Source organism: Dryobates pubescens, chromosome 28 (genome assembly GCF_014839835.1).
Source record: "Dryobates pubescens isolate bDryPub1 chromosome 28, bDryPub1.pri, whole genome shotgun sequence".
NCBI lineage: Eukaryota > Metazoa > Chordata > Aves > Piciformes > Picidae > Dryobates > Dryobates pubescens.
This window is the reverse complement of record NC_071639.1, coordinates 10161198-10270738: the sequence shown is the minus strand read 5'-3', so window position 1 is coordinate 10270738 and position 109541 is coordinate 10161198. Positions and strand designations below refer to the sequence as shown.

The 109541-nt window shown below is 42.9% G+C and overlaps 2 protein-coding genes across 2 annotated transcripts; one reads left to right on the top strand and one right to left on the bottom strand.

Moving 5' to 3' along the window:
- The first annotated feature begins 5395 nt into the window (after positions 1-5395).
- MFSD4B (major facilitator superfamily domain containing 4B) lies at positions 5396-12149 on the top strand. Its single transcript, XM_054174041.1, has 4 exons — positions 5396-5485; positions 5596-5764; positions 7638-7754; positions 10587-12149. The coding sequence occupies exons 2-4, from the start codon at positions 5599-5601 to the stop codon at positions 11855-11857; spliced, it is 1554 nt and encodes a 517-aa protein (XP_054030016.1). The 5' UTR covers positions 5396-5485; positions 5596-5598; the 3' UTR covers positions 11858-12149.
- A 3467-nt stretch (positions 12150-15616) lies between these two features.
- REV3L (REV3 like, DNA directed polymerase zeta catalytic subunit) lies at positions 15617-101750 on the bottom strand. Its single transcript, XM_054174083.1, has 32 exons — positions 101529-101750; positions 71824-72013; positions 69481-69555; positions 67964-68124; positions 66775-66871; positions 63393-63487; positions 62631-62735; positions 61605-61689; positions 61371-61519; positions 60946-61074; positions 58350-58587; positions 56378-56517; positions 50142-54339; positions 48779-49764; positions 47962-48044; positions 46393-46518; positions 44648-44840; positions 42112-42223; positions 33914-34029; positions 31268-31386; positions 30411-30529; positions 29304-29445; positions 26521-26765; positions 26087-26195; positions 24996-25202; positions 24231-24340; positions 22880-22994; positions 21059-21196; positions 20049-20239; positions 19136-19382; positions 18627-18836; positions 15617-16577 (listed from the first exon to the last, which is right to left on the bottom strand). Exons 1-32 carry the CDS (start codon positions 101665-101667, stop codon positions 16437-16439), a joined length of 9510 nt encoding a protein of 3169 aa, XP_054030058.1. The 5' UTR covers positions 101668-101750; the 3' UTR covers positions 15617-16436.
- Positions 101751-109541: the final 7791 nt, after the last annotated feature.

Genomic DNA, 109541 nt, shown 5'->3' with positions numbered 1-109541 from the left:
TAAATTATTAAACACCTGTTTTTATTTTCTCTGGTTACCCCAGCCTGCTCAGTTTGCTTAAAACACTCACCTGTTTTGCATTCACCTTTTCACAGTAGCCAAAAGAAAGCACAGTCAGGATGACCTTTTGGACGGGCACAAGTTTTGAGTACGAGCAAACTAAGCTGTGAGTGCACACCTTCAGGTGCAAAGCTGCTGAATGATGGGTTTTGGAGAGCTGCTTAAATTAGGTGAAGGCAATACTATTAATGTCTTTGTGTACATTTCTTTTGCAGCTAGACCTCAGAATTAGCTAATAGCTTTGAAACTGTACTGACAGTAACACTGTGGAGCAGTATTGTGAGTTAGACTAAGTTTCAAACTACTCTGTTGTATTTGTTTAGGTTCTTTTTTTTTTCATCCTTGAAACCAAGACAGCTTTAAAGGATACAGTCTAAGTGCAATAAGTTGTTTTTCAACATGGGAATACACAAGCTATTAAAATGCCATTCAGCAATGAAGTATTTTTGCACTAAGTGAACATGCAGGTATATTACAGGTCTTTATAGCTGTGTTCAATTTTATTCAAACCAAGAAATGTCTTTGCATGTCCTATCTCTTGCCTGAGATGCTAACCACCTGGCTCCATTAATTGTATATTCTTGGGTATTATGCACTGTTTGTCAAGCAGGTGTTTCTGAAAACCTCTCTCTGAGAAGTATTTGAAAGCATTTGGGATGAAAACACTGCTTTTCAGTTTATCATACAACACTTCTGAGCACATTGTTTATTTATGGATATGGATGAGCAATGCTGTGGAGTACTGAATAATTCTTTCTTTCAAGTCCATTCACTGCCAATAATTCTGCTTTCCTTTAGGACTGACATAGCTGAGAGTAAACTAAATGTGATCTGAAGACAAAATGCACTTTCAAGTGCATTTGCTTAATTAGTAACAATACTTCTTTACAAAAACCATGGAGGCATACTGCTTTAAAATGGTAATTTTCATTGTCTTTATTTTCCTTTGTCTAGAGCTGTAGTAAATTGCTCAGCCCATGTGCATTCGTGATATCAAACATACTAGCAATATTATAGCATAGAATGTTTACACCTATTGACTGAAAGTCCTTAAAACATAATCATGCAAAGCATCCTGATTACTGGAGGCCAAAGTCTATACCTTTCTTTTTTGTATTGCAGAATTTCAATCCTTGCTTTACATTAGTGAGGTTTAAAATGTTAGTGTATAGAAGGGACATGGAGGTGGGGGAAGAACTCCAACCAACCAATCTGCACAACAGGGGTCCCTTTAGGTTCACTAGGACTTGTGCTTCTGCACCTCATAAGTACCTCTACAAATGTAACTTAAATTCATGGTGGTGTTAATTAAAACAACCACAAAGTGCTGCCTTCATTACAAACACCAGCCTGTGCTGCTCTTGTCTGGAGTATTTCTGTAGGAGTTGCTAATCAGTATTATCTTTACTTGGGCAATGCAAAAGGTGTTGAGTAAGTGTGTGCTTTGAGAAATGGGTGTTCATCACAGGTCTGACACTTCATGTGTTTCAGTTTTGAGTTTTCAGCCAAAAACAAGGCTGCTGTTTAGCACTGATGCAGTTTGAAATCACGGTGACCAGGTGTCTTGATGTGATTATGGCATCTTCCTGACTGGCTGCTGCGCTGTACCTCTATAAATTCTCTGGGAGAGCATATAAAATAATTCACCTTTAGAAATTATACAGAAATGGTATAACAGTAGCATGGACTAATTATTGCCATGCCTTTCCAAAATGTTTCTGCACATAAAAATCTGAACTTTCATATTTCAGTAACTGAAAATGTAAATTGTGCTCACAGATATGAAAGATGGCATTAAAAAACCAAAAGAAGCCCAGAGGCCCCAGGAGGAGGGTGTGAGGAGTGAGTAACTTTTCAGGAGTGGCTGCTATCATAAAACCAGCTAGTGAAGGGGATGTCAGAGCAGAGGGATGCAGAGGTAAGGGTAAGGGAGCTTTGCCGGTGTGATGATTTCAGTATTAGGAACCTAGTTCTGCTGCCAGTGCTTGTTTTACAGCAATGCTAACATTGGAAAGCAGACAAACAGAACTTTCCAAAAAAGGTTGAAAAGTGAATGAATGCTTAAGAATTCTGTTAGCAGCTTTCCTGTTGGCTTTATCCAGGGGTGTGTGTGTGTGTTGAAAAAATTCTCTTGATTGGATTATGTCCTAAAGCTTGGTGAGATGCATTTAAAATGAAAGGAAAGTTCAGACTGTTAGCAGTGAGACTACCTAAGCACTGGGTAACTTGAGAGCTGCAGGATTCTGTATGCCCTGATGTTTTAAAAACGAGGTAAGCTGTCTCCCTTTAAAAAGAGAAAAACCAAAACACAAAGCCCCAAAGACAAATAGCAAGTGCTTAGTTGCAGAATGCAGGAAAGGTTGCCCTTCTGAAAGCTAGGAGAGAGACATCACCTAATGTTCAGTTTGAGTAAATGCAAGTAAGTATTTGTGATAATTTAACTCTTAGTTGTGAAAAACCTGCTCATGAGAAACTTGACCTAATTCGTGCCCCATGCAATCTTGGAGGGGGGGAGAGATTCTGAAGTTACAATAGTGCTTAGTTTAATAAAACTCTTTTAAATCATTGAGATGTGTCCCTCTTGAGAGCAGAGTATGTGATAGGACATCTAAAGAAGCAATGTCCCTTTTAGCCAATATTGCCCTGTCATTCTAGAAAGAGAGTCTTTGCTCTAGAGAGTCTAGAGAGCCTAATGTTCTCAGCAGGGGAAGCTTCAGAAGAAATGGTCAGCATTAATGCTTTTAAAAGTTTATTTTTGGTAACCATTTAGGGATCTTCCAAAATTGCTCACTCAGGTCAAGCAACAGCCATTCTGTGGCCATCCTTCAGGGTATATTTGGTATCAGATGAGGTAGGTAACTTTTTTTGGGTTTTTGATACGGAAGGTCTGGGCATATCCATTCCCCCCCTTCCCTTTGGAGACACTGGATTGGCAGAGCTGATGCATACCATCCATGATAGCAATTTTCAGCCTTCTCTTCCCAAACATCTTCCCTGCATTAAACTTTGCATAGCCATAGCCTGACAGGCTAGGCAAGCTGTTGTGAAGTGGGGAGTGTGAGGCTGAGCTCACAAGCGGGCTGAAGGCAGTTCTCTCACAGACTAGATGAATGCTTTGATCACAGGCTTATGACCTAAAACACAGACACTACCTTTTCAAAACAAAAATGACCTGCTCCATTTCTTTGCCAAAGGGACAGGAGATGCTTCCCTGCAGTGCCAAAGGAAGTACCTAAGGATGGGAGTCAATGGTACCTTAAGCTGCTGGGTTCTCAGTGCTGGCACGGGGCAGCTCCCTGCTTGCTGTGGGGAGCCCGTGTGGAGGGGCTCAGCTGTCCTCCTGGAGCAGGGAGCAGAGGTGTTGCCTTGTCTGGGGCCCAGAATCCTTTCTGGGGAGCAGGAAGTGTTATGGAAGCTGACTTTTAGGGATCTTAACTCTTCTTTCAGAGGGTCAGCTCTGATAGAAGAGTGTGTGTGTAGGTATTTATAAATACCATGTATTTTGAGCAGGGTGTAGACACATTCTGCATCTAACTACAGGAACTGTAGCACTGGAGTGTGGGAGACAGCTGAGGAAGAAGTACACAGCAGCACTGCAGTTCAGCCAGCGAGTTTCTACTCATGTAAATGTTGGCATGTTTTCAGCATGCCTTTATATATATATATATGTAGTGTCACCATTTTTTAATGTTTCAGAACCATGTATGCTAAGAGTGATTTTATACTGAAATGTGTGCTAATACTGATAACAGACATGTTGAAGTATCTTTATAGACATCCTATTTTGTATGTTTTTGATATCAAGAGACCTGGTTTTTGCTAGCCTTAACTCCAGTCTTTGAAATTCTGCTTTGTTAGAAGGGTAAGAAATGAATGTCTGATGGTTTGGTTTTTTTCCATGGTGCTAAAGTAACTGTGATCAGTCTCAAATTACCCAGAATAAAGATGGTAGTTCTTCAAGTGCCCCATTTGTTGCTGCTTGCATCATTTGAAGTCTTGTCCTGCTGTAAAACTTGTCACTTTTTTAAAGTAATTTTGTTATTTCCTGGTAATTACTGAATCTCCTCTGCAGGCTTTTGTCATTACAGGTTTTGTTACCACTGTGCTAGGACTGGAATGTCCCCATTACGTTCACTCCTAAATTAATACGTGTGGTGCAACTAATTTTATTCTGATTGCACTGATGATCCATTTTAAGACCCATGATTTATAAGCCTGAACCACTGACTTCCAGGGTTACATGTGTCTGAAAATTTCATCCACTCTGTTTTCCACTCTGGGGTTTTCATATCAGGCTTACAGAAGAGTTACATACACACATGCTCACTTCTGCCAGGAGCAGGCATGCTGCAATCTGCATGCAATGTCTATTCTTTTCTTAGCATGTTTTCTGTTCTGAACAACTTGGAAAGCAAAACAAAATCCAACTTTGGAATTATCTTTCTGGGGTGAGACTTCCTTTAACCTTCATTATATTTGTGTTTTTAAGCCTTTGGTACAGAGAGTAGCAGCTCTCTGCCCAACAGCAGTAATGAAGTGAAGCGTTTTGAGCAGCCTGCAGTCTGCTCAGAGCAAGTAGTGGAAATGTACACAAGAAAAAGTGGTTTCATCTGAGCTAAGGGCAGATCTGGCTCCTCTGTGTGTCTTGGCAAGCTTTTTACGTTTGACATGGCACAAGCAAGGTAGAAGACAAAGATCTTTTATGCTAAGATGTGATAGAATGAGATGAAATAGGCTCAAGTTGCATCAGGGGAAGTAGGAAAAATATCTTTACTGGAGTAGTGGTCATGCATTGGCCCAGGCTGCCCAGGGAGGTGGAGTCACCTTCCCTGAGGTGTTCAAAAAGGTGCAGCCGTGCTATTTTGGGACATGGTTTAATGGCCATCGTGGCCTTGGGCTAAGGGCTGGCCTTTATCGCAGAAGCTGGGAACAACTAAGCGATTCCGTGTCTCAAAGGTCCCACAGCACGAGTTGTGTGATAAGAGGGTCATAACGCCCCCCAGCAGTTCTGTTTATCAGGGCGCCTCTCCCGCTCCCGGGAGCAGTGCTGCCTGCAGCTCGCTCAGCTCTTCCCGGCCCCGGCCTCACGCGCCCCCTCAAGCTGGAGCTCGCACGAGCGGACCCCGCTCCCCCGCGCCTTCCGCCCGGGCCCGGGCCCGGGCCCGGGCCCGAGCCTGAGCCCGAGCCCGAGCCCGCCCCCGCCGCTCCGCCGCCGGGCGGGGCCTGGCGCGCCGCAGCCGCGCACGCCGCCATGGCCGAAGAGAGGAGGCACGTCCGGTTCGTCGCCGCCGCCGGCGGGGATGCGGCGGAGCCCATTTTGCCTGATGAGGTGGCCGTGGCGGGCGGCGGCTGGCGCTGCGGCGGGGAGGGGGCCGCGCTGCGGTGGTGCATCTCCGCCGCCCTGTGTGCGGCCTTCCTGGGGCTGGTGAGCGCAGGGAGCGGGCGGGAGGTGCCTGGTAGCTGCGGCTTCTTCCCCTCCGCCGCCCGCCGGGGGATGTGGCGGGCGAGGTCACCTCCCTTTCAACTGTGTTCCAGGGGATGAGCATCGCGGTGCTGGGGCCAACCTTCGACAATCTGGCCGCCAACGTCCACAAGAACGTCAGCGACATCTTCTTCATTTTCGTGGGCCGGTCGCTGGGCTGCCTGGGCGGCTCGATGCTCGGCGGCGTGCTGTTCGACTGCATGAACGCACATCTCCTCATCGGTGAGTGCCGGGCCGAGCGCCCGCCGGGGACGAGGCTCCGTCAGCGGGTGCTCGGGGAGCCCGTGGCTCGTTTGTGGTGGCGCTGAGCTGAGCTGCGGGGACCCCCGGGGCCTGTGGGGCTGCAGCGGGAAGGGCTCCGCGCTCGGGCCGGCGGCTCGCTGGCAGCATGTGAGGCCGAGCGGCTGCCCAGCAGCGGTGTGCCCCGGGCGGTGGGCTCGCTGGTCAGGGTACCGGGGCTTGAGCTCACAAAATCTGTTTGAATTCACCGCAAAGTGACTTTGGTTTGGGAATAAAAGCAAGTACCGTTGTTTGGTTTATTTTGGTTGGTATCCAGTGGCGTGCTTGGTATAGATCACCTTGGAACGTGCAAGCTTCTGTAGTGTCCCTGTGAAGTGCATAACCGGAGGAGGCTGTTCTGGCTTCACAGAGAAGCTTCCTGCAGCCCTGCTGGGGCACAGCTCTGTGGGGAGAGCTTCCTAGAGCCCTGCCCTTTCCCGAGGCTCATCAGCTTCGTGTGCTGGAGAAAAGTGCTGAGGTTTTGGCTGGAGGTCCTTAACCAAATTAGAACTTACTGGAAGTGGGAAAACATTAAATACTTGTGATGGTAGAAGCTTGCTACTCAGTTGCTGCTTGGCTTTGAAAATGCTTTATCTCTGGAAGACCACCTTAGCAGTTTGTGGACACATGGAAACTCTCAGGTAGGGGCACAGAGCTGCCTTCATCCTGGCAGAGTTGGGCTCCTTGGCTGTCAGGTTGTCAAGAGCCACACTCAGCATCCAGACATGAAATGCTCTTTTTAGAGGTGTGTTACTGTCTCGTTCAGTTAGAGGATCTCAGAGCTCACCTGTGGCAGCAGAAGCCTTGTCTTCTGGTTTTTTTTCCCTTTCCAGTGCAGTAATGGCAGTTATGTGCCTTCATGCTGTATTTCAGGGACTGAACCAGGTATCAGGGTTCACTCTTTTCCTTGTCCTTCCTCTACTTGTTCTTGGAGAGATTCAGACAGAACTGTGTCTCCCCTGAGGACCATCATAAAATATCTCTGTCTCTTCTTTCCACTTTCCCCCTTCTTCTTGTCTTCATCTTCCTGGATCAGTTCTTACTTGTTCTTGTTCTAAGATGTCTTTTTTGGTCTCCTCTCTGTTCTCCATTCCTCTCCTCGAGAGCACCTGTAAAATTGCTTGCTTTTGGCTTCCTTGTGCATCTGGTAAGTTGGAGTTGTCTGTGTCTGGTGTTTGAGACTGTACTTTCCATAGTGCAGCTGTGGAAGTGAGTGTTAACTGCAAACAGCTTAGTATTTGCTGCTTTTCCTCAGGTGTCACAGGGGATAGCTGTCTGTCAGCAAGGCCTGGGAAATGGCTCGGTGGTAGGTTGGCCAGAGAGGTTGTCAGTGCCTCCTCCCTGGGGGTGTTCATAGCCAGGCTAGATGAGGCCTAGTTCAGAGGTGTCCTTGCCCTTGACAAGGGAGGTTGGAGTAGATGATCTCTGAGCTCCCTTCCAACCTAAGCAGTTCCAGGATTCTGTGACAGTGTTTTGCTTCTTTCATGGTGAAGTAACATTCCTAGATCAGACATCTGCAGAAGCAGCACTGCTTTGTCAAAAGTCTGCAGAAGGCTTCTAGCAGCAGATGCTACTTCCTTGGCCAATGGAGCTTTAGCAAACCAGAGTTTTCCTGATGAAATCCCTTTTGTTCCCAGTGAAAACTGATTCAGCTGAACCTTGTAACTGCTTCTGCCGATTAGGAATTGAAGTGGTTGGGTGGCATCAGCTGTTAGGATCATCTGTAACTAATAACTCTCAGAGAATTTGTGCTTCCAGGTTTTTCTGTGGTGTAAACAGGAACTGTACCAACTGAGTGTTGTGTTTCCTTTCCCAGCATTATCCATGTTTGGGACCACAGCTGGTCTTTATGCCATCCCCTGGTGTAAGGAAGCCCTGCTGCTGACTGTCTTGATGTCAGTTATTGGAGCTGCCATGGGAGTTCTGGACACAGGTAAGGGCCACATACTCACATGCTTCCTTCATGAGCTAATTGGAAACTTCAGGCAGCTGCTGGTATTTCACATGGCACATTTTGAATTTATAGAGGGGAGCTGTCTTACCTGACTGGGATTCTTGGATCATTCTGCTCCTGGGACTTCCACTGTTTGTGTCTCTGTACCAGACCTTCTCCTGGGGAGCTGGGTGTCTTTTGCTGCCTGGAGAAGACCAATTTGCATTTCAGTGAGCAGGTGTAAACAGTGTTCCATTTGCTTTAAGCAGCCTTTTCTTCACATTGCTCAGCCCCAGGGAGCTGGTGGGGTTGTGCTTCATTGGTGCCAGCTGGGGCTAAGTTAGTCCTGAGCAAGCCCTGCTGTTTGAGAGACTCTCACAGCTGCTGTTTGGAGAGTTGCCTCCCTGCAGCTGGCTGGGAGCCATTTGGGGATTCACAGCAGACATTTGCTGCCAGAGCTCACTTGCAGCAGCACCATGGCCCATCTCCCTGAGATAAGAGATACTGGCAGCCCTTGGCCAGCCTCACTTAGGTGTCTGGGAATACAGATTGATTCTGTTCTCCAAGCTGTGACTCTGTGGCGTGTGCCTGCTGTAGATGGCCTGGAAAATAACCCAAAACACTTCTGCTGGAAAGCTGTTCAAAATCACTTTCTTGGTATAGGCTTCTTATTGGAGGTGGATGTACCAGTGAGGCTGCAGAGCAGGTGTCTATAGGTGAGGTTGGTGGAAAGGTCACTTATACCAGACCTAGGGAAAAGAACCTCCCACAGGAAAGATTTCTTTGTGCATGGCTTAGAAAGGGTGAGTTAGTGGTGGCTGGCTGTGGCAGGCAGCTTGGATCAGGAGGTGAGGCCAGGGCCAAAGATCTAAGCATGCTTAGAGGTGAGTGGGTGACACTGGCATACCTGCAAGAGGGCATCAGGGAGCAACCCAGAACAGGTAGAGTGCTCTGGTGCTGCTGCAGAAGGTGGTGGTGAGCCTGCAACAGGCAGTCACTCACCTGGCACCTCTCCAGTGATGTCCCAGTTGTGTCCTGACTTTCCTGGCTTACTGAGGGTGCCTGTAGTTACTCACTAGCTGGCAAGGTACTGCTGAGTCAAGCTGGGCAGCTTCAGACAGCTTCTTGAGAAAGGACTGGCTGAGGAGTTAGCCAAGCTACCCAGACAGCTCTGGGAGTGTCCCAGCCAGGGCCTGCTTTGGTGGCTTGGCTGGTGGGCACCACAGAGGAGTGATGGCTGCCTGTGTGAGCTCTCTGCCCTGGCTCTACAGAGTTTGAGGGAGCGCTGAGAACACTGAAAGGAGTGAAGTAGGATCCAGTAGTAAAAAAAAAGGCTTGGCATGGAATAGGTTGTGCTCAATGGCCTGAGTACAGAGGTGCATTTGCTGCCTCTTGTAGGGTCATTATCCATGGCACTTGGTTTAGAAATGTTGGCTGGCTGTAAAAATACCTTCAGTGGCTGGGTGTGCTGCTTGGAAGTCAGACCTTTTAGACAGGGAAGCTTCCCAGCCTGAGCAGGAGCAGCAGGAGGAGAAACCAAGAGCAAGGCAGGAGAGTGTGACTGCATTTATTTGGAAGAGTTAGTGCCAAGAGGCAGAAGCCACTGAGCTGCAGCACAGGAATTTGATTACTGTTATTTTCCTGCGTTCTTCTCAGGGAATACTTAAAGATGATTCTCTGAGTTCCTATTTTCTGGCATCATGGTCGATCTGAGGGTGCTGTAGTTTGGTCTTTGCAGGGGTATTGCTGTGACCCTTTCTGCTTTTGTGAAGTCAGTTGGGGTAGTCCCAGCCCAGCAGAGACAGCTGAAGTTTGGTGTTTCCTGGGATGCTGTTTAATGAGGCCATGGATTCTTGGTGTTGCATGTGGCTGATTTTAACCTTTATAGAAATGAGGAGCAGTTACACTTGCCCTTTTGCAAAGGGGATGGGAGATGCTGCAGGCTGTCATCTCAGGGTACTTAGAAGCATAGAATTACAGAATTGCTTTGGTTGGAAGATATTTAAGATTGAGGTCAGCCATTAATCCAGCAGTGCCAGGCCTGCCACTGAACCTGAACACATCTATGCATCTTTTAAATGCCTCCAGGGATGGGGACCTCACCACTTCCCTGGGCAGTCTCTTCCAGGGCTTCACAACCCTTTTGATGAAGAGTTTTTTCCTCATGTCCTGCCAAGGCCTCCCCTGGTGCAGCAGTTAAGCATGGCTGTTGCTGCTGGGTGGAGCCACTGCCAGCTCCTCACTCTGCCTGCTGTGAGTGCCCTCCTAAAGCTCAAGTGATGGTGGGGGTTTGAGGTGCTGGCAGGCAAAATTTCAGTGACCTGCAGTTCTGCACATTTTATTTGCTTAAGCTGGTGGTGTTGCCAGTGGAGTCAGTGATAAGGGTGATGGTTTGGTTTGTCTCTTTCAAACAGCATTGGAGAAGAAAGGACTGAGAGGGGATTTAATAAGTATTTATCAATATCTGAGGGCTGGGGGTCAAGAGGGAGGGGACAGGGCCAGGCTCTGCTCAGCTGCACCCTGTGATAGGACAAGGGGCAATGGATGTAAACTACAGCACAGGAGGTTCCACCTCAGCATGAGGAGGAACTTCTTCACTGTGAGGGTCACAGAGCACTGGAACAGGCTGCCCAGGGAGGTTGTGGAGTCTCCTTCTCTGGAGCCTTCCCAGCCCTGTCTGGATGTGTTCCTGTGTGACCTGTGCTGGATTCTATGGTCCTGCTCTGGTGGGGGGTTGGACTTGATAACTTTTGGAGGTCCCTTCCAACCCCTAACAACCTGTGAGCTGGTGTCAGACTGAAATGACTGATGACTCCCCTCTCTGCTCTGCAGGTGGCAACGTGGTGATACTCAGCACGTGGGGAGCGGAGTCTGGGCCCCACATGCAGGCCTTGCACTTCAGCTTCGCCGTGGGGGCCTTTTTGGCTCCCCTCCTGGCTAAAATGGCCTTGGGGGGCTCCGACTCGAAAGGCCTTCCAGTGGCGGAGCAGACAAACCAGTCTGTCCTGAGGCCTGTGCCGACAGCCCCAGCTGCCCCAGCTGCCCCAGCTGCCCCAGCTGCCACAGCTCCACCAGCGCCGCAGCACCACGGTGCAGACTTCCTGTGGTCCTATATCGTCATAGGCACCTATCTGCTGGGAGTCTCTGTGTTCTTTTTTGTCTTGTACTCGAAGGCCAGCTCCACTCGGGAGAAGTCCCAGGCCTCTGTGCAGAAGAAGGTGTACGCCAGGTACCACTATGCTCTTCTTGGTCTCCTCTTCTTCTTCTTCCTCTTCTACGTGGGAGCAGAGGTCACTTACGGCTCTTACATATTCACCTATGCCAAGGTCTTTGCCGAGATGAAAGACAGCGAAGCAGCCACTCTGAACTCCGTCTTCTGGGGAGCCTTCGCGGTCTGCAGAGCCGTGGCCATCTTCTGTGCCACTTGCCTGTACCCTGGCACCATGATCGTGCTGAGCCTCATGGGCTCTGCCGTCTCCTCCTTCTGCTTGGTGTTCTTTGCCGGCCGCCCGGCCTCGCTGTGGCTGGGGACCGCCATCTACGGCGCCTCCATGGCCACCGTCTTCCCCAGCGGCATCTCCTGGGTCGAGCAGTACACAGTGGTGCAGGGCAAGGCAGCTTCGCTCTTCGTCGTCGGCGCCGCGCTGGGCGAGATGTGCATCCCGGCCGTGGTTGGCTACCTGCAGGGCAGGTTTCACCACGTGCCCGTGGTGATGTACACCGCCCTGGGGACCTCTGCCATGACCGTCCTGCTCTTCCCTCTGATGTACAGATTGGCCAAGTGTCCCCCTAAGAGTGACCGCAAAGAGGTGACTGAGGGTGAGGTCTGCAAGGCTCTGCTGTCAGTCTCCAATTCGCCTAACGAGGATGAAGAGGACGAGGAGGATGTGGCGGAGTGGAACGAAGCAGACTTTGAGGCGATGGAAATGAACAGCAGCCTGAGAGACTCTGTGGCACAGACCTCCTGGCAGAGACCTGGGGGCTCGCCAGCCGAGGTGTCTCTGCGTTCCTCTCTGGACAATGTCTTGCACACTCCCCGTGCAGTTGCTGATGGCTCCTTGGGGACTCAAGAGGAGGATGCTGACCAGGAGAAGCACGATTGAAGTCAGAGCTGACTGACTCTTTGACAATGCAATGGGACTGTGGTGTTCTTGTTAAGTGACTTCAGAATCTTTCTTCAGTGGCACAGAGCTTGGCATGCTCAGTTCTGCCTCTGTCCAGCCCTTTCCCCTCTTCCATTGCCAGTCTGCAGCTGTGTGTTGGTGAGTGGCAGAGTCCTCGATGACAGGGACAGGTGTGAGTGAGGTAACCTTGATCCGACTCAACCCATGACGCTGCCAGAATGCCTGGACTGCTCTGGAGATCAGAGCAGGAGATGTTTCCTCCATGTGAGGCAGCATTTAACTAAGAGCCACTGCAACAACTACCTAGGAAAGGAGGGGGCTGCTCAGAGCACTCGGTTCTTGCAGCGGGTTGGGGGTGCAGTTTGGAGGTGCTTTGTCACAAAATGTCACAGAATCATAGAATCAACCAGGTTGGAAAAGACCTCAGAGATCAAGTCCAACCTATCACCCAGCACCCCATGACTAACGAAACCATAGCTTCAAGTGCCACGTCCAATCTCTTCTTGAGCACCTCCAGGGATGGTGACTCCACCACCTCTTCACGAGGGAGGAGAGAAATCTCTTATCTGTGAGGCTGAACTTTCTTATCTCATGACAGGGCAATGTTTCTGCTGCCTTGAAAGTTTGTGAGACGTGAATCAGGAAATCAGCTCAGCTTTCAGGTGATGCCCCATGGCTGTCAGTTGGGGGGGGGGGGGGGGGGCGGGGGGGAAGAAGAGAAGTGTGGTGGAACCCTGCTGCAGCCCTGCCTTTGGGTCATTTAAAGTGATGTAGGGAAAGGGTAGGCAATGGGTGGTGTTAATCTGCTTTAATGCTTAACTCTGATTTACCAGCTAAAGAGTGGTGACAAATCAGAGCACTCTCACCTAGTTGTGATTTTAGTTACTGGTCCTTTGTAGCTGAAGTATTTTTTTTAAGGCTGTGTGCTCAGAACGTGCCCCTGTGGGGTTTTTACTTTGCACTTTCATTGGTGTTTCCCTTGTTCAGAAGTTTTGATTTTCTAGCACAGTGTGTTTTCACTGTGGGGTGGGGTGTTGGGTTTTTTTCTCCTCTTGTCCTGAGTGAGCAACACAGAACCTCACAGCTCTTTGCTTTCTTCTGAGGAGTTAGTAAGAAGCAGGAATCAGCTTGTAGTGAAAATGCATCATCTTTTTGGATCTCATCACCTTGAAGAGCCTCCCTCTGAGCCCTCTGCTGTTGGCACTTCGAAGCCAGTGTGGTTTTGCCCCGTTCCACTTTCCCATCTGCACTTCTGTGGCATCTTTTCCAGTGCAGGAGCCTGCACTTTAAACCTGGCCTCATTTCACTTGCTGCAGGAGGGTTCTCTGCCTGATGGAATGGTGAAGCTGTTTCACCTGTCAGGCCAAGTCCTGACAGGTGACAGAAGCCAAGTCTCTGCGGCCTGGTGTGTGGTTGGTTTGCTGTGACAGCAGAGGGAGGGGTGTGGCACAGGCACAGCTGAGGGCTGCTTTCCCTCAGCTTTCCTGTTCCCCTTTCTCCCCCTGTATGCTGCAGTTAACTGCAGTGGGGGTGTTGCCTGAGGGCAAGGACAGATCCTGCTGGTGGATGGGGAGTGACAGCAGCTTCTGCTCTAATTCTGCAGGAGCTCCCCAGCCCCCTCAGGGCAGGTCACAGGATCAATTTGGGAGAAGCTGTTTGGTGCAGTACAAGCAAGAAAAGACAGAGAAATGGTTCTGTAGCAGCTCCCTGCTGCAGGCCAAAGGCTTTACCTGAACTGAGAGTGATGTCAAACAGTTTCCTCAAAGCAGAGATGATGTTGCCAGCAGAAAATTGGTTTAAGAACCACACCTGGCAACCAGGAAGACTTTAAATAATCCCCAGTTCATCTGCTGATTCTTGGAATGTAATTCCAGATTGGAATGTCCTGCACACAAGGTCAGCCAACATGTCTTGCATAAGTGAGTAGTGAGAACCAGAAAACCAAATGAAAGCCACATTGGGAAATGTGCTCTAACCTCTTTGAACCTTACCTGCTTGCTGTGTGTGTACACAGTCAGTGTTTCTCTTCTCCTAGCAAATGTAACAATACTGTGCAAAACAAAGACTGAAGGCTTTTTACTGGCTGCATTAATTCCTGCAGCAAGCCATCTGACTTCATCCTTGTCTTCCCCCTTAAAAGCAGGAGGTTGAGTAGTAGGAATGGAGCAACAGCCACTGGGAGTGCTAAGGTGAGTGCAGCCACGTCCAGAAGGTAAAGGATGCAAAGAGCAGCGGTACTCATACCTTGAGCTGTGCAGAATCATGGCTTATCCAGGAGGATCCTGGAGGCCTTTGGAACATCTAACTTCTGAGCAAGTGAGGTCTTAGGTCTGGCCTTAAACTGGAAACACTAAACTTGTTCCTCTTGGCCCCTAAAAGCATGTTTTTAGTAGCAGAGGCTGCCTTTAATGACAATGGAGAATGGAAAGATTACAAGAGATCTAGGCCATCTCCAGCACTGAGTCCAGCTCACAACAGTTCTGGACATCCTTCATGTTCAGAGGCTGCAGCTTTCCTAGCTCTTGGTGTTCCACAGTACTTGTTTTTAGACAATGTTGGTTTTGACATGTTTAAATTTCTTTCCCAAGTAAATTGCTTCTTGGCATCTAGAGTGTAAAATTAGGATCTCTTTACAGTGCCTTTTAAGTTCTAGATCCTCCAGCAAGCTTAAGCACCGAGAGTGATGTGTAACGGGTTGAGCTTACCTGATGTCACCTCTTACTACTTCAGCATTGCCTTGCTTATGCTAGAGAAGTCATCTCTGTGTTGAGGACAAGCACTGCAGTCCACAGCTGAGAGACCTGAGTTACTCAGAATCCTGCTGTTGGCCATCAAGCCAGGCCCGAGGTGATGAGGAGCACTTGCCCAGTCCCTGCAGCGGTAAGGTGAGCTCTTGCAGGCCAGGGCCTGGAGTGTTTTTGGTGAGAGCTGAAGCACTGCTCCGTGCTAGGTGGTGCCACACACTCAGACCCCAGCCTCGTGTTTGCACTTTATCCTGTACCCGATGGCTGTGAGGGGAGGCAAAGGTTTGTGCCTTGATGGTTGGATGTTTGTTTTAGTTTACATCACAGTCTGGGGCTGCTCTATTTGTGTTTACTCTGCTCAGTGTGGGTTTCCACGGTACTGTATCATTTGACATTTCAGACTGACTTGTACTTGAATGTAAGCAATTGTGAGCTAGAGAAGGCACTCAGGTTCCTCGATGAAAATAAAGCTTTGTTCTATTTTTCAAAGCTATTGTGCCCTTCATAAGTTCAGCCTGACTTCTGTTTTGCCTAATGGAGACCTGGAAGTGTATCCTAATTTGGTGAAGGCCTCTGAGAACTGACAGGTTTTAGATCCCAGAGCTTAAGCTGGAAACAGAATCGTGGATTCTTAACTCTTACCCGAGCCGAGAAGACTCATTTGTGTTAGTGTTTGCGTGCCAAAGGAGGGAAGCAGCGGTGCCTGCAGCTGAGGGGCAATACAAACCACCTGGCTCATTTTTACCATATCATTTTATTCAACTTTTAATATGGTTTCCATTATTAACTTCTAAAACAAAATGATTTCCAGTTTAGAAAACGATGCACTGACCACATAATTCCTTTTCCATTTTATACAGTTATACAAATATTCTAAATACACATTTTGTCAAGATGGTGGCAAATAAGATTTAACTGTACAGTACATAAGGAAAGAAAATATTTTAAGCATATTTAGAAGCAATAGAAATGTCTATACAAAACAAGCCAAAAAAAACAAAAACGGAATAAAATCTTATCTTTAAAGTATTGCAACAGTCCCACAGGTTTGTAACAAAAATGTCTTTGCACAGTTCCTCACAATGCCCCATTAATAGCTAAAGCAAGACAGCAATCTGTAGAAAATAAGGTTTCAAAATGCTACACATGGTACTACTGCTTGCACAGTCTGCTCAAAGGAACAACCTACTTGGAGTCGAGCGAAACTTAGGAGGAGATTATACCAACCGACTTTAAAATTATCTGTATAAAAGTCATTGCACATCATCATCATCATCATCATCATCATTATTATTTTTACTCAGTTGTTTGAAAAGTAAAAAAGTGTATTTACAAAAGAGTTCGCAGACAAAATTATAAAGTGAATGAATGGAGACCAGAGAAGAGTCACAGGGCCTGACACCGACAGTTCCAGAACACACACCGAGGGGCTTAGCCTTTCGAGAGGTTTGCAGTGCTCCTTCCTCCAGGAAGTAAACCTGACTTGACTTCTACTTGGAAATGGATTTACAAGATGTCACACAGAGCTATTTCAACATCAGCATTAGAAAACAGGATGTTAGAAACATGGGAGAGACAGAGAGCAGAAATTTGTACATCTTCAGGAGTGAGCTATCCATAGACCGACAGATGGCGGCGGGTTTGCTTAACGCGGTTAGGGTGAGCGGGCGTTATTCTTCAGACGATAAACCCCACAGTTCAAATGGAAATCCTGGACTAGATGAGACTTGAAAAAAGCACCATGCACGATAGTCTTAGTGTGGTAAACACTGAAGGGAAAAAATTAGCACCTGGAATCCTGTAACACAGAGCATTTAAAACTGGTCAAGTAGCTGGCGAAGGTACGGTGCCTTTGACAGTTCTCTGCTGACTCTGGAGAGCTTGAAAAGCACTGGGCAGTTGAGGGACACACACTGGATCTGTCGGTCGAAGCAGCCTGTGCAGTTCTTGCATATCTGGTGGCAGGGGAGAAGCAAAACAGGTTACTGGAAACTGCACCCAAGCTGAGTGCCCAGGGCAGCACTGCTAGCACCAAGCCCTTCCCCAGCAGGGAGGGAGCCAGAGGAGCTCTGTTCCTGCTGCAGCCCCTCCTGCTGCCAGTGCCTGAGTGGTGGGCATTGCCCACCCACACGCTAGGCAAAGCCTGCGCAGCTTGGGTCCCATCATGCTGATTAAATTCACTTGGGAAAGTGAGGTGAGCAGCCTGGCTTTTAGTGGGGCAGTTCTCTGCTGCTGCTGAACCTCCCCTCTCTCAAAGTTTCCTAGGGAAAAAAGACAAACTGCTACTCTGCACAGCAAAGGGACTTACTCAAACTACTCCTGATTCAGGATAAGCTTCAATTAAAGAGTTTTGCTTTCCAAGTCAATCCCAAGGAAGATAAAAATATCCTGGGCATGCAGGGTCTGCTGCTCTTGGTCACAGAACTCTGTTAATGTAAGTAAATGCTGCTTGAAACTGCTTCCGGCGTGAGGTACCTGCCAGCACAGCAGGCACAGGTTTTCCCAAGGTAGCTTCTCCTTTGAGAAAACTAAAGGCCTCTGCTTTGCTCTCTGATTTTTAATCCTTTCCAGGATCTGCCTTTTCCAAAGACTTAGAAAGTGTTCCTGTCCTTGGCTTTTAAAATGAGTTCTTTCCCTTCTTGCCATGCTAAAATGACTTGGGCATCAGTGACCCTATCAGCCAGACCTGCATCAGACCAGAAACAAACTGCCAGCAGCTGGAGCTGCCCCTCTCAGCCAAGTCCCATAGGCAGCCCCTCACACCGTACCAGTCCCTCTGACCACTACCTGTGACCAAAAGCAACAGGCTTTAAAGGGTTTGTCCCACGTTTGTAGCTACCAGAAGAACCTCAGAAATAAGTCTGCCTTAATTCTTTTGAAAGAGGCTGTGGCTGGTTTGAATGCAAGGGATGAAACTAAAATGGTACTGATGGAATCATAGAACCATAGATCTCTAAGACCATCAAGTCCAACTGATAATCCAGTACTACCAAGTCCAAAGTACTCAAGACAGTTAAAGTTTAGTTTGTGCAGAGGGGAGAAGTCCATGGCCTTCATCTATGGCATGTACTTTTAAAGTGCATTTTAAAATAATGGACAAACAACTGTCCTAATCAGTTTTCTGCTGGCTCCAGCAGGTTTATACTCTAGGAGGATCAAAAATTTCAGCTGTAAAGGATCTATGCACCTTCAACGCTCTTGCTGAGAGGCTGAGTCACCAAACACTGACTGGAAGGTGATCCCAGGCCTTGCCAGCCTACTGTGTGTTGCAGGGACAAGAGAATGTCCTGATCAAACCCACTGATCCTTCTTTGGGGCTGCACCAACCTGCCAAGCTCTGATTTACTCCAGAACAAAAGCACTGTGAATAGTTCGAAGTACCCCGGGGAAAGTGCAAACCATGCCTCACCTTCCTTGACTGCCAATGCAGATCAGAGCAAGCACTGCAAAGCACAGCAAGAAAGAGAAGCCCACACCCCAGCAATAAAATGTTTAATGACAGTGACTTAGAGAATGGTTTTCTAGCAACAGAGCAAATCAGTGCTGTAATATATTTGTGAGCACAGTCAGCTACCCTCTTAATTGATTCCTAGCTCAAGAGAAAAACATAATCTTGGAAAAGTCCTGTGGAGAGGAAAGGTGACAAACCCCCCAAGCTAAACCACACCTCATTAGCTGGGACAAACATCATTCAGTTATTTTAATGCAAAAAAAGGGATAGTTTCTTAGCATTTCCCAACTCTCCACCACTGTCGTCATAAAAAGGCCTCAGCAAACCATGTAAGATGCTCCTAAAAAAAGAAAGAGAAAGGCTGCTCCTGTTCTGATCCCCTCCTTTGCCTTCAGTTTTACTCAAAGCTAAGGAGAGTACCAGCTGCTGTGCTGCCCTCAACAGCAACAGGCAAAGCAAACAAGCTCCAAGGTGTTTAATTCCCATTTCTGCTGCTTTGAAACCTCAGCCCCTGCCTTTGGCTGACAGACATCCGACAATGCTTTCATCATACCTTGACCAGCTGCTCTTGCTTGCGCTCCAGCTCTCGGATTTCTTGGTTGAGAATCACTGCCACATGCTGTGGCTGGCTCCTGCATTTATTGCAGATCCCATACTGGGTCAGTTCATCACACACAGGACAGTGTAAGGTCGTGAAGTACTGGGAGATTGTGCCTTTGCGTCCTTCCAGCTCGCTCTGGGCAGCTGAGGCAGCTTTTTGAATCTGTGACAAAAAGCGAGAGGTGAGGAGCTGCCAGGGAGCATCCTGCCTACATTCCACAGCCTGCTTTGTTTAAAGGAGTGTGACAGTGCCACCCAGGCTGCAGGGCACATCTTCATATGCAAAGCACTGAGTGGGTCACATCACTCCGAAGAGAGTAGGTATGCATGGTTGGGCATCAAACACTGCCTTGTAAAATACCCTTTGCTGCCGCCTCACACAAACCTCACTCCATTAACAGTCAGGACCAACCTCCAGGGAGCACAGAGGCACCACATTTGTACCCTGCTAGTTTCACTTACCCTTGGCAGCTCATGGTACCAGCTGAAGACGTCTATGCCAATGAGTGAGAACACCCTAGCCAGTGGTGGCAGGATCTGTTTGGTGATGTAGTAGGTAGCGTTGAGCCTCAGGTTGGGGTCCTGCAGGACCTCCATGGGCCTCCTGACCAGCTGTATGAGGGGCAGCCCGGGCATGCCGTACACGATGACGTAGGGCACTCGCTCCCCGACCCGCGGCTCCGAGCGACGGTCGTAGGCCAGCATCCTCCTGTTTGAAAACAGCCTTTAGAGTGCATCCAGAGACAGAGGCAGCATTATATCACTTGCTCGACTATATCAGTAGCTCTCCAGGCAGCTGAAGTCAGTGTCTATTTATGAAGCACAGGACCAAGCTGGGTTAGAACTTGGAAGACAAGCACTAGAGATATGCTCTGCAGGCAGCAATCCAGGGCTTGGATTTCATTTTACTTGGATGCTTTCTTTAAAGACCTTTTATGTTGAGCAAGGTGGCAAAATGTGCCAGCTCACCTTAGGTCTCATTGGTGAACAACAACAGGATGAAAGACTGACTTTGGGTAAAAAATGCAAATCAGGCCTGGTAATGTATTTCACAGCAGTGAGGGACAGCACTACTGCCATTTCTAACGTCTGTAATACCCATGAGTGATGGACACTGCTGGAGAGTCGAGCCCAAAGCATAACAGCAGTGAACACACTGCTACAGTGTCCTGCCTAGAGACCTGACTCTTGAACACGTGTGGCTCTTGCCAGGATTGCACAATGGCTGTGTGATGCCTTATCTCTTTTCACACTCAGAAGAAAGGAGCCAACTGCTGCAACAGCATCTGGAGATATCTCATTGCCACCCATAACCTGCCAGTCCAAAAGTCAAGAGAAAAAGCTATGTACAATTAGCACTTCTTTATCTCGTTACCTGGTGATTTCCAGGGCTGGAACACACGAGCCAGGTCTGTAAGCTGAGCTCCCTCTGTACTCTTTTGCAAAGATAAAGTCTTGCATGCTGGCTTTTCCCTCCAGTAACTTCATGCATTGATTCTGAACATACTGTTTGATCTGACTTATGTCCCGTGTTTCAAATAGCAGCTTGATAGAACACTCAAGTATCTTCAGAACCGAAGGAGAGAGGTGAGAAAGAGAGGTGTAGTTAACTAACATGAAAAAAACATTCATTCCAGCTCATTCAGTGACTTGCATGGAAACATTAATGCACCACTTAGAAGTACCAGTTGTGAACTAGAATGTTAACAGGACAGCAAGTTGCATTCTTTCCCACTCAAAGACATTCATGAACACACTACTGGACAACACCTTCCTCACTTTGACACATCCACACTCTGGCACTGTTTCAGCAGTCACAGAGGTTTTCCAGAGTATGAAGATGTCTTTTCCTCATCATCTAAAATGTTTTGCCAAGACTTTCTGACTACCTCAGCAAACAAAAGAATTTGGACTAAAAAGAAAAAGGGAAGTAAATCCTCTTAAGTGGTTACCTTTCTTACTGGCATAAAATATGTTGTGACTTAAGAGACTTATATTTTTCAACCCCCTAATAGAGAGCTTAAAATAAACAGGCAAGGAAGTTTATCGTAAAGTAATTCTTAGCTAAACTAGATTTGAGCTGTTTAGGAGACACATAAGCATGCCTCACTCATCCTGGGGTAATACTTACTTCAAATGAACTGGAGCAAGAATGGTCTTCTAGAGAACTTACATGGGGGCTGAGTGCTTTCTGTGGGGTTTTAGGGGCTGAACGACAGCAGTTAAGATGCACAGTGCAGGTGCTTGTAATGCTGGGCAAGGTCTTCAATGGATTCTTTTTAAATGGCCTCAGACAACTCACAAGACTGGAAATGCTGAGAAAGGGAAACATGCAATAACAGAATGCTCTAATTTCGTTCAGGAAGAAATCCAGGAGTATCTTACCTTGGAAACAGCAGGACAGGAGTCCCTTCGGACTGTCTCGATGCCCTTGGCGTCAAATACTGGGTCCTTCTGGTCCAGTGTTTCATACATGTAACCCACATACCTCTTCTTAGTTTGCAGGACACATGGCAAGTAGACCTGGAATGTTTAGAAAGAAGGTAGCTCCATCTGGCATGTGTTGGCAGTATCAGGTGGCTCTGAACACAGAGGATTTCCTAAGGAGTCTTTTGCTTTGTTGGTTCTTTTGTGATACTTGGGTTTTTCTGCTTTGAAAACACAATACTCATGAAACCAAATAAACTAGATCAAAGCACTGCTAAAGAATGCCTGAGGAAGTTGGGATTCAGTGGTTTTCCCTTCTAAAATCACTTTGTTTCATCTAGCTGTAGAGGCTCAGCAACCTGAAGCTGAGATGAGAAGTGACACATGGTGTTAAGTTGTTTCCAATACCCTTACTTTTCTGGACTGCATCTCTCAGCACTTTTAGTGTAACTCTGTTACCTCTCGTTCTTGAACAGAAAGCAACTCCACTTTAAACATCAGAGAAGGTAACCTTCCCAGCACAAGTTGTGGCTTTCAACATTCTGTTTTCAAACTTCACCTAATTATGAGATGAAGTGGGCAAAGCATGCTTTAAAAATGCCTGTGCCTGGAGAAGGGTTTCCTCATGAACGGCTTTTTAGGGCCCTGGTCTCTTTTGCTTGTTTCTCCAATCTCTTAGTGCATTCCTCATTGTGTCACTATTCCTTAACCAGTTTTAACAGGCAGAATAGGGAATAATTTCTTTGTAGTATCACCAGGATAACACCACACCTTCCTGGCTCTGATGAAAGAGGGAGCAGTGACTTTAGATTGCCTCAAGTAGAAAGTGGCCCTGCACATAGCTGTTCCATTTCTTGAACGGATGCTCCAGCTTTGAGTGAGGCTGTGCCAGGAAGCTACCCTAGGAGCCTACTCAATACTCTGACCCCTAGGTGGATGAGGGCACTTGAAGTGAAATACACACATCTCAAGCATCTCCTTGCACCTCATTGTTTTTTTAGTCCCTTCAGCCTAACAACACAGAATTGCCTCAGAGTGGGAAGGGCCTTGTACAGCACCCAGTAAGGAAAGCTGCCCTGCCTTCCACACCCATTCTGACTGTTCTTGCCAATGGTTTTCTGCTGTATTTTCTGAGAAAAGTGGCCATCTGCTTACAAACGTTAATGGAACCTGTTGAGCCAGCTATGTACTTTGAAAACAACCACAGCACCTGAACCGATTGCTAATGACTTTCTAGTGAGAAATGTCCACCGCGATCAGTATCACCTTGCCTTGCTCTTCTGAAGGCTGATTGCCATTAATTCTTCTTCCAGAAGCCTACTGAATGGATTTTAGGGTGTTTTATTTTCTGTGTGTGTGTCACGTGGGCATATCCTGTGCCAAGGCTGGCTGAAGAATAAATATCAAGCTTGTAATTAATGCACTGGAATCACGTCAAGGAATGTTATACATTTTCTCTACCAAGCTGCACACATTGCTTTGACTGCATGTATGGAATACAAAACTGAGGGAGACGTTTCCAAAATACTGATGAGACAGGAATCTCAAATTGCCTGCTGCTGCCAAGCACAGCAGGCCACCAGGCAGCCTTTTGTGAAGGTGGAAATAGTTCAGATTGCTATGGATGGTGCAGTGCTGCTCGTGACAAGGTCCCCGAGGCATTAAGGAGCTTACAGCGTACCTGCACTACCAGTGCAGCACGCCCCTGTGGGACATCCTTATGCAAGCCAGGAAAATGTTTTCACCCAACACACTTGAAGCAAAATGTTTTCCTTTTACCTTTTCAAACTTCAGTTTAACAGGTTTGGGGTTTGTTGCTGTTACAGCTTCAGCAATTTCTTGGCCGATCTTAAAAGACTGCTCCTTGGTGGCTCCTTTCAAGAGTACAAACATGCTACAAGAGATCAGACACAGGAAATAAGCACAGTCCCTGGAACTTTTAAGCTATAGCTTCCTGGTGGCAAAGCAGAGATGTTGTTAGCAATTCTGTCCCCTTGTTTCAGCTAGAAAAGCCAAAAAGCTGAGAAACTTCAGTATCTAACTCAGTATAAGAGGAGAAGTGCCAGAGGCACAATGAACAGCATGACTCTGGTGAGTGAGGCAGGGAACGTGACAGCTTCCAGGCACTGCAAGACTTGAGTTCCCAGGACTGAACTGTGAGGAGCTCTGGCTACACACCTTTTTCCCCACTGTGGGCAACAATAGAATTTTACTTCCTTTCTCCAACAATGTCTTTGTTCTTTTCTCTGGTGAAGCTGTTAACATAGTATCTCTGGGATCATGGAATCACAGAATCAGTAAGGTTGGAAATGACCTCAGAGATCATCAAGTCCAACCTATCACCCAACACCTCATGACTGACTAAACCATGGCTCCAAGTTCCACATCCAGTCCTCTCTTGAACACCTCCAGGGACAGTGACTCCACCACCTCCCTGGGCAGCACATTCCAATGGCCAACAACCCTCTCTGTGAAGAACTTTCTCCTCACCTCCAGCATAAACTTCCCCTGTCAAGTCTTCCATCAGATCTGGCTGAAATCAATCACTGCACTCACAAGTCCTTAAGGAAAGTCAGCCAGACAAGCTTTGTCTCCTGTGGCTGAAAAATTATCCAAGTCTAGCAGCAGAGATAGACACATCCTAGAGCATGGCTGTCATTTAGATGATAGACTGAGTGAGGAAGGGGAGGTATTTCTATGATGTATCTTTGCATGTTCTGAGTTGCAGCCACTTCTGAAGCCTAGAGGAGTGCCTTTCTCTCACTACCAATGCGGAATGTGTTTTCCAAAGCAAATTTGCATCAGAAACAGGCAACTCCCCCTGCCTCTGAGAAATAACTTACATTAATTAACACCTGAAAAAAATAGGACTTCCCCCCCTTTCTGTTCCACTTCTCAAAAGAAAGGAAACCCTCACTCAAAGGGCTTTCTTAGAGTCCTAAAAGCTACTCCAAGAAAAGAAATGTTATTTACTTTGCATGTTCTGAAAGAGAGGAAACCACATCCCAGCGTGGGTCTGCATGCTCTTTTCAGTACCATACATTCCCAGTGTTGGGATGGAAGAAAGATGTGTCTGTGAAGAACTGCTATGGTTTCAAACCCCTGTAAGAAGCAGAGCATGGCTGATTACCTGTCTGTGTCACCATACACCACGTGAGCACCCCATTTTTTGGTCTCATTCACCAGTTTTATAGCACGCTCCAATGTTTCTCTGGCTTTGTGGACAATGCTGTCTCCAACCTGCAAAAATGAAAGGTAAACTGAGAAAAACCTTTGTTCTGCTGCCAGACTCAGTACCAGCTCTCAGTAAACACAGCCTAGCCTTGCCTGAGCTATGAAACTCAGTCTACTGAGGCAATATATTGTACTTCATGGTTTAAATGCATACAATTAACTAAAGAGGCTGCTTACAAGAAGTGAAGGAAGAGCAATCAAAAATTGTTAACAATTAAAGGAAAAATTTGGTTTGAACATGTTTAGGAATATTGGAAGTGGAAAGGGGAAGACAAAATGACTTAGGATGATTTTCTCCAGGGTTCTGATTCTGCTGATTCCTCCTTGTAGGAAAACTATGAAACAGCTGCAATGTTTTATTTTATTTCCACTGTTAGAATTGTAATCTAATCTACCTTTGGAGGGGGGGGTGGGTGGGCAGAAATGCTGACTTCAAATGCTCTCTTATGGGCAGAAGAAAAATAATGACCCATTTTCATTTTTTCAAAGGGTCAGAAATAAATCCCCAGCTTGCTGTGATGTTCAGGACTGCAAATAAAAGCAGCCTTTATGAAGGTATTCACAGTAGATGTGTTTCGAGTAACAACACTGTGCTGTCTGACTATACTTCATTAAGCATGGCTTGCCCAGAGTTTTCCTGCTTCTTATCTGCAGCCCTTACCTCAGTGCATGGCATTCTTCCAGAAAAATTAGCAGCAGTATAACCAAATGTGAAATTAGCTATAAATTTAAGCCCCAGCTGACGAGCGTCAAGCATTCGAGTTATAGCCTTGTCATGCTTGTAAGCCTTCATTGACTGCTTCACCATTATCCTGGTCTTCAAGATTTCCTCTAGCATTCTTGGCAGCACACCCTTCCTTACTGAAGGCTGCCAGAAAGAGAACAAAGACAAAAATTATGCTCAAAAGCCCAACCTAAACAGGCAGCAGTAAAAGCAAAAATGAGAACTGTTAGATAATCACTGTTAAGGAGACAAATTAATTAGCAAGATGCCCCAGGCACCGATGGTTTGGCTCTTCCCACAAGTATTAAGAGCAACCTAAATCTCAGGGAAAACTCTTAAGGGCTGGGTAAAGTGCTTTTTGTTCTTTGTTTTCATCAAGCCTGCTAATGCAATGTTTAGATAACCTTATTAACTGAAATGGGACTTGAGTATTTAACTGTTCAGTCACAAGATCTTAAGGTACTAAAGGCATGTTAATGTCTTTCTGCAATTCTACAGCTATTCCTCACAGTTTTTGTTTTACATTACATATATGTATGCTGGGGATAGAACTGCTTATGTGTAAGAGCTCCAGGCCATAATTATTAATTCATTACAAATCAGCCTGCAGTACACACAACACAAAATGAGAACAATAGAAAGCAAGTCAGGGAGTTTCATCTCCCAAGCCATGACTCTTTCTCTAGCAAAACATTCTGCTGTACAGGCAGGGGAACAGCAAATCGTTACACAGAGATAATTACTGTTTGATCCCCAAACTGCACAAGTAAAATACAGTTTAATTATAGATGATATAAGCCTTCAGTGTAAATGAAAGCACTAAGCTGACATTTTATTTCCTGAACTGCCACAGGTTCAGCACTCTGACAAATATGAAAAACAACAAAAAAGGGGAAATGAGAGGCTGAAGCTCCCCTCTTCTGTCTTCTTTTAGTGCAGCAAAATATAAACCACAACAACAATTTGATCTTGAGCTAGTGTGCCAACAGGAAGTGAAGATGCCTGTCACAGAGCACTAGTATCATTACCTTGACAAAAGCTACTCCGCTGGGTGACACTGTGATGTCGTGCCTGATCTGGTAAAGCAAATCAGGAGGCACTCTGAGAGAGGTGCAGCCAAATTTGAATGCATCATACCTAATAAACAGAAAAATCCAACGTGAAGACAACTCATTCATTCACAGTCCAGTCAAGCAAAAGCATCAACTCATGTTCAAACGATGATCGTGCCAGGAAGGAGAGAATGGCAGTTCTAATCTCAGGTATATATTCATCACATTCTGGATTTTAGATTGTAGTTTTGCTTGTAAATACAGCCTCATTTGCTTGCTGACTGAGCTGGTCTGGCAATTTTCTGTTGGGGGCGGGGGGGTAATGTCAACCCACGACAGAAAGGCTCTCAGTACCTAAGGCTAAAAGCCTCTAGAGAAGGAAGGGGTGTGAGGAAAGAGGCACAACTTACTTTCCTAAGTTTTCAACGTGTCCCAGGCAGGTTGAAAAGCAGTAGTTGTAGGCAATGACAATGGAAGGATACAAGGACTGGAAATCCAGCACCAGCACAGCGTTGCTGTAGAAGCGAGACTCGGGCTCCATGATCAAGGGCACGCACTGCAGGGCCTTCATCTGCGCTCGCTGCTGCACGCTGGGGGTCACGGCGATGTAGTTCATTGGCTTGGCCACGCGCAGCATCATGGACTCCACGCGGTACTGCGGGGGGGCACAGGGCAGTGTCACAAGCAGTGCTCAAACTGTGCAGATGCACACTGGCCCTTCTGAAAGGGGGAGTGCAGCCAGATGGCTTTCCAAAACAAGCAGCTGCGCAGCATCACAGCGTGCTGGGAGCTGGGAGGGACCTCTGCAGATCATCTACTCCAACCCCTCTGCTAGAGCGGGTTCACCTACAGCAGGTTGCACAGGATAGCATCCAGGTGGTCTCTGAATGATTCCAGATATGGAGACTCCACCTGGACAGCCTGTTCCAGTGCTTCGCCACTCTCAGAGTAAAGAAGGGAGGTTCAGGCTGGATGTTAGAAAAAAGTTCTATACAGAAAGAGTGATTGCACATTGGAATGGGCTGCCTGGGGAGGTGGTGGAGTCGCCATCACTGGAGGTTTTTAGGAGAAGACTTGACGGGGTGCTTGGTGCCGTGGGTTAGTTGCTTGGGCGGTGTTGGATTGGTTGATGGGTTGGACGCGATGATCTTGAAGGTCTCTTCCAACCTGGTTTATTCTATGTATGTATTCTATTCTAAGAAGTTCCTCCTCATGTTTAGATGGAACTTCCTATGCTCCAAGCCCAGCCCTCACAGGATGTCCTCCTGCAGGTTCTGAATATGTCATTTGACTTCAGCTTTATGGTGAGACACTGGCGCAGGTTTCCCGGGGAGGCTGTGGATGTCCCCTCCCTGGAGGTGTTCAAGGCCAGGCTGGATGAGGCCTTGAGCAACCTGGGCTAGTGGGAGGTGTCCCTGCCCATGGCACTGGGGTCGGAACTCGACTATTTTTAAGGTCCCTTGCAACATAAACCACTCTATGATACTATGTTCTAGGATCTATGTTCTGACTGATAATCTGTGTGCCTATGTGCATCTCCTGTTACTTGTTTAGTCTACTACAGGATATGCAAGATAATAAAGTAAGAGAAAAAAAAATCACCTTTAGGAAAGGCCTTGTCAAAATAAGAGACACAAAAACATAAAGACACAAAAACATAAATAGACATTGGTAATGTTGCCTTTTAGCATATTTTTCACCTCAGGAAACAAGGACTATCTGAAAGGTAGCAAGTATTTTTTGGAGTGGACAAAAATAAGCATTTGAGGTGATTTGGAATCGTTGCAGTTGCCATTTTTGTGACCCAGAAAGCTTCGATGGAAACAAACCATACGTGCACAGAAGGAAAGAGAAAAGAACAGTCAGGAGAGAAAATGCAGCATGTTTCTGCTGCTTACTCCCACTCATGGCCATTTGGGAAGATGACAGGCAGAACAGTCTTTGCAGGCTACCATCATGACAGTTTAAGCAGATTTACACTGGCAGTGTGCCAGTCCCATCCTCCCTGTCCCTAACTGTGCATTTCTCTTCCCTTGCTCCAACAGCAGTACTTCTCTGATGGCATGGGAAACCACATCAAGAGGCTAATTCAGCCTCACCATGGTTCTGCTGCTGGTGCCATTCCCCCCCAGACTCCCCTAAAGGAAATAAAACCAGAACCAGTACCAGCAACAAGATCAACAAGAACCTGTGTTGGGCCAAGAGATGACACAGGCAACAGAGTTAATGGCAAACAAGTGGCAATACTTTAAAATTGGGTTGAACTGCTAAGGAACTGCAGCTTCAGACACTTCTGTTTCTCAGTGGCTTAAGACAATACTGGCCTGCTTAGGAAATTAAGTTTTTAAGTTGTCCTTTTGTCCACAGAAGTTGGAAAGAAAAATAACTCAGTCCTGGTCCCCTCAAATACATGTAAATGAAACCAGAAAGGTGATAGGAATGAGAATTATAGTAGGGAAGAAGACGACAACAGAAGAGCAGACACATGTGGGAGTAGCTGTCTCTCACTTCAGGTGCTGTTGAGGGCTCATGTGAAGCCATGAAGACAGCCTGCTTAGTCTAGTCATGCAGCACCTGGGTAAGAAAAGCCTTTTGCTGGAGATTGCTGGGGTCTCAAAGAAAGAGTAGCATAAATCTCACTCTCTCCTGCTCTCTTCCTCTGATGCCAGTACCAAAATAAGAGACCCATGCACATCTTGCACAACACATGTACTTAATAAAGCCAGAGCCCTTCTTGCCTTATCATCAAATCTCACCCAGAGGCCTGCTGCACAGGAAATGTCACTTAGATTTGATGCAGCTTTGTCTGCCCTGGAAGAAAACCACCTCATCTTTCTCAAACATGCTCAAATTCATTCCTTAGTGTTTTAAAAAGCATTTCTTTTCAAACCATCTAAGAGTGAAAAATACCAGCTCAAGGAGAAAAAAATAGAAGCTGCTCCCAAAAGTCATCAGAAGAAACTCCCTGGTGTGATTACATTTGGGGCACTCTGTTTTTCACAGGTATTTTTAATCTCTGAACCTAACCAATTCATTATCACTGCTTTTGAATTGCCTTTCTGGAACCTTTCAATGTCATTACCCAAACCAGTCTTCTGTGACCTTAAAAATACACAGACTGATTGAAGAGCTACTGAAGAATTAAGGCATTTTGTAAAGACTTTTGTGAAGTGTAAGGAACACTAAATCTTACCTGGGAGCCTCTTGTTAGTACATGTAAGAACTGAATGCCAAACAGCCTTGCCATTTCACTGGTTCTGTCGATCAAATCCAGTTTGTCTAACAGCTGCAGGTTGCCACGGACCCGGGTAACATAATGATCAACCATTTTCCACCTGTGAAAGCAAACACCTCATTAGAAACAACCAGGAGAGTGCTGCTCTTTCTGTCAAGACAAAAAAAAGTACCTTAATGATAGCTTGTTACAAACTGGCAAATCAAATTTCCCCTACAACGTCTGCATATGGCTCCCTCAAAAATGTGGCAGACAACCTTAGGTGTTCTACAGAGAGACACGGAAGGTGTTACAGCAAACTCCTCTTAAGGCTTAGCTCAATCTCAAGCTGTATCCTGTGTTTACCTTACTGCCCTAATGAACAGAAATCCAAGTTTCTCCTCATCTGTTTACATGGGGTTGGGAACCTAGAAGACTTTTGTGGAAACATCTCCCTGTCCTGGGAATATTGATCTCAGATGAACATAAATGTGATTTCAACACCAAACCAAGCTGCCAGCCGGCTGCAAGGTAACTTTTACAGACATGCCATGCATGCCATGAGTGTTCTGATCAGTACTTGGCTTTAGGAACTGTGCATACCACACACCACCAAATCACTCCAAGGAAGAGCAAAGCCCAGTGTGACATGTGCCATATAAAGGTATTTTTAGGCAGCTGTAGCTACTGTTTTAACATCCTGCATGCTGTTTTGTGCTATTTTAAAGCCATGCACCGTGAAGGAAAACAGAAACCTGTGAGTTCATTATAGAGGTCCTCCTGATGACTAGTAAACACAAAATGAAGATCTTGCAGAACTTCAAAGTAGTACATCTATCCAGACAAGTTAAAACCTTAAATGATTTTTTTTGGGGGGTGCACTTCAAACAGAGAAACACACAGAGGTGAAACACTGAGGGTGGAACTACACAACAGCAGAGTCAATAAGATCATGTTGCTGCACATACACTGTTCAAGTACCTGAGCTAAAATGAGCATTTCTTCTGTTGACTTTAGCCTACACCTACCCAAAGTTAAGAATTTGGCCTGAAAAAGAACAAAAATGGATTAGCAGCTGATTATTACCTGTAGACATCTGCCTTATTATCAAACCAATCAGAGAGAACTCGGAAGGTGAACAAAGGGAAGCGCTGATGAAGAACGTGGAAGCCCACGTTTTCGAAAGTGTAATTCGTTAGGGTCACCTAGAGAAAGCACAGCAGCAGGTGTTAACAGGCATGATGTCTTCCACAGTCAAATTCCTACCTTCTTAACTGCAACACCCAAATTTACTAACTTTTTAGTAGTAGTCTTTGTTAGAAAGGTAAACCAACTTAGGTGTTCTACAAAGAGACACAGAATGTGTTATAGTCAACTCCTCTTAAGGCATAGCTCGGTGTCAAGCTACAGCTTGTTTTCCTTACTGCCCTGAAGGATTAGTGAAACAGAAATCATAGGCTGGACTTGATGACCTTAGAGCTCTCTTGCAGCCTCAATAATTCTGTGCCTTAGAATTCCCTAACTGTTTGCAAGTCAGGAAAAAATATCCCTGATCAAGGGAAAAGAATATACAACATTCAGTAGATCAGGTCTGAATTTGATCAGAACAAGATCTGAAAAGATTAAACCATTTGAGTATTAAATATCAAGTCATAAACAGCAAAACAAGAAGTTTGACAGCTTAAAAGAAGTATTTAATTTAGTAAAGGCAGCATACAAACCAAATTGCTACACCAGGTTCTCAAAACCCACAAAGAAGTGAAAAGAAACATTACTGAAGGAAAAGGCCCTCAGTGATAGCAAAATCCACTCTCAAGAGGTGGCAGACTGCTCTGTTTGAATGGGTGTGGAAACAAGGGACCAAAAGCTGCATGGAATTGTCAACAAAGTCTACAACCATTAAAACCCCTGCAGGAAATCCATCAACCTTTTGAAAGCTTTACCTCGTTTCTCATCATTCTCCAAATATTTAGCATAATTCGACCAACAATGTTGATTTCACTCATCGTGTCTGACCCGTACTCATCCAGCTCAGCTGCAAATCTGTTCTCTTTCTTTTCATCTAAAGACATGAAGAGAGAATGGATTTAGATAAGTGATATGGCAGTCAGGAGCTCTCTGTGAAAATAAGAATTCATCAAGAGTGTTACTGATTGCCAAAGATTGTTTTATTTCTCAGTCTTCCACAGCCTTTTACAGCTGTGATAGGACAAGAGGGAACTGACTGAAGCCTGAGGGGGCCCAGTTTAGACTGGGGATTAGAAAGAATTCTTTAGTGAGGGTGGCGAGACATTGGAACAGGTTGCCCAGGGAGGTCATGGATGTCCCTCCCTGGAGGTGTTCCAGGCCAGCCTGGATAAGGCCTTGAGCAGCCTGGTCTATGGAAGGTGTCCCTGCCCATGGCAGCAGGGGTTGGAACTTAATGATCTTTGAGGTTCTTGCCAACTCAAACCATTCAATGAATATATGAATCTGTGCAAACACTGCACTGGTTAATCCTCCAGTCTTGTTCCCTCTTACTAGCTTAATGGAAAAGAAAGCACTTTGAGGCCATTTCCCCCGTTTCCCATATACATTTCTCAACTCTTGGTTGTATACTCTACCATTTATCAGGTACTCCTGCACAGCACCCTACTAATTCCATGTAGCAACAGGACAAGGGGCAATGGTTTTAAACTAGAGCAGGGCAGATTTAGATAAGACATTAGGAAGAAGTTATTTACTGTGAGAGTGGTCGAACCCTGGAACAGGTTGCTCAGGTCCCAGAGACATTCAAGGTCAGGCTTGACGGGGCTCTGAGCAACCTGATCTGGTTTGGGATATCCCTGCTTACTGCAGGAGGGTTGGACTAGGTGACCTTTAAAGGTCCCTTCCAACCCAAATGCATTCTGTGATTCCAATGGAAAGTATTTTGGACAGAGGGTATGGAAGTGTGGATACACAATGCTGTGCAATAATGATCAGAACTGAGCAATTAGTTCCTCATGCAGATGTGAAGCACTTTTACCCTTGAAGACAGAAGTAAAAATGGCCTGAAATTCTGCAGAACTGCTCTGAAACAACATAATGCTGACTAACTTGGTATGCTGATCTTTCTAATGTGTCTCACATCAATCCAAATATGGTTAAGAAAACCTCTCTCTCATTTATCAATAAATCACAGAACTGTGACCAAATTCAGCAGAGCTTTTCTATGCTTTAAAAAACCCTTGTACTGTCTTTTTAACCTCCTTGTTGCTTTAGATTTTAAAGGAGCACACCTTCAATTTCTCATGTTTGGATAGAAAAAAGGCCCTTCTGGTTTTCTTCATTTTCACATGATGAATCTCCTGCAAAAATGAGGAACTTTACACATTTTTCCCCCTCAGTATTTTTTTTGGTGTGCATTTGGCTCAGAAACTCATAGTTTAGTTCTGCTTTCTGCAATGTCATCCTACTTCTCTTTTTCACTTAAGTGATTCCCCATGTTTCCAAGGTTCACTTCATATCTTGCTGGTAAGGACAGGCAACAAAGCTTGCTGTGGTCACAGGAGACCCATTGCCTGATGAACAAGAGACTGCACACGGTGAACACTGCAAAATGACAAACACATGGAGTGCTCTGCAACTGGTGTGGGGAGCATCTCACCACAACCACAACGGCCTCTTGGGAAATGAAGCTGTTAAGCAGCAGAATGAGACATTCTTCCTATTTTTCAAGTGCATGAGATGAAATGAAGAGAAGCCTCCTCTCATTCTCTATTACCCACTTCTTAACTTTGAGCTGTGATGCAAAGGAGGAAACAGGAGGCCACGGTGCACACACACAAAATGCTACAGGCACAGTACTCACTTCCCTCGTGGTGTGTCCTAATGACTAATCAATAGTTCACTTCTAAATGGCAGATGCAGCACCAGACTCAGCCAATAAAGCAAAACCAGAGAGAGTCCAGCTTTCTTTCTGTTTAGTTGAAATCACAGGGAAGGGAAAGAAAGTACCTTCCACCTTTATTTCAATAGGAGGAAAGAGCAGCATACTGCTTGAAGGAGTACAACCTGTTGTGAAAACATGGCATGTGAAGAAGGGATGGAAATAGGAAGCACAGTGGTTGGAAAAGCAAAAGGAATGTGGATGGAATCAAAACAATGGGCAAGGAGGCCACAAAGCAACAGAGATCACAACACTCGTCTGTTTATGGTCATATGTGCAGGGCCACACTTCTGACACCAGTGTGAACCTTTCCTTATCTTTCTCCTGCAGTTCAGTCACAAAGAACAAGTACTTGCCTTACAGTAACATTAGTTCCTAGGAACCTGCAGTGCATCTACTGTTTGGCACAAGAGCATCTATGCTATGAACACCAGTGCTGTAGAGACCATGCCTATGTCCTGCATGCCCATTTGAACCTTACATTCAAAGATGTTAAGGGCTGCAACCCTGGCTTCCTTCACTAGAACTGAACCTATGTCGTGTGGCACTTCATAGTTACAGGGGAAGAAGCCTGACTGTGAAATACAGAGGGACATCTGCATTTATTTCCTTTAATTTATTCATAGATTTCAACTTGTTTCTATTGGACTTGAACTGAAACCCCAGGACAATAACTTACCTGGCACACGAGAAATCATCTGGCATAAATCAACATTAAGTGCAGCAGCCCTCTGTAAGAGATAACCCCAGGAATGCATCTGGACTTCATAGCCTAACAAAATGTCTGGGTCATATCTAGAGAAGAGGGGGGAAAGGAAAATGAGTTTTGTATTATTTAAGAAAATATTCTCCATGAACAGAATATAAACAGGATCTCACTCTAATCATGTTGAGATTAAAAAAGCAGCAGTCACAATGAGGTTCTATGAAAGAAGCATCTGGACCAGGAGACAATATTTCAAACAGACATTTTAGGCTTTTTAGTAACATTCAACTGAAAATAAAAGAAAGGTAGGGGGAGTATTTTCATTGGGAAATAATCTTTCTTTCAAACACACATCTATTGTTTCAGCCTTTGCAAACAAAGAACAAATTTAGTCTAGGCAGGTTTTATCGATGGGATCAGGCTGTAACTGAGCATAAACCCAGCTACTGGCACAGGACAGATGTGCAAGGAAATACAGTCCTGTCCTCCAACTTGGTTGCATTATTTCCCTTTATGAAACAGAATTTGCTACTAGGCTACTTGAACAGTTGGTGAACAACAATGCACCATGCATACTGCAGTGCAGCTTACAATAACCAGAGGACACTTCTGGTCCCAAATGGTGACTTGTTGTAATGTGCAGCCGGGTGAGAACTGTCAAATCTGAAATATGGAGAAAAGCAACTGTACCCCCCAGGTCTATTTAAGCACTTCTTCCTTTAGGATAACTGTCCTTCCATAGGGTACACAAGAAAAACTCATTTTATGCTTTATTTCATGCCAGGTGGAAAAATTGACTGGCTCAGTTCTGACATTTCTTTTTGTCATACCTGTCTTCTAACCCAGTCACCATCCATCTTCCAGTGAGGTGCAGAAAAGAGTGGACTAGGTAGACGGGCAAGCAAGGTGGCCCCAAAGGCTATGCACAGGCAGGAGTTAGCTCCAAGCAGCCTGTATCACTACCTTTTGAGTAGGCACAATTAAACCCAGAAGTCATTATCTGATCACTTGATGAAGAGCCTAAGAATGATTTTCTTGGGCTGGACAGAAAGAGCCTGGCCAAAGTAACATCAGATGTCTGTTATTTTTATAGCAAAATAGGGAAGGAAGTTTCACTGGGAAGAGGGTTTTGATTTCTATCAGGCAGTATTCAATACAACTGAAGGATAAAAGCACAGCTGTCAGGAGGCAGAGGACTGGACAACAGACACCACAGTATGCCCAACCCCACAACAGGATGCAGGCTTGTAGACCTTGGTTTATGGGAGAAGTATGCAGAGGCCCAGGGCTTATGAATAGCATCTCTGTACTTTTTGCATCCTTAAATGTATTAAAAGTTGCCAACATTTCCTGACTGTTGGATATAGGGAAATACCCTTTCCCTGAATCCTAAGTTCTAAGTTGTACCACAGATATTACAACTGAAACTTCAGACTTCATTGTGAAGTGCCTTCCTTGCTTGTGTGTCCCAGCCAAAGGCAGATGACAGCTCACTCTGAAGTAACTGACTGCTTTGAGAATAGCTGCAGAAGAGAGCTTCTCCACACTTCTACCCCAAAGGGCAAAGATAACTGTCTAGTACAATTTGAGCTTTTGTACCAGCCAGCAAAAGGTGCACAAATCCCCTTCACCACCTACTTCCACCTGTGAAGAAATGGGTTTGATACCATTTTTGGCTAAAGTAAAAGATTCCAAAGTAAGATTTTGATTTCTAGTATTCCAGAGGAAATACAAGAGCAAGCACTTTGCATTTGGGGAGTATGTTCCTATCTGATGTTAAATGTCAAATGAAGATTTTTTTTTTCCATTTACTTTTGGAAAGCTATCACCCCAAATTAAAAAATAACATCAGTGTGCTAGTTTTGAACCTGCTCCTGCTTGTGCAGCCATCAGGGACCACCTACAATAACACATTACTGAGTCAGAGGGTATCACTCTACAGGGTGTTGCTTTGCTTTTCCTTCTCAAGTAGACACTGCACAAGCATTTAAAGGGAGGGTATAATTTCAACTAGTTTTGTCATATCAAGTTATCTAAGCTGGTCTCTTTGTCTTAGAAGAAAAAAGGCCTCTTTGGATGAACTATTCCTCATGTTTTAGCCACCTCTTACAGACTGGGATCCTGGTTTTTCCTTTCTTGTAATATACATGGTAATGTGAGCAACTACTTAAGACACTGACAATGAAATACAGATGTCTGAGTTTCAGTCAGGCAGCTCTCACACAAACCTATCTACATGGAAAATCAAGGTAGAGTAGCCAATGAATGGCAAATTCAAGCCCTGCTGTAAATTCCCTGTGAACACAGCCCCTTAGTTCCCCATATTTAAAACCTGGATCCAAGCAGTATTCTTCTGGAAGCATGAAACCACAAAACACACTGCTCAGATACTGCAGCCAGTTACACATAGATGTGTTTTGTGTGTATAGCTGTGTGCATTCACAAGCCATGTGCACAACGGACTACAATTAGTATTCATGAACTTAGGGATGCTTAGGTATTTCCTCAAGTTTGTGATCAAAATACCTTTTTGGTTAGGTGCCTCTCTGAATTACCTCTGAAGGAAAAAACAAAGCAAGATTAAATTTCTGCTGAGCAGCTCCTGGGATGCCAAACTCCTGCACTACAGCACACAGAAGGCTGGCCTTATGCAACAGGTTTCACAGACCTATCAGGTTTCTTGCACCTAACCAGAGGCTCTGCTGTTTCTTGCTGATTCCCTTGCTGATAACTCTGCCTCCATTAATGCAGCAGAAGTGCCCTCTCCTGCAGCCCAGTCCCACGGTGTGCCCATGGAAGAGTGTGTCATTTGCTGAGACTTCCTGTGCTGTTAGAGAAGAGATGCCTGGAGCTCAAAGGTGACATTATTTCAAATGGGAAAATGAACAGGTAAACCTAAGGTTTAGCTGATGGGAGCTCAACTGAAGTCTGTGTCTCACTCACTCTCTCCCTCCCCTTTCATGTGGTACCACAGAGATGACAGGCTGTGAGCTAAGGAGAGGATGAGTTTAACCTCTTTCCCCCTCCCTCTTCACAATTTTTGCATATACCATTCAGCTGTCTTCATCATCAGGTTAAGCTGTTCTATTAAAAGAAGTGGTAATGAGAGCAGCTTTTACACCTGCAAGAAACTCCCAAGTTGTAATGCTGATATTTGAAAGCTGCTGGCTAGAACTAATACAACAGGAATTAGAGGTGTGCCTGCCAAGACAGTGCTCTTTTGTTGAAAGGATGGGCACTGATACTGCTTTGCATGCTGTTGCCAGTCCCTCTGCAAAGATGAAAAGCAGCATTTGCACTGGCAGGATTTAAAGACGCCAGCATTAGCATTCCCCTCATACACGCTGCGGAGAAGAGATGCAATTATTTCCCTGTCTAGCTCAGTCCTGTGTGCTGTTATGCCTTCTCTTCCTCTTTCTCATTTGATAATTTTGTGAATGAACACTAAAGCTCCCAGTTATGCCTTCCCTTCTATTATGTGTCTGGTTTTTCTGACTGCTATTTTTCTTCCAGCTAAATTGTAAGGGAAATAGTGGGGAGGGGGAAATAGTAAAAGACATTAGGCCATACTTATGATGCAGAGAAAACCGGTGACTGTGCACAGCAGTGGAATACTTGGTGACTCAAACAGATAACTGAAACCTCTGAACACATTTTTCTAGCATGCTTTGGACAATGCAGGATATTAAATAAAGATTTCTACAGGAAAACACTGTGAAAGAGAAGGTTACACCTGGGAAAAGAAGGTTAGATGAACACATCTCTCTATGTTGCTAGAGCATTTGCAGGACAAACATAATGCATTGTTTTCAATACAAAACCCTGATTAACATCATACCTTGCAAGAAAAACATGATATAAAACATCCAAATGTTATCATTAACAACTCATTGATTTACAAATGGTTTTGGCTCTGAAATCTTTAAGGAGAAAAAAATAATCTTACAACTTTGCATTATGGTTTTGTGCTTTTGTCAGAAAGTTCTTCCGTGGGGAGAAGGATCGGTGGGTGGCTGGGGAGTCTCAAACAGCAGTGAATCTACTGCTTGCTTCAAGTCTGTCCTGTTTCCACATCCTCTGCATGTCACAGAGATGGGGACTGTGCATTCCCACATCAATTCCCCAAATTCTGTTCCTCTCATGCCTGCAGGACCAGTCCTTTTTTGCTATGAAGCGTGGCAAAATTTGCCTTAAAAGCTTAGGAGAGGCCCAGACATTTAATTTCTCTTTCATGGGAATCCACTGCTCCATCAGGCTTGGACATCTCTAGTTTTCCTGTCTTTCTAAATCTCCAAAACAAGCATTTTCGTAGCTCTCCCTTCCTTCTCCTCCAACAGCCAGCTTGCCTGGGCTTTGGTGTGACTGGTTCAGGCAGCTACCTGAGTGTGTTTGATCCATATCTTCTGCCTTTAGGTTCAGACAGAGATCTGGTTCTGGTTTACTTTTTCAAGTAGACAGATTCTACCTATTTTTCTCCCAACTCATTGCAGTTGACACCTTACAACAGAGGGGGTCTATCAAGAAGGCTCTTCAGGAAGCATGCCAGAATCCTTCAGGACAAGAATGCAGGGATGGGTTCCATTTCATGGAAAGAAATAATTTCCCCTACAACAACTCTAAAGAGCCTACAACTTGGCCTCTGTGCTTGTAGATAATCCACACTGGCTGCCCAGGATGGGAAGGAGGCTATCTCTCAGCTGCTTTATGCCAGTTTGAGCTGAAGTCCTACCTTCTTTGCAGTCAAGGACAGCTTACCAAAGAAGGGAAAATGGGACCTATGTAGGTGAAGCTTCCTTGCAACTCTAAGATGGTTGTCAGAGTACCAAGCACCACTTCAGTTATGCTTTTCTTTGTTACAAGTCCATGTTGTTTATTCTTCCCTCCCTCCTTCAAACTCACCTCTATGGCTCTTCCTTTCAAACTGTTTCCTGCCTCTCAACCTTCAAGCAGCTCACTATTTCAATACCTTTCAGAATTAAAGAGAATACTCAAATTCCCTTTACAATTATGTGCTTTCTTTCAGCTGTCTCTACACAGATTTTGGTATTCACTCTCCTAAGTACTTCCATTTCACAGCTGAATCACTCTCAATGATAATCTAGAAAGAAAAGTGCTTATTTTCCTCACTATTTAGATAAATCTGCTTGTTTTCAGCTTAGATGAAATCACAGATCACAATTCCAGAGAAACAACCTCATCTTCTGGTCTACAGACCTCAAGATGGCTTATTCTCATTTGTCAACTACCCTGAGCTAATTTGAGACAACAGTCACTCATTTTACAGAAGAACACTTAACCTGGTAATTACTTTACTTTATGGATGTCTAAGTGGAGACTCATGTAAATCTAACTGTGGTCATTCAGACCTAGCACACACTGAACAACTCCACAGTGATGGTGCAACTAAATCCAACTTCAGCTCATCAATTCCAGTGAGCTTTCTGGAGCAGTACTCCTCTTCAGTGACCATGTAACAGTGTAACTTTGTTGTTAAAGGTTAGATTTGGGATTCACTCTTTAATGGCAAAAGGCTGGCAGCACAGCCCAAGAATAAAACATCGCCAAAGCATTAAAACCTCACTAATTTATCCCTCTGTGCTTCAGTATCAACCAGCATGTTATAAAGACCATGTGTGTAGACACTCTGGGTTCAAAGACAAAACATGTGCAGAGTTCTGATGGTAAAAAAGAGACTGATGAGCTACAAGTGTTGTAGGAAGTGATACATTTCCCAGGAATCAGCTTTCCCTCATCTGTGTGCTGGTCAAGAATTCTCTGCTGTGCCCCTCCAGTTTACATCTACTGACAAAAGTGACAGAATCAACCATTTCTTATCTTCAGAACAGAAAGAAAACAAAAGGCTTCAACAGAAAAGTAGAAGGCTGGAAGGTGAAACAAGTGAGTATGCTCCACACTCTTACACACATGAAATAAGAGCAAGACTGAGGCCAGCTGCTAAGAGAATGGCTAGAAATGGGAAGAAGAATTCTTCAGCTGGACTGCAAAAGACAATTCCTCCCACAGCTGAGGTACCCTCTGTTCAGCACTTCAACAAGTTGAGAATTCTGTTCCTGGTGTTGACTATCAAGATTGAACAGACACTCTGTTGCTCACTGTGACAGGAATCTGGAACATCACTCATCCATTCTTCCCTCCAGCAGCCAGAGGCCAAGAACACAAACCAAAAGCAAGCTGCAGTCCTGCTGGGCATGCTACTTGGTCAGAAGAACCTATTATCCTCTAACCTGATAGATCAGTATAGAAGATATTGATAAGGTCACCTGCTGATAAATGAAGGTGACTTTGAGCCTGGCTCCGTGCATTCCAAGTGGTAATGCTTCTAAAACATGGCTTGATTGTTTCCTTTCTCTAAGGTATCAGGCCTGCTATTAAGAGCACTAGAGGATCCAGCTTGTGCTGGAAAAAGTAACACTGAAAGCTGCAACAGAAGACTGAAAAATAGTTCCTGCTGCTGCAAGTTTTCATTAGAGCTTCTTGGCTTGATCATTTCCCATTGTGGACTTTTGCAGCACACTACCCTTTAATCAAGCAATTTTACCATACTTTTCCTTCAGTTAAACCTCCTTGGGGTCTAGAGATATGTTTTGTGCTTGATAAATACAGAGCATGTACTCTAGCAAACTATCTGACTCCCTTCCACCTAGGCTACAGAAAATAAAGGGGGGAAAAGAGCAGCAAACTGTAGATGTGGTCCAAGCTTTTGAAAAGATACTTGTTGAGAGTTGAGCGGAAGGCCGATTCCTCAGGTGATACTGCATGGAGGGGAGAGAGAAGTAGACTAAGATGACAGCAGTCCCTGTCTCCATTAATAGATCACATCTTTTATCTTTCAGGAGCACAAGTTAACTAGCTCAGTCTTTGAAGATGAAGTTGTTGTGTCAAAAGGACACGCTAGCACAGCACAGAAAGACAAGATCTCTTAGGAAGAGATTTCTCAGCCAGCAACCTGGTGACTGGTACATTCCACTTCAAGCAGTACAAAAACTGTATGCTTTTGTCATTCTGTAATGACTTCAGGGTGTACAGACTGAGGCTTCTGTTCTTCAGTGATGAATCATCTATTCTAACTACTGAGTTCTCTGTCCCATGCTCTTTATGGACTGTCACTTTTCAAACTTCCACAAAACTGGTGGAGAATTCTTCACTCATTGACAGCCTCTCACTCTAAGTGATTTTTTTTCCTAAGCTTGATGGAGCACTGGATTTCCAAGAAAGAGAAAAATAAAATTATGTTCCTTACCTGAATTTTGTCTTCTCTGAACAGGAATCTGCTGCTCTGTCAGGACCCACCCTGTGCTGGTTGCATTCAGCAACTCTTTTTGTATTCTGGCTTCATGGGGTTGGTCAATGTCTTTCTCATCAGAGGTTTTCTGGTTGGAGAGAGAAAGAATTGCAAATGTACTCTGCCTAGTACACATTTTTTTCTTGTGCCTCTATTCCAGCAGGGTGACTCACAGTTTAAATCTGTTTATTTTTCCTTGCAATTTTACAGCTTTGCACCTCTGACAGTAGGGCCTGGAGAGACATCTGTGGTTCCACCTACTCAACAGCTGAGAGAGAGCCTACCGAACAGGCTTCCCAGACTTGGTGGAGATGAAGGAAAACCAGCAGTTTTCCAAGCCTGATGGAGCAAGGGACTGCCATTCAGAGAAGACAAAACCAGTGAAGGAGATTGATTTTTCAGCCACAGGTCATTTTAATTTGTGCACAGCATGTCTGGAGCCATACAGGGCTTCTTCTCCTGCCTCGTCTCAGAATCCCTAGAAAAACTCTTCCCATCTGAGGGGTTTTCTGTCGCTTTCAGCACTGTCAGTATCTACTATTGTGAGTTGCAGTGAGAGATGTGTTACGAATTCTGGGATTAACAGGCAAGGTTGTATGTTAGAGAAGATTACTTATACGGCTGCTTAGTTTCAAGAGTGTAACTCAGTTGCTTAAGAGGATCTGAGCGTTCTTGCTGTCAGGGAAAAGGAAAAGCAGAAAGTGTTTGCATGTGAGAGACCACCACGCTCGTCCACTCGAGCAATACGCCTTCAAGGGAAACAACAGCAACAACAATACCAGCACTCGAGAGACTGGCAAAGGTATGAAGGAACTAAATCTGCTGTACCAAGCCTGAAAGATAGAAGCAGAACGTACAGATATGCTACCTTTTCACAATATTCACTACTTCCTGGAAAAGAGTTCTTTCATCAGTAGCGTAACTGACTTCTAGTCCTGTAACTCCAGATCTGGTGAGCAAGGGGGCTTGGTCTCTGCACCCTGGAAAATAAAGTAGAAGAAATCATTACAATTCAGAAGGACTTCCATGACTTCAAGTCTACAGTATCGCTTTAGAGTAAAACAAGCACGGAACACAAACTGTGTTTAGCTTTAACACTACCTATGATCACAATTAAGTTCCCTGGGCTTATTTCGCTCCTCTTGGGTTGAAAAGTTTATTCTTTCCACTTTGTCAAATTCTTACCACAGTGGTATAAATAGAAATGATTCAAGAGAACTGTCACCATTTTACATGTGCAAAAGTCCAGCTATGAGAAAATGTGTTTTTTGACTAAGAAATCTGAAAGGACCATAAAACAGCTCACACAATGTCTTCATGCAAAAGATCTGGTTTAATTGCTAGCTTAATGCAGTGCTTGCAAAATGCTCAGAAGAATTAAAATGATACGTAACATGGTAGAGTTCCTTTTTAGTACACTTCTCAAAAACACTGCTAAGTTACTAATAGAAATGGAAGAACACAAACAACTGCTCACTTAATCCACATTAAGAGTGTCTACACTGCTAATGTGTGAATAACAGCTAAATTTGTATGCCTGCAGGAACTCAGCATTTGCTTTCCATATTAAAAAACCTCTTTAAATGAATAATATGCAAGACATATTCCTGTCTCTTCATTCCTTCTATACAACAGATAGTATCATCTCTGATTAAGGCAACAATCTGGAGTTTATAAAAAGGCATTCCACTTTGACACAGTCTTCAGATTTCTGAGAATTTTAAGCAGTGTGCTTTCAGGAAGGAATGTTACACTGAATACTGTAGCTTACAAAGCAAGAATACTACAAAAAGGGGTAAAAAAGGTGTATCTCAATGTCACATCACTCCACATGGAACTCAGAGAGTTCTACCCAAGAAAATACTGACAGCACACATCAACTAAAGCAAGGAATGTCACAGTAACATTTCAAAACACCAGTTTATTTTGCTAACAAAACCAGATCAGAACCGTTGGTTTTTCAAAGTACTATTGGACCTCTTGACAGAGAGCTTTTTCTTCCTCACTTATCAGTGGCACACACCTAGGGAGCTGAAGTAGCTACACTATGGAAAAAATCTCACTTAGGAAAGTAATGGAGGTATTTTTTTATAAGATAGTAACAAGCAACTGATACCAGAATAAGCTTCACTGAGAAAAAGAACTTAGCTTAACATGCTAACATATCTACAACACTTTGAAAGAGAAACTGGTAAAGGAAGAAGCTGCTGCCTTAATGCTAAATTGCTTTTTGGTAGGTTTTTGTCCACACTTAAAATTTTAGACAGTATTTTGTGGTTTAAGACACATTCACAACACCAAAGAAACCCTGACAGGAAGAGGACTTTTTGGTTTTGGTTGTTTTGTTTTGTTTTTACTAGCCTAAACCAGTGGTACTCAACCTTTAACAGCTGGAGAGCCACTTCTTTATTAAATGGAGTTGTAGAGCACCATAAAAATCAGGTTGATATTGTCAACAGTGTGATTTTTTTTTTTTTTCTTTCCTTTTTTGTTTTTTTTTCCCATCATGACACTTCAATGTGTGATGATGCTGCCTCAGCATCATCACATATTGATACATCACGACATGACACATCAGCATCCTCTCTCCCAGCAGCGTTCTGTCTTCGACCCCTTCTGGCTGCTAGGAAGGAGTGGGGTAGAGGGGTTGGAAGGGGCAAAAGGGCGAGTTTTTCCCCCGTACTGCCCCACAGCTGCTGGGTGGGAGGTGATCTCTACTCTTACCTGTGGGGGGATCCCAGCAGCTCCTTTTCTTTCCCCCTATGGGAGGGGGAACTTCAGCGACTCCCACACTGCTGGTCCATTTGCTCAGTGCTCCCCGCGCTGCCTGATAGAGTGGAGCGCCGATCAGATGCCTACATTGCGAGAGCCGCCTGTAGGGCCATGAAGAGCCACATCCGGCTCTAGAGCCACAGGTTGAGTATCACTGGTCTAAACAAAGCCAAAAAGGTACAATAGAATAAGGGCCCCTGTTTAGATCCTAAAAGGATCAGATAAAACCACAAAAATAACCCTTAAGTAAAATATCAAAACATACTGTCTTGCTTTTAACATTTTCTACTTGTAGCTATCCAGCAACTGGAGTAGGAAACTAAAGGCTGGTTTTCCTCTTTATACTCTGAGAATACTGCAGGAGCTTGTCCACCAGAAGGCAAACACAGACGCTGTGCACACGTGGATGTTATCTGTGGTTTACAGCTCATGCAATAGTTCTTTGGAAGATATAAGCAGGAAAACTCTCTCTCTCTCTCTCTGTTTAATATGGCCATTCATCCAACAGTCAACAAGACAAAATTAAAGGAGCTAAGTAGTAATATTACTCGATTCTATTTTGTTTGCTACTGTTTGATTACTATGAAATAAGCATTTCTGTAAAATGTGTTAAGAGAAAAAGAGATAAGAACCTTGGCTTGAGGGTGTCCTGTCTCTATCCACCACTATAGCACCAGTGATTTCTCTTTTCTCAGTGTTTGGCAGCGCTGTGTCTGATGAGATGCAATAGAACAAAGCACAGATGGGATCAAACTCTGGGTCTGGCTCCAAATCTCGTCTGGTCCGAGCATGTAATTCCATACTGATGAGGGTAAGGTGTTGGACCTACCAACAAACACACAGAGTAAGTCAGCACGTCTAGGAGCTTGCTTCAAAAGATGTAAGAAGAGATTATTAGTGCAAATGAGTGCACTGCAGACACTGGTATGGTCATGCTACACTGCAACTGGGAGAGCACACATGAAAAGCAATACAAGTGATTAAACATGCACCTCTGAACACCCCTTGCAAGAAAGATCTATCACTTAATACATTTTTATACTCAATTATTGCAAGAAAGATCTATCACTTAATACATTTTTATACTCAATTATTTAAAAATCAATATTTAATTTCTGAGTACTATCTTCTTCTACCAAAGGCAGAAAAGACAAACAGACAGAAATGTTCAACAGTTGTAAATTCCTGCAGTGTTTTCCAACAGCTTTGATATTGACCCGAATTAAGCTTCCATTGTTGGAAATCACTGTTGGTCTTTATTTCCCTTTCCCTCCCCTGCCCAAAACATGCAAACAAGCATGAAAACAAAGTCACTTACAGGATGATATGGATAATACATAACTTTCTTTTCACTTGCATTAATAAACTCAGCATCATGCTGCTACAGCTTTTTGCAGAATGGTTTCCATTAAGAAAATGCTAACTCCTATATAGTGCACAAGTCTGGCTCTGCAATAAATACTGTAGCATTTAATATGGTTTGAGTGCTATGTTGTTGCTCTTGCCTTGCATAATGCTGTTGATAATGTGGACTAATGGGCAAACTGCAGAGATTACAAGGGAAAAGCAACAATATTTCTGAGCATGCAAGCTGCCCTGGGGCCAGTCTGATTCCTGCTCCATTTACATCCTAAATAACTACAGTCATCACTGAAATGAAGTTTTACTATCAAGCTCACTGCCCACAAAATCATCAGTTTCTTGTGACCTCTCCTGCGTCACCTACTCAGCACATAAAACTGCTGTCTCCCCATTTCCTCTGTGAATTGGCCCACAGCTAATTTCAAGCCACAGATGTGGTGACTATCTGGGAGCACAGACATGCTGGCTGGCCAGCTAGCAGCCAAACACAGTAGAACTGTATTCACATTGCATCCCTTTCTCCAGCACCAATTCTGATCTCTCTTCCTACTGACCTACAGGAAATATGTGGAAACCCTCTTTGAGATATGTCACATTTTGTTAAATGCAGTAGAAGCCAGCCAACAGGTTCAGAAGGTAACAAGCAGAGATACCAGGAGGGCTTGACTGAATGATGCCAGATGCCTTGTTTAAGGAAACAATTCATGGAAGTTATGGTCAATTAGTTTTTCCAGTAATGTTTTTTTATACAAAACTTGCCATTTCTTCCTTCTGATCTTCCTCATGCTTGTTTTTTGAAGGAAGCTTCACCACCTTCTCAGCAAGAATACTGTGAAGTTTAGTCCAATACTATTAAATAAAGGCACTTGGGAGATTGAGCTGAAACTAGCAGAGCAACTGCTTAAAGCTGCAGACATCACACAATGATTCATTCTATGCCAGGCAGTGACCCAAGGAGGAAAAGATTGCCCTGATAAACTGTCCTTTTATAAAGTGAGACACAGCAGTCGGTTACCTCATGTAAGGATTTGGCTTCCTGCAGGTTTTCCACACTGACTTTAAAACCGTAAGTGTTGTTTAAAGATGGGCCTTCAATCTCAGAAGACTCTTTCTTTGGAGCACTCAGAGCAGCAAATTGATTCTTATTGGTGGGGGGGGGAAGAAAAAAAAGGGGGCAAAAAAGCAGGGTAAAAGGTTAGAGAAACTCCAGGCAGCATTTAAAACAAATTTATCAATGCAAATGCAAATGCTAAAGTAAAGTTGCTACTTGTGTATTTCTGACTTTTAGGAATAATTTTAATGAAACTTCATAGGAAAGCAGGAGGTAGTTTGGAACACTGAAAAAGCCCAACTGAAATACAAAACCTCCCAGAAACCATCCATGCTGGTTTTCTTAGAAGCCTCAGGAGTTGGCAAACTGCAAATCTCTATTCTCTCAAGTGACAATTCACCTAAACTCTCACTTTCAGACACTATCTTGAATAGTGCATCCAGTTCCAGTGTCCCCAGCATAAGGACACAGAGCTGTTGGAGCAAGTCCAGAGGAGGGCCACAAAGATGATCCAAGGGCTGGAGCACCTTTGCTATCAGGATAGGCTGAGGGAGCTGGAGGTGTTCAGCCTAGAGAAGACTCTGAGTGGACCTTAGAACTGCCTGAAAGGATCCTACAGGAAGGCTGTAGAGGGACTTTTCATAAGGGTGTCTAGAGACAGGACAAGGGGAAATGTTTTGAAGCTGAGGGAGGGTAGGTTTAGACTGGATCTTAGGAAGAAGATCTTCAGTATGAGAGTGCTATGACTCTGGAACAGGTTGCCCAGGGAGGTTGTGGATGCCTCCTCCCTGGGGGTGTTCAAGACCATGTTGGATGAGGCCTTGAGCAGCTGAGTCTAGTTAGAGGTGTCCCTGCCCATGGTGGGGAGGTTCAAGTGGATGAGTTCTGAGGTCCCTTCCAACCTAAACCATTCTATGAGTCTACTTTTTAAGGGTCTGAACTAAGGGTGCTCTTAGGTACTCACTTGAACTGAGTGAGTGTCAGCATGTTGAGAAGACTCTTGGTCATTTTGGTAATGCACCTAGCACACCATTCTGTTTCCAACACGGGGAGCAGAAACAGTTTAGGGAAAACATGCTGCTTTTTCTACTCTGACAGCAGAGCAGTGCCATCTGCCTATGTTATTTTCAGAAAATGCTTAGAACATTGTCAGAAAAATATTACAACAAACACAGAGACACACAGATATAAAACAGGGGAATCACAAGAGACCTTAAAAAGGATTCTCTAGCTAAAAGAGCAAAACAACATCCTTACACAGTGTCTCCTTAGCATTTCATTAGCATCTCACTACCCTAAAACACAGGACATACTCTCAACATCTAACTTTTCCCCCTTGCAAATTAAACTGATCTCTTCTTCCTAACTTTGATTGCACACTGATTCTACACCAATTGCACCCTATCATTTTAGATGCATTTTCAAGATCTCAACAGCAAAGGAACAAAACAACACAGGAAAAGGGAATGGAAATGTCTGTGTGGCACATGGAAAAAAAATAGAAATCCATCTGTACAGAAACTCTAAATTTACCTTCATTTGTGTGGTTAGAAGTACTCTTCGAAGACCATCAGTGTTACTTCCCCTCTTGTGGCTCAGTTTCTGTGCTTTTGGCTCTGAAAATAGGTATGAGGACAAAACTGCTTAGCCTCACTAAGTATTAAAACATTCTAGAAGCAACCAGAGGCATTTAGTTGACATCATCAAAAATATTAGATATATAAAGTTTTATAAAGCCCCCTTTATCTTTATCATTGGAGGTGTTCAGGAGGAGACTTGATGGGGTGCTTGGTGCCATGGTTTAATTGATTAGGTGGTGTTGGATTGGTTGATGGGTTGGACGCGATGATCTTGAAGGTCTCTTCCAACCTGGTTTATTCTATGTATTCTTCTGTCCCATTCAAAGCATAACTCTTGCACTTTGGTATTTATGAACATTTAGGAATGTATAGCACAAGGCCCAGCAAGTTACCAAACCTCCCATGATTATCCTCCTGAACACTGCAATGTTATTCACACTCTGCACTGAGACTGTGCTTGGGCAAATGCAACGCTACAAGCAAGTAACCAACAAGATTTCAACCCTCGCAAAATAAGCTAGGCTTTTAAATTGAGTTTTTAACCAGCACTTCAAGTTACTAGAGATCATCAAGAAGCAAAAAGGTGCTCTGCTCCTGGATTTGTTTTTCACAATTCAACAGTTATTTTAACAATAATGCACAGGCCTTTTCCTTGCCAAAACTCCTTTTAAATGTATTTTTGTGGAGCTGTAACTTCTCATTACGTACTAATGCCACACGCAGATTTTTGTGTGTGAGTGTGCATCATTAGAATCACTTAATGGATTTACCTGTGGATAAAGGAGTAAACCCAAGAGCTTCAGGTATTCCATCTTGATGTTTGCTCTGCACAATGGGTGTGCTATGCAGGCAAACCGATCCCGAGTTTCCAGGATCTTCATTAAGGGGAAATGGAGACGTGTCAAAGGCTGTCCTAATGTCCTCCTGGGTGGATGGAGAGTTTTGTGCACTTCCAGCAGGTACTGTGTCATTTCCTTCCACAGAAGAAAAAATAATATCCTGACTTTTCCACTCTGTGTCTTCTAAATTGGACTGCTTGGGATCTGGAGATGCTACTTGCTGCCAAGGAGGAAGCACTGGAGAATCCGGTGAACTGTAATTGACATAGTAATCTTCCTCCTCTTCCTCCTTATCATGTTCTAGTGTTGAAGTAACAAGAGTCTTGCTGTCAGGTGGAATTCTATTAGAGTCTGTGTCATTTTTAGTATTTATAAAAGCTCCTATAGTGCTTATAGACTTATCACAGGTTTCCTTGGTTTGTGCTTTTGTAGGTTCTGCCACAGAAGCAGGAGAGTTCTTTGTAGGCACAATGGGTCTTTCATCTTCTGGACTAGATAAAGTCACATTTTTAGCTGCTTTTACTACTTTCTCTTCAGCTTTCTCTTCAGACAATGCTGCAGAGCTGAAATTCTCAGCTGCCTTTGCCAGCTCAGCAGGATGATTCTTAGGCAATTTCTTGAACTGTTCATACTCTTCTTTGGCATGAAGCCATATCTGAACTTGCTGTTGGCTTGGAGCACACTTGCATGGCATTATGACTATTTTTTTGTCTTCACTAGTTTTATGGCTATTACTTTCTCTTTTATTAACAGCGGAGTGACCGTAACGAGGAGGAGATCCTGGTCTAGGGCTTTCTGTCATGGCTGAAAAAGCAGTCTTCCAGAGCCGTAGGCCTTCTAATGAGAAGTCCCCCTCAAACTCAAGCAGGTCATTTGGAAGTCTTGTTTCCACTGTGAGAAGCCGACCTCCAATCTCCCTGTGAAGAAAATAGTTTGAGTTCTACTTTCTTTTGGCTCTAAATTGCACTGCAGGCAGCACTCAGGATGATATACAAGCAGAGCCTTGCTAACTACTTTTCTCACTATGCAATTCCTTGTGGGCAGTGTCTTTCTCTTACAAACCAAGAAGGCACATCCCCACTTAGTACAATAATATGAAGCACTAAAGAAATATGAAGTGTCATGAACAGAAATGTGTATTTGCATGGGAAGCACAGCGATTTTCAACTTCAAATGTACGTATGGGATCTTTCATGCACCTGTGCCACCTAACAGCAGACAACTGTTCACAAAAATCAATTAAATCTAATATAACCACAAGCATATGTAGACAGAAATGCATTTAACACAGTACCTTGGCTTTTCTGGAGCATCTGAAGGATTGCTGCAAAATGGCTCCTGATAAATTGTCTCTGCAAGATCATGATCCAGCAAAGTTGCCATGATTTCTTCACGACTGGGTGGGGACATGAGAGGCTTCAGAATGTGAGCAGTACGAGGGGTAAAACTTCCATTCTTTGACTGCGAGGGAGAGCTGGTTGATCTGGGTGAACTATCTGGAGTCGGAGTTAATGCCTCATTGTTTCTTGAAACATACAATTCTAAGTCCTCAGAAGCTGCATCTATAAGTTCACCATCAGGAGAAGACAGTATGGATGTAAAAGAGGTATTAACTGAGTCAAGTGGTTGACAGGGTTCAAAAGTGGTTTCTTTTCTAATGTGGCTTTGAATCCAGTCTGAGCTGGTTGGCTGAGGAAGGTTAAGAAATCTCTCTTTACTTACTGTATTTCTATTCAGTTTGAATTTTTCATTTAAACAGACTTCAGTCTCTTGTGTACAGGAGGCATCAACTGAACTGGACCTAGTGGTGGAAGGATGAACATTCTTCCTCCACTGGCTATGGCAGTGGTTCTCGTTGTTATCCAGGGAGGTTTTCTCAAAAAGCTCAGGGCTCAGGGAACCAGACCGTATCCATTTACTTGTGCTTGAAGAATGCTGCTTCTCTTCCTCACATTTTTGGTCACTATGACACAGAAAGTCAGTTTCTGTTGCCTGTCCAGAGCCCAGATCTTGAACTGCGTCACTCAAGAACTTCTGGGGCAAGTTTTGATCTGCTGGGACAAACTGGCTTGCGGAATAGAAACTGCAAAATCCAGTTTGCCCTATAGCATTGATATCAAAGTTGTAGTTGTGGTCTGGGGACAAGCTGTCTTCAAGTGAGTAGCAGCTTTCAAAACCAGGGTCTGAAAAAAAAATGGGGCTGTCATCAGACAGGGAGTGATCGACGCGGCTAGCGAACTGCTGGCTCAAGGACTCCTTTTTGGAAAGTTTTGGTGTTTTCTCTTTCGGTTTTGCATTCCTAGGAACACGAGATTTTCTTGGGGAGGTGACTGACCTTGCCCTTTTGATTGCTTTGTTCTGCTCAAGAGGGGCTGGTGCGCTGCTCGGCTGTGTTTTAGCTGGCAGCGGTTCCTGGGTAACGTTTGCATTCTGAGCTTTCTGCTGTCTCTTCTGGAGCAGCTCCTTCAAAACAGCTAGGCCAGACTGTCCTTCACTGAATGCTGACGGGGCCACTATAGTCCTGTTTTTATACTGGGAGATGGGTTTGGGCTGCATGGTCGTTTCTGGCACAGACCTCTGTTTTACTGCTTCAGGTTTAAAATGTGCCATATCCAAAATGAATCCTCTCTGGTTTTGATCCCAATTCAGCTGCTTCACCGGACTCTTCAAAGACGTTACGAAACAGTTCTTGGGCAACTGAAGCGGCCCAGAGCTTTCCTCGGATGACTTTGGAACGGAAGAACATGGATCAGAATGCTTGGATGCCTCTGGTAAACAAAAAATCTGCTGCTGATTATTGTCTTTACAATGCAAGTAGTTAGTGGCGTGTAACTGATCCATCTTTACTGTGTCCAAAGAGTCACGAGCTTCATTTAATTTCCCAGCTGGCGGCAGGCATTTGTTTTGCAGATTTTTGATCTCTTCTGCTTTTGCACAAGTCTTATCTTTAGGGACGCGTGCATTCTGTGTTACCTGAGTTGAATGACTAGATGGATCAAACACGTTTTGAATGAGAGCAGAATCTTTCATCCTAAATATAGAACCTTGAGTCCTGGGCTTTTGAGAGCTCATTTTTGGTATTTCCCTTCCAGCTGCCGCAGGAGCAGATGCAAAAGATGAATGAGGGTCTTCTCGTGGGACAGGTAAACACTGTGCATCTACAGGCTTATCAATTTCCATCAAGGAATGAAAACAGCCTGATGAATTCCCTTGGGCACCAGCTGCTGAAGGGAGCTGCGCTGATGGCAGATATCCTGCTGAATAGCCAGGCAGAGGACTTTCTTTCTGGTTATGAAGTGGCTGCAAGTTGACAGAGTTGTAAGAAATCTCAGGCAGATCTTGATGTTTCAGCACCAACTTTACTTCTGCAGCAGAGTGACCGTTTCCTTTTTCATCTTTAAATACGACACGCTTTCTTGAAGGTGCTTTTTCAGCTGCTTTTTGTCTTTGTTTTGTTCTAGGCTTCTTCTTCCCATCATCTGCTGGCTTCTCAGCCTGATTCATCTTTTTCTTTTTCTTGGTGGATACAGTGGGACTGCCAAATTTCTTTTTACATTTCTTGACCTGAGTTTTTGCTCGACTACTTTTTCCTGCGCTGGAATTAACAGTCTTGCTGTTGTACATATTGGGCCCCCTACTAAATAAAGCTTCTCTGTCCAGGTTAGTCAAAATTTCTTCTGCTTTTGGATCAGTGGGAGACCAGCAGCGAGGTGGAGATGTGTTTATCGGGCTTGTGCTTCTCTCAGAAAGAAAACCTAACTTAGACATAACATCACTATAGTTGTAGTCACAGTCTTCAGCTTCGGCGTTGTAGGATGGCAAAGGAGGCGAAAGAATTGTATGAGTCCTCCTTCGGAAAGATAAAGTCCTTCTAATATTTTTAGTACCTGTCTTTTGTGGTTTTCCAGCTTTTTTCTTGGTTGACTTATGTTTTGCTTTCCTTTTGTGACTTTTCTTTGGCGTTAGTGGATAAATAGGATATTTGGTTGCAGGAGAGTCAGGAACTTTTGGCCAAAAGTCCTTTAAAGGTGCAAGCTTTTTATATAAGTTCATCTTTTCCTCGGTGAGTACTACTCTTTCCTCACTAGAATCTACTTTCCCTAGTTTAACGAGCATATTTTTTCTTCCTCTAAATCTATTGATGATGATGTATTTAATTATAACAGGTGGCAACTTCTTAGAAAGCTTCCTACGCTTTCGAGACTTCTGAGACCCATCCAAACTTTCACCACTTTCCATGGCTTGAGGTAGATTAGTTTTGGAGTTGTGTGCGACAAAGCTCGAGTCACTGTCTTCGGTCTCGTAATTCACCTTCCGTTTCGTTCGCAGCGTGTATTTATTCCCACACAGTCCAAAGGACTGCTCGGGTTCAAGGGATCCATCTGCAAACTGGCAGTCAGTGTAATTAGCTGTACTTGCAGGCATTTTGTTTTCAAAAGCCTCCAGAGGAACCGGAACTAAGTCACTAGGTAAAGCGCTGTCCTTATCGGGGAAGTTATTACAAGCATTACCTTGTGTATAGCAGCTTTCCTTCACTGGTGCAGCATCACTGACACTCGCAGGCTCCTGGTGATGGATAAAACTATGTTTCTTTTTATTCAGCTTCAACCTGGACTGTTTGTTGCCTTGCTGTAACTTGTAGGTCACAGGAGCTAACTTCTGCGGTCGACTGAGGCAATTAGAAAGGACAACGCTAGGGAAGAACATGTAATGTGCTGCTTGTTGACTGAGGCTTGGCTTTTCTGCCTTATGCTCCTGAAATTCTTCATACCTAATTTTAAGCTTATTAAGGCCACCTTCACCAGTGCTGTTCTCCAGTGAATGTACCACAGTTCGACTGCCTCCTGAACAAGACATCAGCTCACAGTTTTCTGTAACTGTTGCTGGAAAAAACGTATTTATACTTGCACTGCTGGATTTTTCACTGGCTTCAGAGGACATCTTACCTTTGGAGTGGCTCAAGTCAGAAAAGTTAAATAAGTTTTTATTCAACATGCTGTCACCAATGTGGCGGCCCATGTGCATAAAAGAAACATCCTTTTCAGCCTTTCTGATGTTGGTATACTTCCTACTGGGTATCTGTCTGTTCACTGATGAAATATCATCTTCATACTCAAAAATATTATTTTCACATGGAGGAACTGGCAGGGTATCTTTCTTGCTACTGTCTTTGTGAGAGTTTTCTGCGTGGGTGCTATTGCTGAATGGAGTTAGGTACTTTGCTGAGTAAGTGCTTTCTTTTGTAAGAGAATGGACTGAAAGTTCAGGTCTTGTTTCAGCGTTTGGTTGCGAGAGGTCTTCTACTAAATCTTCGTTATTCAAAACGTGGTTAGAAAGGGCACTTGTGTGTTTACACTGGAAAGTAATTTTAGCAGAAGATGGGGGTTCTAGTGTAGCAGCATCTTTGTGAAAGATTGAGGTCTTTACAGACATTTTGCTTGTTGCAATGACGGAGGAGTGAGTTCGGGAACTTTCATTATTCAAAGGATTGTCTGAAATGGAAGACAAGCAATTTTACTCTGGCTTTCCTGTACAAAAGAAACCCTAAGGCATTAGCCATTTTAACGACATTTTCCTGAAAGCCCCCCCCATCCAAAGAAGAAACAAAACCGTTCTAAATCACATTGCATTTGTGATCATGACAACTGCAGACCCTGAGTACGTGAGCTGCTTTATCAAAATCAAATCATCAGTACATCTGTGTCTCAGCCATTCCACCAGTACTCTGAAATGGCAGGCTTGCATACAATTGCCAAAGATTTCATGCTGGCTTTCTGACAGGAAGCTTCTAAAATCACTTTCAGATAACTAAATACAAACAGACTGATCTCTAGGAAAGCTTGTATCCTGCTTTGTCCTTGAGAAGTATGCATACTCATTGGCTCTGAAAGACAAAGAGCTTGCTTGCATGACTTTCTCCACATAGAAAAGTCACTGCACAGACAGCTAAAGTATGATATTAAAAGATGGCAAGGGCATTGTATTAACTGTCCTGTGGGCTGGGCATAATGGCTTGCTGCACTTTATGAAGCAGAGCAATCCACCACCTGTTCAGGTGTTCAGCGAGGAGCTCACACCAGTTAGTTAGAACAGAGTTCATACCCAGCATCGACACTCCCACACAGCTCTGTGACCAGCACCTGCTGCAGTAACCTCACCTTAAGTGTGGACAGGCAGGTGCTAAGCAACAAATTAACAACTGGTTTGCAGTAACTGTTTGCTCCTAACCAAACCCAATACCAAGTCATTTGAAAGAGTCTATGTGTCTGCAAAGACACAGTTACCACAGCGCTCCTGGCACACGGCCACTTGTGCAGGTGTCCACATCTTCAGCTGTAATATTGAAGTCGGACAGGAGATACCAAACGTGCTGTATGACCCGGGAGCATGTGCTGCACACTCATACTAAACAGGGGGTCCTTTACTTTGTTTTGCTCAACAGAATATTAAAACTGTGAAAATATGTACACTGTCTAAAGAAACAAGTAATAATGTCTGTGCATTTGCCTAACCTCAACGTGTACTCTCCATTCACCAGGCTTATTTCATCAAAGACAGCAGCTTATAAAGAGACAGCAAGATCTCTCTCTACAGATTAATTCAGCTTTTATAGCTTTTAAAAGGTGCCTTCTTCTGCATCAGCTTTGCCACTGCATAATTTTAACTCATGCAACCCCAAGATGTGAATGTGCAATCTGCTGAACGAAACACAGGCTTAGAAAAGGCTCACTGTATTTTACCACGTGTGGCAGGTATCTGCAAAGCAAAGAACCACCTCAATTTAGACAATAAAATCCTAGCTGGCTAAATTATCCTACAGAATAATTAACTGTAACACCATATTTGCATAACAAAGAGTAATAGAAAAATACCCCCTTGTGATGAGGTAACTATCTTTTCCATAAAACTAATTAAACAATGCCCTTTTTTGGGTAATTAACAGAACAATGGGGCTGTTCAGCCTGCAGAAAAGAAGGCTGCAGGGAGACCTAAGAGCAGTCTTCCAGCACCCAAAGGTGGCTACAAGAAAGCCATGAACGGACTTTTTACCAGGGCTTGTAGTGATAGGACAAGAGGGAATGGATTGAAGCTTGAGGAGAGCAGATTTAGACTGGAGATTGGGAAGAAATTCTTTACAGTGAGGGTGGTGAGACACTGGACCAGATTGCCCAGGGAGGCTGTGGATGCCCCCTCCCAGGAGGGGTTCAAGGCCAGGTTGGATGAGGCCTTGAGCATGCTGGTCTAGTGGAAGGTGTCCCTGTCCATGGCAGAAGGGTTAGAACTAGGTATTTAAGGTTCCTTGCAACCCAAACCATTCTATAAATCTGTGAATAAGCAGAGCAGATTCTGGCAATTTGTAGAGTGCATATAGATTAAAATAATGTTTATAAGGAAGATGTCAAGGGCCTGCTTCTCAATCTGTTCCACTTGAAACACAAATGGAAAACAATCAGCACTTTCGAGAATCAGCAAATTGATTTGAAAACAATCTATGAGCCAGGTAGTAATTCACCTTCCAAATTCACTTACCACCATTTTCATCTGCAGTTCCATCTAACTGAGGTATAGAGAGATTAGTTAGAAGCATATTGTTACCACTCCACTCCATTTCTTCCTCTGAAGATGAATCCTCTTCTGTCGAACTTCGGTGCATATTCTTGCCAGCTGACCTAGAGAAAAAGAAAGAACTGCTTTAGACGCAATACTTCTCTTTGAAGCTACCAAGAACCACATGGAATCTCAGAATTAAAGGGGTAGGGTGCTATATGGTTGTGCCTTTTTGGGAAGCAAAGGCAAACTTCCCACCTATCATACTGTGCATGAAGAAAGCCTTTGTCAGCTTCAGTAAACTCAGCCAAGCTGGAGGCAACTGCAGATAGTAACTTGGATCTCTCCACATTCAAGTCCAGGCTCCAGGAAAATTTGTGCAACACAGCATGATGCCACCACACATGAACCAAGCCAGGTCTTGTGGACTTTTTTCTCCAGTTCAGCACAAATCAAACCCAAGCTATATAATCCAGTCAGTGCAGGCTTGTTACTCCACATTATCTCAGTGTAATTGTTGTGACAATGGAAGATGGGTGAATACTCAATATGGATATGGAAGGCTGCATCAGGAAGCAGTAAAGATAGCATGACCCTGAGCAGAATAAGGCTGGAGTCATCATCAGACTCTATCTGGTTCATTCTGCATGAGCAGAAGGCAGGGAGCAGAGACACCAGTGCTCTCTTCTGGAGTCAGTCCAAATACTGCAGACATCACACTGAAACAAAGCTTCTAATTCCCTCCTAACAGGTGCTGACCCCTGTGGAGGCACCTGCTCCTTAGTGCTTTGTGTCTGGGATGAAGAGGTAGGTGCATAGGAATGAGTTACTGGTGAACCAGCTCAAGTCTGATGAGTTTTTAAACAGCATTCTTTCCTGCAGAAAAGCAGTTAATTGCTACCTGACTCCAGCAGGTGTGGTCATGCCCATACAGAGCTCTGCTTGAGCTAAGAAATTCTGCAAGATACAGGCTGGTTTTATACAGAAACTACCACTACACTGATGATTAATGTTAAATGTTTTAGATGGAAATTCCAACTTTTCAGACTACTGTGAAGGGGAAAAAAAAAAACCAACAAGGAAAAATCAAAGGTCAAATAGGAAAAGCAGCTTTAGAGATGAATTATCTCGAGAGTTAGGAGACTAATGATCTAACTTCTGATTCTGTTACAACTTTTCTGTATTTCTTTAGGAAAGAAAAGATGAAATATTTCTATGCCTCTCTTGCTCTCTAAATCACAGTACAGATATGATAGCTGGTGTAAAAAACCCAAATGAAAAAATGGTATGTCTGTGAAGTCTCTCATCTTTCAAACAGAATTATAAATACCAGAAGGTCTGCTCAAAGCAGGGGTGAAGAGAAACTGGATATAGCTTCTTTCAGTGCCTGTCAGTACATCTGTACAAAAGGTCATTACAACCTGAGAAGGTGTTCCAAGAATCCTGGCAGCTGACCTTTGGCAATCCAGCAGAGCGAGCAACATTCAGGGTTTGATTTAAGGTTTGAGCATGGAAACAAACAAGTGCTTTGCTCAGGCTTCTGGGTCAGTCTTCACAACAATGCTTTTAAAATATTCATTCAGTAAAAGTTACAGGCACAAGAGATCTACAAGACACACCTTAACATGTGTGCTGCATCCAAGGTGAGAACTTAAAAGCAGGTTACAACTAAAGCTTTTTGTATTTGGACTTAGAGGCCAAAAAACCTACTCAGTGTTTCCTCACACAGCAAACGAGAAGTTTAGGTCTAGCCAAAGCTAAGCATTTAATCTTCTGTATAGAACTGATGAATCACAGTATCATCTCAACAACTGTATTTTATTCCAACATCTGCATAGATCTTTTTTAATGCTGTCAACATAGACCACTCTACAGCTCACTGGATTCATAGCTAGTAGGGGAGGAAAGATCTGGCAGAAAATTACATATTCAGAAAAGAAAATCACATACATACCTTCTTTTTAGCCCAGGCTCTTCAATGCTACTGTCCCACCTTTGGGACATTAACAAGCTAAGTTCCATTTCTTCTTTCTCACACTGTGGCTCGTTTTCTTCATCGTCACTGTTCTGAGAATTTCGACAGCTTCCGAGAGAACGATGCTGAGAGAGGGTTTTGTGATATCCCATCTGAAATCCATCATTCTCCAATCCAGCCAACAAATCAATCATGGCCTCATCAGCACTACTGTTCACTGCAGAAAAAGCCCATACAAGTAAAATCTATATTCTGTTTTACTTGTGAATGACTACTTATGGTCTACCAACAAAACCCAAACCCAACCAACACTAACAAATCAACATTTTAACACCTCCTCGTTCATTATTGTCTAAAGCAAGGCAGGCCACAGAAACAAAGCTCTTTTCATACCTTATGTTTTCAAGTTCTATGATTTCTTATCTCTTCTAGCCCTTTATCAGCAATTCTTTTTTTGCTCTGCCCTCCTCTCCTGACTGTAGTAGATTTACAGGAAGCACTTCTCTCTCTCTCCACCCTACCATTGCCTCCTTGCTTTCAGCAAAGCCTCATTCTCCTGCTTTATTTCACCATGAATGTCAGCTTCTGAAGCATCACTGCCTTCCCTCTCTCTCCCATCACTTCACTGGCTGCATTCACTTTGTTGGACCCTTTACCTCATTTCACTCTTGGCTTACATTTTACTTTTTCCTTTCCTTTTGTTGATCCAAACTTACATTAACTCATGCACTTGCCTCATCTGTCTTTATTTTGATTTCTTAAACATCCTTCCAATCACATTTTTTTCTCTCCTCCTGCTTACCTTTAATCTGACCTCATAACCAACTTATGATCTCCAGTCTACCAGGCATCTTTGTTACTTCTCTCTCCTTTCTCCTCTGGCTGAAGAACTACAACCTCTACTTTCCTTCCTCAGGAAATATCACATGATTTACAATGATCCTGAGAATCATGTAAAATAGGTCTCAGCATCAGTGAGGAAGGCATTTTCTGTGTGTTACAAAGGCTTCACAAGACACCATGCAACGGTTCAGAAGGGAAACCATCCCCCCTTTGCCAGACTTCTGAATGAAACCACTTTCAGTTGTGCTTCCTGTTCTTGGCTCCTTTGCCCTTTGTGAGGTCCACCATTAAACTCCAACCTCCAACTCCTTTACTTCCCATTAATATAAACCTTGCTCTGTTTCACAGCAACAGAAGTGCACTTCACAGTCCCTGTGACACTATGACTCTACAAAAGCATAGCAGAGACCACTCCACGGCATGAAAGAGCATAAGAGACCCAAAAAAGCAGCATGCAACTCATGGCCACACATGAGACCAGCAATTAGTAGCCCCAGGATAAGACATCAAAATAAACGCCCAACATCCAAAGACAAAAAATAAAGAAGTCATGGAATCTCCATTTGATTCCCTAGCCCCTGGGCAAACCAGACCTTTTCAACACTCCTATTTGGCTGAGCAATTCAAATGCACAGTCCTAAACCATACCCTATGCACTTTTTTAGCCACTTCTCATCCTCTCAGCACAACCTTCTCACTCCAAAAAGAAGGTCAATCAACGCTCACGTTTGCCAGTTCCACATAAATTACTCTCCTCATAAAATCCAAATCCTTGACTACAAAACCTCCATAACAAAATAAAACAGCACTTAAAAAATACTCTTAATCTCACTCCTCCTTTCTTGGCAAGAAAAGATTGAATATTGCTGGATATTGCATTACCCATAAACTGATATTGTTGTGCACGTTGTATCTTGCCCATGCACATATTCCCACCACAGTGGAGGCTATGGGCTTCAGATATCTGCACCTTGTAGTACCACCTTTAGTGCATGTTCACATTATACCTAATGTTTATGATCTGTGTGCTTTTCATCTCCTCTAGAGTATCTGAACTATTTCCTCCTGAAGTAGCTTCTCATACAAGTTCTTTTGTTGTGTTATTTTACAGCTGTTTCCCCCCTCATGCCACTCATATTTGTTTGCTGTTACGTTTTTTCTTCCCCTCTTTAACGTTTTATTTCTTGGGTTTTTCTTGCTTTCAACCATTCTTTTGTATTCATAAATTTTGTGACATGCTCTGCTCCAACTTGCTTCTCATCATCAGCTTACTTCTCCCCCAGTATTTCCTAAGAACTGAGCTTCTAAAGATAGCTCAGGAGCACGTTCTCTACTGCAACTGTAAGAAAGGTGCAGTAACTGCAAGAATGTCATGGACAGACAGTCAAACTCCTCCTTTTCCTGATAATTTTAGTGCTATAACCCTAGGAGCATAATAAGGAAGGAGCAACACTCCTAAGAGACTGCCCTGAGCTGCCTTGGCAAGAGGCCAGGCTTAGTGACCCAGTAAAGCACAGTACCTCTACAAATGCACTGTCCTGGTGCCCCTCCTAGAGGATAAAGGCTCTGTTTTGGTGATGATGGTAGGGGGAGTGCGTGTGAAGTCTCAATCTGCTTGACAAAGTCCCCGAGGTAAACTACTTTCTTTCATGACTGGCAACGTAAGTGAATACAACAAAGACTGTGGATCAATAAAACAGCCTAGAAGAAAAGACATTCCAGTCATACTCACTAAAAACTGTCGTCTGACTCAGTCTTTGAGACAAAGGCTGAAAGCTCTGACTGTTCTCCATAATGTTTAAAATTGCTTCTTCATTAATAAGTGCTTCCTCTTCTTTATCAGTATGCATCCTACTGGATTCTTTAAAAGAAAAACAAAAAGAGAAGGGATGAAACTTCAAAGAGCAACAGACATCAATACATTATGAAAACAAGCCACTTCAAAATGAACTTGACTAGTCAAATAGGTTTCCATTATTTGCTCTGGCTATTTTAAAGGAGGATTACTCTAACAATGATGAAAAGAAAAGCAAAACTAGTCTTCGGTTTTTCCTAACTGACAATCAGATCTCGACTTGCTTCTGCTAATAGTGTAAACAGCCAAAGTTAGACTATTTAGACTTACACCTAAACAATGATGCTATTAAAAATACTCACCTTTGCTCATCTTTTTATCTTTATGCACTTCTACCATATTAGCTGGAGTACACTGAAAGGCTTCAGGAGAAAGTACCTCAGAATGTAGTGTTAGCTCAGCAGAGAACTCCTCTGATCCATTACTGTAGTCCAATGATCCTGACAACGTTCTAGTTAATTGAAAACCAATTTTTAAATGCATATTTAAGGATTCCATAGAATACTATAGCTTATGGCAAATGTCTAAACACTTACACAGAGAAGTCATTTTGCTTGAGGATTTCTTTAAGTCTCTTCTGAAAAAATTTTTCACTCTCTGTTGCTGGTACAAATCCACGGTCTTTAAAATTTGAAAAATATTTGTTACACAGTTTTACTTTGACCTCTCAACACAGAGAGCAGCTAAAACTACTCATTCTATTAGGAAGTGGCTCAAAGTGGAAGTGTCTGCTAATTTTAAGTGCCAAATTGGAGGGCTGATTTTTTGAGTGTATTTAAACACTTTCAAACACTTCACATGCTCCCATTCATCTCATCTGCAGCTGCCAAGTATCAACAGCATTTACAAATCATGTCACAATTACACCAAGGTGAGCATCCAGGAAAAGAACAATCAGTGAACAGTTCTGAGAAGGCTGGTTTATGCAGCCTGAATAACATCACACAAACAAAAACCCTGGTCAGAAAGCAGCCTTAGGCAGGAATCTGCTTCTCTCCTCCTGCAATCCTCTGGCTTACTTGACAAATATCATTTAGATTGTACAAGCAACGTGGCCTAGGTTCTGCAGAGAACAGCTCTGTTCATTATGCAACTAATTTGCAGAGCATGGTCTTCCCTGTGCAATGAATTTTACAGGGCTTTATCCATCCTTTTAGAATTTTCACCTAACATCACCTTAGCTAGAAATCCACAGGAATTCAAAGGAGCTGTCCTTCCTCGTGCAGAAACTATCATAGAGAGCTTCAGGAGAAGAGAGACTGAAATACTGCCAGTATTTAAACATTTAAATGTTTTCCATCATAAAGCATGCAATCTTAACTGTCATTATCACTCATTCTGCCTAGAATGCTTTGCAGCTAAGCTGAATCATGATGATTTGAGGCAAGGCTTTTAAAATTGGAATACACATACTGGGCAATTAGTAAGCTTGGAACTGAAAAAAACAGTGTATCTAAAAAGCCCTCAAACTTAATACATTGATTTAACTTCTGTCTCCTGCTTGCTTCTCATTCAAAGCTTTCAATAAACAGCTGCACCACTGTATTGTTTATTTTTTTTACCTTGTGACTCAGGTGACTTAATCTGAGAGGATTCACATTTCTGTCTCCGTCGTTGCTTTTCATCTTCCCATATAGCTTGCAAACCAGGGTGCCTGCCAATCTGGGCTGAAATATGCAATAACACATGAATTCATCAATGTGATGAAGCATTCTTTCCCCCAGATTAGATTCTGGCAGGCACTCCTCTTCATCTCTTTTGTCATTCTAACCTGCTATTTTTTTAATTGCAACTCTTGCTTTACTCTACAGCTCAGTATTATTTAGCAGTCATGAGGTCTTGGGTGACAGGTTGGACTTGATGATCTTTGAGGTCTTTTCCAACCTGATTGATTCTATGATTATGTAAAGTTAAGGAGTAACTTCATTTGTTATCTAGATCTCCTGTTTCTTATCTACACCTGTGGCTTTTGCTGGTCTTCTCCCCAAGCAGTTGTGTGTGTGTATGTGTGTGCAGATGCCTGTACATACACATGCGTGCTTGATGCTGGTATTTCACTTGCTCTCCTTAGAGGTCTGAAATGCTCTATTACACTCTAACAAAAGTCTCTTTCTACTGCTCTGATAATAAGCTATTCTTACAACCCATTGCCTCCCGGAGTTCACTAATATTTATGTATTTTAAAACTTTATAAACTTGTAGACAAACCTTCTGCTATCAATGAAATCTGGATTGAGGCTTAACTAAATTGAGCCTGAAAATAAAGATGACAATGCAGTTCCTTGTCCCCAAACATTTGACATGCAAAGTTATTAACACTTCACCTTCAATATCCAGTTGATTTAAAATGTCAGCAGCTACTGCATCCACCTCCAATTCACAGGTACTTTGTGGTTCAACATCTTTCAACATTAAAGAGCTGTGACAACATAAATACATTAGGTTAATTTTATCAGTATGTTGATTCTGAAACACTCATCATCACTGTTTTCCAACCAGGCTAACATCTAGTCTAGGGACTAGATCCCTCTAGGGAAGAGGGGCAAGTACCTCAACACAGCATTACCAGTTCTCATCCTTACCTGCAAGTCCTTAAATGAATGGTCACATCTGAATATGATTACAAAATAAATCTGCATCTTCAAGTTAAAGGGATGAGCTTTTTCTTTTGTGGGGAGAAGAGGAAGCAGTGGTAAACAATTCTAAATCCCACAGTAGCTACAACAGTGCTCTCTTCCTCAGACACAAGATGAGAAGTTCTATAGAACTCCCGGCACCATCTGCCTTCGCAGGATCTTGTGCCCAGAAAACATGGCAGCAACAATTTTTTTCTCTCCTTCACAGGTCAGAGCAGTGCAACACATTTTAACATTTCCAGCTAAGAGAACTGAAGCAAAAAATGGTTTATTTTTCAGATTTTTTTTTTTTTAAAGGAAGATTAGGGGTAGCCTGGTGAATACAAACAGAGTATTAGCATCCCAAACACGAGCAGAACTAAGGATGACTGGCTTGGTAAAGACCTAAAATACCAGGAACAGCCTCAAGTTTGTTGTAGAATAATCTGATCATCTTCCTGCTGTGCCTTTTCAGATCTGTTAAGGTCAGTGGCCTTCCACCTGTTGCTATCAGTCAACTAATATTGAGGATTCTATGGGGGCAAAGAACTGGACAAGATGGAAACTGATAGTGTTAGAAATGGAAGCAGGAATTAAGCCAGTAGCAGAATGAATATCCATTTACTGGCACTTGGGAAAAGACAGAAAGCACTGAAAGGAGATTTAGTTATTTGGTCAATGATTCTTTCTATACACCACAGTAACACAGAGTTCAACTGCTCAGCTCATGCATGACTTCTGGGGGAAGAAACATTGCCCTAGTTAAGGCTGATAGGGTTTACTCTGATAACCTCAACCTATATACAGCAGACTCAGCTTTCAAGACCCAAGAATCATCTTTGCCCTCTCCTTGTACCACATTATGATAGTGGAATTTTTATTAGCAAGTAAAATCCCATGTTACACACAATCTGAAACTGAGAAACAAACCAGAAATCTCAGCAATTGCATTTTTAATGGAGTGTGAGAAAAAAATGAATAAGCATCCTGAAAGTCAATTCCAGGAACTGGCTGTCACTTTCCCATTTTAAAAGCATATATTTTACACACACAGAAAACAACATTTGCCAGAATCATTTCTTGGTAGCCATACTTTTGAATTTGTGATATCACATTTTGTGGCTGCATTAATACAGGAAATGTATTTTCCACTCTGTATGCAAATGCATGAAAAGAAGGCAGAGTAGGATGGTTCTTTATTCTGAACGTCCAAAAGCAGTCTGGTGGAGGCTGTGAAGCATTTGTCATGTATTGAGCACTGTCACAGTTACTGTAAAGAATTAAGAGAGCAGATCACAGAACTCCTAAACCAAACCAGCTCAGTCCTTTAGCAGAAGCAGACTGCCCATGCCCTAATGCACACTTTAAGGACAATCCAACACCACTGCTTCCCTCCCTTCCCAGTCACACCATCAGCTGAGCAACAAGCCTGTAACGTGATCAAAATGCATACTTTTCATGTCATGTATTTTGGGTGCTTGCATTCATCAAAGCATTCAAACAGAGCCTGCCTGCACAGCAAGCGACAGCAGGCAAGCTGAAACTTGCATCATGATCACACCGTAAGAAAGGACTGCAGGATCCCTGGGAAATGAGAATGAGGGAGGGGGCTACAAACATTTTGTCTGCACCCTTCATGAAATTAAAGGGGTTTGGGGAACAAGTGAAAAGGCCCCACAATACCCAGTGGTCACTGATATCAGAAGAGTTTCTGATTTTAGTATTTTTGTTTGCTCAATGACATGGAAATGACCAGGAATCTCACTCTGACTTCTTTGGTAGATAAAGCAACAAAGCTCTGAGCTTTCTACTTATAATTTTCTCTCCAAAAAGGAACCCATTTAGGGTTTTTTTAAAACCACACAGTTTTTTTAAGAATCACATGGTTAAATAAAAACACTTGCACTCTTTGAAGTTGAGGCCTGCCATAAATAATCCAGAAGAAATTGTGACAGGCAATTAATTTTGTGTAGATATGTAACAAGAGTAAAATCAGGACTGGAAAAGGGTTTAGGTTTGTTACTTTGCAGTGGCAACTGCATCCTACAGTGTGTGACAGCCATGCTCCAACACCTTTAACAAAACAATTTGTTTTCTAGACAAAGGAATGTTTGACACAGTATCAAATGGGGAACCATTTCAGCTGAAGGAGATGCAAATTAGTTCCTAAATTATTAAAGCATTTTGGGAGCTAGAAAAAAGGTGAGATTCCTAGTAGTTATCTAGAAAAAGGATAAGGGTTGATACAAAATTCATAGAACTGAATATAGCTCAGTTTCTGGGACTGAATTTACCTCACATCTCATGAATACTATTAGCAGGAAATGCAGGAGGGTACTAATGAAGTACACTGATAAGGCAAGCTGGTAGATACACTGGATACATAACCAGGTCATAGTATCATAAAACAAAAGCAGGACAACTTGAAAGTAGAATAGAAACAGGATGGAATTTATAACTGGGATGCAAGAACCTATGTGAACTTAGAAGAGTTTCCAAATGGAAGGTTATCACTTGGAAAAAAAAAGCAAGAGTGCAATGATCTTGCTATGGGTAAACTATACCAATCGAGGCAGAATCAGACAACAACTGCTTCTCTCCCCCACTGGCCCCTAATATCCCCACATTCCTTCTCTTGTAGAGGTAAAGCTATTACAAATTACAAGCTGTAGACTAGGAAATGTCCAGAAAAAGGGATGAGCACAGGAGACAGATGTGAAAGTCCTAAGCTGAGATTCCTTGGTAGTTACTATTTGAAATGGATAAATTGGAAAGCTCTGACAGCACACTACTCATATTAGTTACAGGTGATTACAAAGCCAGAATCTGTTAAGTGATGTGCAAGTATTGTCTATAATTACTGAACTGATTAGCTTTGCATCAGAAGTCATTAGCTAGAAGCACATCTTTCAATCACCAGAAAGCTGAATTTGCCACATACATTCCTATGGTTATCTCCCACCTAGATTTTTACAAACATATGCCAGAAAGAGTCAGATGACCAAAACCATACAAAGAAACTAAATAATGATCATTTCTGTGCCATTAGCTTATTTTTTTCTTTTTTTAATATAAAATTTGGCATGCTGACCTTGGTATTTCATCTTCTTCCCATTCAATGAAAGACACACTGTTTGAATTTTCTGACAAATGAATTCTATGGCATTTACTCACACCTGATATATCACCTGGAAAGAAAAAAATAGAAGGGGAAATGAATTCATTTATGCAGCAATATTCTTTACACCTATTACCATACAATTGCATTTATTATTTAGTGCCACCAGTCCAAACGCTCCTAAAGAATAAATAACACAGCATGATAGCTATGCTATCATTTAAATGACTTAGCTTTCTTCCTAACATGTAGCTACCTGTAAAAAGGAAAAAAAATATTCTCACACTGACATGATCAGACTTGTATTTGCTGTGCTCTAGTCATATCTTCACTTCAATTCTATCTTTTCCTAGTTGTGTGAGTTTCAAAGCAAAGCACGCAGTCTGGTGTAAACTTGAGTTCCCAAGCGTCAGGGTCCTCAGGTCAGATCCCAATGGAAATCAGAAGCCAAAGAAAACACTAATTTCTGCTTCACACTTTCCTGTATCTGTGAGCTAAAAGAGAATACACTGTATATTCCAGCTGCAGTGGCAGCAGCAGTAAGTGGAAACCCGCAATGAAAGCAGCTGTTGTCTGCCCTACAAATAAAGGAAACACCATCTAAGGCTGCCTGGAGGCTGCAGGGTAAGGAAGCTGCAGAAGTTCCCTCTGAAGATTTACTACCTCCCTTGTGGTCTCCTCTTGGCCCTTCACTCTTCAGAGGAAGGAAACTACAATATACACAGGATGTGGCACAAGAAACAAAAAAATCCCAGGAACTGAGCTGGGGGTAGGTGGACTGGGAGAAGACCTTGAAAATTACTCAGTCTGCCACTTGCGTGTGAAAGACCAGCCTTGAATTTTGTGGGTAATGTCGGTGTCAAACACTAGCAGGTGTTTTTGTATTGAGTTTACCTTTCAACAACAGCAAACACTTCTGCATTTGTTAAAGATACAAACGACTGTTAAAGAGCAAATGGCTGTAATGCAAACAGAAGTGTTTTGACTAAACCATTATTTGTCAGCAAAGCAGAACGATTAGCCATAATTTGACACTACAAGGAAATAACACACGATAGCCATCCAGCCACAACCTACAGCAGAAGTCTGACAGCTAGTGACACTTTGCACCAAACAGCAGTTTTTAGCCTTATTATTTGGGTTTAAGAAATAAACACCTTACTTTTTCTCCTTGCCTTTCTGAATTTGACAGCAGCCAGGTTTATTAAATTCATTCCATATAAGTTGTAGTCTATAAAGAGTTGAAGGAGGTAGGGAATATGGGCTTCATGAGGCTGGTAAGATTTGTTCATTATGGCTCCACCTTGCAGAAGCTCACATACTCTAAAATTCAAGACAGATTAGGACATAAACCACAAATTATTCTAGTTCAACAATACTGAGAACTGATTTAATTGAAATAAAAAAATAAACTTAAATTTTGTCCTCATCACATTTTAACTGGAGAATTGTGTTTTCACAATACCTAGCCTGCAAAAATGACCTCTGCTAAACAATGATTCAGTATTTGAGTGTTTCATTTAATTCTCTGAAAAATCATCATACCATGTACTGACCCCAAAACACGATAGTCTATGGAAATCTTTCTACAGAGTAACTGTGGAAGCTGTTTGTCTACACACTAGGAATAACTTTGAAAGCCTTTCTGCTTCTCCTTGATGTACATATGAAGATGGCCTGTGTGGTTTTAAAGTCACATGGTATACAGAGAAGCAGTATTTTAGCAACTTCCTAGAAGTGTGACAAATCTGCTCTTTGAAACATCTACACATGAAAAAATAACTGCAGGTGTTTGGATAACTAGGAATTTATGAGGTAGGTTTATCTCAAGCAAAAGGCTATGGCTATAAATCAAAGAAAAGCACTAAGCATTTCTAACTACAACAAAGTTTTGTGCAGAGGAATTAAAGGAATAATTGATGTGAAGTGTCAGTCATCATCTGGATAGTTGCAATTCAAACACAAAAAGCTCCAAAGCTGGAGACTGTCACATCACCCATGCACACAGATCACATTTAGACTGAAGTCTAAAATCATGCAAAAGTTTACCAGCCTAGAACAAAACCCAGACAATCCTATCCTACCTCCTGGATTAGATCTTTAACCAGTCATGACAGGTAATCCTACACACTCAGGGGATTTCAGTGTATGCTTGAGAAAGAATTCCTCCTTATTGATTCCTGAATTTATTGCAACTACTAGGACAGCAAGACTGAGATCAACTGTGTTTTCATTTCACAGAACATTACTCTATTGAGAAATAGAGAAACTGTAACAAAAATGTCCAGTTTTCCAAGTGTATTTTAAATGTAAATCATCAGTGCTGGCATTAAAAAAGGTGAAAGGTACCAAAATCTGCTTCATAATATATGGGAGAGCACTGCATTGTTTTCTTTAAGAGGTACAGGAAAAATGAACTGATGCAAATTTGTTCAAGTGTTACAATAATTACAGTTAATGCAAGATAACTTTTGGTCTCTCTTTCCTAACATACTCCTGCTTTGAAAAGATTCTAAGAAAATTGCTGGTTTTAAAGCAAAACAGTATGTTTGGACAAATCTGGATAACAATTTTGTTGCTTTGACTTTGGTGAGATGCAGGCGAATCTTGCTTCAGAATTGAGTTTTTAACTCGAGGTATAAGGAAATCAGGCAGAATTTCCTATCACCACATCCTTACCTTTTTACCATTGCAGGATTGTAAAGATAAATCTTCATAAACTGTCTCTCCTTTTCATGGTAACCATAAAAAGGCCTGGAGAAGAACAAATAAAAGCAAGTCAGATATTCTGTGGCATTTAGTCAACCATGTTTTACTATAAAGAGTATTAAAATAAACGGGGGGAAAAAAAAGTCAGAAGATAAGCTGCCTATTCAGGACAATGAAAATTCCCACGTCAGACCAAAGGGGAGCACTGCATTACTATATAGAGCTGAAAAAGAACAGACCCTTTGCATGGCAAAGTGTCTAAAAAAATAAGAATGAGAAAGCATTTTGAGCTCAACACTGTTTCTCACACCATCATAACAGCACTTTTAATACATTTACTCGTGCTGGATTGCTTCAAAAACAGCATTCAGCCTTCCTGATAAATGGTGTAACAAGTCCTTAGGGACATCAATTCTGCAGGTCAGGTGTAAATGAGTGAATACTGGATGTGGAATATAAATAACCAAACAAGGAGAATAGCTTGAAAGACTGAAGAGCTGCCCCTTTTCAGTGATTACTAATCATCTTGTGCACTAAATGAGGCATGAATCCTGAAGAAAATAGGATTTGAGAATGCAATTAAAGAATACATAGCATAATTAATATGTCAAGACTAAACTGAGGTTGAACAGGCAGCATTAATTCTGGTATTACTTGACTGAATTACTGACTTTTCAGCATCTAGAATTCTAATCTAATCTAACATGCTTGTAAAACAGCATGTTAAGGAAACAGGCCATAATTCAGCACATTGAGTACATGCAAGCAGTCTACAGCTTGCAGTAATCACAACCAACGTGAGCAGAAATTCAGGAAAACATGCACATAAATGTTGCCTTGACAAAATAAAAACTCTTTACCAAAAAGATTATTGAAAACATGCAACTGGGATGCTTACCTGCTAAGTGAAAAAACATGAAGTTCAGTAGTAATAGGGATTTCAGTTCTAAATTAATTGCAAACCCTGCAGAGCTGCATGCATGATTTCAGCATCAGCGCTGCTAGCCTTAGTATGGTTCAATATGCACACATTTAATAGCTCCAAAAGCTAGACAGAATTGTTTGAACTAAGTTTATGATGTTAAAACTGAGCTAAACTGAAACAAACAAACTGAAAGCTGTTAAGCTCCAAAGAAGGAGATCAGACTTGTACAGTGAATCAAACTGTCCTTATAGAGACAGTTTAAACCTAATGACAGGTTATGTACATTGGGTTATAAAGACTCATGCTGCAGGCATGTAAATTAAAAGCTACTTTAAAAAGTAACAATTCAGCACTGACATGGCAGCAGGGAGAGCAAGAGTGACAACACTTTAAAGGTTAGATGTGAACACCTATGTTAACTTCACAATGCACAAGGCCAGCATATCGTGCCTCTTTTTTATTCCTAGACCTCCACTGTGTTTGGAAACTAATGCAACAAAAATCTTATGTTAAATTTACACAGGTTTAGCAAACAACTTTATTACAGAACAATCTCCAAGATAATCTCCAAGATTTAAAGAAAAATAGAGGTTTCTCACCATGGAGACACTGGTGTTTTACCCTCCCTGTTACTGTATAAACAGATCAGAAATTTCTGACCAGAAGTGAAGTTATTGCAGCCACTTTCCTAGCAGTGTCTAGAAAATATCACTAAAGCTGGCTGGAAACAGAAAGAATATCTTCCTAAACTTAACAGTTAGAAAGAATCTATTTCAAAAGTGCAAGAAAAAGCCCTAACTTTTTAAAGATAGTGCTGTACAGTACTGAAAATGAGCATCTACATTGTTTCCAAGATGAAACATTCAATGCACATACAGACTAACGGTGTTCCTCCAGGACAGCTTCCCATCATTCACTATGATTTGAACATATTTTTCAGTCCTTAGTTATGCAAGTTAAATAAAAATTGATTAAGAGTAGCCTTAATACATTAACATTCAGTAATAGCATATAGGTCCAGCAGTAGCAGAAAGCTACAGCAAATAAAACACAACAGTCACCTTGACAGATAAATAAATTAGTTTTAAAAGCCTCCACTTTGTAGCCTGTGCTGCTGGGAGAATGAGATGGATAAACATCATCTGGGACACCTCACACTAGATCAGGCTGGAAAGTTCTGCTGTAACAGCAGAAGCAGAAAAAGCCAAGAGGAACAGATTTGGAAAAATGATTAGGATCCAAGCTTAGGAAAGAATGGTTGTGTCAAGGGTTTGGGGGGAAAAGCATTGATTATGTTGAAAGGAAAGCAAGTGAGAAGTTATTTAGTAGCTGTTCAGGCAAAAGCATTTCCAACTAACAAAAAAAATATCTGAGTGAGTCATACTTACATTCCAGATACTAATGACACTTTGAAAACATGCTGAACATTAGAAGATGGGTTGCCTAAAGCCACATTAAGTGCTCTGTCAATGCTGAACGCCACTTGACGGAGATAGTATTCTGGACGCTGTCCAAAACCATCATATGGTACATAGAGGTAAGGGAAGATACCGTGGAGGTGGAGACAAGTCTTCTGACCTAAAAAGAAAAGGTAAACACTTACTTTCTAATGATTTACTTTCAGGATATTTGCAGGCTCTGCAGACAGGAGGATAAACTTATGAAACAAGTTCAGGGGCATTTCAAACAGAAGGTACTGATTTAGGGCAGTTCTCACATTTGATTCATTGACAAAAGCAACACAGAACAAATGTGGTTACATGACATACACAGCATTACTCCTGGGTAACAGCAGGATTTGCAAGTCATCAGTTTTTTGTCATAATATCACATTCAGTGCTGGATGGTTAATGGCTTCTCAGCCTTTGTGAAAACTTTGCAACATCAAAGCCTTCTCATTCCTCACTGGGATGAACGCACAACCTCTCAGAAATCAAAAAGAACATTCAGAGCATCCACAAGACCCTTCAATATTCTACTTAAGACCTCATTTGGGATATGGAAAAAAAACCAGGTGGTTTTCAGCTTTTTAAAACTGGACTGCAGATTGCTACCACGCTTATTTCCCAGCATTAGCTTTCACAAGTCTGCAATGACTAGAGAACGAAAGAACACACCATGAAAACCATTCTGCTAGACCATGGCTTGAGCTTCTGCTTCAGACAAGGCACCCTGATGTGGACTGGGGTGTCTCAAACCTACTATGCATCTTAGGGTTTAGTGTGCGTTCTCTGTTCTTTCTTTGACACAATACAACAGAACTTACAACAGAACTTGCATTCACCGCTTAAACTAACATTAGATCATGCTGGCCACCCTTCTAGCCCCCCAAATCTCTCATGACTTCTCACTGGTCAATGAAAAAGTTTCATAGAAAGCCACTCTAAGTGCATGTTGCTGATTAACCCCCACTGCACCCTAATGAAGGGCAAAGCAATCATCTTGCATTGTTTGGATAAACTCCCTGTATGAAGAGAGCAAAACAGTAAGACAGCGCTTTCATTGACCAGGAAATAGAGGCAACATGACTTCACTGAAAGACCAATGAAATGACTTCCAGAAGTCCACTCTGTCTCCCAACAGATGGGCCTTGCCTGAACAACTCAGACTCTTTGGTACCCTTATCAGTGCAACACTGTTGGCCACCCAGTGATGTGAGCTCTAAGTCCTTTAAAGCACAGCAAGAGCAGAGTTTCAGAATTGGGACTGCCTGCAGATGTTTACACCTGTGGAATGCATGCTTTCAAATACTATAAACAACAGTTGGGGTTTTTTTATACCAAGGCTCAGATGTATTCTTCTTTCTTCAAATATTTATCAGACCTTCATCTAACATCTAGGAATGAGAGAGATTGCTCAAAGGATCGGGGTACAAGTCTATGTTCCAAGGAGAATTTCATTCTTCCTATAAATCACCTCCATCAAGTCTCTTCAACAATGTTTAAATGTAAACTATATGCATATTCATAATGTTGGGGTCATCATTTATGATGAATTCTGCCCATGCTTTTAAACTATTTCAGGAGAAGAAATTTCTCACTTAGATATTATGTACTTCAAATATATTTTACATTTACATTTTCCTTGAGAAAGAAGGGAAACTAAAGAAAAGGAAACTATGAAGTAGAGGGGATTTTTTTAATGGCAAAGTAAAGAACAGTAAGTGCATTATATGGCAGGAAAACCTCTACCCCTCTAATGCAGGAGAAGTCATTTATTGGTAGCACATGAGTCGAGAGAATATCGATCCCTGCAGTAGCAGCAGGCCATTTATTTTCAGTACTGAGTCTACCACCAAATCTGAGTGTTTCATTATGGGTGTACTTGACTCATTCTGAAATAAAGGATATTTTCCCCTGCTCCAATATAATTAACAGAAATTCAACACTTGTTTATGCCTCTACAGCTTCTGTATTCAATTGATTGGTATATTTTTGTTTTGTTTAACCTATTGGAGCTACAGATGAAAAATTTCTGGCAAATACATAGGTCTGTCCCCCAGGAATTTCATACAGTCAAGGGTTTGCTCCCTGTAACCTGTCAGTCAAAATCAGTTCTGCATTTACTGTTTTCTTTTCTTTCCTTTTTATACAAATAGCTGTGAACTCCTGCTCTTTTTGCTAACACTTTAAAAACCACTTTGCTTTAATGGTTGCCAAACTCTTCTGATTTATAGTTCATTTCTGTTCCTCCAGAAAACAAATCTGCGAAGCACAGGAATAAATAGAATAAAGGAGGCAGTATAAACTTATTGGACTTGGATTCAAGTTCAAGTTATGCAAGACAATTAATTCTTTTATACAACAATTAATGCTTTTATAGCTAGCACCTGATTAACAATTCTTGCTGAACTGAAATGATATTTTACTGTTGAATAGAAGTACAGCTATGAAGAAGGCTTACTTCTATTTCATTCTGTCTCCTTCTCTTGCACTCTGTGTGCAAAAAACCCATGAAAAAGACTACAGCTTTCAAGAGACCAAAGAGTCAAATTACCACCTAACTCCAGGGAAATCTTATAAAACATACACACTGAGCTGCTTTTCATTTTCCATTCTGCCAAGAAAGCAAACAAGCTACTGTTGATCTAAGACTCCTATTAGGCCAGCAGCTGTCAAGTTACATGGCTTTATACAGCTACTCACTTTGATCTTTGGTAGTACTGACTCATTTACCATGATACTTGGTTATACTGCTATTTTTATTTACAATCCTTATTACTACAAGTCTTACCCTGCTAGTGTTAAGGACAGATTTATTTTGCTTCCATTATTTAAGTAAAAGGAACAAATTGCTATTATCTACAGCCAGCACCAAGCAAAAATAATTGAATCCATAGTGGAGACTGTAGGAAAAATATACCTCTTCTCCCAGGCAACCAGCACCAGAACAAGAAGACACAGTCTCAAGCTGCACCAGGGCAAGTTTAGGCTGGAGGAGAAAGTTCTTCACAGAAAGAGTTGTTGGCCATTGGAATGTGCTGCCCAGGGAGGTGGTGGAGTCACCATCCCTGGAGGTGTTCAAGAGGGGACTGGACACAGCACTTGAAGCCATGCTTTAGTTAGTCATGAGGTGTTGGGTGATAGGTTGAACTTGATGATCTCGGGGATCTTTTCCAACCTTGTTGATTCTGTGATTCTGTGAAAATATACCTCATGAAATGTACTGTTATGCAGCCAAACTAGAGCTAGGAAAGTTGCAAAACAATTTAAAAGTATATGACTCCTGAAATAAAGGAGACCAAAGAAGTTAAGCACCTCAAATATCAAAGATGAGCTGCATGTAAAACATTCTTCAGAAGCTTAGTGACCTGTGAGTTATGAGAGATGGCAACAGTATTTTATTCTTTCCTTAGAAGGAACAAGTAGGCACAGAAGATGAGGTCTAAACACCCGTATACAAAATAGACCGTATAAAAAATGCTGTTCTTGCTTCCTCTGTTGACAGATTACTCACCTAAGCAGCTGGACACTATCCACAATATTTCTTGAATGAGTATCAAAAATTGTGTGAACCAAAGTGAACCAAAACACATGAAGGTGGAAAATGCAGCTGACCCCAGCTACAGATTCTAGCTGTCACACCATGCTTTTGGCATGCACAGGCTGGTGACACAGGCTAAGCTGCTCTTCCAGTAAGAAAAGCTCCCACATGAATCCAACAGATGCAGACTATATTGGACCACACTGATCAAAGCATGGTCAAACAGTGAAGAATATATTTACTAGTCCCAAACAAACTAATGGTAAGTACTTTGCCACATCCTGAAAAGGACAAAACAGTAGGTCAGTAATAAAAAAGGGGAGTGAGCAGTGACACAGCCTTTGGTTTCCATTTCCTTCTGTTTGTTTTCCCTTCCCCTGTTTTTCAAGCAGTGCAAACTAGTTCTATGAATACTTCTTGACATTTTTTTGGTGTTGCTTTTGCACAAAGATCTCCCACTTGCAGGTAACTGTTGTGTTAACCTACTCCTCTAGCTTGAGGACATGCTACACAGAAACAAGCACTGATCTGAGGATACCCATAAACTCATTCATGACACTTGCTACTCCTTATCACACATACCCTTTAATGTCATTAAAGATGATATGAACATCTTTTATGTTCTAAATGTATCATTTTTGGACAAGCAGGGAGTACTTAGGGAGTACCTCCTTGCTTTAGACACCTTCTAAATTCCTCTCTAAGCTTTGGAAAGGGCTAGAAGATATGCAACAGTAATACATTGGAACAGAACTTCACAACACAGAAAATAAACTGTGTTCTTAACATCTCACTGACTTTGTGTTCAGGATTTACACGGCATGCTTTTGGCAGAGAAGGGCAGTAGCGGTGGCTGCTGTGGGAAAAGGCTGGGGCTGCCCTCTGAGAGACACAGCCGGCTCCAACAGACCCACCACAGAGCGCAGCTGAGCTCTTCAGCCAAGCTGGGGGCACGCCTGGGAAACCGCTTAAGAAAGGGAACACCAAAGTCAGAGAAAAGAGGAGGAGGGGAAACAGCTCCATGGCAGAGTAGCTAGCCCTCCCCTGCAGCTCATGGAAGAGCCTACAGTGGAGCAGATATTCCCTGCAGCCCGTGGAGGATCCCCCAGCAGAGCACAAGGATATTCCTGAAGGAACTGCAGCTCATGGGGAGCAGAGGAGGAGAAGGATGTGAGGTGGAAGGAGCGGCTGAGAGATTTTCTTATGTACTGACTGCAACCCCTCTGTCATCCTTCATGTAACCTTGCAGGGTAGGGGTAGGGTACGTGGTTTGGGGAGTCTGGAGTGAAGGGATGAAGCTGAACCTGGGAGAGGGGAAGAAAAAGTGTGTTGTTTCAATTTTTTGAGCTTCTCATGATCTGAATCGATTGTAATTGGCAATAAATCAGTTTTCTCTAAGTAGAATTTCTTTTGCCTACGATAGTAATTGGCAAACAATTTCCCTGTTGTTATCTTAAGCTATTGCTTTACTGGTTCTGGTTTTCCTATTTTACCCCCCTGCCTTACAAGATGGGGTGGGGGGTGTGGTGCAGGTAAACAGCTGGGTGGGAAATTTGTCTCAGCCATGTCTTAACCCAGCACACAACGCTTAGCAGGAACCATCCCTCCAGATCCTACAAACGATTTCAAAAGGTTTGGAAAAGGTAACAAAGTAAAACAGATCTTAGCAGACCAACACTTGCCACTTGGTGATCTACCCCCACCAGAAGGTTTCTCTTACAGTGTTGCAGCTCCAAGTCTGTTTTAAACACTGAGAGTAGAAGGTACAGCCTACACACAGTAACTTCATAAAACCCAACACCACAGCCCCCATCTCTGAAGTAATAAAACATTTCAATGCAATGTTAACACATTTACCCACAAACTTGCCATGAATTATTTACAATACCATAACTTACATTAAATAATTTAATGGTATAAATACTGACCACTAGTTCTATCAATACAGTAACTGAAAATGTGGGAGACAGGTTTGTTGTAAAGGATAATGCTATCTAAAAACCTATCAGTGAAAGATGTGCCTGCTCCTGAGCCTTCCAAGAAAGGCTATGCACAGAGGTGCAGAATTTAAGACATTTGCAAGTGGGGGAAAAAGAAAGCAGCAAGGGTGCCAAAATGCTTTAAAAAAAAGATGCTATAAATTGAGATAGTACATACCTCACATCCTTATTCCAGATTTTCTTCCTAAGGATTCTCATGATAGGACCCTTCAATCAGCTACACAAGGGAAATGATTTTCAGCTGATATAGCAGCCTTCGGTTTGCTATGGACTAAACCAAATAAATTCAGTTCTCTAGAGCTGTTTATAGAGGCAGCAGCTCCACAGATGATTTACAGAAGCTGTGTTCTTGAAGGCTGGTGGTCTGAACCCTGATTCATCTAACAAAATTGTAAATCCCAGGCAACTCTATCGTTTGCATCACACATGAACAAGAAGAAACCTCACCACTGCCATTTTCCTCAGATAATTTTTAATTTCATCCCTCCAGTTTAACAGTTGTTCAATAATACTTCAACAGCCATTCAGCATTAACCCTTGAGAGGTACTGTGCAAGTTCAAGAACAACCATTTCAAACAGCAGAAGCAAGAGCAGCGTTAGGAAAATCTAACTCAGATTACAGCATGCTTCGGTATTTTTTTGTTCTGAGGGAAGATGTTTGCCTCCTTCACACTACAATAGCGAGGCACACAGCAATCAGTGCTCCAGCACTGCTATTGCACTATTTCAATCCTGTTTGCCAAAATACTAGATAGCCTATTTGTCAAAAGGCATGGGAGAGTAAGAATCTTAGATGAGAAAAAAGAGTCTTTGAAACCAAAAGTGAATGAAGCTAGCTTCTTTTCAGACACAGTCTTTTCCCACAGATTTATCCACAGTATTTCCAAAGAATTTATATTTTAGCTTTTTAAAACACTTCAGCTTTGTATATTTTTTTTGGTCTCCTACTGTGAATATAGTCTCCAGATCTCTGCCACACCCTCAGATACGGTTACTAACAAGCAGGCTTTTGCTCCCAGTCCAGGTAAACGAAGACCTTAGCATCCACTGAAGTCAATAGATGCTAAATGCAGGCACAGCATCTGTCACCCTTCAAATGTGATCTTTTTATGCCTTCTTCTGTTCTTTTATATATCACAAAATATGTAAATGAATGCTCTTTCAGTAATACAGCTGGTGTTACTATTCTGTTCGGCACATTTTGCAACAGTATTAAGTATTTTACTTCCTATTTCAGTTTCTTTTGTGACACGCTACTTCACTTCCTCATCTTGAATTAGGCATCCATCCATCTCATCTTCACTAAAGTCTGCTGTCTCTTGGCAGCACTTGGAAGTGTTTCATGGCTTTTTGCCTGCTCTAGCCTTTCTTTCTGCAAAGAATGCCCAGTCTTTGTAGCACTCTTATCTTAGGCTTGTTACAGTCACTAATTGATAACACACACACTGTTCTGGTTCTTCACACAATCAGAACTGCAAGATCCTTTTCTGTCTCAGTGCTGCAGAAAAAAAATAGTAAATTAAACATTTGAGCACTTTACAGAAGCATGTATCCATAGACTGCTTGCCTTGTGCAGATCATTTCTTGTGGTTGCCTTGTACTTACTCAATAACCTTCAGAGTGGCTACAGAAACTGACTGGATGCTTCACTTCCAAAGACGAGGTGTCTGTCACAATGCCTGCATTCTTTAAGAAGTGTTTTCAAGTGTTACTCAGAGTATTTGTCACTGCTGTAATACCATCCAGGCCAGATAGCCCTATTTTACAGGGTCATCTCACTGGCTACTAAATTTTAAATTGTTGAAAGCCTGTGCACAGCACAACTCTAATTGACCACCTTTCTGCACTGAAAACAAAAGCTCTCCCTCATATATAATTAAAAAGAACAAGAGGAGAAAAAAAACCAGCTAGCAATCTATCTTACAAGCTAACCCAACAAATGCTCTGAGGGACTACTTAATACCAGTCCTCCCCTCCGCCTTGCTCTGTTCAGATCTGAATCCTCTCTACCCCCACTTGGCCCTTTTCCCAAACCAATGACAGCAGTATGTTCTAACACTTTTTAACCACCCTAGCCCAAGAAAGCATTCCTCACATTTGACCTTGAAATTCTAAGATCAAGACTAGAACGTTATTAAAAGTGACAGGAATGTGACAAACTCCTCCTAGCTCTGATGAGTTGTCAAAAAAGATGTTTAATTTTCACTACCAGTCCACAGCTTTTTCCAAAATGTACAAAGATCCAAGCCAATTGACAGTAAGACACTGAATAATGAAGAGCTTGAGATAGCTAAAAACTGGATGTGTTCAAGCTGCAAGCATCCATTTATTAAAGTTCCTGGTGGCTGGTAAGTCATAAAACTTCTACAGGAAACAGTAACATATTACCAGGAAATACAGAACTAAGCAACCATGAATTACCATTAGAAAACCTGACATAGAAAGACCATTCTTCAGAAAAAGCAATTCAGCTGCAGAGACAAAATCAGATGAAAACCAAGCTGTCTAGGTCATCTGATCTTTCTCCCATCCTCCATTTCTCTTTTGAGACTGCACAACAAGACTTAGGACATCTGCACTAGGAACTGAGCTGGAACATTGACCTGGCTAAAACTTCTTCCTGCAAAAGAGATTACCCTTCCAATGTGTTCCCCAAGTTCACCATAACTGCATTTTACTGTGCCAGCACACATGGAGGAAAAGCTGCGCAGGGCAGTTGTGTGCAGCTCTTGCTTCGTACAGCACCGATGTTGGCTAATAGAACACACAGCGCTCAAAACCATAACCTAAGTGTTCCCTACTCTGAAAGAAAGGGAAACCAATCCTGTGCTGACACATTCTTACGAGTGGGAAGGAACAGTTAGTCAGGATGCACACCCATATAGCTTTCACATTGTGTCCCCTCCACGATTTTACCAAAGGGAGATAAAAAGCAGTATTCTCTGCAAATACAATGAAATACTAGAATGCCAGTTAACTAACTGCCATAAAATATTCGAGCAAGCAGTCTTTGTTGAGGTCAGCCTTTCATTAGCTATTGACAGAAAACTCTTAAAAGCATTTCAAGTGGTTTTAAAGACAGTAACAATCTCTAGATGTTCCTTACTTTTAAAGCAAGCTGGCCAGCCAGTGTTTTACAATGGTTTTGGCAAACTAGATTGACAAAGCAAGTTGCAAAGCCCAATAAAAAAGAAAGGAATTTGTTCTACATTTTCAAGACAGAGCTCCTATTATTCTTATCACTTGTAAACAACATGACTGGAGCTCCATGTGGAGAAAAAACACTAATTAAACCAGAGTGTAAAGTAAATTGTTTCTAAAAGCAGAGCAATTACATCAACATTCATGTAACTGGATCACAGTTAGGACAGTGGCTATTAAATGGGGAAACTCACATTTCTGCCTTTTTTTGTGTCTGGTTTCAAAGGGGTTTTGTTCATAATCAAGACATGTAACAGCAAAGCTTCCACTCCTTGGCAGCTATTTATCGGACAACACAGACAGAATAAATACACAAAGTGAAATTACATCTTTGCTTTAAGGCTGTAAGATCACAATATTCCAAGCATGAACAAAACCAGTAGAATTTCAGGTGTGCCACTTTCAGACAGAATTACTTAACACCTGCTGGTCAGAAGCCAGCCGTGACTCCTGAACTGATTAAAACAACATTGAGGGAATGCAAACACAACAAAGTGTCATACAGAATAAGAATTAAACACATTTCCCCCCCCAAGTGAACCAGTGCCAGCTTTGGTAATGTCCTTCATAAATCAAGACCTATATAATTAAAACAAACATGCATGAAATCTCTCAAAGAAATCACAGCACAAAAGAATTGGCTCAGCTCACCAATACCTGCACAAATGAAGCAGTGCTTCCCCAGGGACAGTACAGCACACTTTTTAGTCAGCGTCAGGATTTATCAAACCCCTTCACAAAAGTGAAACAAAAGCAATCTGATTGTAATTCCTCCAACAGAGGATTCAAGACACCTCCACCATGAGCTGTAGGCAGGCATGCAAAAGAATGCCAGTGCACTTAAACACTCAGAAAAACAGTCAGATGCTCATTAAGAAAACTTTTAAGAAGTACTGATGATAGCAATCAACACTGTGGCCTGCCATGTGACCAGGCTTACATTTTTGCTCCAGAGAAATTTGAGGTTAACCAACTAATAATTAACATCTGCACTCAACTGGAAGACATATAGCTCTAGGGATGTGTATTACAAAACATGCTATTTTCTAAAGTCTCTTTATTCTAGTTAGGGGGGAAAAAAAAACCCTCACCATTCTAATTGGCAGCTCCTTGCTTATAAAAAAATCGTGCAGACAAGCCTCTAGTGTACATGATAAACATGCATAAACATCACTTTTGGGGTTTTTTTCCTTTCTACTGGAAACACATCTAATAAAGGATTGTCTAACTTCAGCTGGAGCTAATACAGCCCAAGTAATTTTTAAAACTTTCCTAGTCCCAAGGCAATTATTTGAGCAAAAGCAGAATCTTGCAAAAATGAGCAGACACAAGACATAAACCCCACTCTTCATGCAGTTATCACACCATGTATAAACAACAGGATCTGCCTAGTGACCTACCTGCTGGTTTAGGGCCCATGCACCCTGTGATGCTCTTTATTTGCAATTCCCTATCTTGGCTCAATTCACTATGTGTACTTGAATCCAAAACTTGCATTATATACTTTATGCTACTGTTCCCTCCATAAAGATGTTTCTGCACTGGTTGTCCCCTGGGAAAAAAGGAGTCCATTTATTTTCACGTGTTTAATTGTCAACAGAACTGTGCTGTTTATATGAATTTAACAGTGAAACAAGTCTCCTGCCACTATGGGAAAAAAGAAGAGAGGTGTTGAGAGAGAACCATAAAAAATATAGAAGCTGCTTACTCTTTATGCTCTGAGCTACACTGTACTGGCATCTTCTCTCAGGTCACAAGCAGTGACCTGCACATGCTGAATTATTAATTAGATGCACTTCTAGGGACAAGACCATCTCAAAAACTGATTCCTTCAACTAAAGTTTACTCAAATTGTACATTCAATATCTGCTTTTGGAAGATAATGCAGGCTTCCCCCCTCTGTGACAGTAATCCCAACCCTGATTACCCAAAAACATTTCCTAGAAAAGTTACATTAGCTTCAAATTCTGGTTCCACTGTGACAGTGCCTACAGTGACACCAGGTAATGACATAGTACTGACTGCTCAAGTGCTTTGAAAGTACAGCATGATGTTTTGCCTGTCATTCCTGGAAGCATGAGCACATGGCACAAGTTAGAGCAGGTTGAACTAGCACATAAATTTACAGCATATCAGCTGCTCCTGCCATGACAGTTTGCAAAGCTGTTACTACAGGGTAACACCATCAGAGTGGTGCTGCAAAGTTACTGAGCTCTCTCATGAGCTCCACGATACAGATCTTGGGCTCAGCTGTTTACATATAGCTCAGATCAGCACAAGCCAATTGCTCCAAGGTAATGCAAGGAGTCAAATGGGGAACTGGAACTCCTATCTTTCTACCTCAGGAGCCTATGGTTAGTACTCCACATTAGTGAAACTCACCTAGAAGCAGCACTTACCACCCAGGGCAACCCTGCACTGATGCATCATGCTGATACCACGGATCTACAATTAATAGTTTGGGTTTGGGGTTTTTTTTGTAAGTGTATGGGGCAAGATTTGGCCAATTTATCCTCATTCCAGGATATTACAGACCTAGAAGTTAACCTGGCCATCCAGTAGCTCATATGACAAAAGCAGTCATTCTAGAAAGATTCATGTCTAGCTTCAGGAGAGGAGGAGGCTACCACTTCCCTTTTACAGGCAAAATCCCTTAAAACTCCCCTCTCTAAAAACTCCTCTTTGCTTTAAATATTTGTTTGAGCTGTTGTTTGAATTTGACTAGCTTAAATTGAAGGTATTTTTTCCCTTTCATTCTTTTCTTCACTTGACCAGAACTTCCATCACTTCTTCACAAGCTCCTGATACACTCTAACAAAAACAAATGGCAACAACCTCTAGGGGAGGAAAAAACATCTGAGCTCTCTTCTGAGCCTTCTACATCTTTTCAGCATAATTCCAAATACACTGGTGCAGTAGTAGGACACACTGCTTGTCACATCTGTTTCACAAATGCTACCTTCAATCTTCTCAGCATTCTATTATTAATGTAACCAAACATGACATTAGCTCTTTCAGCACCACGGTGATACTCAAGTCAGCTGCTGGTCTGCAATGACCCAAAATTCTTTACACAGTCATTGTTTTCCACACAGTGGACAGTGCTTATGTTATTTATTCTTACAGGCAATATCCCACTTTGAATACTCAAACTCTATCAAGTGATTTACAGACCTGATTCACTATTTCTGCAATTCTCTGGCTCCTTTGCCTTGCATCGACATTATACATCATTGGTACAAATGAATCACACGGACAACGTGCACTGAAATTGTTGATTACAAACATTATAACCAGGAGCTTCTCCTCGGAAATATTTATAATCCTGCAAGGGATGAAAACCCCAAAGTTATTTAACTTTTCTAAAAACTTAAAAACTCCATACTTCACCTCTTACTCTGCAACCACATAATTCAAATCAAGTGAACGCGGAGAGTATCAGGTGACATGTTCCATGTTAGCAGAAAACATCTACCTTGAATTTGGTACATTGCAGTGAGTACTGAAAAACACCCACAACAAAAAAAAAAACCCCACCAAGCAGCTGCTCTGTGCCCTCTACTCTCAATAAATTACTTTCATTAGTTTTATTACAGTTTGAATGAATATTGTTGTGCACCAGGCCAGAAGGAGCTAGCATGCTTACACTTCATGGCACATGGCTAAAGCACAATAAAGCTGCAATAAAACACACAGTAAAAGAATAAAACCATTAAAAACAAATGCATCAATAACAATACCAAAAACATATGGGCAAAAGCATGCAAGAATATTTTTATCATAGAGCTCAAGAATACTCAAAATGAACACAAGATACACTGTGCATTAAAAAACCATCTGTATCTACACGTATTTTAGCATAGATCTATGTATGGCAGTTACAAAATGCAGGTGTGTTCATCCAAAGAAGAGACACTTCAGCTCTTCAGTTGCAATGTTTGCATTCTAAAATTTACCTCCAGGACTAAAAGACCATCATCAAACTCAGACTATTATTTTTAACTTTCTTAGCTTGCAAATCACCAAACCTGACAAATGTAAACCTGCTGGAGGGATATTCTGCATGCTAAGCAAGCCATTAAATACCAACAATCAAAACTAACTCAATCTGAACCATGCAAATCTTACTAAATATTGGCTGTTCGTCTCTGTTCCATGATTGAAGATTTAAACACCTACTGACTTAATAAGTATGTCTCCCCTCAAACTCTGGGAGTTCTTAGATGTCTGCAATGCTTGAGTTCAACAGCTGCAGTATGCAAGCATGCACAGCTTGAGAGCTGCACTGTTAGCACCCAGTTGAAATTGTGGTCCTTTATCAAAATACTTAACTGTCACCCTTATATTTTTAGGGAGGCACAAACTATGCTTCAGTGCTACTCATGAATCGCATTTTGGAAGACTGATTAATGTAAATTAACATATAATCAACCCAGCCCTGAGCCTTAAATCACTGAAATAAGTGTTGGGCAGTACCATCTGATTCTCACAAAATGGATACCAAAAACCCCTCAGCAACTCAGTACCACAAAACTACTCATTTTTGTTTATTTTTCCCCCCCTTCTTCACAGGGTTGCATTAGGAGACAGCCATAAACTCAGATTGTTTCCACTGAGTAACTGTCACACAAATCCTTTCTGTCTGGGGTCATTCAGCCTGGAGATGAGGGTGCTCCAGGGAGACCCTACAGTATATGAAAGGTGGCCTACAGGAAAGGGAGGGACACTATCAGAGAGAGCAGTGATAGGAGGAGGGGTAGTGGTTTCAAACAGAAAGAGGGTAGATTTAAACTACATAGAATGATGAAATTCTTCACTGTGAGGGTGGTGAGGCACTGGAACAGGTTGGTCAGAGGAGCAGTTTCTTCACAAACATCACTCAGTGATTCTGTATCTTCAGTACTGGTTTTGTTCATCCATGTACCTCTAGTTAACTGACTTGAATACATCAAATGTGAAATAAATACCAAGTGTGTCAAGAGCAAAGCACAGACCAGCAGGAACTTCTCACACGGGTGTCTGCTATGTCTTAGTATTAACAGTGGTGCTTATGGACTGGGAAAACAACCTGAAAACCTCACATTCAGAGAAAGTAATAGTAAGTCTTGCCCAACTCCAAAGAGAAAGCAACTATTAAAACCACTATTAAATCCCTGTCTCTAGTCATGCAAGGGACAAGGATTTCCCTTATTTCTAGGAAAAGCAGGAAAGAATTGCCATCAAAACCAGCAAATGACCTTGAGATCTAAAAACACAGGTAAGGGTATTTATATTCTGCCATGTCTTTGGTCAGAGAATCATTCATCAGTGTCAATGAGGTGTTTCTGTAGTGTCCTGTTCTAAAATGAATGCTCCAGCAAATTTTCAATTGTTTGGTAGGAGGTTGTATTAATTTCTTCAGAAAAACACTCTCAGAGGAAAAACAAACCTGTGTTTCTGACTCTTTCATGACAAAGGCAGATTTCTAAGTAAGAATCATTTCCACCCTACGCCTGTAGAAAAACTGCTCCTCTGCCCCTACTGTTGCTATTCATAGAGCTCCAAGCAGCTACTAGTCCAGACCAGATGACTGTAACAAATTCAAGCACTCCTGGCAGAAGGGTGTTTATTATTTTCCAATATGACAGTCTGCCAAGTTTCCCAGTCCAGGTTTTTTTTTTCAAGGAAGAACTGTATGAGCCAAACTGTGTCAGGGACTATCTTTCAAACAATTGTTTCAGAGAGTGGAAGTGCACTAGCACGTATGCAGGCCTGCAGCTGAACATGACTCAAAAACATTAGAAGGCACAGCACTGTCAAAACTTTAATCTTTGGGAAACAAAATGCCATGCTGTGAATCTCTGAAATAATTCACCAGTACAGAATACTCAAAATCCTACCTAAAATGTGATGAAAAAAGCAGGAACTTGAATATAATAAGCTGGAATTGATGAACACAGCCATCTTTAGTACCTCTAAACACATGACCTTTTGATACCACCTTTCGTTTTATGCCTTCTCAATACATATCCTGCAATGTCTGTTTCTACTCTGTTGCTCATTAGTTTAGCTGTACAAAGCTGCACACATTATTAGTGCACAAAGGCTTGTATCTGATGAGGAATTCTTAGAGGCACTGGTGCATATCATTATCTTAAATGATGGTCTTGTGATTAAATCACCTGAAGGCAAGGAAAGGAGGATAATTCCAACTTCAAACCCCTCATGACCTTATAGAAGTCATTCAATCCCTCAGTCTGGATTCTACATCTGTAATACCAAATTAAGAATCACTTTATTTAAAGTATAAATTCACTGACTGCATAGATGGCATTCAGACAGCACTATATATGTAATAAACACTCAAAAAGAAGTCTTTGCAGGAGTAGAATTAAGAGAAAGAAAAGCCAAATGTCTTTGCAAAGGTTCTGCACGTGATACTCAGCGTTCCATCTGAACATAATCTTGAAAGGCCAACTTGAATAAATTATTCTCTTGCAAGAGTTTAATCCAATTTAAAATAACTCCAATTAGCAAAAGCACAAAGTAAAGACCAAACAACAGAGATACTGCTTAAAAGGGCAGTGGTTGGATATGGCAGATCTTTTGATTCATCTTGCTATTATCAGGTGTTCAGATCTTGGTGCACAAAATTCTGTTTAGGATATGAACTGGGGAGTTGTAGGGGATACAAGTTATGACATCATGAAAAACAGCAATCACTTAAAAATTACTGTCATGAAGAACTAAAAACTTAACCTCATATGAAAATTGCAAATTAGATTGTGGGTTCTGCTTATCCTCTCCTACAAATAAGTAACTACTCTAGACACTTATGCATTAGAAAAATGAAACACTCCAATTAGTGTTTCTAAACACAAACATTTGTAGCCTGCTTCTATTAAAAAACTACTCTAAGGCTGCCATGCCTGGAGGTAGCCAAAAATACAGGAAATTGATTTTATAGGAACTGTGACTATTATATACTTTTGAAAAACCAAGTCTTGATGTTATGGAACCAGATTAGCCAGATCATCTACTCACAAACTTCCTTGCACACAGCTGAAGAATTGTCCCTTGAAATTTTAATAATGTCTCAAACATTAAGAAATTGTCTTACAGCAAAGAAAGATCTAATAAACAATGTCCTGCAGAAACGGTGAGTTAATGAAAATTGGAACTTGCGGCAGTTTGGACACTTTAACCCTGTTAACTGGGGCAGCTACTGTTCAATAGCTGGGGATCAAGATATCTGTTAACAGACAAGGACAGAACATAAATATTTGTCTCCTCACTGGAAAAACTGCAATCCATTTCTAAATAATAATTGCAATCATTATCTTCTACTGCGTTTCTCACTCGTTTTCACCTTTCACACAATGGAAATCCTGAGTTTTAATTGCACCCACAATTCCTTTTCATATCAGTTTATTTCATGTTTAGAAAAGATCTCTCCATTTTGATCACATTAGATGTAGGGAACTAACAGTAGAAAATGTCTGATTTTTTAATTTCATTTAAAAACAGATTTCTTAACTGCTTGAGCAAATCTAATACGAAACGACAACAATTCTAACAAATCCTCTTTGGAGTAAAGCCTTTGGCCTATGATTGGGCCAGAGTGGAGATACCACTAAGCCTCAGAAGCAACAATTTTTAGAAGCCTTTTTAAAGCTGAATAGTTCAGCATGCAGCTTGGCAATGGGAGCCAACCATGTCCAGTTACAACTGAGCTTATATTAAAGTATGACTGAAGTTCCTGAATGTAAAAAAAACCACCCAATTCTTGACCTCACTGTGCAACTACAGAAACAGCTGAAGAACAATTTTCACCACAGATGTGGCCTATGCTTTGGGAATTCAGAGATGAACTAACTCACAAAAGCAAGAAACTGCCTCAGATCAGATTTACTTCTGAGTTAGGGATGAGTGTACACAGAAGCTATCTGCCAGAAAAACAGCACTTCATGCAGTTGGCGCCTTATCCTCTTACATGGCTGGCCTCCAATATCAACTTCGACATTTCCTTGTTCTAAATGTTGGCAGCTGCTAGAACATAGGTTGATGAAAAAACACTTTTCTCCTTGTTAAGTATGTAATGTATCATGGTGATGAATTCTGTTGGTCAACTGAAAACTAATCAAAAATAGAAAGAAACCGCAACCCAACAGGTTAAAACCCAGACTGCTTCCTTACAGGCAAAAGCTTATGCTCTTTCCTTTCATTTTCAATCCTTGCAAACAACAATATCAGAGAATATAAAGTCCCTTTGCATTAATAATCACAATACATTGAACACTCAAATTAGAGACTGTTTATTTCAAAGCACTGTGTTCTAAGCAATCATTGTACTCAGATGCTGTAAAGCAGCTGCTGTGCTTTGGAATATGTAATCTGGGTTTCTTTCATACAGTGATTTTTTAAAGACATTGTGTAGAACCACATTTAGTTCTCTCATTTCTTTTAAAATCTAGAGAATACAAGCACTACAAAGAAGAAAGAAAAATTGTGCTTAAAAAAAAATAAATAGTTGAATAGCATTTTATCAATAGTCCTGACTAGACTTTGATGGTTTATTCCTCAGCTGAAACACTGGAAAGAATTGGTGGAGTAACAATTAAGGTCCAGTTCTCTACCACGATGGCAACCACAAAGTACCAGCACTCTTTAAGTTTTGTAGAAAAATCTTCCCAAGAAGTAACTGGGAATGAGACATTTTGGCTGGTAGAAGTGACAATAATCTATTTCAAAGGTATTTTGAACAGACCCCAAAAAGCAAGAACTGGCATCACTTCTCTAGAAATTGACTAGAAGTCATTCCTTTTACACACCATGACACTGTCGCCCTTAATTACAAGAGTCATTTTTAACTGGTTTTTAAACCATCATTCCCAAAACATTTTTATTACCCTAACAAATCCACATCAACAAATGAAAACATACAATTTACAGATCCTGAAGACTTAGATGTACCCTGCTGTTCAGAATACAAGTCCAGCACTAACAGACCATTACATATTTGAAGAAATGAAGAAACCATTTTAATAATGTTTAGAGGGAACAAAGTTGACACTCCTTCGTGGATTCAGATGGAACAGACTTAATTCCCCAAGGTGGTTTTTTTCCTCTTATCTTCACTTGTGTGTCTTCTTGCAATCCTCATGTGAATGTACCACTCCAGTACCAGCAGTGTCTTGTTCTGATGAATCCAAACAGCAGAATTCTTCTGCAGAGTTTCAGAACACACAACTGGTAGGAAATTATCTACCCTCCCTTAGTTCCTCTACAGCATCAATAAGCAGCTCACAAAACACTCTGAAACAGTAAATTTTGAGCTCCAGAACAGTTAAAACTTCAATTACACAGTGCTAACAAAACCCAATTCTTTGAGGACAACACAGAGTCTATCTTCATAAACCAAACCCCAACCTCCCCTGCAAAGACCTCCTCATCTCAGCAGATATATTGCACCAGTCTTTTGCCTTCTTTCCCCCTCCTGACAGCTCTAAGTGAATTCCTAGTGTAAAAGCACTAATGGGTAACTACACTGTGTATTTGTCCAAACATAAGCCAAATTAAATCAGGTGGCTTCAGAAAACAACATTTACACTATGTGATTATTTCTGCATCAAACTCTCAGTCTAAGAAACTCCTGTTCACAAAACAGTCAAAATTAACTAAGTATGAAAGAAAAATGCAAGCTACTGGTTTTGAAAACTCATCAGTGTATCTTAGAGGCATGTACTATATGATCAAGTTTTAAGTTTCAACTGGTGGCTGCTGCAGAGCAGCTGTAAAAACAGCCAAGTTCTCTACTACTCAGTTTTAAACTTTATTTGTGCTTCTCCTGAGCCTTGTATACCAGATTATATATCTTCAGATAACAAAAGCATTTCAATGCAGTCTTGGTCTTCAGGTTTTCTCCTAGGCCAGCTTTTTACTAAAGGTTCTCTGGCCATCTCCACTCTTATCTATTGTTATTTTTCCACCACCATTTTGTCTCCAAAATGCATAAGCTTCAGAGTCTCACCATCAATGTTCTTGCTTTCAAAATACCAAATTCCTGGTCAACTGGGCACTACATGTGAAAAAAGCAATCACTCATCCTTTAAAAATCATAGAATTTAAGCATCCAGTGAAATTCAATGGTTTACTGTGAGTCAGATGACTACAGAAGCCAATTTATTAATAACATTACGACACTGCCTTGCTAGTGGTTTCCAGAAGAGAATGGCATTCCGAGAAAAAGCCAAAGACTAACAACTTGGAAAGAAGAAGATGTTGCTAAGGTTTTCTTTCAACAAATCAACCTTGCACAAAACAAGTAAGGTTTTTATGGAAGCAGCTGAAGAACATGACAAACAAGCAGGCTACAGAAAGCCCATTTACAACTAAGGAAAAGATGATCAGTTGAAGATGTGATCTGTTTCTCACTGTGTTTGGGTTTTGTTCTGTTTTTAAGTCTGCCCCATATGCATCTACATTATGCACCTATCCCACCCTGTCAGCAAAAGATGTATTTTCATATGCATACAGCATAGTGCAGAGTTAAGTATGGCTGGTTTTGGTTTATTTCTACTGATAGATTGTGAAAATGAACACCAGATATTTAGAATTCATTTTATGAATTTTCATTAAAGCAGACAACACAAAATGTGCTTACAGACAGCACAGTGCTCATGAGAATACTGTAGTTCTCCACTACGTCCTATACCTCTCAGTTCTCAGTTGGAGGGACTTTGTTTTCTTTCTCTCTTCTCCCACTGCACAGAGCAATAAACCTCACATAACACCTCATCTACTTCCAGCCACAAGTCTGGAGATAAGAAATTCCAGGGGATGAATCAGGCCCATGAGTCAAAAAAAGTGAAACCAAAAGGGACCAGCCTTAGATAACTGGTCCCTGTTGTGGCAACTCCCACATCAATGTTTTTTGCAGTCCTGGCTCTCAGTACTCTCCTTCCTCCAATCCCCCCCCTCCCCAGCTCACCTCACATGCTCTACATATTCCTTTCCATTCCCATTCTTCCTTTCAACACATCCTCCCCATCTCCTGTTTTTCCATTCAGACAATCCCTCCTACAAAATTCCACTTCAAAATCATGACTAACAACATTGCCATGCCATCTGTTTTCATAACATACCACTCTTTCTACACCTTTTAACGCTCCTTTCATACAGAACATATTTTTTTTGGAGTGAGGACTATCCACCATTATCTGCATATCGCCTGAAACAACTGGTTTCTGTTCTTAAGTCTTTCATCTTTAATATAGCAGTGGTTGAAAATGACTATTTATTTCCTTGATTAGGCTTCCAAGTGCTGGCATAAGAACACAAGCTCACCAAAAGCTGACATGCTGGCACAATCTGTAAACGCTTAGCAGAACTTTATTCTGTTCTTCCCATCTAGTCTAAGCTCCACACCTTAAGGTTTTGCTGGTGGTTTTTTGGTTGGTTAGGGTTCTTTTTTCATGCATCAGACTTGAACCAGGAATCTAGACCGTAAAGACACCAAATTAATATCTTCATGGAAAGAGATGGTTTACAAACATACATGTAAAGACAGAAATTCCTTAAGAACCATACATTAAAAAACCTCACACTGAGGAATGATCTGAATTACCAAGGCAAGTTAAACTACTTTATGCATAGCATATGCCAATTTTCTTAATCAAGGAAAACATGGGGCAATCTAAAATTCTATTTTTGATACAAAACACCTTTTCAGTCAAATGATGACTTATAGTCAGTTATTTTACATCATTCCTACATTTTCTGTAAAGGCAAAACCACCAAACCCCAGAAAATACAGACCCAGGGTTTATTACACAGCCATGTTGTACCCAAGATATCTACACAGAAGTTTTATACATGCTACAAAACCAACCTTGCTGTAATCAGAAATTAAATGAAGTACACATGCTTCCAGCTCAGAGGATGCCATCTTGAAAAGCCCATAGAGCTGACAACAAGGCACACACTGGAAAGCTCTAAACCAAATTTGACTCTTCTGCAAAAGGGAGAAAAATGAAACTGAACGAAGCATCCTTGCAAGAAGGGAACACAGAAGCCAGTCATCTGTGGTGTACTCCAGAGGTCAACACTAAGGCCAGTATTGTTTAAGATCTTTGTTAATGACCTGGCCACTGGACAGGTGCACCCTCAGCAAGTTTGCAGATTATAAAATCTGGATGAGTGTATAAGGATATATTAGAGGGTTGTGTGCTGGCATTCTGCAGGCCCTTGACCAGCAGTCCCTTACAACTTCAACATTAATCTGAGAGTAAACCCATACTTCTGTTGTAGGTAACTGACAGACATAATGAAGCAGAGCTGTGAGTTTGTTTTTATTGCTGTTTTTTAGGTCTAACAGTAAAGACGATTAAGCCTCAGTTCTACAAAGCTAATTCAGACAGCTCAAAAATGAAAATATTTGGTACTTAGGGTTTTATAAAAAGAGATTAATTTTCCCTCAACATAAGAAACTGCCCATAATCTCTTCTAATTTTCTACAGACAGTAAAATAGGTTTCACTGCTTACAAATGTGAATGCCACAAAACCATTTGCTTAATGGTCAATGGATAGAAACACACAAGAACACGAAGAAAGACTCGCCTGCAATGAAAGTCTTTATCATTTTAGCTAGGTTAAATAGGTAACATTTTAGAAGGAAATATAAAAGCTGCTATATCAAGAACTCCAGAAAATTACCTCTTCATCTGGATAATAAATATAATAGGGGTGGCAGCAATAAAAAATGGTTCATTACTGATCTGAAGGCAATATCTGCAGAACTGAGGACTGAACCAGCTTCCAATTCCCACTGCTTAATAAGATCTGTGCTATACAGAAACCCACCTAGGTAGTTTCAAACACAAAATGAAAGACTCATTATACATCTCATTATACAAAACTCAGAAAACTTGTATTGTAAATCTCCCCCAAGGAGTAATGCCAAGTATTATGGATTATGTGCAACATTCCACAGCCCTTGCAATATCCCCACTGAGTACCACATGTTGATATTGCACCTAAAATGGGACATACAGCCTTGCTGCAGAAAACACTGGTTTAGTCAGCAAACAGTACAAGAGGCACAACTTGAATGTAAATAAGCAGTGGCTGCTCTTGCTTTCTCTGTAATTTTTAGGGAGAGAAGCTGTTACTGAGGGATAAACCCAACCTAGCACAGTCTGTGCAGTGAACATTCTTTTGTTTTTTCTTTCTAAATCTAAGTAAGTTTTGCCTACCACCACCAAAACCGTCCAGTAACTTACACAGCTGCAGTGTAATCAACTGAAAGACAGCTACCTGGCAAACTCTCCACACCATTTGGATGCCACTGTGTTTACCTGGACACATGAACAGGTTGTAGAGAGCACCTGGATATTCACTGCTGACAAGAGTAATGTCAGTAATCAAAGAATGGCTGAGGCTGGAAGCGACCTCTGGAAGTCACCTGGTCTAAGCCCTCTGCTCAAGCAGGGCCACCTGTCTAGGACCATGTACAGCTTTGGAATATCTCCAACGACGGCGACTCCACATCTTGAGAATCTGAGAGGGCATGCAGAGGTACACCAAGGTCACATAACATGAACTCATAAATGTGCAGTCACTATGACAGACTGCATATATTGGAGAGGGGGTAACAGTTACCTGAAATGGCTATCCACAAGCTGATCCCAGAAAAACTGGAACATACAGACATCAAATGGGTCGCTAATAAGCCGTATGGCCCAGTCCAGCTAACAAGTGTGATGTTTTATCTAAATGTCCTGCCAAAAGCCCCATAAACTTCTACATACCTTATAAATTATCTGTAATAAAAAGCAGCTCTTGAAAGGAAAGAACCTTAACAAACATGGATGAGGGAGGCCCACGCAAACACTGGCATTTCAGTTTCTATACCCAGTACAAACTTTATGGTATGTGGTTAGATTCTTGTATATTCTGGGCTCTGCTCTAAGTCCTAAAGTAACTTTATCACAGGCAGAAAAATACTGTCTGTTTGTAATCTCATAGACTTAATTGCTCCACTGGATTCCTCCAAGTTATTGTTTTTTCCAAGATACGTATAGGAATCATGATTAACAGCACTAACTCTATAGATTTCTCAACAGATCTTTGCAACCAGTCCCTGCATCTTGCTAATAAAGCCTAGGTCTTAATTGTCACTACAACTATAGCTTTGGTCAACATATAAAGGAATTTTATTTTATTGTTTATATTCATTTATTATTGGATAGTGCAGCAGCACAGAAACAACAGTCCTGCTATTGATTTGATGTGGGACCCTAAGAAAATCCAATCTTTTCTTTACATGGGTATACCTTGCTGTCTGTCAAGAACATGTTCCTGAAATGTGAGATAGCAACTCAATAGACAGTGAAACAATTTCCCCCCACAGAATAAATGTAATATAGAGGAGATATGTACAGGAACTTTGAAAATGCCAACAATTGTAGCACACGGGGACAGAGCACATGACATGGCAGACAGAGAGGAAGAAGCAAGTTCATCAGTTGTCAGCATCCAGTGATGACAGCTGAGGAGGAGATGATGCTGGTTTTTCAGAAGCTTGCTTTGAAATAGCTGGAGACAGAGAATGTTTAATTTTAAAAAAATAATAAATAAAATGTGACTGTTAATTGTCCTGAAATTTTGCACAGCTAATCTCCCTTAACATGAGACTGAATCTCCAGTGACCCTGTTCAATCATTCTGAAAAATTTCAGCTGCTTCACTTATGAGATCAAACACCTACTGTAAATCTTTCAGTGCCAATGTTCATGCTGCCTCTTTCCAAGTGGTTACATTTTCATCGTCATTACCATCCTTCTCACGAGGCCCACTGCACACAGAGGTCAATCAAGTCAATCAAGGGTAAAGGACAAAAACAGGGTAATGACAACAGTTAGCAGAACAGGGTATTAAATGATCAATACTGGAACTCTGAAAGGAGACTGAGAAGAAACGGATAGCGTGGTGCTACCACACCTGTCTCCTTCTTCCAGAGATTTATCTTGTCTGCTCAGACTGCGAAAAATACCAAGCAAGAGCTGTTTCTCCCTGAGTGTTTACACATCGTCTAATCCTGCCAACCTCAGTTGTGATATGCATGTGCTACTCCGGTAAAAATAAGAGAGACAACTATTTTCAGACCAGTGTGTTATTTTGAGGAGGTTCATTTTACACACTGAAAAAGAAGACATTTCAACAAGCAGCCAAAAAACATCCTTAAGAAGTATGCGACAGAAGTGGTAGCTGAGATAGATAAGCTGTTAGTCTACTTCCAGGGGCACTGATGATTAGAAATCAGTCCCAAGTTACATATTAGGCTCAATATAGATGCAGCTGTTTTGTGAAACACTTTTAGGTCTTCAGCTGATGGAGTTCTAAGCACACAGTGTCAGTTATACTGACCAATTTTTTAACTGAATTACAAAAGCACAAATATATTCAGTGACTTGACCAAGAGGTACTCTGCAGCAGCAAACAGAAGAATGGGTATGAAACCAATATCTGGAGTCTAGTTACAACATTGATTTTATCACACCATCTTAAGGTTTATTTAAGAAATAGAATTAAAGCAAGTTGTATATACATGGGTACTACATTTGCTACTTAATGAGTTTCATGCCAGCGGAGAACAATCTAACAGTTTATTCAGGCAGCTTCTCATTGCTCAAACAACTCAGCAGGCAATCTACACAAAATAGTAACAAATGCCTCAAAAAAGGGAGCAGGTTCCTCACAAAAAGCCACAAAATAACTAATAAAAAATGAACTGCTAAAACCCCACAATGCAGCAGAAAATGCATCCTTTTAAGAAGCAGGTATGTTACAGCCTAACAACCTCCAATCAATCATTGGTAAGATTCAAACACTGAAAACAATCTCAGAACAATCCTCATCCTCCTCCAGCTCTGTTCACCTCTCACAGAAACTGAAGAAAAGAGAAACAAATGGACATGAGGCTGTTTTTCAAATAGCTCTTCAGAAGTACAAGATGTGGCAACAGTATGCTGGGAGTGGAATGACACTGTACAATGCTGAATATCTTCTAAGCCATGCTGCAGCCCACAGAACAGCTCCTCATCAAGAGCTGTACACTGCATACAAGGAAAGGCAGAGGCATAAGCCCCACCACGGTGGCTGTATCCTGTTTTGCATCCTCATACCCTAACGGTGAAGCCTGTTAATGAGAGGAAATGCCCACTTCTGAGGAAAGGCATATGGGAAGTAGCAGCAACTGGAATGATGCTAGGCTGTGAACAGTGGGATAATGAACAGAGGAAGCTATGGGGAATGACCACTATGGAACAGTCTCTGAAATGGTAGTGAAAATGAAGGGAGAAAAAAAGTTAATCAAGACCTGAGGGTAGAAAGCAGCAACTTCCTGCAATGAGCTCATTCCTTCTGAAGTGAGCAGCAGTGGAGGAGAAAACGCCACTGGGATGGGATCAGATATCCAGCCTAGCCAGGTCAATGAAGGGGGAAAGGGGAGGGAAGAACAGAAGAAAGAAGATAAGCAGGCCCCCTCACTGAGTCATACCAGAGCTACTGCTGCTGGAAGGGAGCCAGATTTGAGCTGGAGCATTTGACTGCGTTTTTCCCCTCTGAGAAAAACAAGAAGTGAACCCACCAAACGTAGACATATACCTGGAATGCATTCAGACTTTCCTGACTGTAAACGCCTACTCTAAACTACACGGAGCCTCAGCAAAACTCCTAATCAAAAGCATGCAAGGGTAACTTCAAAACATATTCTTCTTTAGCTGAGTTTTTGTGCTGCCCTGAAGTAAGATTCATTCTTGGATCAGTGACTTCATAATGTAAAATACAAAACCCTTCAAAAAGAGACAAATATACAAAGTGGCAGCTGAGGACAGCAGTTATAATACTCCTCACATTACACATTGCTTTTGCTTAGGTAAATTCTTAACCTGTCTTCTCCAAAGGCCCTCCTGGTGATTGAACACACATTTCTGAGCCTAACCCACTTCAAAAGCAATTTTAAAATGTGGATCTATTTCTGTAAAACTTATTACAAGTACCAGCCTCAAATTACACTCAAATCAGGATTCTGAGCTTTTTAACTGTTTCAACCATTCACTTTACAATACTCATTATAATACACCAACAAGTATCTTGTCTATGTTTAGTGTCCTCAGCTATTTGCACTCAGCCTCGTTAAGTGAAGTGATAATTTGGCACACTCAGCTTGTTTGTTAATGCCTCTGCTTACGTGACATCTCATCTCCGATTTCTTCGTGAAGGGATTTACGGCTTGGTTCTCTCTTCTTCCTGCAGACTAGACCTGGCAGAAAGACCCACCTGAGCATTCATGTACTTTGAAGTGGTCACTGACATCTTGAGGAAAGCCTCCAAGAGCTTGAAATGGCCAAAAGCTGGTAGAAAACAAATCAAAACTTTGACAGCTTCGCACACAAGAACCCAGCAACAAGACTGAAAATCGGAGAACGACCAACTAAACAAAAGGCCATACGTAAACAGAAAGTTCAATGCTCATTATGATTTCACTTTAATAAACAGGCCTTGAAATTCCTCATTTTTTTTATTTATGAAAAGCATTTAGCTAACTAGCCAAAAAAAGAAATACTGAAAGAAGCAAAAAAGATAATGCAGTTGGATTTCATCATTGTACGTTACCTAGTGAATGAAAACCTACTGTTTTAACTATAAGCAGCGATAGTGCACAACTCTGACTACTGCACCAAATAATATCTATGATTTTACACAACAAAGTATGAATTAAACACTGCTTTCATTGTATTACCACCATGGCAGTGCTGCAGCATTTCTGACATTGTACTTTTGTCCAGGTCACTATGTCCACAGACATGTCAGTCCGCTTCAAGCGCCAAACAGCTAAAATGGAATCGAATGGCTCAAGCAGCTAAGATGCATTCAAACATAAATTCCAGTAGTGCTTCACTTCACCTCTTGCTATTGTACTCAGAATTTTGTTCTTTGTATTTCATAGAACAACAGAAAATCGTAGCTGGGTTTTGGCCTTCATCAAAATTTTGATTCCTTGCCTTTCAAGCTTTTATTGTGCCAAGATGTAGGACATCAAGAGATGACTTGTGTAGTCTTGCCAAGTACAGTGGGATTTTTGATTCAAAAGACCTAAAGACGTTATCAAATGTCATTGCAAACACAGTCCATCCTAGTTGTTCACCCTTCCATTGTTTCAAATCAAGAGCCTGGGTTTTACCTCCCCCAACCACCATATGACAAACCACTTTAATTTTATAGATCCTACCAGCAAACCTTTACAAATCGCTTGTTGAGCACACGATTACACAAAAGCCCTCAAAGATAAGAACACTGCCAATCCTTGTCCTTCATATACTTCACTGAGCAGAAGAGGAGGCACAAAGAGCTGCCTTCAGAACCCAAGTCCATAGCTGACACTAGACACAAGACAAAATGCTGCTAGACGTTTGACTTTCTGAACATCTGCAGAAGCCACTGCCACATACCAATCAATCCCCCTTCACTCAGCAGGTGGAATTTGGAGTCTGTTCTGAACCTGACTCCCAATTAGCTGCACAGCATGGACACTCCACTTTAAACACACTCACATTCATGCAGACTTAATCATGCCAGAGGTGAAGCAGCCTATGCAGACATAGTGGCTTGCTGTCATGTTTTCAGCATGGTAACCAAATACCTTTCCCTGAGGCAAGACAGACATGCTAAAGCCCATGAGAAAGGGTCACTCTTATCCAGGCCAACTCAAGTGAACACAAGCACCAAACAGCCTGTAGGCCAAACAGCAAGTACACTGCATTGTCCTACGGAGTATGCTAGAAGTTGGTTTTACTCAAACAAAATGTCAGTGTAGATGTGATTGCTTCAAATTTCATTTGATATTTCTTCTCTCAAGTAAATAATTGGATGGCCCTCTCTCTTAAGTCACATGTCACTTCTGACAGTGACTGCGTAGTTCCAGCACCTCTGAAGAGAGACAGCATTACGTTTCTCCTTAAAAAACAAAACAATAATGCAAATATGCAAGAAGTTGTTCTTGAAGCTTACTAGCAAACATTACTAAAGGTGCAGAAGGGGGGGGGGGGGGGGAGGAACATAAAAAAGTTGAATAAGAAAAGAAATAGAAGACAGTCAAGTCACACTTCCTTCACAGACTACAGAGAGGTGTCTTCTCTAACCAAGACAAATTAGAAACACCTCTATTATGCAAACTAATATTAAAGTTTATGGTTTGGGAAGCCAGGGATTTCCTACTGCGTTCCTAATAGCTGGACAACTAAACTACCTCACTGTTTACTTTATGATGCCACATTCATGATATGGCACAGCCCTAAACATTTTCTTAAAAGGAAAATAAGCCTTAATGAGTTAACCACACGCACACAGAGAGAGCCTGCTACCTGCCAGACAACCTCAGGCTCTACATTTTTTAATAATGAAATAGTTGCTCGTGCCATTACATAAATATTATTACATAATATCTCCCTTTGTATGCAAAATTAGAACTACAATAAAATAGGTGCCTCTATTTCAACGTTTTTATCTATTAATCCCACTCATCCACTTCATAATTTGGAGCTGTAGATGCATCAGATCACAATAGCTCTACAACCTCACATTCCTCTGTGCCTGAACAGGGAACAGATAGGTAAGTCTAAATTAAAATAAAACCCCAATAATAAGAATAAACCACCACCAAAAACCCAAAAATCTGCTCTAGTGGGTGAAGGGAAAGGTTCCATTTTTATTATGTCTTTTCTGTCTTGCCTAACATTTAATGCACATACAAATATCTCATTTTCAACATGTAAGACAATAAAACATGCAGAAATACCTTAATTCCCCAAGGTCAGCATTACACAACATAAGCATAAAGGGATCACAAACAATCATGCTTAACATGTCCAACATCTCACAGAACAGGGCTTTCCCTCCCCCCAAGTAATATTTAATAAACTCCAATAAATATTAATTTTCTGAAATATCAAATGTTCGGCATTTGTTCTGACGGTCAGAAACACAGTTGGGATGCGGGAAGGATAAAACCCTAAGTCCACAGAGAAGAGGCAGTGAAGAAGTGGGATGTGACATTAGCGAGTCTCAGGGGGCAACATGTGGCCAGCGGTTAGGACGTTCCCTTCTGCAGTGCAGCACCAGTGCCTACCGTTTTACGCGATTCGTACCACGCTAGCGTAGGATCAACATAACCCCCCCACTTTACAAGTACTGCAGAAGTCTCACTAGTGACTACGTTCAAAGGTTTCCTCTCTCACGCCCACCCTGTGGCTATGTGCCCGCAGAAACACACCTCCCGGTGCATCGCCTTCACCCCCTGCCCACAAGATGTTCTCCTGCCCGTTATGCTGTGGGGGCGCGGGGCTATCCCCGCTGTTTGCACCGCCGCCGCCGCTGGCTCGGGGCAGCCCCAGCGCCGGCCGCGCCGCGCACAAAGCCCCGGCAGCCGCGGGCCCTCCGCCCCGGCCCGCACCTGCGGCCCGGCCCCGGGGCCCCCTATCCACCGCCGGCCAGGAGAACGGGTGGGGTGCGCGGCGGGACAGAACATCTCCGCCCGCGGCGGCAGCTGCTGCCGGGCTCCCCGGCAGGGACACCCGGGGCAGGTACCCTCTTCTCCGGCCGCCGCCGCCCCGCGGCGCCGGGGGTCGGCTGGGCCCGGCGCGCTCCCTCGTAGCCGCCGCTGGCAGGTGAGACGCGCCGCTGCGGCGGGCGGGGAGGGGGGGGCGCGACCCAGCCACAAAGAGCAGGAGCTGCCGCTACCTCCGCCCGGGTGAGGGGAGCCCGGCGACGGGCCCACCGCCACAGGACCCGCGCTGCAGCGGGGCCGCCCCCACCCGGCCGTCGGCGACGGGGGGGCTTAGGGGGAGCGGCGGCGACGGGGGTCCCTTACCTGCAGGGGTGGCGCCGAAGACTCTCACGACGGGCACCCGCCTGGTCGGGGCCTCTCGGAAGTGGGACTGGCAGGGGTCCAGGCCGGGCAGCGGGCTGCCCATGTAGTAGTCGGCAGTCACGATCCGCACTGAGAACATGTTGTTGGCCGCCGCCGAGGCACACACTGAGGGAGCGAGCGAGCGCGGAGCCCGCACGGCTCCCACCCCCGCCCCCTCCCCCGCCGCAGCGAGCGAGCGCGCGAGCGCAGCCCCCCGCCTGCCTCTCCTCGCCCGCCTGCCCCGCGCGCGTGCACGCCCCTCCGGCGCGCGCACACAGGGGCGCTCGTCCCCGCTCTCCCGCCGCCTCCTGCTGCGGCGGCGGCTCCCCCGGGCGCGTGCGCGACGGCAGCGCGCGCGCTCGTCCGGGGCTTCCCGCGGGCCTTTCAGAGTCCCGCCGGCCGCGAGCGCCTCACGGGCAGCGCGAGCGCGGGCCCGTCGCCCCCCCGCAGCACCACGGACACCTCGGCGGCGGCGGCGGCAGCTCCCCGGCTCCGGGCTGCAGCTGTTGTTGCCATGATGATGATGTCACGGACGCAACCATTAGGGGAACGGGGAGGTGGATGGGCCGTGTGCTGGGGGAGGATAACGAGCAGGGGAGCTCTCGCTCCCCAGAGCGCACACCCGCACCCCCGCCGCCTTTCGGGCGGGCGCGTTAGACCGTCCGCGAGCGTACGTGGGCGTGGGGGAAAACTCTCCGGTGCTTAACGTCCTCTCCGCAGCTGCGGGAGCGAGGCGGGGGTGTTCGGTGAATCGGCGATCGGCCGAGCGGGCTGGGGGTGAGGCTGCGGAATCCCGAGCCGCGGATGGGACGGGGTTGGGGCGGGAAGGGAGCACTGTTGGGGCACGATGGGGTTAACCTCGGTTGGCAGCCATTTTGCATGCCGAGCCGCCGAGCTACAGGAAGGTGAGGCTCCGCACGCTGCGGCGGCTAACAAAAGATTAAAAATGCTGGGAACGGCAGGATACGGGGAGAGGAGGGAGACACAGAAACCTCCTGCCGCCGTTCCTCACGGGGCCGCGGGGGCGCAACGGCACCGTTCAGGCGGCGCTCCCGCCGCAGCCTGCGCCCTCTGCGGTGGTCACGGTCCCTGCACACGGTGGGCGGGCGGGGCCTGCAGAAGGGCGGTGCCGGTTGGTGCGCGCTGCGGCGGAGCGGCGGCGGGCAGGGATGGCGGCTTTGCTCGTAGTCTGGCTGCTGCTGCTGCTCTACCTCGCGTCAGCGCCTTCCTCCCGCTTCCCAACGTGCTCCACCGCCGCGCTCCCTTCGCCACGGCCACTGGCCGACGTGTTTCTTCTCCCGCCCCTCCGCAGCTGCCCGTTGCCTTCCTGCGACCCGACAATAAAGGTCGGGCTAGGGGCTGCCCCGCGCCGTTACCCGGCGGGGATAAGGGAGCGCGGCCGTGAGACCGCAACCTCGGACGTTCTGCGGCTGAGGAGCGGCACCCTCAAGCTCCCTGCTTTTTGAACCCCGTAGAAGTGGGCGAGAGACCCTCAGAGACCCGTCTGAATGGGCAGGAAGCGAGTCCTGGGAACGAGGAACCCTGCTCCCCGCCATTAATTCACGTGAAATTGTCGAGGGTTCAGTGGTCACTTACATGGCCCTCTAGGAGAGCTTATTTCGCCTTTTCCAGCTCTCTCGTGTAGGTTTTCACTTAAAATGGTAACGCAAACCTTGAGTTGGGAGACCTGTTGCAGTTTCTTTGTCTCCAAGCTGAGGATTCGGTGGGGGACAACACACACAAAATATCGAAAGAGTTGGCAGTGTGGAAGATCAGCCTCTGAAAAGGCCAAATCTTCTTACATGTACTTAGAATGATATTGTTACATATGCGTGCAAGACTGGATGATATGAGACAAATGAACACATCTATAAAATCTGACAAAAGTCCAATATGTAAAACATATGTTTCACATTTTGCTTACATATGTTTTGGTTTTAGATTTGAACAAAAGGCAGGTCAGGCAGTTGCTACCCTTCATTTTTTCATTGTAATGAACAGGAAGCTTGCCTGTCTACTCAAGGGTAACTGGTTTCCTACTCTTTCTTCGTAAAGCTGTTTATTTTCTCTAGCCCACATCTGTTTTCCTCCTTAAACTCATTTTTATGCGAGAAAAGAAATGTAGTAAAGCCCACCTAGTCCTCAAGAAATCTTGTGTGACAGAAGTAAGTATTTGAAACAGGGTTGAAAATGTTGTATCAAAAGAATAGCTGAGCTACAGCTTTTAATTGTTTGACAGTTATTTACATTTGCAAGGCTAATGTTTGGAAAACCTTTGGAACTCCAGGAATGCTCTTATGAATTTCACAAAGGCTAATAAATCACTGGGAGGTTACTGATGAAGCACGTTAACAAATCTCTAGCTTTGAGTACGTTTTGTACTGTTGCTTAACTGACACATTTACCTCATTTCCATGGGACTTTGGTAGGGACACTTCTCTGTTCTTTTCTTGCTCCATTCCATGCTCTGTTGTTTTGCTGTTCGCACAATCATCTTCGCTTCCTGAGCGCTGTATCTTGCCACCGCTGTTTGTTTCACCGATGGCTTCGTGTCTTTGAACACTGACAGATGTACTCTGGTGCCCCTTCTAGCATGAGTTAAAGATAGTACAACAGCAGCAGTCCACTTCTGTGCTAGGGGATGCCAATCCACTACAATATTCTGTTGTCATATGCACGGGCAGCAGAACATGATGTGGCTGCACCCCAGCCAGGCTGGTATATAATCCAAGGCATATAAGCAACTGGAGACTTCTGCCTTCTGAATGAGTGTGAGGTATACAGAGGTGTGAGGTATATAAATGCAAGTTTGCATCTAGCAGTGCTGCTGGAGAGAAAGCAATTCCCTGCACCAGAAGAGTGTAGGCAGCAGGACTGAGAGAGGAACAGTTGATACCTAACCTAGAGCCACTTTGCTGTTCCTTTGAGGTATTGATTTCTGAAACTGTTGAATGTTACTTGTGGGGGGGAGGGGAAGGGGACTTTCCTTTTCGATGCAAACAGCTTGATCCAAGTGGTAGTGTTACAGCTGTGCAGACATTTCAATGGGACTCACATGCTTTCTGAGCTGTAACCAGTTTCCCCTTCATTTCTTAGAGCACACTTCTGCTTTTGTATTCTTCTTGCAGCCAGTAAGTTAGTCTGCAAGCGTCAAACCAAGGTAAGGATATATTTTCAGGAAAGGTTTGAGTCAGCACTGTCACAGGAGGTCACCTGCCCTCCTCTTAGTGCAAGAAATTTGAATAGCTGCATTACAAACTGGATTTGGAAACTGATCCAGGTAAAAGTGAGCCAACTGAAAAATAGGGGTGAGTTTTGACCTAAATCAGGTCCCTGGCCTGCCTCATTTGTGTAGATGTGTGAAAGCCTGTGCTTACACAATGGAGGAGGCGGTGCAAGGGCTGAGTCTAAGTAGCAGGAAGAAAAAAAAGAGAAAAAAGTTCTTGCAGCAGTCTTGGCTCTGATAGCTTAAGTTGATCAGTAGTTTAAATTGCTGAAGCCTGAGTCAGTTTAACCCTCACAGCAGATGACAGACAAAACCCGCGTCTGGATTTCCTACCCTGTGTGTCAGGGTCTGCTTTTGACACTTGTTTTCCTTGTTTGTGCACACCTGTATGCACCTACTATACCTACATTCTCTTGCAGTCTAGCCTTTGCTTCCTGAAAATGCTGCCATCCCAGGACGGCCATAACTGCAAAAGGAAACATCATGGTTAGAGAGCATGACCACACATTTTCCCTGGCACCTCCAAACTCTCTCATGTTCTCTCTCTCATGTTTCATCCAGTATGTCTGTTACAAAGCAAGTCACTCTCTCCCTGTTCCTCCAGTTGCTAAGCAGCAGCTGTTCTCCATTAGCCAGCCATCTATTTGCATGAAAATAATCAAGCTTGAATATTGTGTTGGTTTTGACTGGGGTAGAGGTAATTTTCTTCACAGTAGCTGGTATGGGGCTATGTTTTGGATTTGTGCTGTAAATAGTGTTGATAATTCAGGGATGTTTTGGTTATTACTGAGCAGTGCTGACACACAGTCAAGGCCTCTGCTGCTTCTCACACCGCCCCACCAGTGAGCAGGCTGGGGATGCAGAAGAAGCTAGCAGGGGACACAGCTGGGACAGCTGACCCCAGATGACCAGAGGGATTTTCCATGCCATATGATGTCGTGCTCAGCAGCTAAGGCTATGGGAAGAAGGAGGAAGGGGAGGGACATTCAGAGTGATGCCATTTATCTTCCCAAGTCACCACTAGACCTGATGGAACCCTGCTTTCCTGGAGATGGCTGGGCACCTGCCTGCTGATGGGAAGTGGAGAAGGAATTCCTTCTTTAGCCTTGCTGTGCATGCAGCTGTTGCTTTACCTGTTAAACTGTTTTTACCTCAACCCAGGATTTTCCTCACTTTTACTGTACTGATTTTCTCCCTTATCCCACTGTGTGAGGGAGTAAGAAGGTGGCCATATAGGGCTTAGGTGCTGGCTGGGGTTTGTTCCTTTGAAATAATTCTCCAGAACAAACTGAATGCTAGGACAAAAGCATTTTGAACTTCCTACTCTCTTAGCTTGAGCAAGTGAGCTAACACTTGCTTAGGTTTGTAGCAGTTCTTTTTGAGTTCTTCCAGCTCCCAAAGAATTTCTGTTATTTTTATGTGAATTCCATCCAATTTGCAGAGATTTTTCTGCCTCAAAGTCATTGGCAGATTCCAGGCATGGTTGTAAGGAGTGTGGGTGAAGACTTTGTGGTTTACATCCAGGTAGATCTATATGACCTCCGTGTGTAGGGCAGAATTAATTTCTTCAGGGGATTAATGTTTGGTCCACCTAGAGACTTGAAGGACTTTGTTGGTTGTCCACAAATAAATTGTTCTACAGTCTGCCCTACAGCTCTGTGTAGAGAAACTTACCTTCCTGCTCCAGGATACAGTACTTCCAAGTATGAAAGTCAAATCTAAATTAGTCTCTTTGTTGGTACTCTGTTACAAATCTACTTGTGTAGATCTTTTTCTGAGGACAGGACTTAGGCTTTTGACCTCTTTTCCCCCCCACACCTTTTCCCCCTTTCTTCCCCTTTCCCTCCATCTCCCCCCCCCCCCTTTTATTTTCCTCCCCCCCCACTTCTCCCCCTTCTTCTTCTAATAATTAAGCAATGTGTTCACATTAGGACCGTGCTTTTGTCCAAGGAAATCATTGCTGAGTGAAAATAACCAATAAGCAGGGGGAAATAGGAAATTAGTACGCTGCAAAAATAACTTTGAGAGAGTCTCAGATTGTTCAGAGAGGGAAGAGAGCCTTCCAAGAAGTGATCACATTCTCACACTCAGCCTTAAACACATTCTTTATCTTTAAAAGGAAACAGAAGAGAATCAGTCAGTAAATCAAATGTAGTTGTGGGCTTATGTGCAAAGCCATAGCATTCTGAAACAAGGCATTAGGATTGGGCATTTGGAGCAGGAATGGTCGGTGCCAAGACCTTGTGCTTTGAGAAAACCGTGCATGTCTTTCATTAAACACCACCTTTCCAGCACCCCCTGCTTGGTTTTCTTCATCCCCTTATGGAAAGGGAACAGTTTTGAAGGCTATTCTGGGTGCCTCTTTAGGTACACATTAAAAATCAGACTCTATTTTTTGTACTGTAATGAAGAAACTCTTAAAATCACCCGAAGTTGGTGGCTTGGTTTGGTTTTAATATCAATTTATCTGGTAAGAAAATTTATTTTCAAAAAGTCTTTACCTTTTCTTAGCTGTTACTGGAGAAAAAAAACACATGTTTGAAGAGCAAGGTTTTTAAGGCCAGGCTGGATGGGGCTCTGAGCAACGTGATCTAGCGTGAGGTGTCCCTGCCCATGGCGGGGGGGTTGGAACTGGATGATCCTTGAGGTCCCTTCCAGCCCTGACAATTTTATGGTTCTACCACGTGTTCTAGTTGCAACTTTTCAAAGCAGTTTTGTGACAAAGGTTTTGCTGCCAGGAGCCTGAGTTTCCCTCTATTGCTCCAGCAGGAGATTACTAATCAGTTCCCTTGCTTCCTCTTTTCCTGACTGGCACAGAATTGCTTGTGGCCTGGAGTACATCAGAAATGGTGTGTTTTAAACAAAAGAAATCAATTTTTTTTTCCCCTATGCTTATCTGGAGCAGCTTTATCTTTTATCACACTTTGAAAGTATTAGCATTTTTTAAATTAAATATTCCTGTTTAGAAGTAAAATTCACTTAGATGAAGAGAAAATAAAGCAGTAGTTGCTGAAAGGGATAAAGTGGCCTACCTGGAAACATCCTTTACTGCTGATGGTCTGACAGAAGAGGAGAGGAAGGGACATGGTAGGGACACACTGCTTCTGTAAATGTATTGTTGCTGGCATCATTTATTTCTGTATTTCTAATAAACCCCAACATTTTAAAGCTTATTTTAATGTAATCATGTATAGAATGATAATGCTGCTCCTTCAAAGGCTTAAAGTGTCAACATTATTTGGCATGAACTGTACTGTGACAGTGGAATTTGTAATTTCCTCATTGCTTCTTTGTAATGTTCCCTACCATGCTGCCTCTAACACTGTGAAATAAAAAAGGACTAGGAAGATCCCTGTGTCTCTCTGCCTCCAAATGCTGTCCCCTGAGCAGGGTGGGAGCACTGTTTCAGATGGTACCCCTTGTGATGGGCCTCAACTGTGACACAGCATGCCAGCAGCTTAGCAGCCTGGGTGATGAGCAGCCCTGTGCTCAGCTTGTTCCTTGCTACCATTTTGCTAAACAGAAGGGGCAGAGCAGCAGATAAGGTTTTTCAAATGTGCCAGTCTGCTAACATCAGAACAAGACCTTTAGGGGGATTCAGTTCTACTGGTTTCTTATCTAAGCCCTTCAAATACATTAATTACTTTCCATAGCAAGGCTCAGCTTAAAAGTCCCTAGTCCAGGCACTCAGTGCTGTATGTACAAGCTGTCTAATTCCTGTTTAAAGAAAAAACAAAGGCAGACCTAGGAGATGAAAGCTTCCTCATTCTTTCTGGCCTCTTAAGTCTTCCTGTTCCTCAGCACTAAATGGCAAAACCCCAAGCTGAGTGTAAGAGATGCTTCACATGCAACCACCTGGGGATGTCCCTGCTTACTGCAGGAGTGGTGGACTAAATGACCTTTAAAGGTCTCTTCCAATGAAGTGCATTCTGTGATTCTATGATCTGCTGATAGGAACACTCCTAAAGCCAGGGGAGGCTTGTTTGGTGTTCCTCAAGCAATGGAAAGCCTGGACTCCAATCCACTATTGAATCTCCAGCTGCTACTGAATGATGCAATGTCCTAACCACTCTGCTACTAGGTAAGAGCATGGAACAAAGGTGTCCCAAAGAAGGGAGAGATCTCCTTAAGCCCTGCCCAGATTTAGTTCTAGAAAAGCTCTTAGGCTGCAAGCTGTGCATTTGTGCCCAATGACTGACCTAAATTTCACCAGGGAGAGAAAGACTGAAGGGCCTTCTGTAACCTGCTGTCTGAGCTTTCAGGAGTGTGCCTCTGCTTAAAACTATTAAGAATGCAGGAGTCCTGGTGCGTTTCTGTTGCTAGGTGCTGCTGTTGGAGGACTAAACTCTCTAGCTCCACACATTCATCCATCTTCATCATCTGGGTGGCATGGTGCTTAGTGAGAACAGCAGTGTTCTGTACACTGTTTGCACGGGCACAAATGGCTGTACAAAGGACAGAGTTCCAAGGAAAGGGCAGTTGGATTTACATCTAATTAGAGCTGCAACACTACAAACCCCTTTGCATTATTGTTCATCATGTCATAAATGGAACTACTCACCTGAGTGAAGTTATGGGTGTATTTGCACACAGAATCAGGTCTGGGCAGTCACATTTCAGCTTGTTATTCATCCTGCAGCCCTGTTCCAGATCGGATCTCTCTGTTGCCCAGGCAGGGTGAAGTGGGATCTGAAACTGAAACATGTATATTTCCATGCCTGTACAAACCAAGCACTCACACAAAGGCA

What these genes read in the sequence shown, in the direction of transcription:
- REV3L (XM_054174083.1), bottom strand. Translation starts at nt 101,667, where the DNA reads ATGTTCTCAGTGCGGATCGTGACTGCCGACTACTACATGGGCAGCCCG. An exon ending in AATAAGGCAGATGTCTACAG is followed by an intron (nt 29,446 to 30,410) that starts GTAATAATCAGC and finishes TTGCTTTCACAG; the next exon opens with GTGGAAAATGGTTGATCATT. An exon ending in CCTGTCCTGCTGTTTCCAAG is followed by an intron (nt 20,240 to 21,058) that starts GTAAGATACTCC and finishes TCGGTTCTGAAG; the next exon opens with ATACTTGAGTGTTCTATCAA.
- MFSD4B (XM_054174041.1), top strand. Translation starts at nt 5,599, where the DNA reads ATGAGCATCGCGGTGCTGGGGCCAACCTTCGACAATCTGGCCGCCAAC. An exon ending in GAACGCACATCTCCTCATCG is followed by an intron (nt 5,765 to 7,637) that starts GTGAGTGCCGGG and finishes TTCCTTTCCCAG; the next exon opens with CATTATCCATGTTTGGGACC. An exon ending in CATGGGAGTTCTGGACACAG is followed by an intron (nt 7,755 to 10,586) that starts GTAAGGGCCACA and finishes TCTGCTCTGCAG; the next exon opens with GTGGCAACGTGGTGATACTC.